The 144179-nt window shown below is 36.0% G+C and overlaps 9 protein-coding genes, 4 long non-coding RNA genes and 5 other non-coding genes across 31 annotated transcripts; 3 read left to right on the top strand and 15 right to left on the bottom strand.

Annotated features, from left to right (window-relative positions):
- Positions 1–21083: 21083 nt before the first annotated feature.
- LOC113287114 lies at positions 21084–25399 on the bottom strand. Of its 6 annotated transcripts, none has more exons than XR_003329724.1 (5): positions 24273–25399; positions 23045–23702; positions 22844–22933; positions 22281–22447; positions 21084–21991 (listed from the first exon to the last, which is right to left on the bottom strand). It is a non-coding gene; the product is annotated as an uncharacterized LOC113287114 (long non-coding RNA). The 6 variants fall into 6 exon arrangements; XR_003329725.1 differs by having other exon boundaries at positions 22844–22993; positions 23169–23702; XR_003329721.1 differs by having other exon boundaries at positions 22844–23230; positions 23562–23702.
- A 9870-nt stretch (positions 25400–35269) lies between these two features.
- LOC113287113 (probable E3 ubiquitin ligase SUD1) lies at positions 35270–36736 on the bottom strand. The gene is made up of 3 exons (XM_026535789.1): positions 36480–36736; positions 36239–36385; positions 35270–35974 (listed from the first exon to the last, which is right to left on the bottom strand). The coding sequence occupies exons 2-3, from the start codon at positions 36335–36337 to the stop codon at positions 35513–35515; spliced, it is 561 nt and encodes a 186-aa protein (XP_026391574.1). The 5' UTR covers positions 36338–36385; positions 36480–36736; the 3' UTR covers positions 35270–35512.
- A 367-nt stretch (positions 36737–37103) lies between these two features.
- On the bottom strand, positions 37104–40302 carry LOC113290587 (probable E3 ubiquitin ligase SUD1). Its single transcript, XM_026540176.1, has 6 exons — positions 39752–40302; positions 39002–39598; positions 37909–38426; positions 37788–37817; positions 37671–37686; positions 37104–37331 (listed from the first exon to the last, which is right to left on the bottom strand). Exons 1-6 carry the CDS (start codon positions 39959–39961, stop codon positions 37104–37106), a joined length of 1599 nt encoding a protein of 532 aa, XP_026395961.1. The 5' UTR covers positions 39962–40302.
- An 8788-nt stretch (positions 40303–49090) lies between these two features.
- On the bottom strand, positions 49091–54794 carry LOC113287112. Of its 4 annotated transcripts, XR_003329717.1 has the most exons (6): positions 54510–54794; positions 52228–53338; positions 51795–51934; positions 51149–51329; positions 49949–50118; positions 49091–49772 (listed from the first exon to the last, which is right to left on the bottom strand). It is a non-coding gene; the product is annotated as an uncharacterized LOC113287112 (long non-coding RNA). The 4 variants fall into 4 exon arrangements; XR_003329716.1 differs by having other exon boundaries at positions 51795–53338; XR_003329718.1 differs by having other exon boundaries at positions 51795–53338; positions 54514–54794.
- A 1979-nt stretch (positions 54795–56773) lies between these two features.
- LOC113285516 (desiccation-related protein PCC13-62-like) lies at positions 56774–58228 on the bottom strand. Its single transcript, XM_026534389.1, has 3 exons — positions 57812–58228; positions 57484–57712; positions 56774–57396 (listed from the first exon to the last, which is right to left on the bottom strand). Exons 1-3 carry the CDS (start codon positions 58225–58227, stop codon positions 57019–57021), a joined length of 1023 nt encoding a protein of 340 aa, XP_026390174.1. The 5' UTR covers position 58228; the 3' UTR covers positions 56774–57018.
- Positions 58229–58734: 506 nt separating this feature from the next.
- On the bottom strand, positions 58735–65808 carry LOC113287111 (reticulocyte-binding protein 2 homolog a-like). 2 transcript variants are annotated; one of them, XM_026535788.1, is made up of 5 exons: positions 65139–65266; positions 64711–65038; positions 62670–63985; positions 60869–62085; positions 58735–59741 (listed from the first exon to the last, which is right to left on the bottom strand). In XM_026535788.1, the coding sequence occupies exons 2-3, from the start codon at positions 64981–64983 to the stop codon at positions 63128–63130; spliced, it is 1131 nt and encodes a 376-aa protein (XP_026391573.1). In that variant the 5' UTR covers positions 64984–65038; positions 65139–65266; the 3' UTR covers positions 58735–59741; positions 60869–62085; positions 62670–63127. The 2 variants fall into 2 exon arrangements, with proteins under 2 accessions (XP_026391573.1, XP_026391572.1); XM_026535787.1 differs by having other exon boundaries at positions 64711–65808.
- Positions 65809–71680: 5872 nt separating this feature from the next.
- On the bottom strand, positions 71681–72079 carry LOC113290586 (convicilin-like). Its single transcript, XM_026540175.1, has one exon. It carries the CDS (start codon positions 72077–72079, stop codon positions 71681–71683), a length of 399 nt encoding a protein of 132 aa, XP_026395960.1.
- An 8206-nt stretch (positions 72080–80285) lies between these two features.
- On the bottom strand, positions 80286–81458 carry LOC113290584 (transcription factor bHLH52-like). The gene is made up of 3 exons (XM_026540174.1): positions 81381–81458; positions 80484–81307; positions 80286–80417 (listed from the first exon to the last, which is right to left on the bottom strand). The coding sequence occupies exons 2-3, from the start codon at positions 81288–81290 to the stop codon at positions 80286–80288; spliced, it is 939 nt and encodes a 312-aa protein (XP_026395959.1). The 5' UTR covers positions 81291–81307; positions 81381–81458.
- A 417-nt stretch (positions 81459–81875) lies between these two features.
- On the bottom strand, positions 81876–87396 carry LOC113287110 (protein S-acyltransferase 8-like). Its single transcript, XM_026535785.1, has 5 exons — positions 86912–87396; positions 84730–84909; positions 84052–84357; positions 83590–83823; positions 81876–82799 (listed from the first exon to the last, which is right to left on the bottom strand). The coding sequence occupies exons 1-5, from the start codon at positions 86948–86950 to the stop codon at positions 82299–82301; spliced, it is 1260 nt and encodes a 419-aa protein (XP_026391570.1). The 5' UTR covers positions 86951–87396; the 3' UTR covers positions 81876–82298.
- A 10381-nt stretch (positions 87397–97777) lies between these two features.
- On the bottom strand, positions 97778–99770 carry LOC113287109. The gene is made up of 2 exons (XR_003329715.1): positions 99443–99770; positions 97778–98257 (listed from the first exon to the last, which is right to left on the bottom strand). It is a non-coding gene; the product is annotated as an uncharacterized LOC113287109 (long non-coding RNA).
- On the bottom strand, positions 98469–98555 carry LOC113292293. Its single transcript, XR_003331775.1, has one exon. It is a non-coding gene; the product is annotated as a small nucleolar RNA snoR116 (small nucleolar RNA).
- Positions 98784–98892, bottom strand: LOC113292233. Its single transcript, XR_003331728.1, has one exon. It is a non-coding gene; the product is annotated as a small nucleolar RNA Z103 (small nucleolar RNA).
- Positions 98982–99105, bottom strand: LOC113291966. The gene has a single exon (XR_003331664.1). It is a non-coding gene; the product is annotated as a small nucleolar RNA SNORD14 (small nucleolar RNA).
- On the bottom strand, positions 99344–99448 carry LOC113292234. The gene has a single exon (XR_003331729.1). It is a non-coding gene; the product is annotated as a small nucleolar RNA Z103 (small nucleolar RNA).
- LOC113291965 lies at positions 99511–99634 on the bottom strand. The gene has a single exon (XR_003331663.1). It is a non-coding gene; the product is annotated as a small nucleolar RNA SNORD14 (small nucleolar RNA).
- Positions 99771–117143: 17373 nt separating the features above from the next.
- LOC113287106 (ubiquitin carboxyl-terminal hydrolase 27-like) lies at positions 117144–123428 on the top strand. Of its 2 annotated transcripts, none has more exons than XM_026535782.1 (10): positions 117144–117634; positions 117714–117837; positions 118294–118394; positions 118484–118717; positions 119146–119193; positions 119337–119468; positions 120435–120569; positions 120693–120755; positions 121668–122525; positions 122652–123428. In XM_026535782.1, exons 1-10 carry the CDS (start codon positions 117344–117346, stop codon positions 122925–122927), a joined length of 2262 nt encoding a protein of 753 aa, XP_026391567.1. In that variant the 5' UTR covers positions 117144–117343; the 3' UTR covers positions 122928–123428. The 2 variants fall into 2 exon arrangements, with proteins under 2 accessions (XP_026391567.1, XP_026391568.1); XM_026535783.1 differs by having other exon boundaries at positions 117623–117634; positions 118304–118394; positions 122652–123426.
- Positions 123429–124096: 668 nt separating this feature from the next.
- LOC113287108 (phytosulfokine receptor 2-like) lies at positions 124097–125505 on the top strand. Its single transcript, XM_026535784.1, has one exon. It carries the CDS (start codon positions 124269–124271, stop codon positions 125418–125420), a length of 1152 nt encoding a protein of 383 aa, XP_026391569.1. The 5' UTR covers positions 124097–124268; the 3' UTR covers positions 125421–125505.
- Positions 125506–128406: 2901 nt separating this feature from the next.
- Positions 128407–130923, top strand: LOC113287105. Of its 4 annotated transcripts, none has more exons than XR_003329712.1 (3): positions 128407–129643; positions 129950–130594; positions 130682–130923. It is a non-coding gene; the product is annotated as an uncharacterized LOC113287105 (long non-coding RNA). The 4 variants fall into 4 exon arrangements; XR_003329713.1 differs by having other exon boundaries at positions 128407–128607; positions 128742–129643; positions 129950–130751; XR_003329714.1 differs by having other exon boundaries at positions 129957–130751.
- The last annotated feature ends 13256 nt before the right edge of the window (positions 130924–144179 follow it).

Here is a 144179-nt window from a genome sequence, read left to right as displayed (position 1 = left end):
CTTGTATTTGATAAAGACTCACAGATTTTTATTTGTTTGAGTATAGATCAAATCAAGAGATCGGGATATTAACTCCTTGATATACTTTTTATTAAGATTGAGTCTGACTGTCTAGTTGATTCTCTTAAAAGTATATTAGAGTTAGTCCATACATATTGCTAATCGAAATATTGGGTGAGGTTGTTAGACCCCCGCATTTTCAAAAAAAACTTGGTTTTTAATTCGGGATCTAAATGTCATTCTGGATCCAGGAGAGAAACAAGGTGGAAATAATACAAGCTCGAGTAGCAAAGCTTTTGTTACAAAAGTGATAGACTCAATGGGTCTCCAAGATGCGGGTTATGAAGGAGCACCTTTCACTTGGTCAAACAATAGAAATGGCGAAGCAAACATCTGTGAGAGAATCGACGGAGCTCTTGAATCGTTCCAGTGGATCCAATTATTTCCGGATACAAAGGTAAGTCATCTATCCAGAGTAGGGTCAGATCACACTCCAATACTGTTTGACTCAAACCCGGAAACCAATAATATACAAAAACCTTTTAGATGTATCTGCTCTTGGTTAAACCACCCTACTTTAACAAATGTGGTCGAGGCCTCTTGGAAAATAAACTCTAGAAACTCCTCAAACAAAAACCTAGCCCAAAACTTAAAAGTTCTTTCCTCGGATTTAGCCCACTGGAACTATGAGGTTTTTGGAAACATCCACAAAAATATAAAGATGCTGATTACCAGGATAGAGAATATTCACAATTCGGTAATATTTCCACCAAAATAGCTACTCTCAAAGATCTACAAGCTGAGCTTGGAAAATGGTACGAAATAGAAAATGATTATTATTACCAACTTTCTCGTGATAAATTTTTCAAGGAGTTTGACCAAAATATGGAATATTTCCATGCTTCGGCCTCTAATCGAAAGAAAATCAATGCAATCCATTCTCTCCGAGAACCCTCAGGTCTTTAGATCTCTGATAGACAACAACTAAATTCCCTTCTTATAAACCATTTCAATCATATTGGAACTTCACAAATGAGTAATTATAATTTGGATCTGTCGGAAATCATTAAACCTTGTATTTCCGACGAGGAAAATTGTTCTTTAACCCAAATTCCATATAGAGATGAAATTTGGTCCACTCTATCCAATATGAATCCCTGGGGTGCTCCAGGGCCGGATGGTTTTCAACTTGGCTTCATCAAAGAAAATTGGGAAATTTGGGCCCTGATATCACCTATGTTATTCATGATTTCTTTAAAACCGGAGTTTTGACTCAGGAGTTAAATCATTCTTTCATTACCCTCATCCCAAAAACCACCACTCCTCAAACCGCAAGTGATTTTAGGACCATCAGTATTAGCAATTCAATATACAAACTTATATCAAAAATTTTAGCAAATAGACTAAAGCCTATTTTAAACAGAATTATTTCCCCCAACCAATCTGCTTTTCTCTCAGGTAGAAAAATTACTGATAATATTATCATTGCTCACGAACTCATTCACTCAATGAAAACTTCAAAGAAAAAGCAGGGTTTTTTAACTCTAAAATTAGATCCGTCTAAAGCTTTTGATAGGGTTGAGTAGCCTTTTATCATAAAAGATATATCTTCCTTCGGTTTTAGCGATGCTTGGGTCAACCTAATTTTTCAATGCGTTTCCACTACCTGTTTCTCTATACTCCTAAATGGTTCCCCAGGTCCAATTTTCACTAACTCCAGAGGTCTCAGAAAATGGGACCCTCTATCCCCATATATTTTTCTCATTAGCATGGAGATTCTTTCTAGACTTTTAGAAAAAGCTACAATCGAGAAAAAAATCTCTGGTCTAAAAATAAACAAAAAAGCCCCAACTATCTCGCACCTCTTCTTTGCTGATGATTGCTTCTTATTCACAAAATCCGACCTGGGAGAAGCAAAAAATCTTCTATATATATTATCCTCTTTCGGGGAGATCACGGGTCAAATGGTGAATCTCCAAAAATCGGGAATTTACTTCAGCCCTAAAATTCACCCCAAGCACGGGAAAATCATAGCAAAAATCCTAAAAGTTCCCCTGATGACGAAAATGATAGATACCTTGGAACTCCACTGTTTTTTGAAAAAAATAGAAAAGAGAATTTTGAACCCCTCCTACAAAGGTATTATAACACTCTTCAGGGTTGGAAGGAAAAATTGTTATCTCAAGCGAGAAGAACAGTTTTAATTCAAGCTACTTTGCAAGCTTACCCCAGTAACCAAATGCAAATGCTAGATCTTCCCAAAGAAACCCTGGATAAACTAGATAGAATACAGAGATGCTTTTGGTGGAAAAAAGATGATTCAAAGAAGAAAGCTGGATATATAAGGGCGTGGATTAATATGTGTAGACCCAAATCCCAAGGAAGTCTAGGTATAAAAAACCCGCACAATTTTAACATAGCGATGTTATCAAAACTAGCCAGTAGATTACTAAGCGAAAAAGACCAATTGTGGGTAAAACTCCTAGAAGCGGAATATTTTTATAATGGCAACCTAATGGAAACGATTAGAAACTATGAGCTCTCTTGAATATGGACAAGCATTCAAAAAGGTCTGAATATCATCAAAGGAAACTATGCTTGGCAAGTAAAAAATGGAGAGCAAGTGAAGATTTAGGAAGACAACTGGATACCAAATGAAGAAATCATAGAAAGACCAATGGATAAAGAGAACCCCTACCACAAAGAGTCAAGGAACTATTAAATGAGGAAGGAGAGTGGAATTATGAGTTAGTTACTAACTTATTCAATCCTGAAGCAAAGGAAAAGATTCTGGCAATTCATCATAGGGCGACACAATCGGACAAAATCAGATGGAAACACCATGATTTAGGGGTTCTTTCAGCAAAAAATATCTACAATTTTCTAATCAACCAAAGCCAGGTAAATGAGAACGAAAAAGTTTTCCCTTGGCGATCTTTGTTGAAAATACAAACTATCCCAAGAATCAGACTGTTTATATGGAAGTTAGTTCAAAAGGCTCTACCTACAAAAAGTAGACTAGCAGCCCACAATTCGGAAATCTCGCCAAATTTCCCCATGTGCAATGTTCAAGAAGCGGAAACAGAGCATCACCTTTTCAGGGATTGCCCTTTCGCGAGGGCCATTTGGTTCGGGTGCTCCCTTGATGCAGTAAATACTCAAATTCTCACAGCTTCGATCGATGACTGGATTAAAATTTGGATTTCAGATCCAAAGTTTCTTCAATTCAAAGAAAAAATTGCCACTATAACTTGGTTCATATGGAAATACGGATGCGAGGTAGTTTTTCAAAAAAAATCCCAGATCCCATAAGGGTGATTGAAAAAATCAAGAATTTTATAAAAGAGGCAAGTACCATAGACGGATATTTATCTAAGATTAATAAGATTAATAGATCTTCTTGGTCGGAATTCAACTCGGATTGGATTATATTTGTTGACTCTTCTTTTAAAAAGGAGGATTTAACTATGGGGTATGCATCTATTCTTTACTCAACGGACCAAGAAGCTCTCATGCATTTATCTGTGGGATCGGAGAAGGCTTTTACAGCTTTTCATGCATAAGCAAAGGCGCTCCTAAAATCTTTAAAATGGTTATAAGAAAATCTCCTATCAAGTGTTATAATAGTTACAGATTGCAAACTATTGGTTGACTCTATCAACAGCTCTGGTGATATCACGTCTTGGGTTACTGAGAATATTTTTGAAAACATCATGCAAATTCGAAAAAGGCTACCTCAGGCAAAGATCAGATACATAATCCGGGACCATAATTCAGCGGCAGATTCAATAGCCAAAGAAGCGAGGATTAGAAGATCTCAACACAAAACAAGTCAGATTCACCAAAAAGCCAAAAAGGAGAGCGTCATCTCTAATATCTTTACTAAAAATAAAATTGTAAATTTATTGTACAATATCTTTTAGTCTCAATATAATTTCGTTTTTCATCAAAAAAAGAAAAGAAATAGTTTTCCGATTTTCTCCTACTTTGTACAACGTGTCAGCATTTAAAGAAGAAGTATGTGGTCCAACCACATCGTAGCCGCATCGTATAAATAATAACAATGATCTGGACTGTGGTGCCTTATCGGCTTTTAGCTTTGTCAGAGAAAGAACATTATTAGCGGCCACAATCGGCCTATAATTCTGGATTGTGGATAAAGTAATCGGTATATGTCCATCTTTTCCTACTGTCTAGCAGATAGTTTAGCCTAAACTACCAGAAGCTATCTTTCTGTGCAAAGTGAAATCCTAGCCTCTACCACATTTCTTTTTCAATACAAAAGAAAAAAAGAAAAAAATGGAAAAAAAAAACATCTGCATGATCAGGTATACCAAATAAAACAAAATACTGTCGTTAGGAAGTAAAATCGAAGCCTCTTAGCCATATATTCTTGAAAATTCCTAAACAACTCTATTTTAATTAGCATTTATTAGCTCTTTTTTTGGGGTTTTCTAATTATTATCATTCTATAATGATCCGTCCTCCACCGATACTGTCCCCACTTAACCACTGCGATTATCCGGCAGTGTAGGGTTTTCAACGGGATTCGCTGCGGTAATCCAGAAGTAACTTCGCGGATGATCACCCATCCCTGGATTGCTCCCGACCGAGATTTTTTTTAAAAAGCAGAGTTTCTGTCAACTCTTGAGCCAATTGTGCTGAAAAGGCCTCGGTGTTTGGATATGACAAATCATTACTTATATTCCATTCGGCCAACCACCGTCGAATATCGGGGTATTACAATACCACCACCTTAAATAGGAGTCTTCCTCGGCTCCAGAACATATACGCAAGCCCAGATCTCCGACGTTCCTTTCCCCTCATGAGAAGCACCTGGACCAACCACGTCCAGCGTACCTTCCCACCCTCGGCAAGTGACCCGTCGTCGGCTTTAATACCATTTGTAATGACCCGTCCTCTACCGATATTGTCCCCACTTAGCCAATGCAGTTATCCGGCAGTGTAGGGTTTTCAACGGGCTTCGCTGAGGTAATCCAGAAGTGACTTCCCGGATGGTCACCCACCCTGGATTGCTCCCACCCGAGCACGCTTAACTGCAGAGTTTTCTGCCGACTTTGGAGCCAATTGTGCTGAAAAGGCCTCGGTGTTTGGAAATGACAAATCATTACTTATATTCCATTCGGCCTACCACCGCCGAGTATCGGGGTATTACGCATTCATAAACTAAAAAAGACTAAATGTCGATGGGATCTGAAAATGCGGGGGCCTAACAACCACACCCAACAATTCGTTTGGAAATCTGAGAGGACTTACTCCAATACACTTTCTAGAGAATCAACTAGACAGTCAGACACTATCTATAATAAAGTATATCAAAGAGTGTAATATCTCAATCTCTCGATGTAATTCTTACTCAAGCAAATAGAAATCTGTGAATCTTAATTAAATATAAGAGAGATAACTTGGATGGTACCAAAGACCAATATCCAAGTGTCAATCAATGTAAATCAACAACCAGAGGTTGGATATTCTAATTGATTGATCTAACGCACAACCTGTGATATTTCAATTATATAACAAAATATAATGCGGAAAAGAAATAACACAAACACCAGAATTTTGTTAACGAGGAAACCGCAAATGCAGAAAAACCTCGGGACCTAGTCCAGTTTGAACACCACACTGTATTAAGCCGCTACAGACACTATCCTGCTACCAATTAACTTCGGACTGGACTGTAGTTGAACCGTAATCAATCTCACACTGATTCAAGGTACAGTTGCGCTCCTTACGTATCTGATCCCAGCAGGATACTACGCACTTGATTCCCTTAACTGATCTCACACACAACCAAAAGTTGTTACGTCCCAAAGTCGAAGACTTGATAAACAAATTTGTCTCACACAGAAAAGTCTATAGGATTGAATAAATCTGTCTCCCACAAAAATACCCAAGAGTTTTTGTTCCGTCTTTTGGTAAATCAAGGTGAACATGAACCAACTGATAAACTAGACTTATATTCCCGAAGAACAGCTCAGTATTATCAATCACCTCACAATAATCTAAATCGTATGATAGCGAAACTAGATATTGTGGAATCATAAACGATGAGACGAAAGACGTTTGCGATTACTTTTCTATCTTGCCTATCGGAGAAAATATCTCAAGACAATTTTACAATTGTACTCATACGATAGAAACAAAAAGATCAGATCACACAACTACAAGAGAAGTAGTATCGGTCTGGCTTCACAATCCCAATAAAGTCTTCAAGTCGTTAACCTACGGGGTCTCGAGAAGAAACCTAAGGTTAAAGGAGAATCCACTCTAGCAATACAACTAGTATCACATATGAGGTGTGGGTATTAGGTTTCCTAGTTGTTAGAGTTCTCCTTTATATAGTTTTCAAATCAGGTTTTGCAATCCAAGTTACCTTGGTAACAAAGCATTCAATATTCACCATTAGATGAAAAACCTGATTCAACCAAGCTAATATCTTTCAACCGTTAGATCGAACTTAGCTTTTTACACACATAGGAAATGTACCCTAATTTAGGTTTATGTAATCGTACCCAAACGTGTACACTCATGTTGGCTCAACAATTAGTTAACCGAGGTTAGCCATATGTTTACTCTCATATTAACCTTATTCATCTTATCCATAACTAGTTCAAATGACTCAAATGAAACTAGTTAAAGAGATGTTGAATTGGATAGAAGAATACAATTGAAACCAAATCGGTTTGATTCACTTGAATCAATCATGAACATTATCACCACGGTTTGTAAAGATTTCATTCCTTAATATTTAAATGTTTAAGTTCATGAACAGAACGATTTGACAAAATAACCAGCTTAAGTATGCGTATGGGTATGCGTACTTAAGCAACCGGATTTAAGTTTGTTAAGTTTCCAAACTCAGCAGAAATTCTCGGTTCGAAAACTTCCGCCAGTATGCATACGGGTACGTATACTTAAGGTGACTAGTTTAGGAGTTTGTAATTCCCAAACTCAGCAGATATTTTCGGTTCAAAAACTTCCTCTAGTATGCGTACGTGTACGCATACTTAAGGTGACTAGTTTAGGAGCTTGTAATTCCTAAACACAACAGATGTTTTCGGTTCGAAAATCTCTACCAGTATGTGTACGGGTACGCATACTTATGCTGTCTCCTTCACCAATTTTGTATACACACAAATGCATACACTTGGTTCCCGGTTTATGGATTTATACATTAATGTGCGAACACACTATATATGCTTATATCCAAAGATGGTTATCTCATCAACTCTTAATTTCAATCATTGAAACTTTCTTTGAGGACGTTATATAGTTGTTGTTCACAAACTATTTTTCTTTAAAGCGATTTTCAAGTTATTGAAATTATCATAATTAAACATTCCAAGGAAACACCAAATGAGTGTATCACACAAACCATGTTAGATGTAACTCAGAAATTTTCATATGATCTTATTCGGACTTTCATCACGAATATAAGATGAACATGGCTAAAGCGAAATCTTTCCAACACATATTTCGAGAAATATATAAGCGAGATAAACTTAGCTCGATATCTCAAATGTGTATAATAGAAAACTATATCGTAACACGACTTATGTCTAAATATAGGAGATAGAGAATAAATATACTTTCCAAGTGATAGAGAGTTTAAGTCTCCACATACCTTTTGTTGATGAAGTTCCACAAGCTCCCCTTAGTAGTTCTTCGTCTTCAAAATGATGAACGCTGAGAGATCTAAGCTCAACTACACTATCTATGTCCTAGTTCGAGACATCTATAAATAGACTAGAAATTAAGACATATAGTTTTTATCACTAACATTGACAAACATGCTTTAGATAGCAATGCATGCGAGTTCAACCGAGCAATGGTCTAACAATCTCCCCCTTTATCAATTTTAGTGGCAAAACTATCAATACATATGGATTACAAAATAAATAAAAATTGAAGCTTCATCCACATGCTTGATCTCCTTGTCATCTTCAATGCGAATCGAAATCTTCGTCACTTCCAAGTACTCCATGATTCCAAAGGTTGTAAGTTTAGTCTCATAGTTTTTGAAGATCCGTAGATATAACAATGAGAAAGCAAATGCTCTCAATCATTTTATACAATGTCATAGTATTATTACACAATATCAAAGTTCAATTGTATCACAACTTTGACAAAAATACTATGGTGATACGTATCACCCCTCCTTAGTCAATACTTTATCTCAACATGAAAACCACTCCCACTTACATAATGATCCGTAAACCATATGTATTTGTAGTATGAACTACACATTAATTCTCCCCCTTTTTATCAATAAATTGGCAAAGGTACAAAAATCAGTGGAATCCTAATGAAATTTCCACGGAGATACTTCATGACCAAAGGTATATTAACATACCAACAAATTCAGATGCAATCATAAAGCCGAAGCTAAATGCATTAATCAAGAAGTTTATAAAGATACAAGATAACCCCTAAAATATTCCATAGCCGCACTACCCACAAAGATATGGCGATTAAGCACAAGTTCAAAAGAACTATTACCCATAAAATGTCATTCCCAAAGGAACAACAAAGGCGACCTTACTTTCACAATAAAAGAAGGATTTCTTTGGACATAATCAAATCATATGAAATCATGAATTTGAAATTCAAAGTATTCAATTGAATTATCCACAAAAAAATTCATGATTAATCCAATCGAAAAAACACAATTCAATTAACCACAAGAAAACCTATGATTAATTCAATCGGAATACACAATAAATTAACCATAAAAGTGATCAATTCAATTGGTCATGCTCGACATAAGAGAACTTACGAAGCAACAACTAAAATAACCAAACAAGAAAGATCAATTTAGTTGGTCATGCTCAAACATAAGGAACCTTACGGAGCAATACATTACATACACAAAAATGTGGATCGGAGATCGACCAATACTGCGGAATATACAAGGCTTCATTCTGTCTTCCATCACTATTCGCATAATGACATATGACGGACTTAATCCTTGTGAAAAAAAGCTCCATCCTTTCTCTTATCAAACTAGTGACATAAAAGGCTTTAACTTTTGTTTGTCAAAAGTTCATTCTATCTTTTATCAATACATTTATATCAACATAATAGAGATAACTTTTGAACAAGTATGGGACAATTATAGTTCACAGACGCAAACACCATATCCCATAACAATTTGCAATATATAAAATCATAAAGATTAAAATTGCAGACATCATCTTCCAAAAAACTTAGAATTTAAATTAATAAATCTAAAAACATTGAAGATGAAAACTTTTGGAATTATCTATGTGTAATCACAATAATGGCTATTCCAAACCCTAGTTATTCTTCTAAACAAAAACAAGAATAAAAATTCTCATAAGAAGATTTACTAGACATTGAGACCTCTGAAGAATTCTTTATCGTCCCCGAACTCCTTGTCGTCAACAGACATGGAAACATACGGTTCGTGGAGGAAGGAGTCAATTCCAACAAACCTTCTAGGCTGATGATGTCGAACAAGGGCCTTCTGAATTTCAAGAGTTCTCATAACAAGAGCCTTTATTTTCTGAATCTCCTTCCTTGTTTTCTTCAACTCATCAAGAACACCTGAAAACTTCTGAGAATTTGAAGGAACATCCATTGGCTTCCTCACATTCCTTCCTTTTCTTTTCAAAGTTGGAGGCAACAGAGATTTCTCTTTTTCCTTCATAATTGATGTCTTAAAAAATCATATTAACATCTTTTCCATCAGAAGACATGATGCTTGGAGTATCCATACGTATATGGGTTTGTGAGAGGAAATCACAATTTGAACTCAACAGGGAATCTTAAGATGAAATGAGTTTCAGAGGAGTAAAAAGGAATGTAGGGTTACAAAACCTTTATCCACACAAGTTCACGCACGCACAATCACAACTCTAAAGAGAGTAGAATTGTCGAGAATAACCCTCTTTTATTGATTCAACAGGGAAGTCCCTTCCAACATGAAAGAATCCCAATCTCAAGAAAAATAAGAAAAACAAAAACAAGTATTTCTCTTTAAGCCTGAGGTGTGCACAATCTTGTCTCTTTTAATCAGGCACATGAGATAAGATGCACAAAAACAACACAGTCAAGTTTTGTTGTGGTGAATAGCAATTTGTCCACCATTACCTTCTTGAGAAGAATTCCTAGACCCCTGTCTATCAATATGTTTAGACCATACTCTTTTCTCTATTGGTCTTGACCTATCTTTGGAAACCAACTTCTTTGAATACGATAAAATCTTACATACCTCAGCGGTTTTTTGAACAAGTTTAAGCTTGTATGCCAGGCGATTTGCTCTTTGTTGAAGTTTATTGACATATCTCATCTTGTGTTTGTACTTGAAACACTTAGAAAGTTCATGACCTTTGAGTGAACAATAAGAGCATGTCAATGAATAAGATGATTCAGATCCCCGAGATGTGCAAACGGCTAAACACAGATTGGTACCTGAAAAATCACACAAGGAGTTTCCAAAAGAAGCATTAATTTTTTCTTCCAGATTGGTTGAATCTTATGGAAGGATATCAAGATTGATGTATGTATTGCTACAATTATCAAAATCAATATCTTCACAAAGAAGTGCAACACTTAATTTTCCTTCTTCATCAGAATCATAGTGATCCGACATTTCATCAAGGGTTGCAGCAAGACCTTTGTTCCCAGTGTATTTTATACGGTTTGGACACTCATTGGAAAAATGATCAAAAACCTTACACTTAAAATCACTGTGGCATATCCTCGTCATCAGCCTCGTCAGCATCCCTGTTTTTAGGAGGAATGTGATTATGAGGTTTAACTGGTGACCTAGGTTTGTCTCTGGAAAACCATTTACTTCTCTTTAATAAGAGATCTCTAAACTGTCTTGTGATCATCGAGACTGATTTGTCAAGATCTTCATCTGATGAATCAGTCTCAGAAAAATCATCCTCAGAGACGCAAACACTTTTACCTTTGTCAAGTAGTTTAGTGTTTCTTTGTGCTTTGAAGGAAACATCCTTTCCGATTTTGGATGTATGCTCATGATCAAAGATCTTTATCTTTCCAACCAACGTATTTCTGGAGAGCGTATCAAGGTTATTTCCTTCAACGATGGAATGCTTCTTAGAATCGTATCTTGATGGCAGCGATCTGAGAATTTTCATCACAATGTCCTTTTCAGGAATAGTCTTACCCAATGCAAAAGATGCATTAACAATTTCAGACACTTTGTGATTAAACTCATCAAATGAATCTTCATCTGCCATACGAAGGTTTCCCCAATCGGAATTAAGGTTTTGAAGCCTAGCTTCCTTTTCAATGGTATTACCTTCAAATATGGTTTCTAATATATCCCAAGCATCTTTATACCTAGTGCACGTTGTCACATGGTGTTGAAGATATGGGATAATGGCATGAATGATTGCATTCAACCCGTCGGAGTTTTGCTTTGCGTCAAGTATCTCGGCAGCATCATACGCACCAATATTCTTTGGAACGGTTGTATTACCATTTGCCAGCATCATAGCCGTTAACTACATAAACCCATGATTGCAAATCACGCGATTGAAGAAAATCTCGCATAGCAATTTTCCACCATAAGTGATTAGAGCCATCGAAGACTTGTGGTACGTTTATAAAGATATCACCTTTGTCCATATCAGATCGCTACAAACACGGACTTATCAGGTCTTTAATGTGTTTGCCTGCTCTGATACCAATTGAAAATGCGGGGGTCTAACAACCACACCCAATAATTCGTTTGGCAATCTGAGAGGATTTAATCCAATACACTTTCTAGAGAATCAATTAGACAGTCAAACTCAATCTAGAATAAAGTATATCAAAGAGTGTAATATCTCGATCTCTCGATTTAATTCTTACTCAAGCAAATGGAAATCTGTGAGTCTTAATTAAATATAAGAGAGATAACTTGGAAGGTATAAAAGACCAATATCCAAGTGTCAATCAATGTAAATCAACAACCAAAGGTTGGATATTCGAATTGATTGATATAACACACAACCTGTGATATTTCAATTATATAACAAAATATAATACGAAAAAGAAATAATACAAACACCAGAATTTTGTTAACGAGGAAACCGCAAATACAGAAAAACCCCAGGACCTACTCCAGTTTGAACACCACACTCTATTAAGCCGCTACAGTGACTAGCCTACTACCAATTAACTTCAGACTGGACTGTAGTTGGACCCTAATCAATCTCACATTGATTCAAGGTATAGTTGCGCTCCTTACATCTCTGATCCCAGCAGGATACAACCCACTTGATTCCCTTAGCTGATCTCACCCACAACTAAGAGTTGCTACGACACAAAGTCGAAGACTTTATAAAAAAATCTGTCTCACACAAAAAATTCTATAGGATTGAATAAATATGTCTCCCACCGAAATACCCAAGAGTTTTTGTTCCGTCTTTTGATAAATCAAGGTGAACAGGAACCAATTGATAAACCAGACTTATATTCCCGAAGAACAGCTCGGTATTATCAATCACCTCACAATAATCTAAATCGTATGATGGCGAAACTAGATATTGTGGAATCACAAACGATGAGACGAAAGACGTTTGTGATTACTTTTCTATCTTGTTTATCGGAGAAATAAAGCCAATTTTACAATTGTACTCATACGATAGAAACGGCAAGATCAGATCACACAACTACAAGAGAAGTAGTATCGGTCTGGCTTCACAATCCCAATAAAGTCTTCAAGTCGTTAACCTACGGGGTCTCGAGAAGAAACCTAAGGTTAAAGGAGAATCCACTCTAGCAATACAACTAGTATCACATATGAGGTGTGGGTATTAGGTTTCCTAGTTGTTAGAGTTCTCCTTTATATAGTTTTCAAATCAGGTTTTGCAATCCAAGTTACCTTGGTAAAAAAGCATTAAATATTCACCGTTAGATGAAAAACCTGATTCAACCAAGCTAATATCTTTTAACCGTTAGATCAAACTTAGCTTGTTACACACAAATGAAATGTACCCTCATTTAGGTTTATGTAACCGTACCCAAACGTGTGCGCTCATGTTGGCTAAAGAATTAGTTAACCGAGGTTAGCCATATGTTTACTCTCATGTTAACCTTATTCATCTTATCCATAACTAGTTCAAATGACTCAAATGAAACTAGTTAAAGAGTTGTTGAATTGCATAAAAGAACACAATTGAAACCAAATCGGTTTGATTCACTTGAATCAATCATGAACATTATCACCACGGTTTGTAAAGATTGCATTCCTTAATATTTAAATGTTTAAGTTCATGAACAGAGAGATTTGACAAAATAACCAGCTTAAGTATGCGTATGGGTATGCGTACTTAAGCAACCAGATTTGAGTTTGTTAAGTTTCCAAACTCAGAAGAAATTCTCGGTTCGAAAACTTCCGCCAGTATGCATACGGGTACGTATACTTAAGGTGACTAGTTTAGGAGTTTGTAATTCCCAAACTCAGCAGATATTTTCGGTTCGAAAAATTCCTCTAGTATGCGTACGGGTACGCATACTTAAGGTGACTAGTTTAGGAGTTTGTAATTCCTAAACACAACAGATGTTTTCGGTTCGAAAATCTCTACCAGTATGTGTACGGGTACGCATACTTATGTTGTCTCCTTCACCAATTTTGTATACACACATATGCATACACTTGGTTCCCGGTTTATGGATTTATACACTAATGTGCGAACACACTATATATGCTTATATCCAAAGATGGTTATCTCATCAACTCTTAATTTCAATCATTGAAACTTTCTTTGAGGACGTTATATAGTTGTTGTTCACAAACTATTTTTCTTTAAAGCGATTTTCAAGTTATTGAAATTATCATAATTAAACATTCCAAGGCAACACCAAATGATTGTATCACACAAACCATGTTAGATGTAACTCAGAAATTTTCATATGATCTTATTCGGACTTTCAGAGATAAAAAGTCGTCACAATAATCAACTTAGGAAGGTAATGATTAATGCTAGTCGTCAAGGTAGAAAAAGAAATACCATGACGACCATATAATTGCAATTCAACAGTTTTGGTTTTTTCAACCTAATATGTCATTCAAACAACAAACTAAAGTACTAAATAAAGTTTGAAAGAATTAATCGATTAAAAAAAAACAATCGGAAAATGTTTTTCATTTGAAATCGATGAAATATTTAGAAGGAGGAAGGAATTGATCAATAAATTGATGAAGAAGGAAAAGGAAAAGAGTAAATGAAATTGACATTACCAATGTATACATTAGTTAGAATTAGCAAATATAATTTTGTAACTTTACCCTTTTGGTCACCCCTTAATCAAGGCTCAAGGATCATTTAAATTTTGGTATGCCTCAATTAATCTAGGTATACTCCAATTCTTCCGGTCAAAAATAAATATTTAAATTAAAATATATTTGGTAGAAAACTAAATTTTTGCCAACTTTTATTTGGTTTCCAATCCTATATAATCCAATACCATGGTGGGTTTCTTTTTCTTCCACTCAAAGCTACGCGAAATCTTAAATTTGGCCTAGTCTATACTCATCGTGGTTAGGTCTATCAACGGTACTCGCTGGAACGATAATCATTTCATATATGTTGTAATAACTTTACAGGATATTCGTTTTTCTTTAATTCCTACGGATATTAAAAATTAGTTTCACATCAGTCTTGCTAATATTAATGGATATTAGGTAATATTTTAAAGTTATACATTTTGTTACTCTATAGTTAACATGACCAATAGGAGGTTGCGCAATATGTGTCAATTATTTAACATTCCAACCTCTTAAAACCCCTCACCCACCCAAAATAATTTGGCCTAGTCTAGGCTCATCGGGTACGCATACTTATGTTGTCTCCTTCACCAATTTTGTATACACACATATGCATACACTTGGTTCCAGGTTTACGGATTTATACACTAATGTGCGAACATACTATATATGCTTATATCCAAAGATGGTTATCTCATCAACTCTTAATTTCAATCATTAAAACTTCTTAGAGGACGTTATATAGTTGTTGTTCACAAACTATTTTTCTTTAAAGCGATTTTCAAGTTATTGAAATTATCATAATTAAACATTCCAAGGCAACACCAAATGATTGTATCACACAAACCATGTTAGATGTAACTCAGAAATTTTCATATGATCTTATTCGGACTTTCATCACGAATGTAAGATGAACATGGCTAAAGCGAAAGCTTTCCAACACATATTTAGAGAAATATATAAGCGAGATAAACTCAGATCGAAATCTCAAGTATGTATAATAGAAAACTATATCGTAACACTACTTATGTCTCAATATAGGAGATAGATAAGAAATAGACTTTCCAAGTAATATATGAGTTTAAGTCTCCACATACCTTTTGTTGATGAAGTTCCATAAGCTCCCGTTAGTAGTTCTTCGTCTTCAAATGATGAACGCTGAGAGATCTAAACTCAACTACACTATTTATGTCCTAGTCCGATACATCTATAAATAGGCTAGAAATCAAGACATAAGTTTTGATCACTAACATTGACAAACATGTTTGAGATAACAATGCACGCGAGTTCGACCGAGCAATGCTCTAACAGGATCGTACAAAACTTTGGTTGGTAGCCTAGCAACAAGATGAGCACCAACACCTTTTTGAATAGCAACCCCTAATCTATAAAAAAAAAAAAAAAAAAAAAAAAAAAAAAAAAAAAAAAAAAAGATTTACCTACACCACTACCAACATCATTACTGACTAGACAGTTCTTCAATCTCTTAACTTGTTTAGTATAACTAATTTTGTTAGATTAATTAGTTGAATTAAAAGTTATGAAATCTTGTTTTCCGCGCAGATTGAACTTGTGGATTTTGTTGGAAATTTTTTGAGATATTTATTTTGTTTGAGATGGAAATGAATCGACACTAGTCAAATACTTCTAAAAAGGAGAATAAACGGCTGTTTAATGGTTTCATTATCCAAATTATAGAATAAAATCAACACTTTTAGAAATCACAATATGAAAAGTCGACATGCTCGATTAAAAAAGAAGATAGTGACCTTGTGTTGCCGACGTGTTAATAATAAACCAAATTACCGACCAAATGAGTTTTTCCATATAGAGAAAGGTGTTGTAAATTCATATTTAGTCGGCAAGGTATTAATTTCATAACCTTCCGACTTAACTATAGTCGTCAAGGTCGAGAATGCCAAACATTGATGACTAAACAAAGTCGTCAAGATTACAAATAAAACAACACGACGACTAAATTAAAACCGGGAGAAGGTTGATTTAACCTGTTATTGGTCATCATGGTCGAAATTACACCAGGTGACGACCAACACAAAGTCGTCAAGGTACAAAAAAAATAAATGTTAATAACAAAAATGTACACAAAAAAACTGTTTTACGGTAGCTTTTGGTCGCAATTTCTAGTATTCAAAACAAAACATGACGACCTTAATTACAACAACACTAGTCGGAAAAGTATAAGGATTAATATCGGTATGATCATGTATGTTACTTTCAGAGATGAAAAGTCGTCACAATAATCAACTTAGGAAGGTAATGATTAATGCTAGTCGTCAAGGTAGAAAAAGAAATACCATGACGACCATACAATTGCAATTCAACAATTTTGGTTTTTTCAACCTAATATGTCATTCAAACAACAAACTAAAGTACTAAATAAAGTTTGAAAGAATTAATCGATTAAAAAGAAACAATCGGAAAATGTTTTTCATTTGAAATCGATGAAATACTTAGAAGGAGGAAGGAATTGATCAATAAATTGATGAAGAAGGAGAAGGAAAAGAGTAAATTAAAATGACATTACCAATGTATACATTAGTTAGAATTAGCAAACATAATTTTGTAACTTTACCCTTTTGGTCACCCCTTAATCAAGGCTCCAGGATCATTTAAATTTTGGTATGCCTCAATTAATCTAGGTATACTCCAATTCTTCCGGTCAAAAATAAATATTTAATTAAAATATATTTGGTAGAACACTAAATTTCTGCCAACTTTTATTTGGTTTCCAATCCTATATAATCCAATATCATGGTGGGTTTCTTTTTCTTCCACTCAAAGCTACGCGAAATCTTAAATTTGGCCTAGTCTATACTCATCGTGGTTAGGTCTATCAACGGTACTCGCTGGAACGATAATCATTTCATATATGTTGTAATAACTTTACTGGACATTCGTTTTTCTCTAATTCCTATGGATATTAAAAATTAGTTTCACATCAGTCTTGCTAATATTAATGGATATTAGGCAATATTTTAAAGTTTTTATACATTTTGTTACTCTATAGTTAACATGACCAATAGGAGGTTGCGCAATATGTATCAATAATTTAACATTTCAACCTCTTAAAACCCCCCACCCACCCAAAATAATTGAGGGACCACTTCATGCAACGGCTTGCAAGAAAAGTGAAATGGTGACAAAAAAAAGTCTTATGCCCGTACGGAGGTTAGTTCTCATCAGAACTTCTCTCGCTCGTACCTATAACTACCTTATGTAAATCCTCTGCACCCATGTGCACAACCAAATTGATCATATCAACAATAATTATTTTTTGGGCACGATTCCTCAGATAAAAATCCTTTCTCCTTAGGCTTGGATAAGCTAACAAAAACAAAACTAAGGGTGGTTCAGGATTCAATAAAAATAACAATCACAACAACCTAACTCAATTTGGGCAAGCCTATGGAAGGAGAATTATCTTAAACACAACTCATTTTTCAAAGCACCGCAACCAACTCATCTTAATCCATTTCACAATGAAAACAACTAGCATTCCCTCGTGCTTATATCCAAACATCTTACCTTCCCCCATATCGAAAAATGGTTTAACAACTACTATCAAGGTTAATGAAATCCCACAATTTAAGAACCTTGATCATTAACAATGCTACCATACCCAGAAAGTAGAAGATTCATACATAAATCATAAATATCCACCTACCACAAGACAACCTCGCAAACATGACTATCTGCAGCAACCAATGCATCTGGATACAAATTTCTAATCCAAGTGGCTAATTAATTTTATTACAATCCCTCTCAGTCAGAAACTTCTTATGGACTTTACCATGTCCACGAAAAATTCAACTTTTTTTGTGGGAAGCTATTAGCGATGGTATACTAATATTCACTATTCGAAATTGCATCCAACTCACCATTTCCAACTTATGCCCCCAATGCAATTCTTGATCCGAAAACGGCTGAGCATATGCTCATCTACTTCCAAGTTGCAACTACTTCTAGGAACACACTTCTCACTCGTCTTTCAACCAACCCAAATGATATGGCTCCCCAAATAAAAATCCCGTAACTCACACCAATTAATGCCCTAACCTCAACCATTACCTTTCATTTATGTCCACCGCCCTTCTCACATAGCCGTACTTGGACGTTACCGCTCATACAACTCCCAGCTGGCAAGCTAAAGCGACCTCTACAAAGGTTCGATCCTCTTATTTCTCGAACCGAGAGATCCATGAATCGGGATCCTAATGCATATAGATACAAATGGCCCAACGAGAACAAGAATTTCCAGGAACATTTGGAACATTTCGTTTCTGAGCAGAGGAGCCGTTTTCAAGTAATGTTCGGTCGATTACGTATTAATAAAATATTTGATTGATTGGTCCGAGGTTTTTTATGTTTTTATTTTTATTTTGGATTTTATCAATATCCAAAATAAACTTATATACCTCCAAAAACAATCAACACCTAAAAGTACTTTACTAGTGGCGTTAAAGCAGCAACAGAAATACGCTTAGATAAAGGACCCTACTTTATGTACTATTGTCCCATCAAGTACCAAAAGAATAAATATATCCATAAGATGGCCTAACCCTAGCATGAACTAGACTAAAATCAACACTAATATGGGACAAGCAGGAATCACATGTGTGAGCCTCATTTGCATGAGTTTGGAGGCCAGATATATGGAGAAATTGCGCAACCATTAGGACCAACCACTACTGTAACACCCGAGGCATATGATGTTATAATATCATCGGGAACCATGACGGAAAGCCATTGGCCAAATGATTTTTTTGTGACCTATTTTGAAAATATCTTATATTTCATAAACTAATCTACTGAACTACCATGATATATAACTTGAATGATTACTAAGATGAAGAAAATAATGCGTCAAATGCCACATTGTGTTATCCATTTACTATAAAGAAGAAAACCAGACACCGGATAGCCTGGCCATCATGCAATGGATAAAAGTCGGAGGAAAAACCCTTCAATGATAATCTGAGACCATGTGATGCTATCTTTGTCAATTAGATCATATTAAAATTCATGCTTCAAAAATAATAAAACATCTTTAATTTAAATGTGAATTTAGTACGACCTAATGATGCATTAGGCCACATGGGTGTACAAACAACAGATGCAATAAGGATAACAACGACACAGGCCTAGATAGGGCTTAAGAGCTGAAATCCACCATTGACCATTGGTTCAAATATATTTCATATCAACCAGTTTCAATGCACATATAAAAAACGATTGTTTTCATGATATGTGAATATTATTTATAGATATGTTTATAACAATAATACTTCTTACATATAAAAATTAGAGATATGTACGCTCTCTTTGGAACCCAACTCTTTTTTCCTTTCTCTCTTTAAAAATAATATTTCTACATCTATCTTTTTCTTGTTTGAATTTCCCTCATCCTAAATTCTTTCATCCCTATAATTTTCTTAATCAGAAAATAACTAGCCGAAATAATTTTTCATGCAATAGTTTTTTTCTCTCTTAACATGTCTAAGTAAATATATATTTAAATATTTTTCCCTTTTTAAAGTAGGATCGTTCAAAAATGAGTTTGTTAAACATATATATTAGGGGTGTCAATTTTGCCCGGCAGCCCATGACTCAGTACCAATCGCCCTGTCCCACGGAAACCCATGGTTGCCCGCGGCCCTTTAAAGGCTAGCCCGGTCCATCCCAGTTAAATAACAGGACGGGCACAGGCCATGAATTCAAAAGTCTTGCCCGGCCCTGTACCCGTCCCGTTAGCCCGTCAACGTTATCCGGCATGTGCCCCTAATTGCCCCTAATTTACCCGACCTAATTGCCCCTTTCCTCTTTCATTCTATGTTATAATATACTCGATATATCAGTCTCCTCGAATATCTTTCTGCATATAATTCATTTCGCTAATCATGGTGAAAAAATATAGGGGTTCCTCTTGAAAAATGATCCAATCTTGGAATAATTATAGGCCATCTTGTTTTAAATGGACAACCACACAAGTGGAAGAAGACGGACGTATGCATATCAATTTTTTGAATCACTATGAGATATTTCCTTTTAAATTTTATTGCTTTGGTTTTGATTTGGACGTTTTGGATATTGAACATCATGATATTGGCTCTGTAAGTATTTATTTATTTAGGTATCAAATAGTGAGAAAAATTTGTTGCATATTTTTTTCTTCTAGTTTTAATACTATATATTCAAGGCCCGACCGGCCCTAGCCCAAATTATTTAACAGGCTTGGGCAGGTCATGGGTAGTTTATTTTGTTGTATAGCCCTGCCCGCTCGGCCTTTTTAATTTGATGGGTAGGAGAAATTCGTGCCCGCTCTGTCCCGTCCCATTTAATAATTAGGCCGAGTTTTCCGGCCCGGCCCAATTTACACCCCTAATATATATAATAATATCATTTGAGTGGAGATACTCCTTTTATGGCACTAATTTCTTTTTTTATATATAAATTTTCATTTATAATATACAATTTTCTTTTTGCAGTTTTTGTAGCAGTATATTGTTACATATATATGAGATTCAGAATATATGTACATACCTTTCTTTTATGATATAAACTAGGACGGCACGGGCCTCAATTTATCCCTTGATACCCTTTTTGAATTATTTTGTGTTGGTGAAGTAGCCCCGTCGGAACTAAACAGCTAGGGTTCCAGTACCACGCATGTATTGAGATTTTGTATTAGTTCATCGTGTTCCACCAGATGAACATGACTGTCCAAAAACTCTTGAAGTAAAAAATAATTGAATAATACTCACATAATTTTATTAGTAAAACGATAACCACATTCAAGAACCAAACGTCTACAGTTTTATTAGTAAAAAAACAACATTCAAAAACCAAACGTAATTAGTAAAAAAACAACATTCAAAAACCAAACGTACAGGCTTAAGGAAGTTCAAACCAACAAAAAGTGAAGGACTCTCCAGAAAAACAAATATAAACTTAAAATATGGTAAAATTGACATGGATCGACAGGATCGTTACTGTTTAAATCCAACGCTTTAATGTAAAACATCAATGCTCCCCATCCAATATGTCGGTATCATTAGTCTAGATGCTTCGTTGATTCAGTCACTCGATATGCCGATACCATTTGCATCTGTCAGTAATTTAATTTGTCATCCATGATCTCATTGCCGACATCAGTCTCATCTTCTCTTGGTGGTGGTTTTGTTTCATTTTGAGGCTTCATGTCCTTGATTGTTTAGAATAGTGCTTCATAGTCCTCATCTGGAGGAGACCCGCATGTCCGAGTTATCATCATCTTGCTCCTCCCGCACAATAATTTGAAACCTTTTCATTAATATCTCCTCGGAATATAATGCTACAAATTGTTGTTTGGTTTTCTCATGTGTCTAAATAGTTGGTATACCTCTGCAATGCCTTCAAAAAAAAAGAAAGATATACCTCCGCAAATAGGTCGTTTTCATAGTAATAAGACCATGAACCCTTTTTCAGGTTGATCCTTGAAACCTCAAGATTTGTCCCTCCATGTGTGACCCTTCTTACCTCGAATACAACCTGGCGCAGCAAGAATATAGTACCTCAAAATCATTTTCGACTCAATCCACCTGTATCATGTTCAAAAATGTATAACCTTGATTGTTGACCAGGTGATTCTATTTATCAGCCCACTGAAGTGCGGTGATTGGAACATTGCTTTGTTTTCTCAGTGGACGCATTCAAGTGTTCCTAGTAAAGAGTTGGTGGAAACATAAGGCTATACAAATCACAGATAACTACATATATCAAACAGTAAACAAAATTCGCCATCTGAATCATATTCTAAAATATGTAAAACACGACAGACATGTGAAATCTATAAAATATGGGTTTTCGTCAACAGACAATCGAGTATACATAACTATTTAAATTTTCTCAATAAAAACCCTTAATTCTTAAAAATAACTAAATTTAATGGAAGTTAGGTACGAAAAATAAACCTAACACTAAAACAAAAAATGTTATATGTGAAATTTACCTTAAATGTGTGGCCTAACTGCTCGACACATCCCATACCAAGTTTCTATGTCCCCGAACCTTTCGTCTTCTTTATGATCCAAACAATTAAGGTAGTGATGGCGTACCGTGTGTCTTAATCAACGCCCTCGGTCGATTCTTCATCTCAATCATAGGTGGGAGAGATACCTGCAGATTTAGCAGTGATAAGTTATCTCACATCTCTATTATAAGGTACAGATATCGGAATAATATCAAAAGCATGAGATAAAAATAAACTTCATATAAATCCTCTTCTTGATTCTACTAATCTTGTCAGTTGTCAGTAAAGTCGTAAATGTAAGACGTGGTTTTCGTGTCTGGATTCCTTGGGAAGCAGTCTAACGATGTCATTTGCAGTCAAGTTCAACTGATTTATGATTTCTAAATAACTTAACTTATTTGATGACTTGAATGCAGCAATGTCCGGTAGACTGCAAATGTGAAAGAAGGCTCAAAATTGTATATCGAGTCTCTAGTATACAATTAGATAACAATAAAATTTACTTCTCTTGATTAAAAAGTGATATACCACTTATGGCTCACCTGGTATGAGTGGTTCTGACAATGCGCATGTGTAGGGCTAGGCATTACGATTTGGTAGGAAATTATGAGATGGGTGGTTTTGACCAAAGCCTGTTGATTAGACTCCATTGTTAGTTTTGCGAAAGTGGCATGCTGATTATGACCCAATTCCTACGTACGAAGATCTTATGAGTAAAGAAAAAGCTAGTTGAATGCAGTTACTTGGTTTAGCTTCTAATTTCAACGTATTCTTTGTACTTCATTTTTGGCAGAGAATGAAAAGGAATCATGGGAAAAATCGGACATATCGCCGAAACACCTTGACCAAAGAATTGAGATATATCACCTTTACAACAAACATGCAGGATTAAATTGAAGCTGGAAAAGAAACCTTCCAAACCTGAATCCCTGTTGCTCAACAAACCAAAAGCTTCTAATTAAACCCTAGCTAGTTCTACGTCCCTCTCTAGAAAATACATCAAGGGAAAATATATTATTGAGTAAGTCTTCTTCTGAAGACAACTCCATCAACATCAACTTGGTTCTCAAAAATGGATTATGTGAATATCCCGAGGATATAGTTACGACGTGGTTTATGCAACCGAAATTCTATGATGGACAATCTAAGATTTACAAAAGTCACTGAACTTAGAATGACTAAAAAAAACAGATTTATCTTTCTTTCTTATTCTCTAGTTCATGACTCTATTAGGTCTCTCCAATTTCTATTTATCTATACCTTCTTCGCAATTCATTTATTTTTTGAATCTCCGTCTGTCAGAATTGGGAAGTAAGAACATCACCTTTGAGCCGCGTGTACCAGCCAAAGCTTTGGTTTGATGGGAAAACTGAGGCCGTAGAAATAGTATTGTAGTTAAATCTATAGAAATCAAAATTGTCCAAATTAGTGCAGCCCTAAAAAGATGCAATACACAGATTAGCAAAAATTAGCAGAATTAAATTGAGAATTTTCATATCTTTTCCCATGTTTTTCAAATTACAATGGGAATATATGGTAAAATTGCAAAGATCCTTGCGACTAAATAACACAGAGACTGGTAATCTGCAGGTAGTATCAGTGAATCATGAAACATATACAGTATGGAAACTTAAACTCCAAATAGATTTTAAATGGATCGGCTAATTATTCAAAGGACTTTAGAGACCAAAACCATGCTTACAGATTCCAATTTTTGATTTTTAACTTGCAGACGATTTGGTTTCAGAAGAAAAAGATGAATGAACATAATGTTGGAAAGGTCACAGACTCGTGAGAGTAACCATTGATTTGGGTGTTTCGTTTCAGATATGAAGTAACTGAGAAATTCGTTTCAGATATGAAGTAAATGAGAAAATGAATGGGAATAAATAAAAACCACGGCGTAGATTTATCAATTGCTAGATCAATTGCCACGGAAAATACAAAAGGAATTAGGGAAAGAAAACGTACCTCTTAGGGGGATGTTATGGGTTTGAAATCATTTGAGAACTAACAAATTATCATGAGTTCGGGGGTTTCTATGGCTAGGTATTTCAGTTGCTGTAAAACTAACCTAATCGTTCGATCTTAATGGTTAGAGTTTCAGGTACGACACAGAAATGAAAGGAAATGAAAGAAGGAGAAGGGACGTCTTCTTTTGCGGTCAACGAAAACCAAATCATGCGAGAGAAAGATGCGTTTAATGTGAACACGGAGGAAGAACCACGGCCATCGATTTATCTTTGCCAAAGACAGATCATCACCGCTCTTTACATAGACCAAGTTATCCAAACTGTGTCATGTATTTGAGATTTGTTTAAATGATATCTTTTGTAAACAGTCCATACTTAAAAATTCACATATAAGACCGGAAAATATTGATTCAGTCAAAAATCTTATATATCATCTGGAATAATTATAACTTGAAGGTAACCACATTACCATTAAAGATCATCTCTTTTAATATTTCTCGACATTGCAGTGTTGTTTTTCTTAAACTCATAGAAACTTCTAGAAAACACATAGCCGAAACATTTACAAACACTCCAGACTTAAAAACCAACGTATAAGACTAAAAAATTGAGATTCAACCATAAATCCTAAATATCATCTAGAACAATTACGAAGATAATCACATTGCCATTCAAGTTCTCATCTTTTAATGATTCTCGACTTCGGAGTGTTGCTTTCCTTAAACTCTTAGAAACTTCTGCAAAGCACATACCCATAATATTTATAAGTATTAACATCATACCATAATCATGTAGTTTAGGTTTAAATTTTTCAATTCCATCTAGAAAGATAAAATCTTTCTCAATTCTGTTTTTCTTCTCATCCTCCCATGGAGAGAAGAAAGTACGCTTTTATTACTGGATACGAAGGTTGCATATTACGATCTTCTGTAAAAAATCCAGAAACAGAAGCCAATTTTGTAATTGAGATGCAATTAAGAGAACATGGGTTCTTAAGAAGTCATAATGTCTTGTTGACGTGCCCAATTTTGTAGGATCCGATGGATGGTTATTGCAACTTCAAAATAAGATTTTTCAGTATAAGTTTTAACAATTTTTTTTTCAGAAGATATGTTGGCTAATTGTGATCTGCATTGTGTTAAATCATTTTGTGGAAAACCTTTTTTTGGGGATAAAGTTCTGAAACCCACCTTGAGAATGATCTCGAAAAGAATGGCCAAGAGGGTTTTGAGAGATATACCAAAAATTGTTCATATTACAATCAGCCTTGCAATCATCCACGTAGAATATTTATACAATGAACTTATCGTAAACTATATTGACTTCCATCGACAATTTGTTAACCCAGTTCCTGAATTCCCAACTTCAACTTTATATTATCTTGATATATTTATTATGCATATTATATTACTTTAATTATAAAAAACGTGTCTCATGTGTTAAAAGGAGATAAAAACTTAGCAGATATTAAATATTTATATGGTGACAGGGGTGGAATGTTGTTTGGTTGAAAAAATCAACATACCTTACACTTACTGATAACTATAATAAATTCTACCAATGTGGGTAACCACATATTTTGAAAATTTTGTGTGCAAACACTAATTATTTAAAAAAAAAAAAAAACATGATTCAAATTCTTTCATCATAAATAGCACATCGAACTTCTTCCACAACGTATTCTCTCTTCCAAGTTTTGATGTTATAGGTAAACTTACCAAGAATACAATTAAAAGAAAACTAAAATAAGAAATCAATGCTTGAAATTAAGTGGAGTTAAAACTAAAACTATAATGACCTCATGCATTGTTAATTAAGGCCATATATAAAATATTTTCTCCTTTGCTGGTACAATAAGCCCACATATTTGAGTATATCCACCATTATAGAAGTAATATAATTTGGGATGAAAATTTTATATTTTGAAAAAAAAAAAAGTTAGGAATTTTCATATGAGACTAATTCATGCCCACTACAGTAATATATTTTGACATCCTAAGGTATGAGACTTACTGCATGTATTGTTTATCGGAAAGCAAAATGCATATAAATAGTTGAATCTAGATATTACTACTCCAAAACGATGATCGAAAAATAGATTATAAAAAGTACTGGATTTTTGATATGAAATAAGAGGGTACACTAGTAAATTTAATTCATGAAAAACACTGAAAATTATTATATATAGTATCTTCTACAGAGGAAAGTGGGTGTTGATGGACGCATTTATGTGTCTAATATGTCTCATTTGTATGTATTGTTAGTGCTCGATTTGGTATTTATTGTGTTATTTTATGTCTTTGTAGGAAATTTTAGAGAAATAAGTCCTTGCGGCGAAATGGGCTCGAAAAGTAGTGTTTTACACCCCAGGACAAAGTACTAAAGGAACCGAGAAATGCACCGGAAGCACCCCAGAAATGCACCGGAGGAACCCAGAAAAAATGTTGGAAACACCCCAGAAAAATTACTAAAGACACCCCAAGGGACATGTGTTATTCGGACTCCAACACCGGATAAGGGGCGACCACTGGATAAGGGGTGTCCTTCTTTTCAAATTCAAATTTCAGTTTTGGCGGGAATTTTTTTTCTCTTCCCTAGCAGATTTAAATCGGATATTTGGAGGGGTTAGAGGTAGACTAAACCTCTGATTCTGGTTGGGTAGACGTGATATGGATATGTGAAGCTATTTTGGTTGTTGGAATCGATCCAGTTGGGCTTGATTCTCGGTTTAAAGAAATCAGGGAATATGTGGTTGAGAAAAGATACTCGGGATTGTGTCGATGCTGTATGGAAGATGGCATGCGTTTGCAACGTCTTGACACATTCCTTGATGATCTGGGAGCATGTTTGGGGCGTGTAAACACTGGTTGACAGCGTGAGTAGGCAAGAAAGGAAAGAAAACAATCCGAGAATATTTTCTCTTTACTGCCGAGTCATGGGAAATATTTTGAAGTTATGGAGAGATTCGAGGGCCCTGTTGAGTATAAATAAGTTTCTCCAGGTACAAGGAAGGGGTGTCGAGAGTTTGGGGTCGAGAGAAGGTCCAGAGAAGCAGAAATCAAGAGTTGATGAAACTCTGTTTCTGCTGCTGCTGCTGATGAAGAACACGAAGAACAGACTCGCAAGGACAGTGGTTTATCAACAGTGTCTAAGACGCACAGCCGTGGGTCGCAGTGCAGTCTAAACATCAGCAACACTTGTGTTTTATCGTTCATTCTGGGACGCTTTTTGTGCGTCGCAGATTACAGTTTTACACCATTTTCTCCTTTTCTCGCCATTGTAAACACCATTTGAGCTATAAAAATATATTTTGAACGTGTTTTCATCATGAGGAGTTAAAACCCAACACTGAGACGACGAAGGAGGCTGAATTTCATCCTTGGGATAATTTATTTTATTCTTTTTTATGACTTTTGCATTAATCTAAAATTGAAATATGATTTGAATTAATTGGTTGTTATTTAATTTGATGATGTATGCTTAGCTTAGTTGTTTTGATACATCATGCTTAGGACTTACAATCAATGTTTTAAGAATCTATCTTGGCAAAATCAGAGTTATGTTAATTTTATTGAGTTTTATTTGTCAAAGAATATATGAATGAACCTTGTGTAGTGAATTCAGCCAAATCCTTAGTCCCAGTACCTCTAGCCCATTGTTAATATTTTTGTATATATATATATATATATATATATATATATATATTTTTCTAAAAATTCCATTTCCTTCACAAGTCTGAAACGAATCCTATTTACTACAACCCCATCAAAAATCTTAATCATTTTGGCGCCGCCGACGCGGATTTGTGCTTAGGTAGAATTTTTAGGTTATTATTATTTTTTATCATTCCATTTGTTCTTTTTACGTCTCTTTGGTTGTGTCTTTGTATTACAGGTTTGAAGTTGGATACTAAAGACCTTGGAATCAAAGCTCAAAGCTAACAGAGAAGGAAAAAAGACAAAGCAAAAAAATAAAGAAAAAAGAGAGAAAAAAAAAAGAGAGAATTATTTTATTTTTATTTTTTTTAAGAGACTTTCCATTTTTTTTTCTAATTATTATTATTATTATTTTTTTTTTCTTTTCTTTGGACTGGACTTTGGACAATTTATTTTAACTTTAAACCTACGGAAGGGTTATATAAAAAAAAAATTAAATATAAATTGTTTGCAGGGAAGGACGACGATTACAATATCGTCTCGTCCCCTCGGGTTCGCACATGACATAGGAGTCGTGGCCCGAGTCGACTTCAGCGGTTCTGCGCCCGTCTGGTACGGGAGGTAAGCTTTCGAAACACCTGCGAATCCCCTGTCAGCGGGTTTATTGTATGCCTTAAGGTGAATATATGTTGAGGATTTGAATACGGTTGTTTTAATTTTCTAGTAAAGGGAAAGGCCTGGCCAAATTAAGATAAGGACTCGGATTTCATCACCGTTTCCTTCTTGCCCGCTTTAGGAAAATGAAACCAAACGCGAACCTAAGCTTAAAATTTTGACTAGAACGAGACCTATAAGGTAACGAGGTTAGTAGGAAAGTCGTTCGAAAAACATTGGTTACTCTTTTAGCATACTTCGAAGTTCATGATGGTTTCTGTGAGTTGAATGCGTGATTGCGCTGCCTTATGATAGCGGTGAGGCCTTGGGTATCAAAGCTCCACTGAGCTTCCCTCGCCTCAATTCAACTTACTTTGACTCGGATTGATTCCAGAGGGGTTTGCTTAAATTGTAACGAATTCCCTTTCGAAGGATTAGAAGCTGGTCTAGAAACAATCTAAGTGGATCCATCATGTTTTTTGTTTGCTAGATTCTATAGGTTTGATTTGGTCGAGTCAGCCTTGTTTGTGATTGTGTAGAATTCCCTTGCAATTAAGAATGTCGAACTGGTATGATAGAAGCCAATACAATGAGTATCGACCTGAATTTGAATATGGACATCGTCCTTTTTATGACCATGTTGGGAATAGTGGTTGGGAACGCCATCCTTTGGAAGGATATGAGTCATACCCTGGTGAGCCCAATTACTATCCACACATGCATCAGTCTTACGAGCAAGAAGATTATAGTACTAGTTCTTCGTCTCTAGAGGATACAATCAAACTATTGAAAAGTAGTCCTTTTTATGATCCCTCTGTTCCTATTCCTCCTTTAGAATAGTCCCTCAGGAAGTTAGCTGAGTCGACGCGTAAGTTAGCTGAGATGAATAGTATAATTATAGACGAAAGAACTACAATAATGAGTGAACCTTCTTTAGAAGACCACCTCAAGCGGATAGCTGAGACGAACGAAAGAATTTCTCGAAATTACTTGAATTGCCAATATAGTGTATCCAATAATACCCTTGAGAATGAAGATAGTTATTTACATAATCAAGATAACAAGGATAAAATTGTTAGCATTACTTGTTTTTATGAGGTTCGATCTTTTTCATGTTATTATGATGAGGATAGTGTTGAGGAGAATCATACTTATGTAGGAATAGTGATCAGGAAATGGTTTTTCCAATTGAGCTTTACAATGATAATATTATTTCTAGTTCAAATCCAAATAATTTTAATAATTATTCACCTATTCAAAAGGACGAGGATTTGACTAGAGATACCCTCGTTTTAGACGATGTAGTATTTCCTGTTTACAAAGTCGATAATGATTTAAAGGAACGAGTTTATTCTGAGAATAATGTTTTAGAGTCTAGCGATTTAGAAACAATAGTCTTAGACGAAGAAGATGAACTCGTAGAGATTTTAAATATGAGTGAGGATGCATCACCTGAGTATAATTTACAAGTAGCAATTGACCATTTTCAGAATTTTGATGATCTAGAAATTAGGGAAATTGTAGCTAGTCTATCTAGAGACACCCAAAATTTTAAGTTTGGGGGTGGTTACCATCCATGTGCTTTCACTCTTATAAAGGTCCCTCACTTGGGACTTGATATACGTGCCTCAACCATTTTACAATATTATCTTCATACACGTTTTCCCGAACCTAATGATGTCCAGGAAGAAGTTCAGTCGCTAGAAACCCATCCTCTGGTTGATGTGGTTTGCCCAGGCTATGATATCCAGATTGACTTTGTTTTCCCACCAAATAGTTTTCTTCCAAATACGGGAACGTTTATATTTCAAATGTGTCGAATATTAAGTTGTGAGACTAAACCTAAATGCTTTAGGAAATTAGAATCGACACATTTGCTTAAGAGTGACCACTACTCTCATTGTGGTCAATTTTGTAAGTCAAATCTTATTGAATTAGAGGATCCTCAGTTATTTAGGTAATTATTGTGCGCTTCTAAGATCATATTTGAGTTTTTCCAGACTCTAGGACCTAATGATTCGGATCCCACCTATGAAAAAATGCAACCAATGAAAATATTTTATTTAGACCCTTTCTTAGAACCTGACCCTGAACCACAATTAGATATAAATTTCTTAATCAGGAAACTAAGTAAGGGCTTGCTAGTCTTGTTCATTTTCTTGGTTCATTGCAGTTTCCTTGGGTCAGCTCTATTTAGTTTTGAAGACCCACAGTTATTTCGACTGTTACTTTATGGTTCGATTTGACTAATCCTTTCCTAAGTCTGGATGAAGACTTTAAACTTAGCACTTCTTGGGAGGTAACCCAATCTCATGCAACACGGTAATATCTTTCCTTAACTCTTTTGCTTCAAATAGTAACAATTTCTCTCCTTATTCATGCTTTTAATTTTATCTTTATAACATTTAGGACAATGTTAGATTTAAGTTTGGGGGTATGGGAGAAACTTTTCAGTTGCAGAATAAATAAATACGCTCCATAGCCTAGAGATTTATGCATATTCAGGATGACACTAACTAATCTAAGTGGATGGAAGCATCTTGGTTGTAGGAGTTGAGGAACCAATCTGATTAGACGGAAATATCTATAGAGTCTATTCATAAAAGCACAGATCTTAGGTGTTAGAAATAACATGATAGTTGCACCATATTTTATTTTTAAACTATGTTTCTCTAAGTGATTAGGTGGGGCACACGATTCAATTTGTTACCACTACTAGGGTGAATTAGAGTGACTGAGTTACTAAAAAAAAATAAAAAAAAATGAAAAGGACTCAACGAGATATGGTGCAACTATCATGTTATTTCTAACACCTGAGCTCTGTGCTTTTATGAATAGACTCTATAGATATTTCCATCTAATCAGATTGGTTCCTCAACTCCTACAACCAAGATGCTTCCATCCACTTAGATTAGTTAGTGCCATCCTGAATACGCATAAATATCTAGGCTCTGGAGCGTATTTATTTATTCTGCAACTGAAAAGTTTCTCCCAAGTGTGTATGCCAATAACTCAATCTATTGGATGGAAACACCTTATGGAGATGGCTGGTTTGATTGTATTACTATTTTTTTTGGTATATGTGACGAGAGTTTTAAGAATTTGTACAAGCTACTTTATTGAACAAGGGTTCTCCTAATTCTTTTTAGTGAATGATTCGTTATATTTTATTTTTAACTACAGGGATGAAACTGAACTTGGTCTCATGACATCAATTGAGCCTCAAAGTAAATTAGTAAGACTTTCAAAAGCTAATGATATGGGGTCATTTCATTCTTTGAAGCCCATTCATATTTTGAAATATAGTAAGGTTTTCATGGAAAAGAAATGTTGTATCTTGTTATTGTATGATTTGAAAATTGAAGCCGACAAGAGATTTGAGGTTAAAGAAATTGGGAATTGGTTAGAGGCAGAGCAATTCATTTAATGTTTTTCTTTGGATGAATTTTAGGGATTTTTCCTTTATTAATAACAAACATTAGAAATAAAAAAAAAAATTCAAACTAATTCGTAGAAACTGATCACCCATATATCATTAAAAGTTATTGGATGACTCAAAACTAAAAAAAAGAAGATATTAATGATTAATCAAATTGTAAGAAGTTCATTATGCAATGATTCACAAGGGTTTCGTAACATGTGGAGCTTTCAGTCATCCATAATTGAATACTGATATCTCGTGTTATATATTCTTAAACATCAAAAAAGAAGCAAAGTTAAGACCAATATAAATAATTAAGTGAAAAAGAGGGGGTACCAAGTACACCGCCAAATTTTAATTCGGAAACCTGTATGGACAAACCTTTTACAATCAGCAGCGCAGATCAACATTAAGGATCTGATGATATGAAGACAAGTTTAACTTGGACGATTTCACAAATCAATATCCAAGAAATAATCTAGTATGTACCCGAACTGTTATAGAACCAAATGTCAACAAGAACAGGTCTTGTTATCTTCCTTTCAGGATGAGAATTCTCAAGAATAAATCTTGTAGGTCTATACAGTAGGATGAGAATTCTCAAGAATAAATCTTGTAGGTCTATACTGTCTTAGAGGCTTAAATTTTCCTAAGTTATTTGTAATGACCTACAAGTCTGTCAACGCTATTTGATTGGTCAATTGATGAATTAACCACTAACGATATGATTAAATGAGTATGAGAATTAATTAACAAAAATTCATCAAATAATAATTTTGCGGCCGTGAAGCTTGTATCATTGGGTGGATATTGAAAAGTTAAGCGAAATGGACTACTTGAACGCATCATCCGGATACTAAATTAAGAAGAACCATCCAACAAGTAAAAGGGTAAGATAGTCATTATATATATGCTATTATGGCAGACGAGATATCTACTCATGGCAACTATGGTTACAAAATATTTATTAATTCCCTTTGGCTGCGTATCAATTGTACTGGGTGCCTCAGTAAACAATTTTTGGTATATAAAACAAAAAATCTTAGAGAAGATTCAATTCAATTCTCTTCTCTTATTTTCTTCCTTTTTCAGCTTCTCCTTTATATATTTTTCATTTGTTGCCGAGAATCAAAAATGAGGATTCTGTGGTTTAAATAGATAAAAGATAATTAAAAATGGCTTGCTAGTGGCGAAGATTGTTATGTAGTTGATTATGATTCAAAGAGAAAGGTAAATCAGATAGATTGAAAACTAGGGTTTTGATATTTAGGTTTGAACCGGTGGGTAATTGAGTTGTTAATAATTAAATAACGAAGGGTTTGTTGTTTAATTGAAGTTCTGGAGTTGATTCGATAAATAATTGAATGGGTAGGCATTAGAGCACTGCTCGGTCGAACTCGTAAGCGTTGCTATCTCAAGCTTGTTTATCAATGAGTGATCAAAACTATAAGTCTTGATTTCTAGTCTACTTATAGTGATGTCTCAGACTAGGATAGATTGTGTAGTTGAGATTTAGACTTCACGACATTCATCGATTGAAGACGAAGAACTACTAAGGGGAGCTTGTGGAACTTCACCAACAAAAAGGTATGTGGAGACTGAAACTCATCTATCACTCAGAGAGTCTATTTCTACGCTATCTCCTATATTGAGACAAAAGTCGTATTCCCATATAGTATTCGATTATACATATTTGATATTTCGAGCTGAGTTTAACTCGCTTACATATCTCGAAATATGTGTTGGTAGTCTTTCGCTTCAAACAAGTTCATCTTATAAAAAATTTAATGCTTTTTTTAACCTGGCTAATTTGGGGCCTAGCGTGATTATTTGGGGCTCGTGACTAGAAAACAAAAAGGGTCATTAAGAAGTAATCTCTAGAAACCCCTTATCCAACTATTTTAGATAATGACTAATTTTCCCTTGATTAGTTAGCGTTAATTTAGTTGATTAGTAGTGAAAATATCGTGTTAGATGTGAAATTAACTTGTATTAATGAATCATCAAAACATGAAAAAATTAAAAATTTGAATTTTTTTAAAGAACACCAACCAAGAATCGCTTTATGTTGACATTGGTATCAACAGATTGAAACTTCAAAAACATACATAAATGTTTTGAAATTTTCTTTTACCCAGACTCGGTTTATATAGACATGAAAATCAACCGATTATGCAAAATCGGTTTATATGCACATGAACATAAACCGATTATGATAAGTTTTTCTTTTTGATCAGGAAATCATGTGTTGTTAAGAATGGGTATGATTCATTCTACTCCATATATATATACTCGAGTTAAGAATGAGTCTGATTTCATAACCATTTTAAAATCGTCTGAGAAGTCATACTCGTTTTCAATTTGAGTATTATACATTGGGTGTAAAATCATACGCATTTTCAATTCGGGTATAAAACTATTTTCACTTGTACTCGAACTGAAATCGAGTACGTCTTCATACTCATTTTGTAATCGAGTATTAACTGGAAGAAAAAAATGGGTTAACCAGAATCGGTTTATGCGGTCTTTCACATAATCCGATTCTAGCGAAAAAAAAACATACATAAAACTTGGTATTTCTCATAATCGGTTTATATGTGAGGCACATAAAGACCGATTCTTGATTTCTCTACAAATCCAAACTTGGACTCAGAATCAGTTTATGTATGTGTACATCAAAAACCAATTTCTAGTAACATCAACTACAATCGGTTTATGCTAGTGCACATATAAACTGATTCTGGCTTGATGTTCAGAATATTTGATGAAGAAATTTTAGAGATTCATCGTTAAATCACTGTTGAGTTTCTCTTAAAAGGAACGGATTAAAGGGATTTAACTCAATAACTTGAACTGTTTGTTTTCGAATTTTCTTTCAAAACCCAAAAAAAAAAAGAATTCAATTGTTGTTTGCGATTGAAAAGGTAATTAAAAAGAATTTTAATCTTTTTTAAGAAAACTAAAAAAAAAAAAATTTAAATAAATAAATAATTTAAAGTTTATAATAAAAATATTAGAAGAGTAAATTAATTAATTAATCAAGGCAATTTGAATAATTTAACTAGTCTTGGACACCCCATATCAACCCACGCTAATTACGGTAATCATTCCTCAAAAGTTTCGAGTATGCCTCAAAAGAGTCTTCTCAGCTTAAAACTGAACCACAAACCACACAAACATTTCTAAGATAAAGTGACCAGACACCAGGAAACTACTACAACCTACTCAATCAGTTCTTCTTCTTGCCAACATGTATGAGCCAGGTGACGGACAAACACATAAAACAAGCATAGATACAGCTAACGCTGCTGTTTTAAGCATAATTTTCCATCCAAAACTAGTTCTGCAACCTTATACCTCGTCTGAATAATTACAAGCAACACTGTGGATCGCATTTCACAGTGTAAGGCAATTAAAATCACTTCCTCTCTTAAAATTGCCCCTATTAACAAAAGAACTTGGCCTAGAGGAAAACAAAAGAAAAACAGCTAAACATACCTTTGGTTTTTACCATACTTCCTTGATGACATTAAATCTAAGCTGTCCGACACGTTGGCATCCTCGAGAGTCTGATAATCGTCTCACCAACTCATCAATCTCATTTTCGCACTGTATTGCTACTTCACCAAAATTTTGCAGCCCAAAACCAGAATAACGGTCTGTTAGGATAGAATTGTGAAGCTCGGTGATCCAAAAAGAAAATCTTTTGGCACAGGAAAACAGTACAATTATGGTCACATAGGCTACCCAAGTTGAGTTTACTGTTATCCAAAACCCAAGCAAGGGAACTATCCCTCTTGCAAGAACGTAGAGAAGACAGAGAGACACTAACAGATTCATAACAATTGGGATCAATATTTCCTGCAGCATCCAACACCCTGGAAGCTTCAAGATGCCATTATCTCTCACCCTCTCAAACTTAATCCGCCAACTTTCATCCACCAAAACAATCCTATGGTTCAGCAAAACCTGTAAAACGCAAACCAGATGATTCAAAAAAATTGCACCCAGTTAAAACTAGTCTCCTAATTAGTATTGTCACACTTGATAAGGTTTTTTTAATATTCAGGGAGGCTTCTAGATGAATGAATTAGACATCAACCCCAGTTTGTCCCACTCCAGGAATATGTTTTATCACATTTTCAGCGTGACCTGTATGTGCACCTCCGTCTTAAGTGACCAATATAACATGCTACTCAAAAGTGAAAAACAGTAAATAGTAACAGGACATACCAGTGTCCTCCACAGCTTAAAGAAGAAGAACCCCACTGCCCAATTCTGACACAAGAGTAAAACTGGGGCTTCAACCACAATTGCTCGAATTGGCTCCATGAACAAGAACTCAAATAAAAGCCCGATTAACACTGGAATGACAATGATCTGAAACCAAAAGACAAGTATCAATACTAAAACTCAGATATTAGATAGAATGCTGAGAAAGATACAGAAAATATTTGTCGCATCAGTCCCCTACCAAAGTGATAATAGAACACGACTCTCAACGATAATAGAACACCATTTGCACATATCACTGAGCCGTAAATGCGCTTTCCCTGCTTTAAAGTGCTTGATGAAGTATCTTGCTCCAGTGAAAGAAGTCCAGATGGAAACATTTCCGATAAAAAAGGCATACAGATCTAGGGAAAGAAGTCGGAAGCTTAGTGTTCATGTCTTCATGAATCATAATAAAGTACACCTAAAATCATGGAATACAGCAGAAAGTATAATGTCTACAAGTACATTACCGTTGCACTTGATGCCATGAGTTATTGGAAGACTAGAAATGGAGCTGAGCAGTACACGTCCTGGTGGTATGGATACGATTATCGAAGATGAACTGAAGAGGAGCAACATTGTCCACACCAGAAAGATCAACAACACAACACGAAATACAAAAGTAGAGCTGCAAATAGTTGAGAGATCCAGTAGAAGATTTAGGCTTAAGTTTGGTACAGAAGTCAAGATATAGTACCAGGTGCATAAAAATATCTAAAATCTCACCATGAATACGAACAAATTCCACGCGTGTGAATGATAAAAATCAAAAGTTTCTACTGCTACTCAAACTCGTAAACAAAGATCAAACACTTGAAATCACTTACCCATTGAAGGTGAAAATATTTCTGTTTGGATCTTTGGCAGCAATGAGTCGATCTTGCAGTCTGTCCTGCTGCCTCTCGACTTTCACATTCTCCTGCCCACCAATGTCCTCAGGTCTAGAAAACAAGAAAACACTTAAGCCAAGAGTACAGCAAACTGCAGTAATCCATTGATGGAGAAGAGCTTCAACTGTTTCCCGCAGTTCAATTGCATAAGGTAAGCAAATCTGGAGCAGAAGCATGACTACAGGAATCTCAGTGAATGGGTCAGATACCCTACAATTCGGAAAGAACCTGGTTAAACGTTACCTAATCACGGCAAACAGATATACAAAGTAGAAATGTGGTTCACAAGTAGTAGGTGGCAGCTTACGAAATATGCAGAGGAAAGATAGTTGGTGCTAATCGCATAGCTAGTATAGCTAGTAAATATACTAGAAATACTATCAAAACTCCATTAACGGCAATGGAGAACAGAAATTTACTAGCTTGCACTTGCACATCATTGGTAAGTCTACGCAAAATGATGCAGATTGGATCTGCTAAATCGTGAAAAAAGTATAGACCTTCGTTACACAGAACCTGAACAAGTAGTCAAAGGTGATATATCGTCAAGAAAGGCGCCCAAAAAACCGGTGATTACACAATAAAAATGTCTCATCAAAAGGCGTAAAGAATTATACCCTTCGAACATGGCTAGTAGAAATGTGTATCTGCAACAGGTATATGATTCCAATCATCCAATGAATTGAAGAGCTTAATAAAGGGTATGTTGAAAAGAATTACACCCTATCAGAAACTGACCTCCCAAGCATCGTAATGGTACAAACATCTAGCCAGCAACCATACACCAAAGGGAGAGCCCCTAGATGAATCATCAGAAAGAATGGATATATCATCGTAGTCAGGAATTTCCTCAGACGGCCACGTATCTTTGATGTAACAGTTCTAATAGGGATATGAAGGACAACGAGGAGCATCCAAGGCACAACGACCATATATCCAGTAATAACGTCATATAGGCCTGAGCTTGGGTACACTAAAAGTGGTTTGCCAACACTGCTTAAGTCCTCTCCTGGTCTAGTACTGTTTGCAATCAAGGTTTCAGCAAGCACTTCTGCAGCACAAAAAAGCAGGCCATCATTCTGAACCTCAGCAGATAAATTTGTGATGGCATGTGATGCATTCTTCAGTGAGTTATTTTCTATATAGAGTGTTGACTCTATTAATGGCGTGGAAATTGACGAAGATGCATAGAAAAGATTTCGGAAAATCATTCGTCCTAACCGCAGCGACATCAGCACATTATTGCTAATCAGAAACTGCAAAGGGAGAGGGAGAGAGAGAGAGTATGATTTTAGAACTATGATGTATTAAATCCACAAACGGAAGATGCACGAACAGTCCAAGAAATCCACATAAATATTCTAGTTGTCCTGCAAAAAAGTGCTCATATGTTCGATAAGCAAAAAAGGTTCATACTGAGATAAGCGAAAAAGAAAGGGAAAGGGAGACCATATAGTATACTTAGATCACAATGGAACAAGATAATAGAAGATAAATGATGAGCTCAATGTCTGGTCCAACAAAGATAAAAAAAGCTCACTTAATAAACCAGCAATAGTTTAATATTATTGAAGAGTATTTCTTCTTTGTAATTGCTATAACTGGAGTGGTCTTAGATGGATACGAGAACCATTCACAACATTACAGTTACATATATCCCTTTTTGTATCATATGGCATATGCTTAACTTATCATGAAAATATCTTAGTTCTTCCAATGAGAGAAGTTTACAATCTGGTGCGATAACTGTTTGGTTCAGTAAGCAAAATCATAAACCTAATCAATTGAAGCTAATGTAAATAGAAATGGTAAAAAAGGGATTGAAACTTACAAATAAGATACACGTGAACAGATAAATAACAGTCCTCCATACAGGATCATGGACAGCAAGCCTGAAGACACTAATAATCAGTCCACGGAAATACCGAAGAAGAGCTACAAAGACTGTTAACCACAGTTCGACAAGATCGCAATTTCTTAAACCACCAGCAATAGCTTGCCGTTCCACCTCAGCATCTTCACGGACTTCATCAGCATTACGATTCCTGTTACCTGGCTGCGGAGCTACTAAAAAAGGAGCATAAATCTCCACAAAGCTACACAGCCACATCACCAACAACGAGATGATATTGCCAATTAGAAGGACATACAACCAGTCCATGATCATAAATGTTGAAGGAAACATAAGACTATGAACTAATAATTCTTTTGCTTCAGAAAGGCTATTCGCTACACTCGACCGCCATATCCAAAATGCAATATATGGTAGCATAAGGAGTTGGTTTAAAACTGAAAAACAAATCCTCACACAGTAGGGCGCAACATGACATGCTTTCATCGCAATCCCACACAGAAACTCTCTGGGAGGTAATATTGTTGGAGTATTTTCAGCATAAACACGATGTACAGAATATTTATGGTTGCACACCTGCAAACCATACATATTAACAACATTAGTCTACATAATACAAAATTACCCCCTACTCATCATCAAATTGATCTGTTTCTTTTTGTACAATTTCAAGTCAGACAAAAAATTATAAAACCCTAACCAAGAAATTGAACCAGAAATAGAGAAAACCTCGCATTTAAGAGTGATGCGTTGCTTCATCCAGCGGAGGAGACATTTTGAGTGAACAAATTTGATACTCCAAGAACAAGCACAAGGATACTTGAGTGGGTTTTTAGAATCACCAGAGCTATGACAAATTCTGCAAATTTCCTCTTCCTCTTCATCTGCTTCTTGTTCTAATATCTCTTTTTCTCTGGTTTCTACTAATCTTCTTCTCATTTTCACTCACTCTTTGACTCCCCATTCTTCTCCCTTCAATACTGGTGTTGTAGGAAGAAACGGAGACCCATTTTTTCTGTTATTCATTCTCCCACAATTCTCTTTCTGCTAGGAAGGGCTCGTCTGTACAAGAAAATTCTGAGTGTCAGTACTTCGTCTTTTCTATTCTTTTTATACTACTAATCATCAACTTAGTAGGCATATGATATACTAGTGAGTCGACAACTTAGTCGGCATAGCATATAGCAGTGTTTAATTACAAACACGAGAAACTATACTAGTGTACACGATTATTAAAAATAATAAACTCGAACTAGACAAATGGAGGAAGAAAAATAGGTCTTAATTCATTCTCTAATACTGGTTTCTTTCGGTTCTTATTTTTCTCCATTTACAAAGTACCCTGAATGGGTATATATAGTGTTGAAGTAGGAGGTGAATCATCCCATTTAAAGGATCAACATTAACACTTTAAGTGACGCGTATTTCTTTTGGTGTCATATACATATAGGCTCATGTGGGCCCATAGAATGTGGGCATCCAAACACATGTCCATTTGTAACATTCCTCCTTTGATGACCACCATTCTTAGAATACTTCATCATGAAGGCTTTGCCGGTAGTCCTTAAACGATGATGGTAGTCATGAATTTTCTCCCATTGCCGAAACTGTGTCAGGAAAAATACTTGCAGCAAAAACCAGATTCAATAGTAAAGCATGGTAAACCGATCATCGATTCCGCGAATATCTTATGGATATTCATCTCTTTAGATGGTGATCACTGTTCTAAGATTGTTATCTCATTAAAAACCTCGCGAGTAAAACCCAGAGGGAAAAACCTGAACATAGAAAAACATGAGTTCTCAGAACAATGATAAACCCGCAGATATTGCCTCGTTAAAACCTTTCCTGGGAAAACCCAAAGGGACAAAAACCAGACGAAGGAAAAAGAGTACAACATGTCGAACTGCGGATATCACTGGACTCGCATGCCTCATTAAAACCTTGACAAGGAAAATCCAGTGGGACAAAACCTTGACTAAGGAAAAAGAGTACACGACGTAATGTCCAACATGCCCAATATCCATAGTCTTCTATAGCTTTACTCCCCCTGATGAGAAGCCTTCTCAGTTGATCATTGTGCCTGATTATACTGCATAAAGACCACGAACCATCTTTTAATGTCTTCATCAGCTTCCTTAACTTGAGAAAACTTGGTCTGATCTTCCTTTCTGCAACTTAATGATCTTATGATGGTACAACCATTTATTCTCTACTAGCTTTGTCTGAAAAATCGCAGCCGATCGAAGGAAGAACAGGCATCCTCTACCATCATACTACTAGCTAGGAAAATATCTAGCTGCTTTAGCAAACCTGTCAAAAATCAAAACTTAAACAGTCTGATTAGCTTTTCTCTGTGGGAGACATTCATCGATCTTTCATGCAAAAGATCAAGCTTAATGGTTCCACGAAGATGAAGGGGACTCTCTTCGGACCAATGTCTCGATATTGGTGATGGGTAGAGCCAGACTTACATGTTTACCACAAACCCAATATCAGGTATCTATAGCATATTTCAGCCGATATACCATTTACACATATTTTGTGTAATAAAAACCACAGAGTGACACATCTCATTTATTAAGATGTATACCGATCAATCTTAAAAGTAAGAGATCGAATGAATGAAACCATGCCAGCTTGTCCATTTAAACATGTCTAAACCTTTAAGGTTGACGAAATTAATGGACTTCCAGCTACAATACTCAATCCACAAATTGAGACCTTGTTTTATCGAGATTCTCATCTCGAACTCCTGCTTTAAGCATTTTTGTGCTTTGGAGAACTCTTCAGAAGTTCCCATTAAGTAGATGTGGTATATATCAAATCTAGTAAATGCATAGTATACAGGCATATAAGATGGTTCACATATCCCTGGATAATATAAGCATTCACTTAGATGATTGATTACTTTCGTACTTGTTGAGTAAATATATATGACATGGTGATTCAACTGATAGTTAAAAACTTCAGGAATTTATATGCAGTTTTCTGTATCTAGTCTTTCATACAGATCCGCAGTAACCACATCCACTAGATGCACATCGGGTCCTTAAAATACTACCAGACAAATACCAAAAAGGTAGTTGCATCCATAATAGGGAATACGTTACAAAGAAATCCATCTCAGGTTCCTGTAAAAGACTTTGTGCCATTAGTTGACTTTACTTTTCTCACTATGTACATACACCCACATGTAGCCGCCAGGGGTTACATTATCGGTTGTCGGAACTGCAAACACCCGTTTGTAGCCAAGAGTAGCTCACATTATCGAGTGTTCGGGCTGCAATACCAAATTTATGCATTTTTGGGAGAAACTGTTATTCTTCTTTGATATCTCCTGGTTTAACCAATCATACCTTTGATGACATTCCCATAGAGAGCGGCTTAAACCAACAACACCTACGGTAGTATCAGTGGATACTTTGACTATGTCATCAACAGTCATTGGATTACAATTGCAAATTTCTCTATTGCATGCATGCCTTATGGAAATCCTCTCATTTTGAGGTTTCACAGCCTTTGCAGAGATATTCTCTTATTAGTAGAACTATACTCAGAGAAATTAGATCTTCCACTGATAGTCTCTTTGAGAGCACTATCTTTCAATGATTGTGACTGGCTCTTCCTTTTAAGAGGTGCATAATATTTCAAGTCAACTAGTCATCCACGCTCAAGGTGTGTTCTAAGTGACACACTTGCTACTACATTTACAGCTTCTCAAGGAAGCAATTTGATTTGCAATCTCTGAAGATGTCAAATCTTCGGCATGTTTTTCATTGTTGAAAACATCCAGATGAGATATATCCTGGTTTATCTTTGTGCAAAACGGGATACTTCACACCGTTTTCAGGCGATAGCCTTTCCTCCCCAAACGGTGGGAATACTTTCTCATCAAATTTGCAAATCTAGTAATCAGCAGTGGAATATAGCACGTCTCAAACAGAAAAACATGACAATGGTTACATGACTAATAAGTTCAAAGTGCACAAGAACATCAAATGTGGTCACCATCAATGCCCAAAGCATTACTAGGATGATACAACATCAATGGATGACAAACAAGAGTTCATTTTAAAATCTTTATGAGTATAGATACACAGTTACCACCAGGTGAGATGTCGAGTCATTTATGACTACCAGAACATACTTCCATCAACCTAGTTAGTGTCTGTGGAAACTCACTTTCAAGGGGTGGCGCTGCATAACAAGCGACCTCGATTAGTTTTCTCATCACGCCTTTTGATAAGCATCAAATTTGCAATCAATGCTAGGACTGAGGTCCTGAAGCGTATTCAAGTGAGAAAACAGTTCAATATGGACTAAGATCCATATTTTCCAATCATATGAAATTTGTCGATAATTCCTTTGCAAAGGGGGATATCTATCCACATCTATTTCAGTATCTACTATGAATATTACCGACAACCAGTTAACAATTAGTTAATAACGACTTTACATCATTCTCTGGAGTACGAGGATATTCTAATCCATTTGGTACCAAATTTCAATATGAGGATATTTTTCGCCATGAGATATCAACGCAAATTTCATGGACATGCTCCTCGTCAGGTTTAATATCAACTCATTACTCAAAGAGAATATGGACGTTATCTGATTAGATTGGCATACCTCGAACTAGAGGTTTTTCGTCAATGCTTCCAAGCATATTTCCAGACGAAACAATCGCTGCGATTACATGGCAAACCTTGCAAGGAATTTAATATATGTCGAATCAAGCAAGGGTACTCTTTCTAAATCTAGCAACGGAGTAATCTCCAACACCTAAGGCACTTCTTGGTGTGAGAATTTAGATGAGACACAATTGGATTTAACCAATATTGTCGACGATTCTCCCCCTGATCCTTGTGAGGGATGTCTCATCAGCAGAACATCCAGTTCCGCATTACTCTACCTATCAAGGGAGCAACTGGGTGCAGAAAACAATAATAACACGCAACCCAGGAGAGGTAACTGATCAGGTTTCCTCTCTCGTTTACTGTCAGCTGGTTTAATTTTAAGAATTTACATTGCCATGTAAAATTAACTGTAAACTGTAAACGAATTTTGTGACTATAAACAATATCTCAATATCCGTCCCCGTCCTGCCAAGACGACCGATAGAGATCAATAACGATGAAAAGCACTCCAGGTGCACGTACTGTGTCTTTTATGTCACAACGATAGCAGAGCTATACCAAGCTCAAAGATGGCTTATTCAAACCATTTCTTATGCTACCGTGTCGTATTTTTTCACTTCTAGTGGTACGGTGTTCACCAGGTTCTTAATCCTGATAACTATTGTGGTTCCCATATTCAAATATGTCAACCACAATTGCATTTTCCTTCTTTGCTAGAATTAGACTTATTTGCATAGGTACAATTGCAAATTTAATTCACTAAATTTGTGATTTTAGGTAATAGCTCAGGCGACGAGAAGACATGATATTAACTCTAAATATCATTTACAAAATGCAACACTCATTATCGCACAAAGTTGGTATATCTACGAGGCGCAATTAAAATATACAACTCTCGTTGTTGCTACAACAACGTATACAAAGTGAAAATTAAGCACTAGCTATTTAAAGCTTGCCGATGCATATAATAGGCGCATATTATGCATGTCGCAAAGTTAGCAGGAACACATAAGGGAGTAAAATATGCGGCTCTCCTTATTGCTCGTTGCAATATTATATACGGTGCATATATCTTCTCTAAAATCAAGCTGAACTATTTTCCACAAAAATCAATGGTGAAACAAGGAAGAAAACATTCAAAATGTAATCTATACGGTTCTAACATGTACCGGCAAATCTCCAATTTCGTCAATTAGGGTCGACGAAATATTAATTTATCAAAGTTAAAATATGAACACATTCTTTATACCTTAAAAGAAATGTTCTCAATGTCAATTGCAGGTCATTTCAATGACCGCTGACAGAGACTGGTTAACCGTGTTAACCCGGTGTTCATTTTTTCATCGTATTCCGACCTCAAGACGAACGTCTTTGAATTCCGGAGATTATTATAGCAAAGTAATATCAAAATTTTGCTATCCCCCAGGATGCAATAATTCCTCGCTCTGCCGATATTAAAACCGTTAACACCGTAAAACTCATTGGTGTACCAACAAAGGTAATTTTACTCTTTACGCTATCCAAAAGGACGCGGAAAAACCTTCTATTGGTTGGTTAAAGAGGAAAATGGCAAAGTGCTACAAAACTCAAGTATTTGACTAAATTCGGAACCCGAATAACATCACAAATATGAGTCGTTGCTAATACGTGCCTATTTTTGGATATCTCTTCAGATACCGTATATTTCCAGTGCTCCAAATAGCATATATAAGAAACGGCAAAATATCTAACTTTCTCTTTTACAAGTTCTAATCAAAATAGGAAAGAAAGTTAGACATTATAAAAATTATATGCATAAAACTACTTAACAATAGTTAAATTAAACACGCAAGAGTTGAAGAGAATTTATCCATTTCCATATCGTCAGCCCCATGCCGATTGTCGTAGAGCAATTCGTGTTGACAATGTTTTATACTACTAATCATCAACTTAGTAGGCATATGATATACTAGTGAGTCGACAACTTAGTCGGCATAGCATATAGCAGTGTTTAATTACAAACACGAGAAACTATACTAGTGTACACGAATATTAAACACAATAAACTCGAACTAGACAAATGGAGGAAGAAAAATAAGTCTTCATTCATTCTCTAATACTGGCTTCTTTCAGTTCTTATTTTTCTCCATTTACAAAGTACCCTGAACGGGTATATATAGTGTTGAAGTAGGAGGTGAATCATCCCATTTAAAGGATCAACATTAACACTTTAAGTGACACGTATTTCTTTTGGTGTCATATACATATAGTTTCAGGTGGGGCCCATGTGGGCATCCAAACACATGTCCATTTGTAACATACTTTTTTATTTTTATTTTCAGTCTTGGTAGACCCACTCAATAATTTGCACTGAGGGAGATCGCACGCACCCTGGACAACATACAGTATATTGGGATAGAAGTGGGCCCCACCCATCCTCTCACACGGTGAGAGTGCGGTGCAAATTCTTCGATGAGTAAATCACTTTCATTTTATTTTAAAAGGTTACACCTATTTGCCACCCTTATCAAAAATTCTGAAAATAATTCAACTTTCCATTCCATTTTTTCCTATTTGCCGTCTACAAAAGTTAAATTAAATTTGATTATAATTATCTTGTCTTTTTCTCCAGTGATCTCCATTTTTATCGAAAATCCATCAAAAGATTGAATAGCATTAGGTTTAATTAAAACATTATTATATTAAAAAACCCGATTAATACGGGAGATTAATCCTCAGAAGGCGAAGTTAATTCGGAACGCGCGATTGGGGATACTTGTATTAATTGGGGGATATGAATTACTAACCCCATCCAATAGTGTCCGTTAAGGGGTGTTTTTTTGGGTGTAAATCTTAAAATACCCTTCCATCTAAATTAAAATTTAAAACTAAAAATCAAAATCAAATTCTAACAAGTTCTTAAAGATAAGGTAAATTGAATTGTTGTTGAGCAAGAAGAAGAAGAAGAAATGTCTTCATTGAGAAGGTACATGATACACAGTCATATTTAAAGTGTTGTTGTTGTTTTAAAACTTCGTCCATGTTAGAATCATAAACTGGAACTTTTCAGTTTCAGTTTCAATCCACTTCTGGCTTGTGTTCAAGATGAATACCCTACTGTTTTTTGTGCCGGCATGTTCTTTAGGATTAATACCATGCTGGTACTGAGTGCCGGCATGGATTTAAGGATGAATACCATGCCGGTACTGAGTGCCGGCATGGATTTTAGGACGAATACCATGCCAGTACTGAGTGTCGGCATGGAATTTCAAGATGAATACCATGCGAAACTTGGTATTTCAGACAGATTTTTTCTGCATGTTTTTTTCCTCAAACCGGCACGGTTCACTTGGGAATCGACCATGCCGGTACCACTACCGGCATACTCGTTAATGAACTTTTTGTGCCGGTAGCGTACTTATAATTTCAAAATTAGGGGATATTGTGTATCGGCATGCTGAAAGTATGAATACCATGCCGATTTGGTCCCTGCCGGCATGGTATTCATACTTTTACCATGCCGGCACTGAGTTTTTCAAGCGTAATAATGGAGGATGCAATGAAAAAAAATCAAATTTCAATACATTAATACATATATATGATTACTTGGAGCACTTGTATATTCAGCTTGTTTACTTTCCTGGTTGGTTCTTCCCCTAAAACTTCATGATCATAAATATCTTGATTTAATGTTGTTGCATCAACGAATTCAATGATAACGATTTATTCAAATGATTATCAAACTAATCTACTAACTTACCTAATTATATTTAACCACGGTGAGGGGTAGATTCGGAATTAGTTAAAATACATGGATAAGGGGTGACTTTGATTTACTATTTATATCTCATTTTTGTCTTTTTCCTCTATCCCCCAATTAACATAAGTATCCGCCAATCGCGCGTTCTTAATTAGCTAGTGGCCACCGTAACTCTCTTAATTTGGTTTTAAATCGGTAACAAACCAATCATTCCAAAAGTATCGGTCCGCGAGTTATAACCCCAAAGGTGTCACTATCCATCCACAAAAAAACTGCAAAAACAAAAGTAACACAAAAACCCCCAAAAACAAAATTTTGATGAAACCAAAATTCGGTTTCATCATAAAATTTGATGAAACATCATAGAATTTGACGAAACCAATTTTTGGTTTCATCATAAAATTTGGTGAAATCAATTTTGAAATTTGGGGTTTTTGTATCAATTTTTTAAAATTTGGGGTTTTTGTATCAATTTAGTTTAAGATGGAGTTTTAATGATTCCCAACATTTGAGTGAAGTTTTTGTACCACAAGTTTGATCACCTTGAATTTTTATGACTAGTTTTAATTTGTTTTAAATCGGTAACAAACCAAGGCCATCATTCCAAAAGTGATACGGACAAAAACTAAATTAAAACCAGTGGTTCCTGGACGACCAAAAAAAACAATATTCTTTTTTCTTCAACTCATTCCTAAATTGGCCACTACATATGCCAATAATCGTTCAGTAATCACTGATTGAATAGTATATTTATTGAGAGATTAGGAAATCTGATTTTATTTTTTAAAATGCAGTAGACGTTTATAATCGAGTCAATCAAACAAAACGACCCAAAGTGGAGGCCTAGTTCTTTATCACTAGTACAAACAAATTCAGATTTAAACATGATTTTTGTATGCAATCGCACGATAAAAATTATACTTAGGTCAATTTAACTCTATTTGGGTTTGTTTAAATATTCCCAACTGTTTTTGGAGCCATCTTTTAGATATAAAATCAAAATTAAACTAGATATGAGTGAAGGTGGTGGTAGGCGGGACAAATGGAGTAGAAGAAGGTGCTCATGAGAAATTAATATGTAATTTAGGGTTTTTAAAATTTGTTATTAGAGTTGTCTTATTATTGGGTGCAAAACAAAAGTCAACAAGTACTATTTAGGATTTACATGAAAATATATGGGTGGTAATTGATAAATGGGATAAGTGGGGATGGCAATTAATGAGGGTGGCTAATAGGCAAACTATGGATGGCAAACAGGTGAAACCTTTTAAAATGTTATAAATACTTTAAACATAAGAATTGTGCTCTAGAGTCTAGCCCTTGGCTAGGACTCAGACCCGGATTCAGTCCTTGAATCGGCATGTACAAGCACTTTCTAGACTCGGCTGTTTTGCATCCAATCCAAGCTTTTTCTGGCTTTATCGGGCGGCGGTATCAATGGGGTTTAGATCAATGAGAGGTGAATAACCAACTTGGATTAGCCCAGTTGGCCAGGACTAGGAGTCTAACTCCCAAGTAAGAGGCCATCAGATTGAGTCTCCCCTCGAGGTTATGGTGGGTGGGTACGGAAATGGAGCCAATCTAACGGGTTGAGATCGGGTACGGGCCGGGGGCCCACTTTCGTGGCGTCGCCGGAAATTTTGAGGAGAAAAGGTAAAACTACATTTCCCAGCGTTTTAGCCCCAAAAAGATTCTCCATTTAATGTTCAAGAATAGTAGAAAAGGAAGTTATCTCTCGCACTTCTTTCTATCTAACAAATCTTAAAGAAACTGCCATTTAGGCTTAGCAGAGATCTTTTGGAGAAATCTTAAAAAGGGTACTTGAACAACTTAAGAGTGACAAACCACTGACACCTGCAACTCAACAAGCTACCCTGATTTTTCCAACTCCCACATAAATTGGAATATTTAAGAATCTGTGTGTGCCTGTTGGTGTAAAGGAAAGCAGACACAATCAATTACTGGACATGTTTACTAGTTATTCCTCTGCTGAGAGCATCCGCTTGCAGCAACATCTGGTGCGATTTCTCAGCTTCCAAAACATCTGAGCATTAGGAATCTGCCGATCCAAGAACGAACCCAAGCAAATCCCAAGGACAAACCCGTATCACCAGCTTTTGATAAATCAGCGGCGACCTACTATGCCCCTCCTGCTGTGTATGCCAAAATCATCATGGTTTTCATCAGCGTTTGGTCTCTGTGAAACTTTTAGAAGGTCTCACCAAGTTCTAGATCGTCTTCTATCTTTGAACATGGTCACACACAAGTTTAATTTGCTACTGGTTTGCGTTTAGGAGTAGGCGGTCTTTGCACGTCTTGGTGAAATAATGGAGGGAATTTGTTCTTTAATGGCTTTATCTTCGTGTAGAACCTGCAAAAAGTTATTCACACAAACTTAGTTGTAAACATTATATATGGTCATTTCTAGAATATGCTGACTAATAAAAGCTTAATACTAAACCACATGCAAAGGCAGTACTTGCAAAAACACCTTTCTAAGGCTAACTTACCAACAAAGCAAGAAGAACATTTATATGATAAACTTACAATCACTTGACTTCTTGATCTTCTTCACTTCTATGGAAGATTCAACACCGTCATACTGCTCCGATTTGATCCCATGCTCCTTTGTCCTGAGATTCTCTTTTTGCTTCCTCAAAGTTGCCAAATTCTCCTCTAAAGTTCTATCCTTTTATCCATATCAGGTTTCTCTACATCTGCAAATTCATTACAAATAAGTGAGGAACAAACCACAGTACCAGACTATTATAAAAAGGATATCAACTAACCAGCACTGTTTAATAATGTTATTAAACAGAAATATCTAATTAAATAGCAAACTAAGAAATTAAAAAAGCAAATAGACTATTACAACTCACTGACTAGAGTTACTATTAAAAAGCATATCATTGTTTCCCCTCGGCCATCAACAGATCCGTTAATAATAAATTCTCACAATTTCTTTAAACAAAGGAATCAACAAAACAAGGATACATGTTGCTATTGTGTAAAACTGTAGAAGTGCTGAGCTCCTTGTCAGAAAACATATAATTACATAGTCTGCTTCATAGAACATATGCCAGAGATCCTAAGAACCAAGTCATGTTCTCTGAATCATTTCCTTACGATGAAAATACACATGCCTCTACAACAGATGTCATTTTTTTTGAAAGACTTATCCAAGTGCTGATGCATTAGACTAAGTTAATCAAACAATATGACAACAACACATGAGTACATGACTTGAGAATAGTTCGGATTTACTACTTGCAAATCTATTTTGAGTTTCTTACAACAACTTCTAATAGGAAGAGTAAACCATGTTTCAGTAGAACGCTTTCTTAGTTGATATATGCTCTGTACCCTTTATGTACGCAACCACTTCTACAGTACACTTGCATTTTTCCAATTAATAGATTGTGAAAGCATATTGTTTCTTCAACAACCGTACATGAACAGAGAGAGGTGGAAACTATTACGCATATGCAACACCGGATTCACATATATGTCAGTTGGTTTCTCCATCCATTTCTATGGTAAATGGAGAACAAAAATTCATATTAATATGAAATAATATATGGCTACAGAATATATTATATGAGACCCGTAGATAAATCGTTGTTGTTGTTGGCCATTCCAACAATAGTATGTCTAACAAAAGCTTAATACTAAACCAGAAAGGCAGTATTTACCAAAACACCTCTCTATAGCTAACTTACCAAGAGAACATTTTTATGATAAACTTACTTAGAAATCACTTTTGCTTATAGAATCCTTTTTCTTCTTCACTTCAATGGGAATTTCAATACCGCTCAGGTTCGACCCCATCCTCCTGAGCCTTGCGCTTCTCCTTTTTCTTCTTCTCAGTTGCCATATTCTCCTCTGAATTAAGTTCCATCTTCGGTATCCATATTAGTTTTCTCTTCATCTACAAATTCATTACAAACAAGTAAGGAACAAACCAGAGTACAGGACCATTATAAAGGCGGATATCGACTAACCATTATTATTCATGATGCTATTCAACAAGAATAGCTAAGTAAATAGCAAACAAAGGAATCGACAAAGCAAATGGACTCTTGTAGAGTTATGACTGCTTCATTATTCATCTTTCTCGGCCATCTAATGGTAGTACTAGATCTGCTAATAAAACTTCAGAATTTCTTAAAATTTCGATCAGTGAAGTAGGAAATTTTTTATATTAAAGATTGCTAACTTTCGCCTAGGCACTTGAATCTCATGAGTGACTTCACTCAGATTTCTTCTCTGAGTATCTCACAAACCATAAAACCATCACCGGCTAGAGGATGACTACAGCACAGCTACTAATATAATTAAGAGAAAAGTTGAGAATCGAGCAAAAAAAAAAAAAGAGAAAAGTTGAGATTGTTACCACCACTGTGATGATGTAAAATCAATTGTGAATCCCTTCTTGTTTCTGACCTGTCTGATTCATTGGCATTCTTTAATCTTCATCACAATATTTGTCTAAAAACGCACCGAGATCCATGCTGAGGGAGGGAGATTCAAAACCTAAAAAAGAACAATTTTCTGAAAGTAATATCTAGGGTTTTTTACTGTCTTATTGTTATTGTCGAATACAAAAAAGTTGCAAAGAGAAGAAGAGGCATGTAAAACGGTTAAATGACAATTATGACATTACTGTCCTATCACCACACATCCGTTTTGTGCCGTCCACTGCCATGGCACGATTTTGCTTGTACGCCACACTAGACAATTTGGTATTCGTCGCAATTTAGGTTGCACATTATCATGAAATGCCAATTTTCACCGGCACTGGCAAGGTTAAAATGATTTAGCTTTACCTGAATTGAGCCCATGAATTCAAGAACACCAATTTGAGCTTGCAAAAACTTGATAGTTTTACAAGTTCTCCGTTCTTTAGCCACCAAAAAATTCTCCATTTAGGGTTCAAGAACAGTTAGAGAGAGAGGAAGTGATCCCTGAAGGCGAAGCCTAGAGGTTACTCAAAATTTAGCAACGTGTTGCCATATTTTACACACAAGAATCAAAGATCATACCAAATACTAAAATGACTCTTCCAGACCTGATTTTGCAGTTGCGTGGAACATCATAAAACAAAACAAAGATTACAAAACACACCATCTGCTTTTTAGTAGAGATCTTTTAGAGAAACAAATACCCCGAAAAATGGGTACTTGTACAAGTCGAATGACAAACCATTGATGTAACAAGTCACACTGTTTTGCCAACAACCATTCGCACATAAATTGGAATACTCAAGAACACAGGGGAGCATTTTGGTGTAAAAGAAAGCGCAGCAATGCACAAAACAATCAATTACTGGACAAGTTTCTGCTTTGAGCAACTATTGCGTTCATTGCAGCAACATCCAGTGTGATCTCTCAACTTCCACAACATCTTAAACATTGTATATGGTCAATTCTACAATAGGCTGACTAACAAAAGCTTAATACTAAAAACACATACAAAGGCAGTACTTGTGGAAACACCTGTCTATAACCAACTTACCAACAAAGAAAATACGATATATGATAAACTTACTTATACTTCCTGAGGTTTCTCTCCTCTTTCCCGGGCATTTTGATATTTCGCCTACCAACTGGCTTTCCCGTAACAGGTTGATTAATCTCCATTGTATAATTGCGAAGGAATTCCCCCAAGTTGTGCAACAAAATTTGTCTTTGTGCCGCATTCATTTTAGAGTAAATCTCGGCTAGTTGTTTTCCAATCTCCGTGTCTGCAATATTGTCTTTCAGAGCATCTGCAGCACACATTTCACTTACAGACTTCTCGTTCTTCTTCACTTCCATGGCAATTTCATTGCTGTCATTCTGATGTGCCTTGCGCTTCTCCCTTTTCTTCCTCTCAGTAGCTATATTCTCCTCTGAAGCTCCATTCCCAATATACAGTACATGTTAGTTTTCTCTTTATCTGGGAATTCCAAGGAACAAATCAGTGTACAGGACCATTATAAAGAAGGACACCGACTAACCAGTACTATTTCAAAATGTTATTAAACAGGACAGGAATACCTAAGCAAATAGAAAACAAAAAAAATGGACGTTGACATCTCACTAACTAGAATTATCACTGCATTTGTTCCTCCTCCTCAACCATCTACATATGGTAGTATTAGGTCCGCTAATAATAAATTCTCACAGATTCTTTATACATGCAAACTGCCGAGAGTATCAATCTTTCTCAGTTACACATGGCCAACCTTAGCAGAGGCGCACCTAAACCTCACGACCAACTTGAATGCTAACTAGAATAATATCTGCATCTGTTCCTTCACCTCTATCATCTGGAGTCTGGACAGATGGTAGTATTAGATCCGCTAATAACAAATCTTACAGATTTTTTATACGCGCAAACTGCCTCGAATGGACAGTATTAATTTTTGATTAGTAAAGTAAGGGTCTGTTTCAATTAAAGATGGTCAAGTTTTGCACACACCTAAAAATCGTCACAAGCAACTTCACCCAGAGTTTGTCGAGTATCTCACCAAACCATAGAATCATATGAATAAGATAACTTGTTTTTACCACTGTGATGATGATGTAAAATCAATTGTTGGGACACTCTGGTTTTTACTTGTCAGCTAAGATTGTGGCATCACTTGAAAAGTCACCATCATCACCAAAATATACACCCTCACACTCACAGTTATCATCACCATAAACAAAATTTATTGATTTGTGTTTAATTATTAACAAAATTAACAGTATCAAGTTTTTGATTAGGTTAAAAGTTTAATACAACCCTGATTTCATAAATAAGTTAAATCAACACATAAATATCAATCAATCACTCTTACTTATCTATAAATAACTAAATGCAAAGCAGAGGCATCTGAAGCTCTATGATGAAGCCTCCATTAATGGAGGTTCAAAACCCTAACAAAAATCAAACTGAGTACTGGAAAAGTGTAAAAAGAAAATTTCAATAAATTGGAAAAGTCTGATTGCGGAAAGTACCAGAACTCGGTGAAACTGAAAAAACTCGCCTGGAAATTTTAAGAAACTGGAGATTGTTTGGGACGACATGTATCATGCATTTGACATCAAATTTGACTGTAAAAGGATTGATAAAAGATACTTACTTACTGAATCATCATCATAATCTTTCTGTAAATACTCTTCCCGATCCATGAGAGGGAGATAGATTGATAAAGAAAAATTGCTCACAGTAACATAGCTAGGGCCTTTTTCGGTCTATCCTTTTCTTCAGTAAACGACATAAGGCTTTTTTTATGCCTTCCGCTGCCATGGCACAATTTTGTTTATGCGCCACGCTAGACAATTTTGATACTTGTGTTGTGTGAATGAATATTTACAGTTTCAATTCTTTCACTATTCTCTACCTCTCTACTGTGTTCTCGCTCCGATCTAAACCCCATATTTGAAAAATGACGAACCTCATGTATACCTAAATATGATTCAAATTCTAAATATGTGGTGTATATTGGAAGGAACATAGTAGGAAGATAGAGAACAGGATGTAAATAGCATTTTTTAATTAAATGATAAAAGGAAAATAAAAGTTTCGAGCTAAATTTACCGTTGCAGTACAATAAATAATAGTCCTTAAAAAGTGATTATTATTTATTTTTTGGGCTTATTTTCAGTAGTTAATTAGTAATTTTCTCACGTACTAATTATTCAAGTAAGCACATATTTTGATTCTTGGCATTGCCAACACAAAGAGAGGCACACAGCCAAAGTTTGGTCATCCCATACATACAAATGACTAGACACCTTGTTCGTCTTGCCAACATGTACGCACACGATTTTCATTTTAGGGAGAACAAAACAAGCATACATATAGCTAACATGATGCAAAGGAGAAGCATGATTTGAAGAGTTCCAAAATCTTTTTAGTTATTGGGCCTCGACGGAGCTGGCTGCAGTCTTGTTCATCATCATACTACCTTGCTGCTGTTTCATACATACAGCTGATGAAATTGGTGCAACAGTGGTAGTAGACGATGAGGTGAGATGATTAGGACGATGTTCATTTGATAATGGCGAGTATATCTGCTGCTGCTGGTTGCGTGGTCCAAGAGAATTAACACGGTGAAATCTACACTTGAATGAACCTGAGTGAGTAGGAGGAGCACAGACGCATGCCTGCGGTTGCTGCTTGTTCACTGACCGAGGGCTGTTTGAGTCGTTCATCGACAACGATCGCTTCATGATTCTCAGTAGCGGTAAACCGCTGCTCATGTGTCGCTGATGATTACGCACCCACTTGTTGGTATTGTTCATGCTCTCCAAAAATACATCTTCAAACTGATTCTGAGAAGCCATCCTCAATCTCTAAAGTTTATTAAGATATTGGGTTTCTTAACTGATATGTGAACCCTGATTGAAAAAAGATCAACTGATATGTGAACCTCTTAATAGTGTGTAGTGTGTACTTATAGAGTGAAAGATCTCATCTCTTAATAATTGGTAGTAGTAGTAGCAGTTATATCATTCTGGGCAAGGGCAGGTGGCGTTTTGGCGAAAAGAATATGCGCATTAGAGTACAAAGTATGTGTTAGTGGGCAGCCTTATTGGTGTGTTTTTGCATGTGAAAGCTTGCCATGTGTGACAGACAAAACTAGGGCTGCACAAGACCCGCCCACGATACCCAAACCCACCCGTACCCGCTAAATCCGTGGGTTTTTAATCCATACCCGCCCGTTGTGGGTGCGGGGTTGGTTATGAAAAAAAAAACCGCTGTCTGTGGGTGCGAGGTTGGTTTAAGCTAATACCCGCCCAAAAAACCCGCAGATTATATACCATTAGATAAAACTAATCCTAGTCGTCCATTATGAAACCCTAATACTAGTAGATATGATAACTGATAACCCTCATTCACTTTCTACACTCTTCTCTCTGTTCGGCCTCTCCTCTTCTTCCTCCTCAGTTCTCCTTCTTCACCTACGAACGACAATTACCAGAAATCTTCACCAGAAATCGACAACAACAACTTCGAATCTTCACCAGAAATCGACAACAATCGAAAAATCAACAGATTCAACACTTAATCTTCATCTGTGAACTTCCTAGATATGAATATTTTGGGGGTTTTGGTTTTTTTTTCTCACTTAATCAAGGAGAATAGAAGTTACTCTAAATACTTGAATATAAAGCGGGTTTAAACCCGTTTAAACCCATACCCGCCCAACCCGTAGTGGACGGGTAACAAAACCCGCCCGCTGTTTGTGGGTGCGGGGTTGGTTATGAAAAAAAAAAAACGCAGTTTGTGGGTGTGAGGTTGGTTTTAGCTTATACCTTCCCATACCCGCCCATGTGCAGCCCTAGACAAAACGACCAATCTTGCAAGAATATTCTCAATCACCGCCTCACTCTGACAGAATTAAAACAGCAACTGATAATTGCTTAGAACTGGTTAAAAGTGTTATTATTCTTGATTAATCAACTAATTATGCTGAATGGAAAAAAATAATGTTTGCGCTGCGCATCACATGCTGCCCCATGTGCAACATGGAAATCTAGTCTCTGATCTAAAAATAACCTAGCTGAATTTGCAGCTTTATCACCCCAAGTGTGTCTAGCTTCAGTCCCCTTGCCGATAATTTTTCTGCACTTATGAATCTACTTTTATGATCCTAAGTAAGACGTAGCAATGGTGCCATTAGCACCATTTGGGAAGAACCCACCAGGTACATGCTCATCCCCATTGCCGCCATAAACTATCCTCAGTATTTCCTGTGGGGTCCTGCGGTATGCCACCGAGTAATCATTTCCGGCAATCACATTCCCAGCTATTTTCCCCTCCGCACCCATTGCAGGTGGTACAACAATCCCTTCATCCTTGAGCCCATCACCACCAAGCTTGTCCCTTAGCTGTGAAATCTTGGCCGTAAACTCTGCAACCGTGATGCCATATGGGCGCACCCTCTGCACTGCCCTCTCGTACAAGTATGCTCTAACTACTGCATCTTGTGCTGATTCTACGGCCAAAAGCCCCGCAGCAAGCTGCATGCAGTTTGAACATTGAAGTTGATTTATTCATTTTTCTTCGTTTTGAATATTATTGCTAAACATGTAGTATATATTTATTACCTTCTTAGAGCGGTCACCCTTGAAGAGATGACTGGATCCAACATAACCGGTTAGTCCAACATATGGAACCAGGTAAGTTGCTAGAAGGTAGTTGAGTTCATTAGCATAAGGATCAAATGGTGGTACCAATGCGAAACCGAAGGCACTATCCATCACCTTTGCAAAACTTTTGGCACTCAGATCAAGCAATGGTCTTGGGAATCCTCCTCCTACGACTTCCTTTATGGCCCTGCACCCAGTGATCATGTACATAAACCACCAAAAGTAATTGTAAACAAAGGAAACACAACAAAAGGTATAAATTCGCGCCCAGAGTTGTGTCGCTTACCTTAGATGTCCAACTTCCTGGAAGGCGAATTGCGTAATGATATCCCGAGTAAAAGGGTCAAGTCTGGCTTTCTTCACACCCTTAGGGGGTTGACCTCCAAGGGCTAGCTGAGGAGCAATCTTATCAAGGCCATAGCCTAAAGCACCCCACAAGAAAAACTCTGCTTCAAGATATTCTAAATTCAATGGGAATTCTAACAAGTCGATGTCATTTTTGGGAACATCTGATGATGAATGTACGGTGGTTTCGGGTCTATAATTATTGCTGCTAGTACTTGGACGCAGCCGAGAGTGGGAAACCGAAGAATCACAAGAAGTGGCGGTAGCATAGTGACTTGACAGTGAGAGTAAGAAAAAGGTGGTGTTGATGATGAAAATCATGAAAAGGGTCGAGGAAATGCTGGTGTTATTCTTCATATTGCTGGTCTTTGTAGAAGTGAAGTGGTAGCGATGTCGGTATATAACGTACAAGGGGGTTGAAAATTTCAAAACGGGGAATTGTAGCTTCTAAATGCTGAATCTATGCATGGTCTAAAGGGGACTTGGTTGTCGAAATGCATTTCCTAAATAAACTATCTATAAATAGCTTACTATGGGAATTCCTCTTTCTGCTATCGTCCGGATTATCACATTTGGTTCAAAGGTGACTTGACTAATGCCTATAGGCCGCAATTTGCTGGAGCCTGGAACACTTCCATTAGAAACTTTCATTGAATACAACCTTCGGAGTGATTATGAAGCCGGGACAGCGTGTTTTCAACCATACAGGAGCTACATACACAAACTAGCCCTTGGAAACAAGATGTACTACTACCTTCGTTTCAGGGAAAGTGATACTTTCACTTTTTCGGTTTTTACCCAAAAATTGATAAAATGAAAGGATCGCTTTCCCTGAAACGGGGGATTATATCTGTACAAACAATGCAGTTGCTGATTTAGTCATTTCAAAGGTCTCAAAGTGGTTTGCAACTGGATGCACAACAAAACAAAGGCGAAGAAAAACAGAAGACTGCACTGATACCTAATCAACAAAATCCCACAATAAAGCTTATTCCTAGCAAAGAAATAAAGACAAATCCCTCCTGCCGACCCTCTAAGTACCATTCCCTCTAGTTAAAAGCTCACTTAATTTCTTCTCGACAGCAGACTTTTGGTAACCTTGGCTCCTGTTGGGTCGTCCTTCTCAACTTCCTTGATGACACCAACCAGCAACTGTCTGCCTCGTGTCTCTGACAGTGGAACGTCCAAGAGGAGGGCACTGAGACAAGGTCTCAACAACCATGGGCTTGGTTGGAAGCATCTTGATAATACCGGCATCACCATTCTTCAAGAACTTGGGCTCTTTTCCAGATCGCCTATCAATCTAGGTGAGGATCTCAGCGGACTTAACAGCAATGTGAGATGTGTGACAGTCAAAAACTGGGGCACAACCATCACCGATTTGACCATGATGGTTCACGATGATGACCTGGGAGGTGAAGTTGGTGGCCTCCCTGGCAGTCATCCTTGGAGTTAAGAGGCGACGAAGCCACGCTTGAGATCTTCACTGCAACATTCTTGACATGGATGATTGAACCCAACATTGTCTCCTGGAAGAGCTTCTTGAAGGGCTCCGTGGTGCATCTCCACAGACTGAACTTCAGTGATCAACCCAATGGCACAGTTCCAATACCTCCAATATTGTAAACATCCTGAAGTGGAAGACCTAGGGGCTTGTCGGAGGGTACCAGGCGAGGTTGGCAGACCTCACAATCATGTTATCTCCCTGTACCAGGCGAGGTTGGCGGACCTCTCAATCATGTTGTCTCCCTGGAACTCAGAGATTAGGAACAAAGGAAATTCTGTCTGGGTTGTATCCAACCTTCTTCAAGTAATACGAGACCTCCTTCATTGTTCCTGGTCTTCGAGTACTTAGGGGTGGTGGCATCCATCTACAAACACAAGCACAAAATAATAGTTAGCCACGGGAAGGATATACAGCATTAGAAAAATGAAATTTCATGGACTTATTTTTCCAATTGAACTCCTCTGTAGCCCCTCCTCACACATTAAATATCTAGAAAATTTTAAATTTTTGCACAAAAAATTTGTATGCAACACAATCCAGTAATATTGGAACCATTGTTGTATAATTCTGTCCAGAAGTCTACATAAAAGACTTCTTAAATGGTACAATTATTAACAAAATAACAGTATTCTCTCAAAACTCTATCTGGCATATAACTGAATAATCAAGTGAAGAACATTCAATTTCTGATAAACAAGACAATTTAAAACTCTAAATCATACATAAGATGGATGTCATGGTTAGACTAATCCACAAACACAAACTAATCCACAAACACAAATGTGCAATATGGAAACAGCCCACATCAGATTGAGCGGTCAACGGCCCTCAATTATAAAGGTTTGAATAAATAGCAGGTTATCTGTTAAGTTCTCCATGGATACAAACATAGTAGCTAAGCTTCCAGGAAATACGAATCCATGGATAAAACCTGTACTACAGAAAATGATCTAAGGTAGGTTTTAAGTTAACCTGCGGATTTCACCAACAATTACCAAGTGGAAACATGCATAAGAGCATTCCAGCAAAAAAAAAAGTACTCAAACAAGCACCTTTCTTGATTACAATTTTGATTCTTGTCATTGCAAACACAAAGAGAGCTTATTGCAGCGTAAACACGGTACTAAACTGCGTAAGACCAAACAACAAATGACATATACCTTTCCTAAAATGAACTTCTTGTTGTTTTACAACAAAGTCTGGTCACCCCATACAAATGTTCTAGATAAACTGACTAGACAGCAAGAAACTACTATACCTGCACTATTTATTCTTCTTGTCAACATGCATTAGGCAAATGACTGATACAGCACAATTTTCATTTCTGAAGAGAATAAAACAAGCATACATACGGCTAACATGCTAAGGAGACACAGAGAAAAACAAAAACCTACTAAAGACTGTAATCTAAGTTGCAATTTCAGATAACCTACATCATATTTCATACCACAAACTGAATAAAGGAATAAAAAACAATGAGCTACGGTATACCTGCAACGGCTCAGGACTTCTACGTCATACTTGATCACAGACTTCTTTTTATAGGCCTTTTGGCTTTCTTCGACTGCACCACCTTCTCTGAAGCAACTTTCCTCTTAAAGCACACTAATTTGACTATCTTCTTATACTTTTTCAACCACAGGGACAGCAGCGAGCTCTCCTACTTCCTTAGCCTTATCCTCCTCTTCCTTCTTAGCACTACCTTGCACTTCATTTACTTTTTTCTTAGACTTTTTCAAAACCTTCTTTGGCTTTTTGACTTTCTTAGAATCTTCATCCTTACTTAAAGAAACTTTCCTCTTAAGTGTACTTACTTCACAACCTTCTAATACTTCCTCAACCATAGGGACAGCAGCAATCTCTTCTTCTGCCTTAGACTTATCCTTCTCTTCTAATACTTTTTCAACCATAGGGACAGCAGCAAGCTCTCCTACTTCCTTCGCCTTATCCTCCTGTTCCTTCTTAGCACTACCTTGCACTTTATCTACATTTTTCTTTGACTTTTTCAAAACCTTTTTTGGCTTTTTGACTTTCTTAGAATCTTCAACCTTACTTAAAGCAACTTCCCTCTTAAGTGTACTTACTTCACAACCTTCTAATACTTCCCCAACCATAGGGACAGCAGCAATCTCTTCTTCTGCCTTAGACTTATCCTTCTCTTCCTTACCGACTTCTATACTAGAGTGACCTTTCTCCTTCGCAGCACCACCTTGCACTTCCTCTACTTTTTTCTTTGACTTTACCAAAATCTTCTTAGGCCTTTTAACTTTCTTCGAATCTTCCTCCTTATCTAAAGCAACCTTCCTCTTAAGCACGTTTATTTGACTACGTTCTAATATATTCCCGACAATAGGGATAGCGGCAATCTCTTCTTCTTCCTCAAACTTATCCTTCTCTCCCTCATTAAATTCTATATTAGAATAAGCTCCTCAATCCTTCTTCGCACCACCACCTTGCACTTCCTCCAGTTTTTTCTTTGACTTTCTCAAAATCTTCTTAGGCTTTGTGCCTTTTTTTGCTTCTTCTTCCTTCTTCAACTCTTCATCTTGTTCCATGAGGTCACTGGAAGAAGCTTTCTTCTTAGGTTTGCCAGTTTGACTTTTGTCAGCCACTTTTGCTACCTTCGGTGGAGCTGTCTTTGTAGGAATTTTCGGAGAAAAAGTCACCTCTTCTCTTTGCGAGTCCTCCATAGCATGCCTATTCGATACCTGTTTACAAATAAAATAAAATAAAATTCGGGCCAATTTGATAGAAGACAGAACCTGAACTGAGAAAAGAAGAATACACCCTCATTTATGTAAGTCACAGAAATATTTATGATTAAACAAATAAGATACAGCGGTGATCTATTAATAGTGCCTGCTCAAAACTCTTTCTGGCATAAAACTAAATAATCAACCAGAGAACGTTTAACTCTGGAGAACATTCAATTGTTTGATTGCAGAGTATTAAACTGCTCAAGACCGAACTACAAACCACACAAACATTTCCCAAGATGTACTTTGTTTTGCTCTACAGCCAAAGTTTGGTCATCCAAAACAAATGTTCTAGATAAACTGACTAGACACCAGAAAACTACAACCTACATTGTGGATTCTTCCTCTTGTCAACATGTATGAGGCAAGTGACCGGTAAACACATATTATTTTGGAGAGAATAAAACAAGCTTACATAAAGCTAACATGCTTAGGAGAAGCAGCAATAAATTAAAAGGCTTAGTAGTTGTAAATCCAAATAATCAAACATGTAACTAACTGAATAAAGGAATATTAAATAGTGAGCTACCATATACCTGCAATAGCTCAGGGGCTTCTACACCAAAATTGATCACTAAATTCTTCTTAGAACTATCTTCTAATACTTTCCCGACCATGGGGAAAGCAGTACTCTCTTCTTCTTCCTTAGACGTATCCTTCTCTTCCTTCCAGGCTGCACTACCTTGCACTTCCTCTATTTTCTTCTTTGATTTTTTCAAAACCTTCTTGAACTTTGTGACCGAAACTTTCCTCTTAAGCCCACTTGCTTGACTACGTTCTGATACTTTCCCGACGACAGGGACAGCAGCAATCTCTTCTTCTCTGTTAGACATATCCTTCTCTTCCTCGTCAAATTCTATATTAGAATGACCTCCTTTATCCTTCTCTGCACCACCACCTTGCATTTCCTCCACTTTTTTCTTTGACATTATCAAAATCTTCTTAGGCTTTGTGGCTTTATTTGCTTCTTCTTCCTTCTCCAACTCTTCATCTTCTAATACTTTCCCGACCATGGGGAGAGCAGTACTCTCTTAAGCCCACTTGCTTGACTACCTTCTGATACTTTCCCGATGATAGGGACAGCAGCAATCTCTTCTTCTCTGTTAGACTTATCCTTCTCTTCCTCATCAAATTCAATATTAGAATGACCTCCTTTATCCTTCTTCGCACCACCACCTTGCATTTCCTCCACTTTTTTCTTTGACTTCTCCAAAATCTTCTTAGGCTCTGTGGCTTTATTTGCTTCTTCTTCCTTCTCCAACTCTTCATCTTCTAATACTTTCCTGACCATGGGAAGAGCAGTATTCTCTTCTTCTTCCTTAGATGCATCCTTCTCTTCCTTCTTGGCTGCACTACCTTGCACTTCCTCAATTTTCTTCTTTGACTTTTTCAAAACCTTCTTAGGCTTTGTGACTTTCTTCGAAACTTTCCTCTTAAGTCCACTTGCTTGACTACCTTCTGATACTTTCCCGACGATATGGACAACAGCAATCTCTTCTTCTCTGTTAGACATATCCTTCTCTTCCTCATCAAATTCAATATTAGAATGATCTCCTTTATCCTTCTTTGCACCACCACCTTGCATTTCCTCCACTTTTTTCTTTGACTTTCTCAAAATCTTCTTAGGCTTTGTGGCTTTATTTGCTTCTTCTTCCTTCTCCAACTCTTCATCTTGTTCCATAAGATCACTGGCCAAAGCTTTATTCTTAGGCTTGCCAGTTTGACTTTTGTCAACCACTTTCGCTACCTTTGGTGGAGCTGCTACATTCTCCGTAGAACTTTCTGGACAAAAAGTTACCTCTTCATTTTTTGAGTCCTTCAAGACATGCCTATTTGATGCTTGGTTATAAATCTAACAGAAAAGAGATTAAATATTTCAGACCAACTTGAAAGAAGATAAGAGCATACCCCATCATTTATGTAAGTTATAGAACAATATGTCTAAGTAATTAAGAATCTAAGATACAGCAGCAATCTATTAACAATATTCTCTCGCAACTCTTTCTAGCATAAAACTAAATAATCAAGCAAGGAATGAACATTCAATTTATGATGAACCAAGATTCTTATTTCCTCCGCAATTTACCAAGTATAAACAAGCAGAAGAGCCTTCCAGCACACAACAGAACACAACTATTCAAACAAACACCTATCTTGATTACAAGGTCTCATCTCATCTTGATTATTGCTATTGCAAACACAAAGAGAGCTTGATTATAGCCTACAAACAGTACTGATCTTCTTAAAACCAAAACAACTAACAATACATACCTTTCTTAAACTGTACTTGACAAAAAGATTTGCTATAATTCAGAGAATTACAACCTACACTATATATTATTCTTATTTTCAACATGTATGAGGCAAGTACATGGCACGCACATAATTTTCATTTTGGAGAGAATAAAGCAAAGCAAGCATAGACACAGGTAACATGCAAAAAAGAAACAGGAAGGAACAAACAAAAGAGCCAAGTAAGGAGCATGTAATCTAAGTGGTAAATTCTGATAATCTACGGCACATTTCATGTCACAAACTGAATAAAGAAATACTCCTAAATAGTGAACTATGGTTTACCTGCCACACTTCTGGAGCTTCAACTTTATACGGGATCACATACCTCTTCAAGAAAACTTCATGTTTCAATTGTAAAATTGTTAGTATGGTTGCTTTACTCCCAGTCAAACCTTTAGCGATTAAAATTTTGTGAATAGAAAACCTGGGTATAATCCTCTTCTCCAAGTTGAGATAAAAAACTGATGGACGCAGAGCTAAACTTGATGGACTACAACCCATCTGGGTCACAGCAAAATCCATTATAGCTTCAAATTTCTTCACAGATATTTCCATAAATCTAGTCAGTTTTCTAATTGCAGTTTGAATTTGTTCTTCTGACCACCATTTCCTGAAAGCATCCAATTTAGTTTCCAATGTCGTTTTCGCATACGATACCGGCATCCGAATGGAAGTTGTAAATGCAGTTTTGGAAGGATTAATTCCCATACCTTTAACCTCTTCCACAGCCTCTTTAAATCTCTCAGTGCCAATCATAAATACCCAAGGTTGTTGGATTAGAAACTTGATTATAATCTCCTCAGGGACATTTTCATCTTTCAAAACCTGTATGTTTTTGAGCACCACTTCCTCCATACTCTTGTTATAACACGATTTTATCTCAAATGCGTTTCGGATAGTATTAATTGTGTCTCTATCATTACCAACAATGCTCTTAAAGAAATCGAAACAAGGAATGATACGATATTCTAAACTAAAAAAAAAAAGAATACCTGGGTTGTGAGACAAGGCCTTGATAGCTTCCTGTCTAGAAATGTCTTTAGAAAAGAAATAATCGAGTTTGTGCTTAAGAATTGAACGTTTAGCAAATAAAAGGGCTCTCGGTGCTCTGATGATGAGTTTGGTGATGTCTGGTTTAGTAAACCCAGATCTTTCAAGTAAGGTTTTAACAATGTCTGCCCTTGATGTGGTTTTGAAATTAAGTTTCTTGGAAGCTTTCAGAGCTTGATCTTCTGATAATCCACAGGAATTCATAAGGTGTGACACTACCAGTGAGGATGATGAAGAAGAAGTGGTGTTTGGATTCATGGTCATGGAGGTGTTGGGATCCATGGAGTAGCTCTTCTCAGTCGGAGGAGGAAATTAGGGTTTTAGTTAGGATTTGGGGGCACTATACTGGAGTCTGGGGGTAGAATAGAAGTCTGATAAAATACAGACGGCTGTAGATATGTTATGGGACCTACGACTGTTTTGGGGTTGCCCCTCAATCCCTCGTTCATCATCGTAAAGGGGCTCTTGCATCAGTTTTTTCAAGAACGATTTTTCGGGAACTACTCAAAAAATGGGGGACTACTCTCAAGTTTTTGGGGTGGATATTGGTAGTATTTTTCGGTCATCTCTTATTTGATTTTTTTTTTAAATACCTACTTTACCCTTGATGATAAACTTAGTTAGTGTGATGATTGATTAGTGTTAGTGTAATGATTAATAACTGATTAGTGAGAAGAAGAAGAAGAAGGAAATATGAAGAAGAAGATGGATGAACCCATAAAATCTTTTTTTGAGTTTAGTAATTATGATTTGAGTGATTCATGTGATGATACTTCATCCTCAGAATCAGAACCCCCTTCACCTCATAGTGTATTTGTCAATACTTCTAATGATCCGGAAATTAGTTATTTGTTAGATGATGAAAGCTTTTTGCCCCAAACTCAACCTAACCAAACATATGATGGATTTTATCATCCACAACCTGAAGATGAAGCTATGGGTACTCAGGTATGCCTCATATTTAGTTAATGTAGGTTGAATTGTGCAAAAAATTGGCCAAACTCAAAATTTCTGGAAAAAATTCGGTTAGGTCAACCTAGTTCGGTTACCAAATTTAGCTTGCGAGGTAACCGAACTGTTCTTAATGTGTAGTTCGGTTACTAAATTTAGCACACGCAGGTAATCGAACTACATGTTAATGGTGGTTTTTTAGAGTTCGGTTATGTAATCCCCAGAACACGTAACCGAACTAGTTTTATAGAGTTTACAGTGCATAGTTCGGTTTAGTCGGTATCAATACCTTTGTTACCGAACTTTTTGTTCGGTAATGTCGCAGAATATATATATATTCGTTTCTAACCGAACCCATGAGTTCGGTTTAGTCGAGTTTTTCAGTTTCATGGTCGAACTTTCACATAGAAAATCTAAATACAGAGTTCGGTAAGGCTCAAATATATTTCTGGAAACTATATAACCGAACTTTTTGTTCGGTAGGGTCGATAAAAAAATTAGATTACCGAACTTTAAGTGTTAAATGTTTATGGTATTGACGTTGTGCTATTACTTGTAGGTTCCATGTGATCCAATTGAACCAATGGAAAACCAACCTTCCTCGGTTGGTATTTTGTACGATGACACATCCCATCACTACATGAATGACTTGGTATTCACAACTCCGGAAGATGCAAAGAGTTGGGCTAGACAACATGCAGAAAAAGACATGTGCGTATTAGTATTAAATGGGAGACAAAGCAAAACTCGCTTTGAAATGGTTTGTGAGAGAAGCGGTGATCCCGAGAAAATCCACAAGAGGAAGGGTTATGTTTATAAAGGAAAGACAAATAGGAAGAACAAAACTTTCTCAAAGAAGATTAATTGTCCATTCAAGCTTGCATTTAATTTAAACGAAGATAAGGGTGGATGGGTTCTCTACAGGGTTATGCAAGGTTGTCATAATCATCCTCGTCCGGAGCATCTTGAAGGACATTTCATGGAGACAAAGGTAACTCCTAAAGAGATGGACAAGGTAGCTAAAATGAGGACAATAGGTATTTCACCGGTTCAAATGCTCCAAATACTAAAGGAGGATAACAAGGATAACCACTCATCTTTGTCCACAATTTACAATGCAATTGAGACAATTAGAAGGAAGGAATGGAGAGATAGACAAGTAATGCAACAAAAATTTTTTTTGGCCCAAGAGAAAAACTACGCGGTTCAAAAGGATGTGGATTCGAAGGGAGAGATAACACAACTCTTTATTGCGCATCCGACGAGTGTTCAATTGGCTCAATGCTTTCATCAAGTTATAATAATGGATTGCACTTATAAGACGAACAAGTACGAGATGTCATTGTTGAATATTGTTGGGCGTACTTCGACGAAGTCACCGTTTACCCTGGCGAGGTGATGATATTCCCGGGGTTATAGTGACGGATAATGATGTCGCATTGATGAATGCAATAGAGGAAGTGTTCCCACTAGCACATAATATGCTTTGCACGTTCCATACATGGTGTAGTTTGATGAATAGGTGCAAGACAATAATTTGTCCACCCAAGAAAATAGGATATGAAGAAATTAAGATGCTACCGTAAAAAGATCGAGCGGATGCAAAAGAGAAAGTTGAAAAACAATACGATATAAATTACGCTAAATGGGTTGCATTCAACCGTGAATGGGAATCATTGTGTTGGTCCCTTACCGAGGAAGAGTATTATCTAAATCTTGCCGAGTTTATCGCCCATTGGGATACTCCCGATTACCCCGATGTTGTATCGTATGTTCTTCGCCAATGGTTGGAACCACACAAAGAGAGGTTTGTTTATTCCTATACCAACCAATATAAACACTTGGGAAATCAAGCGACAATTTTAGTAGAGTCGGCTCACCACTGGTTGAAGAAGAATCTCTTTGGATGTGTTGATAACTTCGTAACCGTGTGGAATGCTATGGAAAATTATTTCAAGCGTGGCATTGATAGAATTAAAGAGAAATTCCAAAAAAAAAACGTATTTTCAAAATGAACGGAAAATATGCCGACCACCCATTGTTCAAGGGGATCCATTATAACGTATCTCGGTTGTATGAAGTTGTTGATTATAGAAGTCGAGTTGATTGATAAGTGGAAAACCAGGGCGGATGAGGTGTGTGTATGTAACATGAAGAAGTCTATGGGACTCCCTTGTCGCCGTATGATAATCAACTACGAGAATGGTGTAATCCCTTTAAGAGACATTGATCCATTTTGGAAGCATCTAAGTTTCATCCCTCCTCCAAAGGGAGAAGAAGCCGAAGAAGAGTTTGGTGATAATGAGATGGGTAGAACCGTACTAGAGATGTATCGTGGCATGAACAACCTCCAAAAACAAATCTTTTGGGATGACATGAGGAAAATTATATATCCACAAACGCAAGAGAATCTCTATGAACCGGCAAAGGACAAACTGAAAGGTAGACCAAGAAAAAAGAAACTAAAAAGCAACTACGAGAATATGCAAAGGTGTTACGTATGAAGAAAAGTGAGAAAAATGCAAATACTAGAGATCCTTGTGGCCATGAATATACCACGGCAATGTACTTGGAGAAAACCAAGAAACGGGATAGGAGTATTAAGGAGAAAGGCGAAACAAGTGAGCGAGATTTGAAGAAAAATGGTCCGATGTGTCCATCACAACCAAGCCAACCCTCTTCCGGCGACGTGAAGCTTAAGTCTCCAATGTGCCCCATCCAACCATATTCCCTAGACGTAAAGCTCGAGGCTCCAAATAAAGACTATTTGAATGAGCTACCTCTATACATTAAAGGATACGTTATATCCACCGACGACGTTCCTCCGGATGGTATTTGTGGTTTTCATGTTGTCAATCAACAACTTGGGCCTTTCATCGAAGGTGCCAAGCGAAATAATGGGTGTGAAATCACTCATATAAGGCAAAGGTTATTGTCCAAACTAAAGGAGAATATGGCCTTTTACAAGACAATGTTGTGCGATGGGGAGGGTAGTCTCAATGAGCAATTTGTTAGGTATCAACTTCGTCTTCATGGGGCCCATCCGATGACATCGGATTATTGGATGAGCATGCCTATATGTGGACACTTAATTGCCGAGGCATTCAATTGTGTGGTTCATTATTTCTCAAAACATGCTAGTTTCACCTTCACCCCGAAAACAACCGTATGTGTCGAGCAACTCAAACGAAGGAGATGTGTCACGGAATTGATCAACAACAACCACTTTATAGGGCTCCGGTTAAGACCCCATTGTCCATTGCCTCCAATATGTGGAACCTCTTATTGGCCTGCATGTAATCCGGATAGAATGTTGTGTTGGTGTATCATGTATGAGCCTAACATGGAGATGTGGAATGCTTTGAAGAAGTCGGAAGAAATTGTACATGAAGGTCAAATTTTACTTGAGGATGATTAAATAACACATGTAACGGAACTAAGTATGCTTATCAATGGAATACTATGTTTTTTGAAAAGTGGTATTAATTTTTGAGTAAATGTTTGTACTTTATGTATGCAACAAAGCTAGTTCGGTTGGCAGATTTAAATATCGACATTGCCGAACCCATGTTCGGCAATCTCACAAATTTTACCAGGTAGGTTATGAAGATGAATATTAACAGGTTACCGAACTATAGTTCAGAAGCTTAACATTTTAACAGCTGAATTTGACATTGAAGTTCGGTTAGGAAATGAAATTACAGGACAATGCCGAACTGTACGTAACATAAGTTCGGTTAGGAAGTGAAATTACAGGACATTACTGAACTTTTACAGGACTTTCCAAAATAAAATTACGTACCATCTAATATCCGAAATGCGTTATGAAAAAGTCTTTTAGGAGGCGGAAATGATATTCATATTTGAAATCCTTTCTCTTCCATCTTCGTCATTCGTTTTTTGATGTTAAAATGATTTTTCCGAATCCATCACCCCTAAGTCGATAGCCTTACAATACGAAATAAAGCCATAAATTCCAAAACTCTATCTCTAATCTTTCCAAATCGAATGAACAAAGCTAAATGATCACGGTTATAAGGGTTTGTTGTGTCGGAGATGAATTGCTCATGAATTTTCCCCCAATAACTTTGACTCACAATACCATTCATTCTTTTTTCTTCACCCCTCTTTGGATAGTATAATATGTAGTTCTTTCAAAGCGAAATATCTTCTTCTAGAGTAAATTTAGGAGTAGTAGCTGCCATTTTTAGGAGATTTTGTAACAAAATGTTAACCATGAAATACATATATATACCACTTGGGTGTATAACAGCTAATTTTATGGCCGTTACTTGATAAAGGACATATAATTTTAAAATTATGTACTATATTTGTGTCAGATAAAGAACATATAAATTTCAAAATTACAAGTTCAGCGAGGAGATAAAAACTTGCGATCCAACCGAACCTAGAGTTCGGTTACAAGGCAAATACATGTCGTCATCGAACTAGTTTGTGGAGGCTCACAGCCAAACTGAGCATATATACGATTCCAAAAACAATCCAAAACAAACCTAAGATTTGGTCAATGTGATTTCTGCTTCACTGGAATGCCTTTTCCAACATGTGCAATACTAAAAATTTGAGTCTCCAGAAAGTGTTCGGTGACCTAAGAAAATTGGATCTGCTAACCGAACGTTTAGTTCGGTTATATGATAAATACAAGAGGTAACCGAACCTTATAATGAAGGCTCACAGCCAAACTGAGCATATATTCGATTCCTAAAACACTCCAAAACAAACCTAAGAGCTGGTCTATGTGATTTATGCTTCAAGAGAATCCCTTTTCCAACATGTCCAACACCAAAATTTTGAGTCTCCAGAGAAGAGTTCGGTGATCTAAGGAATAATGATCTACTAACCGAACTAATATCTATTGGATCAAAGCTAACTGTTTCAGCCTATATAAAAGTTCGGTAACCAATGAAAATGTTGCGAGGCGACCGAACTAGGACTTCGACAACCTGGTATAGTTTTACCAAGTCACCGAACAAGCAGTTCGGTGACCAGTATTTTATCACAGGTTACCGAACTCCATATTGTATTACAACATTTCAGTCTTATAACATTGAAAACACAAATCCAATAAAAATTGAAAAAATAAACAAGGTTCTAAAACAAATATAAAAGTGTTATACATACCAAACTACGAAATCCTTAAGTAATTATTTAAAAAACACAAACACACCAAATTAAACCATACGAAATCCATAAGTAAGATGTTTTTTGAAACTAAAATCATACGAAATCACTAACGACCACTTTTACGACCCCTCTTGCCACCTCCTTGTTTACCACGAGTTTTGGGACAAACTTCCTCATCACTTGTGGTATCGTATCCTCGACCGGTTTCCTCCACAGCGCGACTTGGACCTTCTCCTTGTTGTCGACCCCTCTTACCACCTCCTTGTTTACCACGAGATTTAGGTTGAACTTCCTCATCATTTGGGGTTTCCTCATCAGCGTGACTTGAACCTTGTCCTTGTTGTCGACTCTTCTTACCACCTCCTTGTTTACCACGAGTTTTGGGACGAACTTCCTCATCACTTGGGGTTTCGTCTCCTCCACCGGTTTCATCCACAGCGCGACTTGAACCTTCACCTTGTTGTCGACCCCTCTTTAATTGCTTAGACCTATTTGGCTCCACCATTCTTCTAGTTATGAGACCCCCTCATTGCTTGTAGTAGTCAGTTTGTTCCTTAGTCAACATCGGCTCTTCACTTTTGATTTTAGCCATTCATTTCTTCAACAAATTCGTACCCTTCGACACCTAATTCCAATTTTAAGCACAAGTAAATATATTTTCAATACTTTGAAACAATCGAAAAATATAAGAGAAAGAAATTTTCTTACCACATTATCCCATAAGATTTTAGCTTCTTCTCTAGAAATAGGCATCTCCTTCTGAGCTCTCTTAGCCTCCCTCTCCTTTGCCTTTGCCTTTGCCGCATCAGCCTTAGCTTGTTGTTCTTTATTTATCACAAAAGGATGACTAATTTCTTCATAATACTCCATATAATCTTCGTCACACGCATTTACATCTTCCCCACTAGGCACCAAATCACCTTGTGGTATGTGGTAGTTAGTAAGTGCATTCCAATGTGCTACCGCAGGAGTTGGTTTATGTTTTGGTTCAAAATACTTCTCGGTGTTCTTTCCTTCAACCAGCAAAGTGAAATTTACATTCTCCACGTCGGGATCCATTTGGACGCAACAAAGTTGTCTTAGTATTCTCCTTGGATTATATATTGCGTAGACGTTAGGATACCAAATTGGTCCATAATAAGGCGTGACGCTAGATAAAGCATTCAAGTCGTCTTCATCTACAGAGACATCATCGGGTACGGCGTATGGGTGAAATACCACATCGTTCACCGTAAGTGCATCCAATTTCTCCCTCAACGAAGTCAACTGCTCTTCTTTAGACTTCTTTTGTGCATCCAAAAACAACCATTTTCCTGTTGTAGGTTGGTCATAGGGATAAGGGTCTTTTGCCGTAGCCAATCCCAATTTAGGGAAGTGGTCGTAAATCCCTATGCGAAAATACGAAAATATCCACGTACATGAAAATTGAATTGGACGCCGAAAAATTTAGCGAATAATTTGCTAATTAACAATGTAGAAAAACTCACCTGAACAAGAGTTAAGTAACCTCCAATTTGATTACACTTAATCCCCGACCCTTTGCTCATCTCTTTTAAAACAAAAGCAAGCACACCAGTGGCCCAAGAGTATTTGTGCATCGCATCGAGATACTCCAAAAGCTGTAGATAATGTGCATCCACCCTATTTCCAGAAGCGTTAGGAAAAATGACAGTTCCTAGCATATATAACCAATAAGCGGTGACATGATGCCTAAGGGTCTCCCTGTCCATTACCAACTTTCCTTTCTCCACCTTCCTTTTTTCCCTCCAAATGCTTCCTTCAACTTTACCAACTTGAATTTCTTGACCTTCTTCTTCAATGATCCATTTGCCTCTCTTGGATTATACTCATATCCACGTTCAGGCTCCCTCACAGCACATCTAAACTCACATTGATACTTTCTTGCATCCCATCCTAGACATTTTAGAGCCAAATTTTCAAGAGCTTCATAAGACATCAAGGGGTCATATGCTTCTCGAAGACATTTACCTTCCAATGGTAATCCGGTTATATTATGACAATCATCGGGAGTAATTACCATCTCGCCAAATGGAAGATGCATGGTATATGTCTCGGGATAATGCCTCTCGAGAAATGTGGATACAGCAACAGCGTCAAATTCCACATGTGCTAACTCAATAGCTTTCCATAACACACATTCTTTAACCTTCGCTACAAACTCGTCACACTCCAAAGAAAGATCCCATGTGGATGCCTTTTGACGTTTAATAAGACGATCTGCATCTGTATGATCATACGAAAAGAACATAACACTACTAATACTTGACAAAACATTATTAATACGAAAAGAACATAACACTATGAACTTAAAGAATACCTTTGTCGCATATATCTTCGCAGCCCATGAGTGTTTGTAGCCAAACAATATTGCCCCTCCATCATTTGGAGTACCATAAGTTGGGTCCACTAGTGGCAAACACAAATTATTAGGGGGAATGTGTGAGTATCTAGCACTAGGCGGCTTCGGCTTCTTTTTCTCTTTAACAGGAACAATTTCCTCCTCTTCTTCATCATCATTCTCTTCCTCCTCTTCTTCCTCTTGTTCCTCCTCTACCTCTTCTTCCTTTTGTCCCTCCTCTCCATCCGCTTCCTCCTCTTCATCGTCTCCCTCTTCTCCCTCCTCTTCCTCGTCTTGTCCTTCTCCTTCTTTTCCAGGTCCTAGTTCTTGTTCTTCTACATTTTCAACATGTTCTCTTTGTTGTTCAACCTCTTGATTTCCTTGGTATTCTTCATCATCATTATCTTCTTCAATAACATTATCAATTATATTCTCCATCACCTCTTCATTGACATCTTGGATTACATCACGAACATTCTCTTGGTTGACTTCCGGTAACGAGCCCCCTCCATGTTTAGCATTTTTGGCACCACGTTTTCGGAAATCTAAATGTTTTGCTCCACCAGGGGTGGGAGTTTTCAAATCCTCATCTAGTTGTAGTCTCAATCTTTTTCCTTTGTTCCTAATGAATAAAAACCAAAGTATTAGCTAAACATAAGAGAATATTGTGCTATCAAATCAAATAGAACTAAAAAATGATGTAAACACAACATCTGGAGTTAACATACTATAGTTCGGTTATCTGCATAAAAGTTGCGAGGTAACGAACTACATATTTCACAAGATCTGTGACCTGATAAAATTATAGAGGTAACCGAACTACATATTTCAAAAGTTCGGTTAGCCAAAAAAATTATCGACTAAATCGACATCATTCTTTCAAAGGAAAAAGTGAGTTCGGTAACGTAATATTTTTATGCGAGCACACCGAACTATGTAGTTCGGTCACCAGACTATATAATATCAAAGTTCGGGTACCTATATAAATTTACCGACTACGCCGAACTCTAATTTCCCATACAAAGAAGGAGTTCGGTTTCGCAAATTTTTCATGCGAGCTTACCGAACTAAAGAGTTCGGTAACCTAAAAATTCATAAAACTTGCGACATTGCCGAAGTGTTCTTCGTATGAAAGTTCGGTTACAAAAAAACTAGGGTTTTTCAAAATTTTCCTAGCGGAACTGTCAACTGTAACTACCATTTTCAGTGAGTTTTCATGATTTCTAATCGATTTCTTCAACAAATAACGAATTAAAAGGAATGGGTATGAAGGAAATTACCCGCGGATTTGCATTTCACTTGAATCGGACTTCTTGGTTGCTGCTGGATAATTGATTTTGCCTCTGAATGGTGGTTCGAGTTGTTTTTGAATTAGCAATTCTTTTGGGAGATTCACTATATGTGGGAGTCTCGGACTCAATCCTGGAAGTATGAGTGTTTGCTTGGCACGCATTGCTTATGAAGATTGATTAATCGACGATGAAATTTTTTCGAATCGACGATTAACGTCAATGTTGACGAAGAAGAGGAATAGAAGAGAAGAAGAAGATGATGAAGAAAGAAAAGAAAATCAGTTTTGAAACTGATTTTGTTTCTTTTAATTTAGGTTTTAATTAGTGGGTTGGATTAGTGGGTAATGGATTAGATTAGTGGGTTATTAGGTTTAGTTATAACCTTAATATGAATAAGGGTAGATTAGTCTTCCCTAATCTTTTAGGACACCCCTTATAGTGTAGGGTGGACATTTGTATCACAAAGTAGTCCCCCCCCCCCCATTTTTTGAGTAGTCTCCAAAAAATCGTTCTTTTTCAAGGGGAAAATTAGGCGCAGGCCCAAAAAAATAATATTCTCATTGTCAGGCCCACAATTAATTTTTAGTTCTGTGACACCCATAATTATATGAAATTATTAAAAATGTCTGTATGACGGATTATGCATCGGCATGACGGGTTATGCATCAGGGGTATAATTGGCAACACAACTTGGATATAACATATCTAAAAATCCACGCCTTGGAATTTTACAAATTTTATACCGCTGGGAATCTTTTTAAGAGAGCTACGCAACGAGTACAAACAAGAATATCAAATTTTTATTTTTCACGAAAAAATCGGAGGTGATCATCATTTTAGGGAAAATTTTCGAAAACTTGATACATAACCATTATGCAGCCACCAAACAAGATGCATAAGACATTCTGCAGACGCATAACGAATTATGCAACCATTTTCTCCACTGCATAACAAGTTATGAAGCCATTGTATTAGTGCGTAACTACATAAAAAAATTGATGCACAATGCATTATGCATCTATTTACTCGATGCATAATGCATTATGCAGCCATATTTTCGGATGCATAACAGGTTATGCATCCATTTTCGCGACTGCATAATGTTATGCATATATTATTGTAGGTGCATGACAAATTATGTAGTCTTTATTTTTGTTGGTTTTGATAGTGAAAAAAAAGTTACTGCATAACATGTTATGTAACCATTTTCTGGACTGCATAACAGGTTATGTAACAAATTTTGTAGATGCATAACGGGTTATGCATCCATTTTCATAGCTGCATAACATATTATTCATGACTAATTGCATTGCCATCCAATAACATCCAGCTGGGAGGAAAAACAAAGATATTCGCTTATACTATATGATGAACCAATCGGCTTAATGGTTATAAAAGACAACACAAATGAAACAAAAACGTCACATACACAAATTCAAACAACGGAATTAGTAAACTCCTTTCAGCTGTCTCTAAGATAATTGATCGAGATCAAAATCTTTATATTTTGCCTCATTATACGTTTGTCTGTAATGCATGTTCAAAAAAATTTCAACAACAAGAATGAAATACTCTTGTCATTTTCTTAATCGTTTTCAGTACAATTAAATGTGTGATATGAATTTTTTTCAGTAAAGATGCCGGATAGAACAAGTCAGTATTGGTTTAGACACCAACACTTTGCACTCTATCATTAGAGCCGACCATTTTTCTAACCTTCATATATATATATATATAAGATATTTCACATTATTTCTGAATTCAGATGTTCAGTTAGTAAGAATTCTAGTCTGGAGACACGTCCATCGATACCAATAGAAGCTTCAAGTTTTCACCTATCGGAGAGAAGATATGGATAGGTTAATAGGTTAACAACTTAGAACATCTCCAATTCAATGATTACGGGCAACACTCGTTTCTGCCAAAACAAGAATCATTTGAGTTTTTCAATTTCTTTTATTCGACCAACAACAACTACCATCAAAGCCATCATCTCCATTATCAGCCTCGACCACCTACTCTTCAGTCCATCTTGATTCTCTCTACCAGTCACTGCCAAACCTGACAACAAATATCATGGATTTTTTTTTTTGAGGTAGTAAGCTTGAATCAACGATTGCCAATATATCAGATCTAATTTATACTTGGAGAAACAAACAACTTCGAACATCTCTAATTCACGCTCTAATTCAATGATTACGTTAAATTTTCTGCAGATGAGCACTCTCCAGCTAGATCTACGGTGGTTCTCAAAATCTGTAGATACAAGGGAAACCATTAAACCAAAACCTAATGGAACAAGAGTGTAATCAGGAATTTCTCTCTTCACTACAGCCAGAGAAGAAAAGTTTTTATCATCGGGGAGGAAGAAGAAAAAATCCAAGGAAAAATAGAGAAAAAAAAATACGAAAACATTATTTTATAATTATGGGCTTAGGAGAAATTTTCTTCTATAGAATGGGTGCGCGCATGAACTTTTGTGCCCGTGGGTTTCAGGGTGGGAAGGATCTCAAAAATGGGTTTGAAGGTAGTTTTCACTTTTTCAAGTTCAAAGCAGCGAGAGCCCCATAATTGCAGAACCCACATCAATTTAATAAGTTCGAAAGTAGTCTAGGGTCACTAATCTAAGAGAATCCACAATGGATGATCAAAACCAAATTTTTCGTCCATTGATGAGACGCAATCCAACGTACTAAAGATCAAATACCAGACTAAAACTAAAAATCATACCATATTTGGTCTTAATCCGGGACCAAAACCAAATTTGGTCGAGCGTAGGTTAAATGTCTATTTATTAACGGGCGAACATTTAAGTCACTTTTGGAATGAAGCAGAGGTATATTACTCGTCGGAGTTGTGAGGCGTTTTTAAAATGTCCGCTTGGATTAGGCATGGTTATAATGCACGCCCCATTTGGCGTGGGTTATATTTCCAAGTGGCCATTATACACACACCTGTCATCAAAAGGTGGGTTATATTTCCGCTCGACTTATTTAGTCCATACGGTAGTCTTGATACACGGACTAAACTCAAATTTGGTCGTTCTTTTTGGTCTTTGGTCTATGGTTTTGATCGCACCATTGCAGTTGCTCTAAGGTATCAAAAGAAAAAAAGTTTAAATCAGTGTTGTTGATGTTTCGCCAGTGTTTCCAGTCTCAGCATTTGAGGATCCTTCCCAAGATTTTGATGGGAATCTCGACATGTCTATGTCCGATTATACATATCGTTACAGCTCAAAGGTATAAAATTTGAAGAAAAACATAGTTTGGGATTCACTCTGAGACATCAACGACAACCTCACTGAGGTAATATTGTTCCGGTTTCTCAGTCCTGAGTTTCGACCGAGATCGAGATCTGAGATTCACTATATTGGTTCAAATACAAATATGCAAATAATAATAAAACTATAACAAGTTTAACTGATTTGATCTAACCATAATTTAACCTAGGTACATTTAGGAAAAATGAAAAACAAGTGGGATTAAGTGCATCCACTTGTCTACACGTGGCTCTGCCGGACAAAGTTGCCTAATTTTAGTTAATAGAAGCACAAATCTCTTGTGTTATAATTTTCTCCAGTCTCTCAATGGTATTTAACTTAAATTCATACTTATTTTGCTCATTTCTCTCTAAGGTTTACTTCAAAAACCTTTTCTTCCTTAGTGAGATTTATAAATACGAATATGCATGTAGTAAACTCGGAGAATACCTTTAGCACGAAAAGCTAGCTTTCTTCAGTTGAAACCTACACATACTTGAAAGTTACATGCCAAACACAGTTCGTGTGATTGCATAGATTGAGATTATTGTAACCTGTGAAGATAGTAGGCTAACGGTGGGAATGGTTGCTTCACAAAACCTAGATGCACCACAACAAGACCTAAATGAATCTTCCTCTTTCCCACAAGGTGAATACCACTTACAACATGTTTGTTTTATGAAACTATCTAATAGAGGTTGTTAAGTAGAGCTCTATCTCTATTTTATTTGAAGTGCTTCTATATAGTGTATGTAAGTATGCCGTTTGTTTTCTCACTTTCTAGTGGTTTTATAAGCTTATTCAAATTGTAATCTGATATATATATATATATATATATATATATATATATATTTCCTACTTTATCCCGTTAAAATTCGATATATTCTTTTTAAGTTTGTTTCGATACACATTTTCCTTCAACAATTCTTTTGTTTCACCACTTCAAATCCATCCCTTTCTTTGACATATGCAGAGTAACCCTTTTTTTTTTTCACTCATCCGATTGTACCCTTGTTTTTCTAGATCCATGGTAGGGATTACACCCACCATTCGTTAATTATGGTTGTTGCTTGATTAGGACCACTTAATCCAAAAATCATGATTAGTATCGGAAGAAGAAATTGATTGATTTCTAGGTTCGATCTGCAATCTGTATTGAAACTTGTTTTCATTTATGATCCAATTAGAATTATAAGTTCTTTTTTCTTTTCGACTGGTGGATCATAGAAAGAGCCTGTGGAGGAGAGGAGGGGAGACGGCGGCGGCAACCGGAGAGAATAACGAAGAAACAACAAAATATCTTTTAGGGTAGGGCGGAAGAGAACAAAAAAATGAAAATTATAAATTTACTTGAGGGCAAGTTAGTAATATCAAACTATAATAGAGGTAGGGGCTCAAAGATAACACCTGATTGTTGCTATCTCATTTCCTCTAGATAGATAGAGATTTACCTCTATCTTTATAGAGTTAATGGAAAAAACAAACACATAAATTAGTGGGGTCCACCACTACATAGAGGTTGGTAGATGTTAGCATATACATAGAGGAAAAAAACAAACATGTTGTTAGGCTCCTGCACCGAGTTATTCATATGATATGACTGATGTAGGATTTTAATAACAAATCACAATTTCATTACTTGAGGGAAAAAAATTGTTTCAACAAAAGCAAGGACACAACAACAACAAAAGAAGGAATAAATAAATGGTTAACAATGTGACTAACAAAAATTATAGAATTCTAACTACTGAAAATCATTAGACCTAATCTATTACATTTGACAACAAAGCTAAATAATCTCCTAATTCCTGCGCATAATTTCAGCGCAGCGACTCGAGACCAAACACTTTCCATCAGCATACAACTTCTCTTGGATGGGTAATGATGCCAATAAAACTCCCAGATGTGGAGTTAAACAATCCATCTTCTTTTCCTGTAAACAATTTCATGAAATTAGAAATAATTTCATTGAGAGAAGTAAGTTGATTTAGCTCTTTACCTGAACTGAGCCCATGAATTCAAGAGCACCAATTTGAGCTTGCAAAAACTTGATATACTTGTAAGCAGCATGAAACATTTCAGCTGTGTTCAGTTTACTTCCTCCGGGAACCAATTTCCCAAGTTGCTGCGTTTTCTCACTTATCTTTCTTCTCCTCTCTCTAGCCGCAACACTCTGTGCCGACAAGTACCCACTGTTAGATTTCTTCCCATTGCTCGTCTCAACGTAATCCCCACCTCCATAGTTAGCATAAGCCGGTTGTGCAGCTGGAACCTCATTAGCAGTAGTATTAGTTGGTGATGGAAGCAAAAATTGGTCCACCAGAGAATTTGGGCAGCAACAGCTACTCATAGGATTCCCATCATTGTCATTGAATGCAAAATTATCTGGAGGAAAACAAGGAAGCACACATGGTCTTTGGCGTTTAAGGCTTGGGTAAATACTAGCAGGTGTGTTGAACTCATAATCATTATTAAATGGAATCATGACTTCGTTATCAACAGGTAATGATGAGAATGTAGACAATATAGGTCCATAATCATTGGTATATGGTGAGTAATCTTCTTGTTGAAACAAGTGAGAAATATCATTAGTACTATTGATTCTATTACTAGTATTGCTAATGAAGGAAGTGTTTGTCAATGGAGATGGGAATTTAGTAGTAGTGATGAAAGGATCGTTGTTGTTGTTTCTGGTGTTGGGGTAGTAGACATTTGAAGGGGGTTGATTCTTGAGTAATTCAGCTTCTCTTTGTAACTCAAAGTTGTTGAAACATCCAATTGGATTCTTGATTGCATTAATCATCATCTTTATTACTTAAAATCCTGTAAACAGCAAGAAAAAGTTAGACAAGAAAACAACAACTGTAAAACCCTTGAGTGAATGAGAGTTACTTACCAAATGATGGCAAGATTTGTTTTGTGTTTGCTCAAGGAAGTGGACTGAAATGGAAGATGAGAAAACTGTAGGCCTAAACTTTTGTCTTTCTCTTTTTCTTTGTGAGAAAGAAAACAGAAACAAGAAATCCTACTTGAAAGAAAAAGACTTAAAACTCTGTTCAGTTAGTACTACTAGTAGTCTACTACTACTTATATAGAGTAACTGTAAATGTACAAATACAAGCTTCAGTTAAGACGTGGTTATCTAACTAATCCCTGAATGTTCTCCCTGATTGTAGACCCATTTAAAACAGAAATCTACTCATCAAAGAAAAAGTCCTAATTGTTCTGGTTAACCCATTTCAGTCAGAGAGGGAGAATGAGTAAAAGTCAAGAGTACCCCATTTCCCTACTCTGTAGTCGGACGGTTTCAACAAACAGTTCATAGAGTGACAGAATGTTCCAGTACACGTATGGCTTTCTGATGGCTAAAAACAAAAACAAAACAAGAACATAGAGGAAGTGCACAAATTTAGCAATGAGTGTTTGTGATAATTTACACAAAAGAATCAAAGCCTATACCCACTACTAAAACGACTCTTACAGACCCCCTCACTGACTGCATTCAAGAACATCATAAATGTGACCAGTAGAGAAGGCAGAAAAAAGGAAGAAGATAACACCCACCATCGTTCCTATCTTACACAACTAAAAGAACATTACAAACCACTCCATCTTCCTTTTTGGTTGCAGAGATCAAACACACTCCAAAAAAAGGGTGCTTGAACAACTTGAATGACAAACCACCGACACCCAAGAACAATTGATTTTGTAACTCCCACATAAAAGGGAATATTTCAACAACTTCGGGGGAGCTTGTTGGTGTAAAAGAGTGCAGTCGTGCAGACATGCACAAAACAATCAATACTGGACAAGTTTACTGGTCATTATTGCTTCTGTTCTGTGCAGCTGCTGCATTCATTGCGGCGACATCTGGTGCAATCTCCCAGCTTCCGCTTCTTCTTCCCCAACTAGAATGCCGTGCATCTGACTGAACACTAGGATTTTGCTGATCCAAGGACAAATCAGCAGTATCTGATGAATCACGGCGGCCTACATTGCTCCCTCTGCTGCGTATATCAAAATCATCATTGTTTGCATCGACGTTTCGTCTCTGAGAAATTTTCAAAAGATCTCCACCTAGTTCTAGATCGTCTTCTATCTTTGAACGTGGTCCAACACCAGCTTCATCCGCTACTTCTGGTTCGCGTGTACGAGTTGTAGGCTGCCTTTGCACCTCTTGTTGAACGAATGAACGGAATTTGTTCTTTGATGGCTTTATCGCCGTGCAGAATACTTCAATGAAGTTATTAACACAACCCCGGTTGTAGACATTTAGCCTGCTGTCAGCTCTGTATCGGAAATTCTCGTATGTTGTCTGAATACACAAAAGTACTAACGGCTAAGAAAGCTAAAACCAATGAGAAATGAAAAAGGGAAATGTTTGTTGGCAGCCATGGCCCCTATTTTACAGCACAGAGTAAAAACCAGGAAACAAAATCATATTTACAGAGCATTCCTGTATCAGAGATTGTTTCTTTATTGTATAGCCCTATGGACTGTGTACTCTACAATGTACTCAATTCAAGTTCTCATAGCAACTATAAATTAGCATATATTAGTCATGTCATCTATAGGTTTCTGTCATATATATATTGTTTCCTAAAATGTTCTCTGTCATACATTAGTCATGTCATCTATAGGTTTCTGTTATATATATATATATATATAACAGTTTCCTAAACTGTTCTCTGTCAAATTGGATACATTTATAAGTGTCTATGGAGGAACTTTATAATTATGCAGTAACAGAAGAATAACTAAATTACTTAACAGCAGCGGGGTGCAAATTCTTAACATAATAGTTGAGACACTTGTCAGTATAAACAGCCAACAGTGCACAATATCTTAACTCGGCCAAGTCCTGATACATGTTAATAACTAAATTGCCCGCTGAGATTTAGCTTAAAATTTTTACTAGGTGAAAATGGCAAAGGTACACAGACGTTATGCAGCAAACACAAATGAGGCGTGCTAACAAAGCAACTCAATGTTGCAGAAGTTATGCCTAATTCTAGATATTCTTCTGCAATTTTGGCAACTAATGTGACATTGTGATGTATTCATAAAGCAACTTAGAACAAACAGAAACAAGAAAAAAAACTGACCTGGTTTGTGCCAATAAGGTATAAATGGAAGCCGGTGAGACCACCAACAAACCAGAGGGATATAAAACAATACGCCATCAGTACCACTGATGCAGGAGATTCCTTCATTGCCCTCCAAACAGTTCCTTGGTCTCTATTCATGAGAATCTTTATGTACAATGCAGATATCGAGAATACGTAGATGCAAAGAATAGTTGCAGACGAAACAAACATAAAGAAGTACCGATAATTACGCTGCAAATAACCAAAGGTAATTAAACATCCACACATAATAATACTACTTCATAATATGAACATGTAAGGGGAAACAGAATATGATCAAAGACCCCTTTTGTTAACCTTTAAACTATCTGCTAATGTAATATACTCTCTTTCACGAAACGGAGATCGGAGTGAATAAGTTTAAAGGTTAACAATTGCAACTAGAGGACAGAGTAGCATGGTACATGTTTAAAAACATACCATCCCAATACACTGCCCTACCCAAGGGCAATGGTGATCGAATTTCTCCACACAATTATTGCATATGGAGCAATGAGAACAACGAGGAGGACGATACAGCATGCATGTATCGCAATACTTGACCCTAACAACCATGCCGTTTACATGAACTTCTTTTGTCCTGGGAAACTGTAGGCTTGGAGTATGTCGTCCGCTGGCATCAACAGACGCAGATGACTCATAATTAAAGTCTTCCTCAGGTGGATGTGAAGCCCTTGGTACAATACCTGGGTCTCTGGCTGAGGTAACAAGCAGAAGCCCCAATACCTATTAAAATCATCCCAAAACAGAAGGTTAAAAGTGGTAGAATAACAACTTCATGTCTAAACTACTAAAAAAATGAAACAAGCTTAATGGAAGTAAGTATTCTGATAACCATCACCATGAGCAGTAAAATCAAGAATGAGAATGACAAACACTTATGTGACTTCTGCAGCGGCTACAAAATAATGATAACAAAATGTCTTGAATGAAGTATGATAAGCGGGGACTGAGATACTCTACGTCTAAAACACTTCTGTACTTAGGTATTTGTGTCAAAGTTGGCACGGAATGGGTACATCTACAGACCTATTAACAATAAAATCTAACCAAATTTAAAGAATCTTGCACAAGAATAAAAGAGGTTCAGGTACTTACATAAATAGCAAGAAGAATAGCTACCACCAGAATCGCATATCCCGCATTATTAAACTCATGCCGAATATGTCTGACAACAAGTGTGCAAAAGAGAACAGAAGGAATGAGGATAAGCAGTACAGTCACAAGCAATGATTTCGCATCTGGTCCAAATACCAATCTCCCTCCAAAGAAAAATTTCTGCATGGGAAAGTCGAGAAAAGTTGAAGTTAAATTGTAGGTCAAGCATATAATACAAAATACACAAAAGTGCAACTTCACAACATTTGGTACAAAAAGAAAAATAGAAAAGAAAACCCGGACTTTTGCATGGATATTTGCCGAATAATCCCAAGCACGAACAGACCTTTATAGAACCACTATATGAAAACTGATATCAAGGAACCTGAACGCACGCGTAAGCAAGCAAAAAGAGACTAATAACTGTACACTAATTTCGGCAAGTATCCAGTCAAATGAACACCTCATAAGGATTTTCTTTTTTCATAACTTTATTCGCAATTAGACTAATTTATATGCTTTAGAAGCTTACCACAGGTTTCATCTGTTTGAATATTATTCATAGTGGTTTCATCTAATTATTACATTTGGTTATTAAGTTCGAAACAATGTGCACTTCAATTGATACAGATTGTAAAACATGCCATACTTCAGGACACCCAAAGAAATATAAGTCTAACTCACATACTTTGGTTTACCTAGACGCTCAGAATTAAGATGCTTTGCTTTACCTTGCCAACCGTAAACAGGTGAGTGAGTCCACGAATATATATTTAGACGTGTAGCATTGAGTAATATTATGGAATTGTTTAATAAGAGATCATGCAATTGACTAACATTACATAACAAAGTCTTACGTAGTTAATGGTTAGTACTCAGCTAAATGACCAGAACTAAATACGTGAAGGTAAGCTTCGAACCATGCTACCTAATCCAACCAAGAAGATGTTTAACGTGGAAAGTTCAAAACACTGTATGGGGATAGTGACAAGTGTTCTGCAGATTATCTTTGTATTTTGTGGTTTAGCTTGTTCCTATCTGATGGCCTATAATCAATATCATACCTACTTTATATCAGTAAGAATCTAAGATCAAATGCTTCTCACAATATTTGGAACATTACAAGTTAAACGAGAATGGCTTAAACCGGGTTCACAATGCTAATCTGTACAAGTCCAATAACTGTTGATGGGAGAGAATTCTGCTCCCTGAAATGAAATTTTGATAAACTATATAGATTGATGAAACCGGCTCGGGGAGCTCAGCTTTAGTTCGAAACAGATAAATCTTGATCCCAAGAAAATCCCCACACCAGCGAAAATAAGTAGATTCTTTTCCTAAACATATCCCACAAAGGAATATCAAATACATAAAAGTTCCATCAGTGCACATGACTTAGTACTCAAACCACAATGATAAAAGTAAATCAAAAAGAGAACCTATGACAGAACTCAATCTCACATCTCCCACAGTGTGAATCTCCACCAATACAAACGAGTTTTTTCTGCTAAACCATTGTGTCAACAAGTACCCCTGAAAAAAAAAAAGGAACCACAAACCTAATAGGCTAATAAACACCACAAGTCTGATGCGCATTGGCAGAGCAACAGAATTTCCTACCATTAATTTATCACAGACAAACTTCGGGACGGTAAAAAACCACCATCTACATCATTTCCAGGAATTCATTGAGCTTCTTATTTATAACACCAGTGCAACATAGTGATATATATTGCTAAAAACAAGTTCAATTAACACAACCAAAACACATATTGACACACAGTGAGCTACAGTAAAACAAAATCAGATAAAGACAATACAGTGTCACCCAATCAGTGGTAATCCTACCACAACAGAGAAAACATTCACTAATGTGTCCCAACCCTAAATACCCTAACACCAAATCACTGTGAAACACAGTATGCACTGTCCTAATGTTGAATTCAGGTCAATCCTAATCACACCCTTTTCAAATAAAAAACCTAACAAAATCGAAAACCACACCACATGTTAGTTCAACACTGCCACCACAGACAGGCAAACCTAAAAAAACCCAAAATCAAAACTTGAAACAAAACCCACATTTCAATACACGATCCAAACAAACCCAAGTAAACAAAAATTTAAAAAAACACAAAACACACAAAAAAAAAAAAAATAGGGCAAATTAGCAGAAACTTACATTACTTCCTTTCCAAACTTGATAAACTCGCTTGGCCATGAGATAATCACCAAAAACGACACCTCCTCCGCCCCCAGAAACTTCTCTACTAACTAAACCTCCTACTAGTTAAGCAGGCAAAGAATCAAAGATTTGAAACTCACTCATGTTGTTTTCCCAGATCGAAAGGGGGTTTTAGGGTTTTCAAACTCAGAAAATAGAATCAACCCACAAGAGAGGGGGGAATTTAGGATTACTTTGGGTTGTTGATTATGTGGTGGTGGTGCTGTCAAGCTCCTTTTCTTTAATGTGGTGACAGAGAGACAAGGGGGTTTTGAGGGTTTGTTTAATATAAATGTGTGATTTTGGATCTTAAAAAAGGCGGTTTAGGATTTGAGACTTAGAGATACAGAAGAGAGAATGTTTTAAGCAAAAGAAATACAAATCTTCTTCTTCTTCTCTGCGGGGATATAGGTTTTTGGGCTCAAATTTAAAAGGACCCCGTCTCTCTCCCACGTTCTACTGTTTTTTCTTTTGTTCGTTTTTCCAGTCATTTTTCTCGCAAGTTAGTTACTTTTTTACCCTTTTTCTGTTTATTTTTTTTTTTTGATAGAAAGATGGATATACTAAAGAAAACAAATATTTACAAAAGCCTAGAAACAGTGTAACATTAAACTACGTGAACAGTATTTCAATAAAAAAATAACTTAATTTACAAAGATAAATCTAAAGATAGGGCTGTCCGTGGAGATCCGATATTCGATAGCCGATCGAATGTGCCAGTTTCCATTAGGTTAATATCTGATGCAGTTAGTGTATAACTATATCATATTATTATCGGAAATTTCTGATACGTAGTATCTTTTAGGTTTACTCTTTAGCCATTTGATTTCATCTCTCCTAAGTAGATATCGGAAATTATTGGAAACTTTTTGGATCATGAGTAGATATCAAAAATTATCTGAAAAATATCTGATATCCGATAATCTTATCGTAACATAATCGAATTTGATTTTTAATATTCCGTCAGAAATTATAGGATATCGGATATCCGATGAGCCTTATCGTAATGGAACCGGATGAGCCATTTTCCGTTTCAATAAGTTCCATTGACAGCCCTATCTAAAGATATTCCTATCTGAAAGCCACAGTACAATTGTTTGTTTTGATATGCAAAGTGAGTTCCTCAACCTTCATAGCCCTGCCCCGAAAAACTCTTTTATTATATTCATTGGACAAGTGCCACATAACAACGTAACTCATCTTCCACCAAACCTCCCTACACCTTGTAAATTATTAAATTTTCAAGCTTCAAAAAATTTCTTAAGAGTACTAGGCGCAAAACACAATGGATTTAAATGCGTTAAAGAAATAAGAACAGGCGTTAGACGTATATTGACAACAAACAAGAATATGATCTCCAATTTCAACCTCCATCTTGCAGATTCACACTCATATGGTTCAACATGCTCAAGGTTGATAAAGAATTGTGAGAATTAGCCCACAATATTAAACTTACCTTTGGAGGAATTTTTTTTTTTACAAGTACTTCTCAACACCTTAGTCCAGTGTATCATTCGCGCCATTCAGATTATATGCGGAACCTAACTCATTGCATAATAAGTCCCATTCGAGTTGCTTATTTGAATATGCAAACCTATCATAGTCTGACATTGTAGTCTGCCATCCATAACCATGTCCGAGACTGAAGCTTGTTTGTTCTTACACATCTTAAATATTGTAGGAAACCTGATTTCAAAGGCCCTGTAGTAGTCCATTTGTCTAACCAAAATCTAGTAGATTGACCAATATTCAACACCAAAACAATATGCTCATTCAACAATGTGGTAGCATTCAAAATTGTTTCCATACACTTCTGAAAAAAGCGGGGGTCTAACAACCACACCCGATATTTCGTTTGGCAATCTGAATAGACAAACTCCAATATACTTTCAAGAGAATCAACTTGACAGTTAGACTCAATTTAGAGAAAAAGTATATCAAAGAATTTTATATCTCTATCTCTCAATTCAATCTACAATCAGCAAATAGGAGTTTGCGAGCCCGATTCAATATAAGAGAATTAACTTGAACGGTAACAAAGAACAATGTTCAAGGATCAATCAATTTCAATCAACAACCAAAGGTTGGATTTCCCAATTGATCGATTCAATGCACAACCTGTGATATTTCGATTATATAACAAAATATAATGCGGAAAAGAAATAACACAGACACCATAAGTTTTGTTAACGAGGAAACCGAAAATGCAGAAAAACCCCGGGACCTAGTCCAGATTTGAATACCATACTGTATTAAGCTGCTACAGACACTAGCCTACTACCAATGAACTTCGGGCTGGACTGTAGTTGAACCCTAATCAGTCTCACACTTATTCAAGGTACAGTTTTGCTCCTTACGTCTCTGATCCTAGCAGGATACTACGCACTTGATTCCCTTAGCTGATCTCACCCACAACCAAGAGTTGCTACGACCCAAAGTCGAAAACTTGATAAACAAATCTGTCTCGCACAGAAAAGCCTATAGGAATAGATAAATCTGTCTCCCACAGAAATACCTACGAGTTTTGTTCCGTCTTTTGATAAATCAAGGTGAACAGAAACCAATTGATATACCAGACTTATATTCCCGAAGAACAGCTTAGAAAAATCAATCACCTCACAATAATTTTAACTGTATGGTAGCGAAACAAGATATTGGAATCACAAATGATGAGACGAAGATGTTTGTGATTACATCTTGCCTATTGGAGATTAAATCTCGAGCCAATCTTAAGAAGATAGTACTCAAACACGATAGAAACAACAAGATTAGATCACGCAACTACAGATAAAATAGTTGGGTCTGGCTTCACAATCTCAATAAAGTCTTCAAGTCGTTAACCTACATGGTTTTGTGAAAAACCTAAGGTTAAAGGAGAATCGACTTTAGCTTATGCAACTAGTATCACACAGGAGGTGTGGGGATTAGCTTTCCCAGTTGCTAGAGTTCTCCTTTATATAGTTTTCAAATCTGGGTTTGCAATCAATGTTACCTTGGTAAAAAAACATTCAGTATTCACCGTTAGATGAAAACCTGATTAGATTCAAGCTAATATCTTTCAACCGTTAGATCGAACTTATCTTGTTATACACAAATGAAATGTACCCTCATTTAGGTTTATGTAACCGTACCTAAACGTGTACACCATGTTGGCTCAATTGTAGTTAACCGAGGTTAGATATATAAACACTCTCATATCAACCTTATTCATCTTAACCACAACTAGTTCAAATGACTCAAATGAAACTAGTTAAAGAGTTGTTCAATTGCTATATTCTCATATAAGTATACAAGAACACAATTGAAGAAAAATCAGTTTGATTCACTCGAATCAATTCATGAACATTATAACCACGATTTTCAAAGAATGCATTCCTTAATGTATAAATGTATTAGTTCATGAGCTAACCGATTTTAGAACTTTAACCACTCAAGTATGCAAACGGGTACGCACACTTAAGTAGCCGGTCTGAGTTTGGGTTCGCCAGTATGCAAACGGGTATGCATACTTGGTACACTTCCAAATCCCAGCAAAAATTCCCGAACCTATACCTTACGCAAGTATGCGTGTCGGTATGTGTACTTGGTACACGGAAATTTCACAACTTCAAGTATGCATACGGGTATGCATACTTTAGTTTCGGTCATGGATCACATACATGCAAGAATGCACAATATGTTTATAATCCAATGATGGTTAAGTATCCTAAACTCTTATTTCAATCATTGAAACTTTCTTAGAGGATGACAATAGCCCTTTTCACACACTATTAGCATCAAAGCAATTTTCAAGTTATTGAAATAATCATAATGAAACATTCTAAGTCTACACCAAATGATTGTATCACACAAACCGTGTAAGATGTTACTCGGCGATTTTTACATGATCAAGATGAACTTGATTGAAGCGAAAGCTTACCAACACATGTTTCGAGAAATATGTAAGCGAGTTAAACTCAACTCGAAATATCAGATGTGTATAATAAAAAACTATATCGTAACGCGACTTATGTCTCAATATAGGAAATAGAGTAGAAATATACTTTCCAAGTGATAGATGAATTTCAATCTTCACATACATTTTGTTGATGAAGTTCCACAAGGTCTCCTTAGTAGTTCTTCGTCTTCAATTGATGAACGTCGTGAAGTGTAATGCTCAACTACATAATCTATCCTAGTCCGAGACATCTATAAGTAGACTAGAAATCAAGACTTATAGTTTTGATCACTAACATTGAGAAACAATCTTGAGATAACAACACTTGCGAGTTCGACCGAGAAGTGATCTAACAATCTCCCTCTTTGTCAATTTTAATGACAAAACTATCAATACATATGGATTATAAAATAAATAAACCTTGTAGCTTCTCATCCAAATGCTTGATCTCCTTGGTTCTTCAACATTACTCGAAATCTTCGTCACTTCCAAGTACTCCAATGATTCCAAATGTGTTCAACTCTGCATCATTGTTGTTGAAGATCGTAGCAATAACAATGAGAAAACAGTTGCTCTCAATCATTGTTATACAGTGTCATAGTATTATTATACAACATCAAAGTCCAATTGTATCACAACTTTGACAACAATACTATGGTGATATGTATCACACCCCTAGTCAATACTTTATCTCAATATGAAAACCACTCCCCCTTACATAATGATCCGTAAACCATATGTATTTGTAGTGTGAATTACACAATAATTCTCCCCATTTTTGTCAATATAAATTGGAAAAGGTACGAAAACTAGTGGGATCCTCATGAAATTTTCATAGAGATACTTCATGACCAAAAGAGAACAACATATCAACTTGTTTAGATGCAATCATACAACCGAAACTGAATGCATTCATCAAGGAGTTTATAAAGATACAAGATAACCCCTACAATATTCCACAGCCGCACTCCCCACAAAGATTCGGAAATTAAGCACAAGTTCAGTTAAGGACTCTCCCCCATAATATGTCATTCCCGAACGAACAACAAGAGCGACCTTACTTTTACAAGAAAAGAAGAATTTTTTTGGACATTAACAAATCACATAAGAATATGAATTTGTATCCAAAAATCTTAATTGAATTAACCAAAAGGAAAATGGTCAATTCAATTGGTCATGCTCAACATAACAGAACTTACGGAGCAACACAGTATATGCACAAAGATGTGGATCAGGAAAATATCAATACTATGGAATAATCATAGATTCATTCTATTTTTCATCACTATTTGCACAATGACATATAATAGACTTAATCTTTGTAAAGAAAAGTTCATCCTTTCTTCCATCAATATTTGCATAATGGCATAAAAAGCTTAACTTTTGTAGTCAAAAGTTCATTCTATCTTTTATCAATACTTTCATACCGACATAATAGAGATAACTTTTGAACAAGTATGGGACAGTCAAGGTTCACGGATGTAAACAACATATCCCATAACAATTTGCAATATGTAAAACCATAAAGATTAATACTGCAAAAATCATCTTCCAAATAAACTTTAGAATTTTAAATAAATAAATCTAAAAAAACATTGCAAGATGAAAACGTTGGCAATAGCTATGTGTACTTACAATAATGGATATTCCAAACCCTAGTTATCCTTCCTAAAACACAAGAATAAATTCTCATAAGAAGTTTCCTATAAATTGATTACTGCTATTTGATAACTTCATACCTTTGAATGAAACCATCATAGAAAGCGTCGCTGATTTCCTTGACTTTCTTGACCTGGACACCCCATGATCATGAGTTAGAACGCTAACTTTATGATCAACAATACGAGCAAGTTGTCTAGCCTTAATGCAGTCCACGATGAGTTTCTTATGATTCCTTATCAAGATCTGTTGATTAGCAAGGATTCTGTCTTGACCATCCAAGAGATGATTTATTTTCAGTTGAAGGTTTGTAAACTCGACCTTTGAATCTCCCTGAAAACGAGTTAAATCCTTGACAGATTCATCAATCCAGGAGTTGTGCTCTTTCCTTGCAAGCATCTTTTTCAGAACAAGTTCTTGAATCGAATCACGTCCTTGAGTGTCCTCCTCCATGTCAAGACTCACAATCTCTTGAGACCTTGAAGAGTTCTCCATAAGTTTTTTCTAGGGATGACCAAACACAATATAGAATATATATATGTTCATAAACAGGAGAAAGAATCTCTAGTTAAGGAAACCCTATGAACCCATATGAAGGAGACACAAACGTTCGTGGACCTGTCACAAAAGAGGAAAGGATTTTATTTTTAAAATAAAAACATAAAAACTACTAGAGAAAAAAAAACTTGTAATCATGGCTCAATAATTTAGAAAACTTCTTTTCAAATTAGAGCTCGAGATATGATCAACAGGATCGAATTAACAAAAAGACTCATGAAAACATACAACTAATCTTGAGATTCTCATGATCATCATCCTTGCAACTCTCAAGATAGATACAAGGATGAACTTTCCTGGAATCAGGTGATAGACAAATTTTTGTGTCTAATTTGTCCTCAATGTCCGTATTGTTGGAACTTTATTTTTGTACTAATATTGTGTTTTTATGTATTTTTAGGAAATAAACATTTTTGGAAAATTCGGCTCGAAAAGTTGATTTTGGCACCCGGAGGACAAGTGTTATTCGGACTCTCGCTTTTGGATAATGGGAACCTAATTACTAAGGGGCACCCCCGGGTCACCCCCAAGGCAGCTGCTATTCGCACCCTACTCTGGATAGGGGACTACCAGTTTCTTCCCCATTTGAAACGATTTTGGCGGGAAATTTCTAACAGTTCTGGCAGAATTTCGATCGTTAAAATGAAGGGGTTATGGGTCGATTCAATGGCTGAAATTTGGTATAAAGATGTGATATAGGAACATAGTATGGGTGACATGATCGATCAAATTTGGCTGGAATTTTCGGTATGATTCACACACCCAAAACAGAGCACGTGTACTGTAACACGAGCAAAATTGAAGTTCTTGTGTACATGGGGGAGTTCTGCTGGCGTTGGAAGAGTGTTGAGGCGTGAATAAGTCGAATGGGAGCGTGCAGGAAGCAAGTTGACGTGAGAAAATTCTTTAAATGGCAATTATTCTCTATTTTTGGCAGCGAGGAATAATCGAATTAAAGAGAGTATATACGCAATCAATGGTCGGATTTTTGGCCTCAATTCACTATAAATACACGTACAATTGAAGTGAGCCAGAGGTCGAGAGTTTGGGGTCGAGAGAAGGTCCAGAGAAGCAGAAATCAAGAGTTGATGAAACTCTGTTTCTGCTGCTACTGATGATGAAGAACACGAAGAACAGACTCGCAAGGACAGTGGTTTATCAACAGTGTCTAAGACGCACAGTCGTGGGTCGCAGTGCAGTCTAAACATCAGCAGCACTTGTATTTTATCGTTCATTCTGTGACGCTTTTTGTGCGTCGCATATTACAGTTTTACACCATTTTCTCTTCTTCTCTCCATTGTAAACACCATTTGAGCAATAAATAAATATTTTGAGCGTGTTTTCTACATGATGAGTTAAACCCCAACACTGGGACGACGGAGGAGGTCGAATTTCATCCATGTGGTAATTTCATTAATTCTTTTATTTACTTTTTGCACTAATTTTAATTGAATTAAGATTTTAAATTAATTACTTGTGATTTCATTTGATGGAGTATGCTTAGTCCTAGGGATTTTTGATATGCCATGCTTAAGAAATACAAGTAATATTTTATAAAATCTATCTTGGCAATAAACTAGAGTTAATATTTGTTTTGTTTTTGAACTATAATTGCTAGAATTAATTTCTGAACCATTTGAAAATGAAAAAAAAACGGCCGAATCTTTAGTCCCAGTACTCTTGCCCATATTGTTATTTATTTTTTGTATATATTTATTTTCAATTAACTCTAAAAAATTATCTTTCACAAGTCCGAGAGTTTGAACCTCATTACTACAACCCACGAAAAATCCTTAATCATTTTGGCGCCGCCGACGCGGATTTGTGCTTAGGTAGAATTTTTAGGTTTTTATTATTTTTTTATTATTCCATTTGTTCTTTTTACGTCTCTTTGGTTGTGTCTTTGTATTACAGGTTTGAAGTTGGATACTAAAGACATTGGAATCAAAGCTTAAAGCTAAAAGAGAAGGAAAAAAGACAAAGCAAAAAAATAAAGAAAAAAGAGAGAAAAAAAAAGAGAGAGAGAATTATTTTTTTTTTAATTTTTTTAGAGACTTTCCATTTTTATTTTATTTTGTAATTATTATTATTATTTTTTGTATTTCTTTTCTTTGGACTGGACTTTGGACAATTTATTTTAATTTTAAACCCTACAGAAGGGTTATATATAAAAAAATAATTATATATAAACTGTGTGCAGGGAAGGACGACGATTACTATATCGTCTCGGCCCCTCGGGTTCGTACATGACATAGGAGTCGTGGCCCGAGTCGACTTCAACGGTTCATCTCCCGTCTGGTACGGGAGGTAAGTCCATCGAAACACTCGCGAATCTCCTGTAAGCGAGTTACTGTATTCCTTAAGGTGATTCATTGATTGAGGACGAATTTGGACTGTTTTGAAATTCCTAGTAAAGGGCAAGGCCTGGCCAATACAAGATAAGAGTTCGGATTTCATCACCGTTCCCTTCTTGCCCGCCTTAGGAAAACGAAACCAAACGCGAACCTAAGCTTTAAAATTTGGAATAGAACGAGACCTATAGGGTAACGAGCTTAGTAGGAAAGTCGTTCGAAAAATATTGGTTACTCTTTTAGCATACTTCGAAGTTCATGATGGTCTCTGTGAGTTGAATGCGTGACTGCGCCGCCTTGTGATAGCGGTGAGGCCTTGGGTATCAAAGCTCCACTGAGCTTCCCTCTCCTCAATTCAACTTACTTTGACTCGGATTGATTCCAGAGGGGTTTGCTTAAATTGTAACGAATTCCCTTTCGAAGGATTAGTAGCTGGTCTAGAAACAATCTAAGTGGAGCCATCATGCTTGTTGTTTGCTAGATTCTATAGGTTTGATTTGGTCGAGTCATCCTTGTTTGTGATTGTGTAGAATTCCCTTGCAATTAAGAATGTTGAACTGGTATGATAGAAGCCAATACAATGATTATCGACCTGAACTTGAATATGGACATCATCCTTTCTATGACCATGTTGGGAATAGTGGTTGGGAACGCCATCATTTGGAAGGATATGGGTCATACCCTGGTGAGCCCAATTACTATCCACACATGCATCAGTCTTACGAGCAAGAAGATTATAGTACTAGTTCTTCGTCTCTAGAGGATACAATCAAACTATTGAAAAGTAGTCCTTTTTATGATCCCTCTGTTCCTATTTCTCCTTTAGAAGAGTCCCTCAGGGAGTTAGCTGAGTCGACGCGTAAGTTAGCTGAGATGAATAGTGTAATTCTAGACGAAAGAACTACAATAATGAGTGAACTTTCTATAGAGGAATCCCTCAAGCTGATGGCTGAGACGAACGAAAGACTTGCTCGAAATAATCTTACTTTCCAACATAGTGTTTCCAATAATACCCTTAAAAATGAGGATAGTTATTTTCATAATCAAGATGACAAGGTGAGAATTGGTAGCACTACTTGTTTTGATGAGGTTCGATCTTTTTCATGTTATTATGATGAGGATAATGTTGATGGAGAATCATACTTATGTAGGAATAGTGATCAGGAAATGGTTACTCCAATTGAGCTTTACAATGATAATATTATTTCTAGTTTAAATCCAAATAATTTTAATAATTATTCACCTATTCAAAAGGACGATGATTTGACTAGAGATACCCTCGTTTTAGACGGTGTAGTATTTCCTGTTTACAAAGCCGATAATGATTTAGAGGAACGAGTTTATTCTGAGAATAATGTTATAGAGTCTAGCGATTTAGAAACAATAGTCTTAGACGAAGAAAATGAACTCGTAGAGATGAGTGAGGATGAACCTGACTTAGAAGAATCAATTGACCATTTCCAGGAATCTGATGACCTAGAAATTAGGGAAGTTGTGACTAGTCTTTCTAGAGACACAGAAAACTCTAAGTTTGGGGGTGATTATCGTTCTCCATGTGCTTTAACTCTTAGAAAGTTCCCTCGTGTTGGACTTGACATTTATGCCTCAACCATATTACAAGATTATCTTCATACATGTTTTCCCGAACCTAATGATGTCCATAGAGAAGCTTAGTTGTTAGAAACCCATCCTCTGGTTGATATGGTTAACCCAGGCTATGATACCAAGATTGACTTTGTTTTCCCACCAAAAACTTTTCTTCCAATTGTGGGAACATATGATTTTCAGATGTATCGGATATTAAGTTTTGAGACTAAACCTAATTACTTTAGGATATTAGGGTCACACATTTTTTTAAGAATGACCATTATTATCTAGTAGTAGTGCTAATACTGGCCATTTTTTTAAGAATGACCATTTTTTTTGTCCCTATCTGGAACTTTAATCAAAGCATCATTTTTCACATCAGAAATAACATTTGGAAGATGTTATCAATCTGATTACCAGTAGTAGTGCTAATACTGGCGAAGTGATTCTTTAATAGTAAATCCAGTTGGTCTTTACCTTCTATCCAAAGCCCAGAGTATAAATCATACTGCCTTTTTCGATCTGAAGCAACCACATGAAAATATCTAGTACATCTATCGTGCTCTTTGAAAAATTTGTCCCTGCTATTTTCAAGCCAATAAATATTTTTTATTTTCTATCTTATTCCAAGTTTCCAACCCAGATTCATGGTTTAGCATTCTCATTATCAATTTGCTTATTCCAATATCTAAAATCAGCAGACAGATTTTCTAGGATTTGCACCACACATCATTCTCAGAGTTCTTATTTTTACGCCAAGCTTTATCAAAAAACATCATATACTCCTTGTGTTCAATCCAACCCCTAAAGTATCTGTATGGTCTTTTATGTGGCTTCCTAGTCGGCACCAAGTCTATAAGCAAAGGATTGTGATCAGAGGCAACCCTAGTAAGATGATGAACAACCCCATCAGGGAAATTTTCAAACCATTGTACATTGACCAGGCTTCTATCAATCCTCTCCCTGATATTCTGATTCCCTTCTCTTTGGTTTGACCAGGTGAAAGGATCCTACAAAATTTTACGTCTATGAAACCAATTTGCTGTATCACATTTTGGATCAAACCGGCAGCACTAGACGATGAATCGAGTTGGTATATGCAAACGAGCCTGAGACACAACATCATTGCTGGACGTATGCTACCAGAGGGCGATATTCAACAATACAACATTTTCGTGTTTGATGGGTTCAACCTCGAACAAGAGCTGTTACCTGTACATAAATTTTAGATTTTCAGTGCGTTAATTGCTGGTAGAAGGACAGAGATTAAATTTTGGATTGTAGAAGAAACCGCAGCTCAAGATCAATATTATCAACGTTCAGCACTGAAATCACTATCGAAGGTGCATCAGGACTCTAATTTGTTGCCTTGTACTAAAATCGAAAGATAAAAACTTGGAAAACAGATATTAAACTGGAAAATAGGCTCAGAAATCAGTAATTATTTTTACATCAACAAGCTTTTTAAAGCTCTCAAAGTTTGATGGTATAATTTTGATCACCACAGCCATTTTCATATAAATCTAATTTTAACTACTGAACTAGCGTAGTAGAGGCCTTTGTTCTTTCTATTCAAAATTACACAGGTAGGCCGGTAGAGATAAAAAGAATACTTCCAAAAGCATCCACAGTCTAGAAAGCTTGCCCTCATATCTGGTTTCTCCAAAAGCACTGCAGAATAGTAGTTTTATGTAATGACGAAATATAACAGACAAATTAAATTTGAGAGAGTATAAAGATGGATCAGAGTACTGGCTTGGAAAACCTCTTCTGTTGAGAAAGAGGTTTAAACAAAACGCACATTATAATCATAGTCGATAATATGGGGAAAGGATCATCACCTCCATCTTACTCATATTCTCCTCAAAAACCTAAATCGAAAATCAAAATCTAGCCTAAAATTTAAAACTAAATTCATATAATCAATCAGAAAGTGTGTCTCAGACATCCAAGGAAGGATAGAACAGCATTAACTCTCAAGCCCGGCGAAAGGCGAAAGCTCTTAGTCGGCAACTGCGAATGTTCTTGAGAAACAAGCCTTAGTTTTATCATCATCAGCATTTTACAAACTCAAATTATAAATCAAATAAATTTTCCTCCATTCAAATTATCAGCAGATAAGTAAAATAAAATTTAAATTCCGCGGAGAATTCTGAAAAACTGAAACGAAGGATTTTCGAAATATTGGGAATTAATCATCCCATAGGCACTTAAACAAGCCATAGGGGCAGACATCAAATCCCAAAATCATCAAAATCACTAAAATAAAACTGAATTAAAAATTGAGAATCTAAATAGATGGATCAGAGTACTGGCTTGGAAAACCTCCTGTTGAGAGAGATTTAAACAAAACGCATATTATAATCATAGTCGATAATATGGGGAAAGGATCATCACCTCCATCTTAAAATCTCTAATTGAAAAAAACGTTTAACATTAAGAATATGAACTGAAGAGATTGCAAGAGTCTCAGACATCCAAGGAAGGATAAAGCAGCATAAACTCTCAAGCCCGGCGAAAGGCGAAAGTTCTCAGGCGGCAACTGCGAATGTTCTTGAGAAACAAGCCTTAGTTCTATCATCATCGACAAATCTCTCAATTCATACCTAAACAAAATCAAAATATTAAGCAAAAATCATTACAACAAACATAAGAAATTCTGAAAAACGGCATCAGACAGACTCAGATCAGTGATAGATATTGTGATTTGGACTAAAACCCTAAAAAGAAGACTGCGGTGAGAAGAGATTGGACAGAGGATTGTATTTATAAGGTAGGGGAAATATTAGGGTTTAACTTTTAAGAATGTTCGAGACTCTTTGAGAGGAGAGACTCGGGTGGATTTGAGGTCTTAACCGACATACAAAGCCCAAGTGCCAACTATAAGTGGGTCTTGCGCGAGTTTGGTTACATCCGCCGGCCCATCTAAATGGTGATGTTGCCGTCTCTCACTCGGTGAAACTATGCAAATGCAACTTCCTTACCTTGGTAACCGCGCTATGTTCCACAACATAGCTCAGCCTTCTTTGCACTTAGCCAATCTCATTTCTTTTAAATCAAAACTGTATTTATCTCATATAAAAGTAGAAGTTCTGCTCACAATCATTCAAACTACCAAAATCAACATAACTCCGCTTGATGTATAAAACAGTGAGCCAAATGAAGAGATAAATATACCAATAGAATTTAGCTCTAATCTCGACCGAAGCTTTATTGTTACTGCATACTTTACAAAAACTCTTCTTGTACCGGACACCCAAACCTTACAAGATCATGTTTATATAGCCTTACAAAAGTTATTTACAAAGTAGCTACCTGGAAGTTATAACTTTAATTTATGCAAGGTAGTTGGATAACCATGCCAACTGGTCTAGCTCCTTTCACAAAGCCACTGAGGCAGTTTCTAGCCTTCAGAAAGCGTAAAGCAAACACCAACTCCATGTAACCAATTCTTAACCGTCAAGGTCATGTGCCTGGCACATCTTTATGGCCTTACCGCGCCAATGATGCGTATATCAACCAAAATATGGCCATCATTATTGTGCATCATTCTCCCAATAATGCAAGTGTCCTTATGCAAGTCTTGCTTGCATCCCTGTATGCCTCAAGCATATATCCAATGCGATGAACTCCTTCGGCATGATACTTATCGTGCATCTATTTACATGCCCAAATCCTCTTTGACGCGTGACTTTTCCTAGCCTGCAACTTTGAGCGCACCTGCGCATTTCAGGCCAAGGCCATCTTTATATTATGCGTCATCATGACAGTACATTACTGGAACGCTTGACCGACTGTTCTTAGACCTCTACCACCAAGTTAACTCGATACCCTCGACGATTCTTTTGGCTTTAAGTAAGTCTGAATTTGTAAATTTCCACGATGTTGTATCATTCTCTCAAAAAGCATCTGAATCTGGTATACCATGTCACTTTACCAAATAATAGGTTCTCATATTCTTTTTGTTTTCCCCTCAACTCGATCATCAAGTATACTTTCAACTTGCTTGTCAAATTGTGATCTGATTACTGGTGGCGCACGTTTTGATTGATGTCTCGAAGTGCCCAGTAAATCAAGATGGTACTTCTTCGAAAATATGACATGAAAGGTGGGATGCACTTTCAGTTGTTCTGGCTAAACGAGTCTGTAAGCCACCTTACCAACTTTTTTTATCACTTCAAAAGGACCATCATACAGTATAATTAAGATTTTATGCATTGTTTTGCTAGAAAATATTCTTCCAAATCTGGGGCATACTTCTTCATCCTTCTTACTGCCTTGGATAAACTATCACGCGCCTACTCAGCCATTTCCACCTTCCATGTCGAATTATGCAATATTGCGTCATCAGGGAGTCGAACCTGGGACCTCCTGGAATGCATGAAACCTTTGAGGAATGAGGAAGACCAGCTGAGTTAAACCTTTGATTATGTTGCACGAGATAAATGAAATGTTTTTATTGTTTTATTTGGTCATTCATCAAAAACTTTGGAACTTAAGTGAATCACATAATGTCGGGTCTGATAAAAATGAAAATGGTGTAAGATACACTGATATTATCCTTTGGGTTAGGTGGTTGAGCATCCAATTCACCTACCAAAGGATTTTAACACACCAATCCACTTGAAATATATCATGAGGCATATGGGGTGCCCACCAGCAAAAATTCGAAGAGGTCGCTTGGATCCAACTAATTATGGTGGTTTTTCCCAACCCTAGTCTGGAGCATGTATGGGAATAACCATCTCACAATGAAAGTCCAACTCATGGCATAAAACGTTACTTGGTGTTTATACTCAAAAAGTGTTTAAAAGATACATTACAACCTTGTTGCAATAGTAAATACACCCGTAAAAGACGAGAAAAAAGAAGGTATTTAGCAAGTTGAGTCTTATTTTTTATTTATATTTGTTTTTCCATTACCTCGTCTGGACATCTGTCTTTTTTTTTGCAAGTTTACCCAAATACCCTCCTTTACACTCAAAATCAATTTTACGAATGTTCCCAAGCTTAGCACCTTGATGATAGTTTTAAATTTTTATTTCCACCAACGAGTCTGCTTTCTTCATTAACTTAAGTATACCCATTGACCGGTCCATAGGCTTGGTCTACTTTAATAGTTCAGATATCAACATTTGGATTTGGAGATTCATGGTATATTTCCTAATTAGTACAACAAATATTATTTAAAAGAAATAAAAGGGATAGTTTGTCCAGACCTCAGATTATTCCTAGGAATAACGGCTATAAACTTTGATAATTTATTACACCTCGATTTCCCGACTATAAATAAAAATCAGAATTAAACTTAAACAAGTTCAATTCTGAACCCTGAACCCTGAACTTGTGCAACAAGAAAGGATGAAAACAACCAAAAACCAACTCAAACCCTAATCTGGTATTTTTTACAAATTTTAAGTTATCCAAAATTAATGAAATTACTCCCCTAAATAAAATTTTATGCCACAAACAACGGCCCAAACAAACACCTAATGAAGAAGTTATTAAGAAAACAAAAACTTTCCTGAAAAGGCAAAGACGACCATTTGAGGCCCTAAACGATGAAATTTGGCTAAATTCCGAAGACCATGCGATGAAGTAACATGTCTTGATCGTTGGGACTTTCCCATCAGTTTAGACCCATCTTTACCTAAATGATAGACACATTTTTGTGTCTGAATTGTCCTCAGTGTCTCTATTGTTAGTGCTCGATTTTTGTACTAATTATGGTGTTTTATGTGTGTGTAGGTATTTTTGGCCAATAAACATTTTTGGAAAAATCGGCTCGAAAAATTATGTGAAACACCCTCGGAGGATAATTGTTATGTGGACTCTCAGATTGGATAAGGGACACCCAGTTACTAAGGCGCATCCCAGGACGCCACCTGCTATTCGCACCCATGTCGTGTATAACAGGCAGTTCATCTTCAACATTTCAAAAATAAGTTTGGCGGGAAAAGAAGCTCTCAACCGTCAGATTAGGGTTTATGATTTGGGCATGTTTTTGGGAGACTAAATGGATGGAATTAATTGGGTTTGCTCTAATGGAGTAAACATGGTTGGTAGTGGTGTTCGTTTCGATTGGAATTGATTATATCGACGGTTGGGAGGTAAACAGGATTTTTGGTCGGGATTGTTCATCTTCTCCGGGCAAAGTCACCTGGTTATGATTTGGACGAGCTTTCTATTGGACTTTCTCATGGTTTCGGGATGGTTCAGGCCTGTTTCGATCAAACAGGCTTGGTAATGGACATTGAATCGATAAACAGAGTTATCCATGAAGTTTTGGCAAAACAGAGAAGTAGGGTTTCACGGTTTTTCTTTTCCTTCTCTGTCCTGAGTGTAGCTGATGTTTGCGTGTGGGAAGAAGCAGTTGGTCGCGATTTAAAAGGTGCTATGAACATTTTTGGAGTGTGTAAACACAAGTCAGCTGCGTGAGGAGTTGAAATAGCAAAGAAAATCTCGTATCTTGCATGGAAGTAAAAGAAAATAGTTGTGGTTGATTGCCGAGATTATGTGGAGTTATGAGGATTTATTCTTGGTTCAATTGGGTATATAAAGGCTGCTGGAACCACAGAAGAGGGATGGAGAGTCAGGGGAAGAAACAAAGCGTAGAATAGGAAGTTGCAGAGTTTCTCTGCTGCTGCATGAAGAAGAAAACACAAAGAACATTGCACTATCCAAGACAGTCGTAAACCACTGTCGTATTTCCCTTCAATTGTAACAGTTTTTCAGCGACTGCACAACAGTCACTGCTGCACTTTCCTTTCATCGTTCCTAGCAACAGTTGATCTGCAATGTTTATTTGCATTGCTGTATTCTGTTTTATTGTATTTTCACCTCTTGTAAGCACTTTTGAGCAATTAAAAAATTCTTTTGAGCGTGTTTCCAACATGAGGAGTTAAACCCAACATTGGGACAACGGAGGAAGCTGGATTTCATCATTTGGGTAACTTAATTAATTGTTTATTTACTATTTGCATTGATTTTTAATGAATTATGATTTCTATTAACTACTCGTGACTTTGTTTGATGGAGCATGCTTAGTTCTAGGTAATTTTGATGTGCCATGCTTATGACCTACGTGTAATATTTTATGAAATCTACTTTGGCAAATCATAGAGTTGATATTTCCTTTGTTTTGAGCTATAAATGTCTACAATTAATTTTTGAACCCCATAAACATGAAAAACAGTGGAATCCTGAGTCCCAGCCTCTCTTCATCCTGTCACCATATTTGTATATATTTTCCTTATTTTCCTTATTTTCTTTTAAAAGCTTAAAAAAAAATTCTCAACAAGTCTGAGTGAACGACAACCTTCCTACCGCTATATAAAACACATCATTAAATCACGATGCTCGGGTTTTTAGTCTCCAAATAGGCCATAGCTTGCTCATACGCATCAATAATTAAATTTTTTTCCTTGTGACCCATATATTTCATGCGATGAAAATCCATCCAATATTAAGAAATTGGTCTCGATGCTCTAATTTTGTCCACCAACCTAAAATGAACCACTCCTAAAATTTTCATTACGACTCACAATCTACTATTATATCACATTATTTGTTTTATAAACTAAATCTATCCCATACGATCCCAAATTTACACTATGGCATAACATGTGCTTTTTATTTAAAACTCGACATTATGACCTAAAAATTGTTTATTGATCTGAAATTTGAGTTGCGATCTAAATTTATCCCTTTGATCGAAAGTCTATATACATGTAATGTCCCGTTATTCTGCCTTGATACTTAAAATTTGTTTAATGACCCACCATACATAATGACGCCTTAAAATTGTAATCCGAAGTTTGTCTCCTGATCCATAATATGTTTTTTTCAGTGATTTAGTATGTACAATGTGACCTAAATATGCTTGTAAATCAAAGTTTTCCTTGTGACTAATAATATGCTTTATGATACAAATTTGATCAAGTGACCCAAATGGCCTAACATATGCATCGGGATCCTAAAATTGAAAAATAACATAAGGCAACATGATATAAATGCCCCTCAAAACCACGTCACGTAACAAGAAACTTACAGATATAATAAAATCAATTCAGATACAAGTTTTGGTGATTTAATGATAGTCAAAGTTTAAATGATTGTCCATGAAAAACTGTGATCGTGCTGCAAGCAATTCCCGAAATGTAAAGGTGGTTTTAACATCAGAGAAACTGCAATATTCCATAAAGTTCGAAGAATATTGCAAAATCTATATATTTTATGGGTGCAAATCCTAAAACAAAGTATTTTCCCAATTGTATTCCCTTCTATGATGTGACACCCCAATTACTAAACCTTCTTAGCTAATAGGATTACAACCTAATTGAAGAATCATTTCCTGATTAAAGATTTTAAGAATCATAATTATATAACATGAACTAAAACCAAACTTAAAACCAACACTCTGATATTTATAAGTGAAGAACTGTCAAATGATATTAATATATTAGTATGTTGTCTTATCATAGATAAGAATACACGTACACAAAAGGTACGTAAATGTAACACAATTCGGCAACGCTTTAAACTACGAAACGGTATCTTCACGTGCACCATTTCTTCTGGTAACTGAAACTGAAGTGGAAACGAGTGAGCACATCATCCCAAAAGGGTGCTAAATGAAAACATGTAAACTCTCAAGTAATCACTAATATGCTTCATAGTTCTAAAATAATAACATAAATTGAAAGAAACAAGAAAAATCTAATCATTTAGAAATTCATGCAACACGGAGCAACTATCACTCCAACCTCGTCGAGCTCATTGGAGAAGACGACGCGAGAGCAACCCTAATCAACAATAATAACATCGTCCACACAGAGTGCCCATACATACCATGATTCAGAATATCACCATCACGATCATAAAGTTGGTAAAACAAGTATAATATGCACACGAATGATTTTACCCAAATAAAATAATATATATAATATCATAGCGGATGACTTACCGCCCTACTGAATGAAATAGTTATAATAATATTCAAACGGATGACTTACCGCTCTACTAATACTATTGCCGACGGATGACTTACCGCCCTACTTAACTTAGCTAAGAGCCATGGGGAAACACAGACACTCTTCGCGGGAAAATCATACAACGCATATCACACACACACAATTACATTCAAAATAAACATCGCATATATGCAATCAAAATATACACTCATACAAGCAGTAAAAGCACATCATGCTCGCAAATAGAGATTAAGCTCAATGATTATAAGAAGGTTACAGAGTTCCTACCTCTTTTGATGACAAGCCTCGCTTACCTCGAAATCCTCAATCCAACGACAACCCAAATCGGAGAAGAACAAATAGAATTGCTACAAAATCCGGCTAAATAACCATTGCTCAGGCCAAAGAATCATAATGCATAATCATTGTGCAACTATTAACATGCCAAGACTTAAACCAAAAAGCATTTCTAACTTACTAACAACCCTACAGCTCAACCAAATTACCATCTCTATTTCATATTCCTGACTCTCAAACAATTCTATTTCTGTCACCATTTATATTCATCATAGTTTACATCATCTTCATAATTCAATTGAATTTCATCTACAAATTATATTTCATCACCAACTCTGTAGTTCAAGAACCTCCTTCAAATCCTCATTCTTTAACAGATCCACAACCTCAGTTAAGGCCACCACCATTAACACAAATACCTAACATTCATCTAAGACTTCAACCTACACAATACTCATCACCAATTCCCTCCATCACTGCCCAATCCATTCAAAATATTTGTAACTTCATCTCCCCTGTATCTCAATATGACCTAAACTACATACACAACCATATCCTCTTCACTCAAAAACAATCATATTCATCATCTTCTTGTCACAAATCCTAACTCTAAATTACCAACAACAATACCAAACTCTAAGCTCACTAACACAACGTAAGAGCTCTAGGTCACTGGTTTATCCTAACAACTCACAATCTCACTCCCAGGTTCAACAATTAAACACAATAATTTTTCCATATAGAAGTAACTAAATAAACACAAATTTAACTCAAAAGAACATGATTCGGTTCAATTGACAAAGAAGATATTACCTTAAGGTGAAATCCCTAATTCCCCAATTCTTAATTACTATTCTCGTTTGAAACTCAATCTTCAAATTAAAACCATAACCTGTTCCTTCACAAAGCGCTCTTCAAAACCCATCCTTGAATTTCATCTTAATCATCTTTAAAACGAATCCCAAATTCATAATTCTTATTCACAGGAACCCTAACTCAAACCATAACTTCTACTACAACAGCGTCAACCCCATCTTATTTCGAGCTCAAATAACTTCAACTCCAACTCCCTCTTATTCGATTCAACATACTAACGAAGTTTCCATGATTTAGTCACACCGAACAAGCTAGAATCGATGAACTCGATAGCTTCAGAGAAGAAAAAAAGAAAATAAGGAAACGAATAACCGCACGACTGTAACTGCGGCTACACTACGTCTGGAAATGTAAGAAACTATATTGCAAAAAAATAAAAGAAAAACACTTGAAGAAAGAGAACACCAAGACATCATTTCACATGGTTCATAATGCAACAACATTTGATATCACGTTCCGCCTTTCAATCTTCATACAGAGAGGTTCGACACATTTTCTCCAAAGCGTACCTTTTAGGAGGGTTTTCGTCCTCGAGTCTAAGGGAGATTCATTCTTAACAATGGGAATCCCATGATATGTGTTAGGCGCAGGATATTGTCTTGAAGGATTCTGCGAGTCACTGTAAAGCTAGGAGATGCTTATTACTACATGTTGAATGCATGAAGCATCTTTTGGTATTCAACATATCCGCAAAAGAAACCACCTTAGCATTGCCTTCCTCCTGTTACGTTTATATTGATGCCAAAAAGTGCCCGTGATCGAAATTGTCCAAGTGGTGTATGATGGTGTTGAAACGTTAAAAGTAACATACTATGGTGCACCTCTCTAATAATTGTATATCCAACACAAAGACTCCGAAAAATGTCGTCGACCCGATAAGGTGTTGAGACTTCAAAATGAAGCATGAACCTGCATAAGATTAATCATAAGGACAACATAGATTATGTTGTCCTCATGAAGTAGGACAAACAAACGTTAACAATGCATATGCAAAACTTTTTGTACTTTGAAGCTACTTCTAGCGTAATTATATTTCCCATCCCAAGAAAAGCAAAATGAATTTGGTCTGATTGTAATTGATGGATTAATAATTTCTTAACTATTCTTAAGTTATTTTCAAATTTTCTCCTAAAAATCACGTGGAATTGAACTCTTTAACTGTTGAAATCAAGTTGCAACTTTGATTACTACTTTCCAAGTGATTTTACATGCTTCACGATTAGCTTTGGAAAAAAAAAGAATTAAAATGTTATTGATTGCAAAAATATTACAGAATTTCCCATGCTTTTACGAAGACTTTGTATTTGAATCCTTTGTTGAGAATTGGTAACTTTCATTAGCCGTTCTTATAATTCCTTTTAGAACACCGAGAAATAAAAAAGGGACTCGAACTAAAAAAATACAAAAATGAGAAATCAAGAAATGAAATTAATAAAAATGCAAATGCAAGCAATCCAAAACTGTTTTTTTTTGTCAGTCAGATATACCAGCCAGGTGACAATCTATGTACTCCACACCAAGAATTTCAGACTGGTACTAACGATAACATTAAAAAATACTCAAGAAAATTGAGACAGACGTAAGGAGGTTACCTGCCATATAAAAGGTCGACCGATGAAAAGTGATATATGGACTAAAGGAAGTTACCTTACATATAAAGGCTCGTTCAGTTGTACCTGAAACAGTCAAAACATGTTGGCATAGATTGAATTAAGAACTCATTGAACGATAATCAATTAACTGCAAAACTCGAATGAAATATTAACCAAAACCCAATAAAAAAATCAAGATTAATAAAACTCAATTCAATATCCTATGTTGAGAAACCCCAAGTTCATAAACCACAAAAATTACACATCTGAGAAAGAAAGATACGATGATATGTCCACACAAACCTTTACTGAAGTCATGAAATACATCAAAAGATTGAATAGAACACCCATTTCATCTTTCAGTTGTGCACTCCTGCTAAGAAACAAAAGAAATGTGCACCAAAGTAGTAAAATTAGATTACATGAATTGTCAACATAAAATTGTGATATAGTTATTAGATTATATCCATGTGTATCGAATTAGATATGATTATAGCTTCATGGTTAAATCCATGACATCCTGCAATTCAAAACAAACAAAAGATCCATTACTATGGAAAAATGGTTACACTTATTATCAGAATATGTAACTGCTACGAAAAACAATTAGTCTGTAAGATCAAACCAACATTAAACACCATGTAATTATACTTTTAAAAAACATACAATTAATCCATACCAAATATAGAATTAAACCCTCATAATATCAGTAGGAAAATTTTACTTCACCAGAAAAACTAAAACATTGCCATCTCCCACTTGTTTTAAGATTAAAATTGTAGAGCGATGGTGATCACGGTATTGAACCCTATATCTAACTGTTGTCATTTTTTAATCAAATCAAACTTATAAGCAAAACAATTCGAATAAAAATTAAAAAGAAACAGATAAAAGGGATTGGACACCTACCAGCACAAATCAAAGTATCGCCAAATTGAATGACGAAACCCTAGAAATTGGGTTAAGAAGAGTCTCCAAGTTTACAAAACGAAGAAATAAACCGGCGATGCATGGAGAAGAATGGAAGATAGTTTGGGTTATATATGTTTCAATTGATAGCCGAGCAAAGCCGTTATTATTGATCGCTCAGAAGAGTAATGCCTTTGACTTTTAATGAAAAACTTATGAGGCAGACGTTTTAAGGAGAAGATAAATGATGCAATGGCTCGATTTCTGCCATTCTTTATCTCCTCGAAATGTAGATCACCGTTCATCTCAATCTAGACCGTCTTTTATGAGTCTAAAATATAGGTGGTCAATCTAGATCGTCTCTTATGTATCCGAACTGTAGATATCCGTTCATTGATAAAAATACCATTGTCCTTTATAATATAGATAGATTTGCCGACTAACTTTACTCATAACAATATTAAGTTTCTTGTTCAACTGACTGATTGTGACACTAAAATATGGATTTAGGTGGATTTGGTAGTTTCCTAAAATCTTCGGTATATGGATTTGAGACGATAATAACATTCTCTTTCTAAAAGAAATCAACCCATTATATATTCCATGAGTCTCATGTTTTATCTCATTAACCTGACTAGGTATGTGGATCATAACGAATTACAATATGAGTGACAAATATTGGTATGGATGAAGTAAATTAAAAAACCAGGGTCATGATATTTTAGAAAATAATTAAATTCTATTCTCCTCGTTCAATTTATTTACGCGTACAATTTTCTTCTCTTATATAAAGAAAGTACCCAGGTCTTATTAAAAAAAACAATTAGGTTTTCATAAATATGTTTATTTGTTCCTTATTTACCCTTTAGTTATTCCTCATATATAAATTGGGTTTTAAAACTACTTGAAGAAGAAAAGAAAATGTGAACATAAAGATTACCATACAACGTATCAAAATAAAAATAATAAGAATTTTGATAATATCAAGATAAAAATGGTAAGAATTTTGATAATATCAAGATAAGTCTTAATTATCTTCGTGGATGACAAAAAAATAAATTATTTTGATGATACATTACATCGAAACTGAAAATATAAATAGATATATCAGAACGTGCCATCTTGAAAACAGTGTTTGGCTATCTAAATGGACAAGAAAAAAACAACTAAATAAAATAAATAAGAAATATATCTAAACAAATTTTGATTTGTAAATCACATATAAATAATTAACGTGTGTTTTCTACATAAATATACTAAAATATATTTTATTATTTCTTTGGAGAAATAAATTAAGGAGTATATTAAAAAACTTATTCAATAAAACAAATTTACAACCTGTTATGAACGTTGGGGCTAGCATGAAATTTAATCCCAATTTGCTTTTCAAGGTCGATAGGGTCTAGTAGATTAAAATATTAACATGTTTATTATGACTTTGCATTTGCCTTCTTGAGCGGGATGCTTATCTTTATTTCGTTTTGTACTCATAATTCTTTGGCTGATGTTTATCAATGATGTTACTAATCCAGTAGTACATCTTGTGCCCCTCTTTGCATTATTCGTATATGTGTCCCGATTAGTACATTTCTTGCATGGTTTTTTTTCCCACTTACTTATATGCTTGTCCGGATTTCTAGTATAGATATTTCTCATAATATCCATTAATTCAAACAACTTTATGATTTTATTAGTAGACTAGGACTCTCTCAATTAGCCCCAGTTGTTTTTTGGTTTAGACCTAACTTTAAAAGTGTATCACAAACAAAATTCTGCTCATTGTAAATATGCACAAATTTTAAGATTTTATTCTTAAACCTGAAATACTTTTGGTAAGAAAGTTTAGTGGTCTTCTTAGATAACTTTGGAGATTCAAAACCTAATTAACTAGATCCATCTAATATGTCCTTAGCACCTTTATAAACTTACAGTTAAATCACGGTCTCCGACCATTTCCATGTATTCAGTTTTCTTAGATTTACCATTTCCATGTATTCAGTTTTCTTAGATTTCTTATCACTAAAAAACCATCATTTCCCAATAATTACAGAAGTTTCTATGTTACATGTTTCACAAGCTACACTGTAAATCTTATCATTGTGCATATTAAAAGCTTCTACCAAATAGTTTTCCTACAATAGAGATATACTACATGAAGTAGCTGTGGGAAACACACCAAATCACAACTATTGTAAGTTATTTACAATAGGACTTACCTGGTTCATATTAATGGTTTGAAGAGCTTTTCCTCGGGTAAAAATAACAGCATGATTCTGGTTTTCAGGCTTTCCTTCCCCTATATTTGTTGGCCCCAGCAACTTGATCCGGTAAATTTCCTTTTTGAAGAAAATAAAAACTATGAGAAACTTATAAGAACAGTTTTAAGATTTATTTTTTAAAACAGGAGGAACATCAATATCAATTACAATCCTTTCTTTTACCGGTGGTTCCCAACATAAATCCTTAATAATTGAAAAATTATTGTTAATCTATGAACCTTATAAGAATTTTTTAATATAAATATCCTTTATATATAATCAATGAGCCAAGGAGGAGCAATTTCCCTTCCATTGAGATCAATCATAATATGGTAGTACTAGGGAATGACATGTGTCGTTTTGTGATCTAATTATATGAGGTTGTTCTTAATGCACTGATCTGTTACAATTTTGTGTTTTAGTTATATTAGGATATGCTTCATCGATGATTTTGAATGCAAGTGCTTTTTTGAAACCGGAGATGAAACATTCAAGAATCTAGGTGTTGCCAATCAACTAAAACGTGTATTGTTTGGTTGCATTGTTAAATGACGAAGGTACCGAGTACACCACGATCTTTTCGATATCAACTTAAATGGACACACCTTATATAATCTTTCAGAATTAATAACTGCCAAAAGATTATTTCAACGTGATGTAACTTGGTTAAGTCAGGTTGGAAACCGAACAAACTAAGGGATTGTTACCGAGTGTATTTATGTACAAGTATGTTTACTTTAATTGTAGAGATAAACGATATAATGATAAATTAAATTACAAAGACATCAATATTTTGTTAACATGGAAAACTTCATGGCAGATAGAAAACCCTCGGGACCTAGTCCATTTTTGAATACTCTTAAAACTAAGCCGCTACACAAATTGACTACCACAATTTCGTATAGTTGAGACCAAGTAAATATTCATTCATTACTCATTTCCTTTAGTATCCTCGTGCATACAACTTATATGACCTACGATCAAGAATCTCAAGATAAGGTCCACTATCTTGAGTTGTTTCACCTCTGTGAAGACCTTCGCTCTCAACTCCTTTGGACCGTAACTCGAAATAACAACAAACTAAATATGTTTCAGTAAGCAACTCACTTATCAATATCCAAAATCAATCTTCAGATGATACATAAAGTTGAGCAAAGGATTTTCCATTTAATCAATATAAACTCAGTCGATCAAAAATCAAACCAAGACAAAGATTATTGAAATAATCAGTCTTAGTGAACAAGCTCTATCCAAGCAACTTAATAAGAAGAACCAACTGGATAGTTTGTCCGATCCTTACACAAGTATTATATCTATCAAGATAAACTCCTTGTTTGGATCCCAGAGAATCAAGTGTACAAGAAGTATCACAAATATCAGAAACCATAAAAGAAAAGTCTCCGAGTCTTGAATCTCCAATATTCAAAGTAACCGCTGCACAAACAACTTTGACTCCACTATTTATCAACACACACAAAATAGAGTATGTTAATGTTGATTGTTCAATAAATTTATCTATATATCTTGAACAACGAAATCTGTAATAGAAAAATACTCAAGCAAAGTTGAGTAGCCTTATACCAAAAGAGAAGTTTCACAAAATAAACAAGTTTGACCTATCAAGGATAACTGTAGCGCTAGTTATCAATTAAGTAAATTAATTGAAAAGCTAAAATAACAATGTGACGTAGTTTCCCACAAACGATACTACTAAATGCTTCTTGATAAAAAAGACTTTAAACGAAAGCAACACAATATGTTTCATCTAATTTTACTATTCATATCTCTTAACAAGTTGACTTCCCATAGGATTAATCAAGATGTATGTCAAGGGATGGGTTTGTAAGAATACAATCTCCACTATCTATAGTATTATGACCAAGGCCTGATCGGAAGACAAGGTATTATCAATTCTGAAAATTCTTAAGATATACAATGAATGTTTATTTCTAAAATTAACAATTACCAATTATATTCCAAATACTGATAATAATTCATAGTTGACAACTAATATTAGCTAGCACACGGCCATGTACTTTACTAATATAATACTTATAGATATGCAAACCTTTGGGATATGGTAAGCATATAACTTCGGTATTTAAAATATATTGAAAAATCGGTTTCAAGACCATGCCTTTAATATAAAAGGGAAATACTTGAACATTAAGATATTAGAGTTTAACACATGTTCAAATCACCATGTTGGAATTTATAAACATTCCCAGCCTAACCCTCGCCGTCTATGGAAACTCGAAGACAATATACATACTGAAAGTGTGAATTTCGGTCATACATATATGATCGGTCCTAACCTAGATCCTTACTAGGGATCGGTCCTAGTTGAGATCCTTTCATGAGATTAGTTGTTAAAAATAAATCTTTATTTGAGATTGGTGTTTGGAATAGGTCATTAAATCACTTTTTTAACTACGAAACAAGTTTCGCAAGCCAACTTCCTTAAACTACGTGATTAAATATAATTTCGAGGTATGAGATTCATCCGGAAGTTCAACACACTAAATGATGACGAATTACCAATTAGTGCAATGCAATATATAAGAAATACTTCAATGCTCCATATACTAAAGTTGTAGTATATCATTTTTTGATACTTTAATCATAGTATAAGGACCAAGTCACCAATACAAAATTCATTGTAAATAAACTTTACTTCGTATGTTATATTTATAATAATGCTAACTCAAAATAAAAAATGATAAAAATGAAACAAGTCAAATATGTAGTTACTAACCTCGAACTGAAAGATGTTATCTTCGTTGTTGCAAATATATCTTCAGGTTCTTCACGAGTAACAAGAGAAAGTCTCAATATTTCCATGTTCCCAGTCCAACCTAACGATGTTGACTCTAGTAATCGAAGTAAGCAACTATGAGTTTCAGAACTAAACTTGGCAACCAAAATTGACATACGAATGATTGGTGCATGGGTTCAACCGAGCAATGCTTTAACAATCCCCATTTATATTAGATCTGCAAATTTTTATCCTGGTGGATCCTCAGATTTGAAGATTGTTGGTGTGTGAAAGATAACCACAAGGTCAGGCTGATGACGTTAAACTAAACGCTGAAAGGTAGGCAACTGTCGATTTTGAATTTCTTTCTTTATCTTTTTTAACTTTTCTTAGTTTTTCATATCATATTTTGATTTCACATCTTGATATTACATTGGAAGAGTCAATTATATTGAGGACATTGATGTAAAGTTTAGGTGTGGGGCACTATTTACATGAAGAGTTTTAGTTTTTTGGTTAGAGTTTTTTTTACTTTTTTAGGAATTTTTTTAATTTGTTGTGAATAATTGTATGAACCTTTAACTTTTATAGATTTTAGAGTCACGTAGTATACTTTTTGTTAAGTTTACACGCAGAGTTCTTACCAAATAACCGAACTTAGAAGTCATAGAGAACCACATTCGGGTTTGTTAGACATTGAGAGAGTAATCTTAATGCACCTAACCTTGTCGGTGGAAAATTAGATACAAATTGAATGCAATAAAGCTAATCAATCATTAATGGCGATTACTAGTAAAAAATAAGAGTGAGGCACCAAATCTTCAACATCATCCGTTTTTGAGTGTTTCATGCGCGCTAACTCCAGGTCGAATCATGAGCTGTTCAATTTTTTTTACCATTTTGTGAACTCTTGAGTGATAATTTTATCAATCATGAGGGTGATATCAGAATTTCGAATAAACATCATCTTGTAATTTGAATTGCAGGATGCACCATCTTCTCTTGAAAAAGAAATATAAACACATCATCATCATTAACAAACGGAGCAACATCAAATTTATGAAGAAGTTGAAAACGTTTAGGGTTTACAAGCAATAAAAGAAATGTCGAAATCGAATATCAAAGCGCAAACCAAGTGAAAAAAACAAAGCAAAAGATCTAAGTTTTTGAAATTTATGATACCAAGGTAATACAATTTATGAGGAATCAAGTGCTAAAGTCCCTTTTCTACGACCTATTCATTTAAAAAAAAAAGATAAAAAAATGAAATAGAAAATAATAATAATCAAGGTAGTAGAGAAGAAGAAATCCATCAAGAGGTTTCAAGCAACAAGAAATCAAAGAATAAGGAGTACAAGTTGTCAAAGTTCCGTGATTCAAGAGTTTATAATCAATAGTTGAAGTCGAAGCTGAAGACATTTATTCGGAGAGTGGTACAGAATGTAGATTGGACGAGAAGGTGAGTGGGCATTCCCATGCTCGCAAGACGGTCATGTCATTTACGTGTGGGGCATGTTGGATAATTTCCTAGCAAAGAAAAATAGTTCAACAAGGAGAAATATGTTGTGGAATTTCCACACATTCAGTTTTAACTTGAACAAGAGTTCAAGCTTTTAAAGATAGAAGAACCATGATACACGAGTATAAATGGTTAAGACTTTGGTTGCAACTGAATATGCAAGAGTGAGCATCTCTTTAGTAATACTAATTCGAAAGTTTCCATCTCTTACAATTTCCTAGTTTAGAAAAGTTTCATATTCTAAAAAGTTTGCCTAGTTTAGGATGGTCGTAGTCCATTATAAAGGGCTCTACAACAATAGAAGCAAAAACAAAAAATGGTAGAAGAAATAAATTGTATCACTGAATTCATAGCTTAAAAAAAAAGAAAAAGCATTACCTTCAAAGTTTGTTATTGTTTTTCCGTTAAATTTTGGTTACCAAGTTCTACCGATCCTAGTTATATCAAATAGGCATTTGATTTATTTTGCAAAATGTTGCAGACTATAAGCTTTTAAAGGAGATATGGCAAGCGAACTAAAAAGAAGAATGTGTCAGTGTTACATTTGGAGAAAGAAAATAAAAACGATATTGCTGCTCTTTACCGATCCGTAAGACGTATTAATTGGACAACAATTATTGTTGACGTCAAAAAGATGTGTACATTATATTGAACAAGAACAATGGTCCCTAAAACCACCGCCTACATATGTTAGTCTTGGATTTATGCTTATCGATTCCCCGCCTCTTATATGGGTGGAAGCTTGAAAACCGCCAACTCGATGGTTCTCGTCTTGGAACAAGAAATCAGGGTACACTACTCCCTCAGCCTAGTCAGACTCGGACGGGTGCCCTCAGCCTAGTCAGACTCTGAGCGGTGGATACAGATTGCGGTGGGTACCGTGGGGTTTACATGTTTAACTAACTATCCGGCGTCAACACAAGAACTAGAAGTTGGACAGTTTGAGCACTCCCCACAAAAAAGCTCGGGAATCAAATTCTAGGTTTCCCACCAGAATTTCTAGGGTTTTTTTATTGAGATTCTCGCAATTTCAGTTCTAACTGACCATTTCCGATTCTGTGTAATTTCTACTTATCCCTTTCCAAATCCGAAGGGCACCTATTTCTAGGTCTTATTAGAAATGAGAATGAAGATGAGAAAAGATGTTAGCATAAACAGTTTTATACACAATATGAAACATGGATATCGAATTTTGCGTCGAAAGAATTGGATTTCTCTATCTCAATTTCATCTACTTGCTGGTGTTTTGGGTGTTACTGGTCTAGTTATGGCTATAAGAGATGGAAAGTTTGGATTTCTACGTGGGTTATCACAGACTCCTGATAGATATGATGAGTCTTCAGAAAGCTTAGTGTTGGTTCCTGGGTTGCAGAATCTTGGCAACAATTGTTTCTTGAATGTTGTTTTGCAGGTATGAGTTCTTTTTAAGTCGAAATGAGTGTGTGTTTTTATGTAGGGTTTTTCTAATTTGAGTTTTTATGTGTGTGCAGGCATTGGCTAGTTGTGATTGTTTTCATGAATTTCTTCAGAATATAATTGAGAGAGATGACTTTTCAGTTGATGATCGGGTTGAGAATATGCCCCTATCAGCGTCTTTGTTTAACTTATTCAAAGGTAATGCTTAGTGGTGTATTATTCAAATTTATGTTCATTAACGACTATGGATGATGTAGTTTTGCTTTGGTGGATGTTAAGTTCATACTCATTTGGAGAATGTTTGTATGATAGTTCACACAAGCTTATGTCATTAGTTCTTAGTCTTGAAATTTGACTAGAGTTGTTCTAAAATGTTTGACGATGGATTATCTTATTGGTGATACAAGTGAAGCATGTCTGTTTCTGTTTGTACAAGTTGATTTTTTGTTTTTAAAAGATACAAGTTGCACGGTGGACTAAGTCAGGTGCTCAATTCAGATGTGATTATTTTACTTCTAAAGGCTAGAGCGATGATAGCTTGCTATGCACTGTCCCTCTCTAGAAATTTACTGTTAAAAATGAAAATATGTGAAGCAAAATCTTATAAGTAGATTTAGTCATTGTTTTTAGAAGATTTTAATTGTTAAAGTTCAGAATTGTGCAGTCCTTGCGATGAAAGGATGATATTGAGTCCACGTAAAGTGATGCATGCAATGGACCAGTACATTCCTAATTTCAACTTGACAAGGCAACAGGTGAATACTTGTAGTTTTTAATCTGTAAGCATTTTAATTATAGTAGCCGCATGGCATGCCTATTAATTCTTTTTCCAATTCACCTGTAGGATGCAGCAGAGGCACTGCACCACCTTTTGTCTTCTTTACAAGATGAAACTTCGGAGAGTTATGTTCCAAATTATGGTTCTCTGGCAGAACTATCTGCTTTTCCTCATTGCAAGATCTTGCATCCGAATAGGAAATCTGGTCCAAATGAACAGGAAAGGTGGCAACAAGATCTCCTCGGGCCATTTAATGGCATTCTTGGGAGCAGTTTAACATGTAAAAGCTGTTCGTCACAGGTCAAGTTGTGCTCTAAAGAACACTTTGTCCGGAAAGATGCTTGTACGCTGTCACACTTATCTGTCCTAGCACATGCAATCATGCATTCCAAACTTAGTTTTACATGTTTAATTATTTTCTTGAAGAAGAGATTAGCATGGTAGACATGCACGGTCTCATCTCAGATACTTGTATGACTCAAAATCAACATCAATCCTGACCAAGGATGTAAACTTTTTAGTTACAATAGATTACAGGAAAATAAAATATAAAACCTTAAAGCTTGAGATCTCTCTACATGGTAGTTCTCATGGATGAAAGTTGTTACCCAAAATTTCCTCCCCCCTTGCATGTACACCCATGACTACCTTCATCCATCTTCATCTCTTGTGGTGCTTCTGCAACCTTCTTTTCATTAACGTTTTCCCCCTTTCATTTTCTGTTTCAGCTTTCGGCGGACTTTGAGTTCTTCATCAGCTTGCCTCTCACACCATTGGTAGGTTGTAGTGAAACCCATGTCTGTTCTTTAGAGTTATTTGTCTTTTTTTGTCTTCCAGTTTCTTGTCATGTTGCTGTGGATAATTTGCAGTGTGGCAACTTACTTGCTTCTACTTTTTATCCACTTGTGTCTAATATCAGATCAATGGATGTTCAGTTGAGCATTGCTTGAAGCAGTTCACTGCTGCTGAGCTTATAGATAACTACCGTTGCAACCGGTGTTGGCATATTGCTGGAATAAAGTATTTTTCTACTGTTGATGGAAACCACAAGGTATTTATACTTTTTGGTTAGTGGTAGTTCGTTTTTAAGTTGAAGCTTTAGATATTTCAATTCGGCGAAGTCATAAATTATCTACTTAGCTTTCACCTGATGGGTTACTTCAATTCCTTGGTAGTGGTTATTGTTTGATGATCCACTTATCCACAAAACAATGCAACTTTGTGCTTAAATCTGTACTAAAAGAAAAAAGGAACTGTACTAGGAGTTCTAATACGAGTTGAAGCCTGGAATTCTCTCTGTATTGTATGATTAGCCCAGAAATATAGTGTATACGGTATTCCAGCTGATGGTTAAATTTAAAATACTTACATTATATGTCATCAGACCGATGTTGACTTATTGGTCAAAGCTGCAAATAGTACTAGACTACTAGTTTCCTCTCTTCCTAGATGACAAAGTTGCGTTGGTAAAGAAATCGAGATACTCAGTTCTCTCTTCGAATATTGATTTAAAAAGAGTAAGACATGATTCACAAGATAATCGATTCAACAAAATAAAACTTAGTTTGCAGGATAATTTGGACAACCTGAAACCTATTCTATGTGCATTATATATTTATATTTTGAAGGAGTGCAGAAGAAATACTCAATCGCTAAGACTACAAATTGTTCAGTCACGTAAATGAGCTTGAAGACAAGTGAGTTGTTTGGAGAAAAAATAATTAATTAATGAACAGAAGAAAGAACAAAAACAAAAAAGATGCTAATATGTCTAGGGATAGAGAGAACTGAATCTTTTTGATTCACTTTTCTTTGTAGTCTCTGCCATTCTATCTGTTGAGTATTGAGTAGACTGTAATTGCTGGTACCCTGGAATTTGGCCAGGGATGGCCTATTCAATCGATTTGGGTCCCAATCTTACTTCTCAACACCATCCATGTAGTTGAGACTGTTTTCTAATTTGCTACGCTAGCTTATACATCGCTAGAAATATTGCTTAATCTGGTGAGTTTTGCAGGCACAGATCGAAAAACTGAATTCTTGTGTTGAGGAAGATACATGTGAGTGCAGGAATCTCTTTCCCGAGGAAGTGCCATGGTCACATCAACGATCTCGTACGCTGAAGCAATTAAGTATTGTGCGCTGCCCAAAGGTATGAATTGAATGTGTGAGGAACCTTCGGCCAGTTTGGTTTCTGATACGAAATGTGGTTTCAAAACTAGACTCTGAGTCAATGCATATCCAACAATTTGATTATCATATATGTGCACTACAGATTCTTTGCATCCATCTTCAGCGTGCTTCAATGAATCCATTTGGTGAATTAGTCAAATTTCAGGTACTCCATTTTTCTTGTCCAGGCTATCTTTGTGTGTAACTATTTATGGATTCAAAATGATGGTAGCTAGGTCGATTAACCACCAGCATATGTTTGTGGAAGAAACCCTTTTCCGTCCTTAGTTTTTGTTAGCAAGGATTTACCAGACTTTGGTGGTCTATGCATAGAATTGGCACTGTTACTGTTAGTGGTGAATCGTTACATTTAGTTGGTTATATAGATCTTGTTTCACCCTCCCTTCCTATCTAGCCTCATCTCAACTAAAGCATGTGTTTTCTTTATCACTAGCTTCATCAACATGATTGTCTATTGCTTAACACTGTCACTGCTCTAGTACTAGTTTGCTTGTTACTTTGCATGCGAATGCTCAGCACTCTAGAATTTTCCAGTTCAATAATCCGGTTAGTTATCTGCACTAATAATCTCCCTACCTTTATGGACATTGAACTTATCTGATAAATAAATTTGGCTGAGATATGAAACCCATTATTTTCTTATATTCCTATTTTTTGTTATAATCTGCGAACATGCCTTAGTTTTATCTACCAAATAATATGAGACTAGTTCATTTTAATTCTTTTGGAGTGATAAGGTACAATCTTAAGATTTAACAGTTGTCACAGATCTAAATACCCCTTGTAAGTTTCTATCTTGAAGATCACTTCTGGGGTTCTAGTATTTGGATGTAGCTGTTTTGTTTGGCTGATACTTCACCCCTCCCTTATCTTGAATTTGGTCAAGTGGTGAATTGATGAATTGCACTTGTTTTTTAGTTAATGCAGTCTTATTTTTGGACCTTTGGCTCTACATTTAATCATTTCTTTCCGTCGAACAAAACTTTGAGAATTCTGCAGTCAACTGGTTTGGGGTTATGGACTTTGCTTAGCTTAAACTGGTTACTGATGATTGTAGGGCCACATTCCTTTTCCAATGCTTTTGGACCTATCCCCATACATAAAGCCTGTGGCGGGAGTCAGCAAAGAAAGCTTGGGTGAGAATTTGGAGATGAGGGAAGTGAATCAGCATAACCTTCTTATTAACCGCTTTAACATTTTTAACCACCAATTTCCGATGCAAATGATGCAACAACTGTATGCGCCAGTGGGAGATGACGTAAAAATTCAATCCAAACCATTAGTTGCAGATGAGATTGATGAGACCAATTACTCTGTTGGTGATACCTCGATACCAGAAACTGGTGCATCTCATACTGAGGGGGTCTCTTATCCTGTGTTGAAGGGCTCGCTTGCTCACCGAACAAGTGTTCAAACAGACGAAAACATGAATATTTCGTTTGTTAGAGATGTGATGGATGTTATCAGTGATTCTTCAGATAGTGAATACGTTCTTGCTTCGAGAATAGAATCTGATGATAACCATTCTGAAGACTGCGAAATGATGGAGTCACCTATACAACCAATACATGGACATACTGGAGAAAGCAACCTAAACACCTCATCAAAACCATTAGTTGAAGATGCGGTTGGCATTGGTAATGATTCTGTGGATGGTAAGCATCCTCGATCTTCGTTGAAAGAGTCTGATGTGGGCAGTACTGAAGGTTATTTGCCTCTACAGCAGATACATGGACAGAATGAGGGAAACCAAAACATTCCTTCGGAGCCTATAGTTGTAGATTTGTTGGGCAATACCACTGATCCAGTACACGATAGATGCGATCAAACTATGAAGGCAAAATCTGGTTTGGACAGTTCAGAAGGTTCTTGTCCTGAGTTCACCAACAACATGCCTCTACAACGTGACGGCAAGGTTGGTTGAGAGCTATATTCTGTTAACCAATGTCTTAGCTCCAATTATTCACGTCCACACATGCCTTTAACTGTTTTTTCATCTTTTTCTATGTTGTTCCTCATCTTTTTATTTGTGCGACTGCAGATCAATAATAAGAATCACGTCGTTTCTTCAAAGAGTCACATGTATCGCCTTGTTTCTGTTGTGGAGCACTTCGGAAGAGTTGGTAGTGGACATTATACAGTTTACAGAAGAGTCAAGAGGTCATCAGATGATTCAGACTCTGCTGAACAATTAGGTAGTTCAAAGGCGCGATGGTTTTGTGTATCAGATACAGATGTGTGGGGTGTTTCAGAAAAAGCTGTCCTAGCTGCTGATGCAAGCTTGCTCTTCTATGAGAGGGTCGAAGAGTTTTCTTGAGGTACTTATCAAAGCCTCTTTACACAGTTCAAAATATTCTTCGTGTAGTACACCAACTATGGGGGGCTCATAAGCAACCATGGTTCGAATTTTATGAAAATATCAAGTTTTATAGCAAGTCTATTTTTTTAAAACGAAATATCCCCCGCTCAGTTTGTTTGATGTAGTACAGTATCTGGAATCAAGGTTACTTTGATCTCAGAGGATTTTGGGATTATCTGACACTTGGGGTTGGTCTCAAAACAAGTGTGTTCTGGGATTTTTGGTCCCAAAACAAGTGTATCTAAAAATCCCAGATATGGGTTTGGTTTCAGTAACATGGATCTAGTGTAGATGCTTCACCTGAAAAGTCTAGTACACTATGGTCCCAAAAGTCTAGTACACTATGGTCCCAAAAGCTATTGTTGAGATTATTCTGGTTCCATCTTAGCCTCATACTTTCAGGAGTAGAAACAACAATAAAATCTATATTTCAAAAAATAAAACACTGCCTTAGACTTTACGTCCCAGAATTTGGTTCCTTCCATGTGATTTCTTATCGGAAAGAAAGACATGAGATTGTTGAATGGGTATAAAAAGTCCACTTATTAGAAAATTATAAGCGTACAACTGCTGTCTGGTCTTGTAATCTAGCTTAATTTTCATTACGTTCATGGTCAAGTCATGTATTAGCGTAGATTCAGTTCACCAGATGGTGACATTTTAAAATTTTGGTCACTACGAATACCCGGAAAAAATGCAAGGATTTGTAGGAATGTCCAAGTGAAGAGCATGTGTTCTGTTCATGGCCGGCCTTGTTCTCCTGCATAATTCATTAGTTTCCATTTTTATTTTACGGAAGTTGACGTCTGAAAAATGGGACTTTGTCGCCGGCGAAGATCAACGGTGAGGAGTCGGAGTCTGAGCCCCTTGATAATTTTGTGGATTTCCATATGAGAACATCGTATTTGGTGTTAGTGACTCACGTGATTGAAAACATTAGCCCCTCTGATACTTCAACTAACGAAAGACGAGACTTTTCTTCCTCAATCATTGTGTCTCAATCTTAAACTATTCCCTTACATCTCACTGTACCAAACTCACATGCTCCACCAACCATCACCTAACACGTATCCTCAACGAACCCACCATCCACTCAGATTTCAATTATTATGGCATTACGCAGAAACCAAGACTTTCAAACCGGTAAACGTTTCAACTCGCAGACTTCTTTTTAAGGTCTTTACCTGTTAATGGCAGCTCTTTAATTCTTCTTCTCACCTTCAGTCAAATTATCAGAACGTTTCTCTTCATCATCAAAACCCCAAAAAATTCTCCAAATTCCCATTTCCAGAGTCTCTAATGGAACCAACACTTCAAGCTATGCTAGCTGCAGGAGCTAGTTTTCTTGCAGTGATGTTTATTTCAGCAGGTATATTTCTTCTTTGTAAAACAACCACGACAGTACCTCCTCATCCAGATCAACAACCGCGGAACCGGAACCGCAATGGTACTCATGCTGATCGGGATCAAAATTGTGTCCCAATTACGATTGATGAAAGTGCCACATATGATCCTACACTAGATAGGATTTCAATGCCTGAATTGATTAAAGCAACAAGGAATTTCTCACCGAATAAAATCGTAGGCGATGGGAGTTTCGGTCTTGTGTATAAAGCAAGATTATCTAATGGTACTAACGTTGCTGTTAAGAAACTAAGCAGTGATGCTTTTCAAGGATTCCGGGAATTCCAGGCTGAAATGGAAACACTAGGTAAGAATATCCGGCATCGTAATCTTGTTAGAATTCTTGGGTATTGTGTTTCTGGTGATGATAGGATTTTGATTTACGAGTTTATTGAGAAAGGGAGTCTAGACCAATGGTTGCATGATACCTCGTCTTCGTTTGAAGAAGATGAAGAACATAAGATTGATATTCATCCATTGAGTTGGGAGATTAGGGTGAAGATTATCAGAGGTGTAGCTGATGGATTGTGTTATTTACATACCTTAAAAACTCCAATTATACATAGAGATATTAAAGCTAGTAATGTGTTGTTAGATAATGAATTTGAAGCTCATATTGCTGATTTTGGATTGGCACGCCGTGTTAATCCCTCACATTCCCATGTATCGACGCAAGTTGCCGGTACGTTTGGGTATATGCCGCCGGAGTATAAAGAAGGTGCTACGGTTGCTACTGTCAAGGCAGATGTTTATAGTTTTGGTATTTTGATGATTGAAGTAGCGACAGGGAAACGTCCGAATCTGCCCACTAAAATTGAGACTGGAAAGGAAATTGGGTTAGTTCCATGGGCGCAGAAAATGCTCAAGGAGAAACGGGATTTGGAGATTGTTGATGGATCTATTGGGAAAGAAAGGTTAAAAGAAAGGGAAATCGCAGAGTTTTTGAGAATAGCTTGTTTATGTACTAGTGAGCATAGTAAAGATAGGCCTGTAATGGGAGATGTTGTTAAGATGTTGAATTTCTTTAATTACATTGCAGAAACTTGAATTTCTTTAATTAGATTCTTTTTCTACAATGTAGTGTAACTTGATGTGTATGTAAATCGCAAAAATTCAGTGTTTTATTTTGTAATTTGGGCTCTATTTACCCATTAGAATAATTGTAATGCAATTCAAGGTTTGTTTGCTCACAAAAGTGGGAGAAAATTATTGAATCATGTATTTCGAAACTTTCTTCGTGGAATGGGAGAACAAGGTAAGTTGACATTCATCAAAAGCCCATTGGCTTGGTTGCCCATTTATTATCTATCAATCTTTCTTGCACAAATAAAATGGACAAAATAATAAGAAATTTTCTTCAGGACAATGAATGATATTAACCAGAAAAGAATTCATGTGGTCTACAATCGTAAAATCAAAATCGTAAAATCAAAAGAAATTGACATGAACTCGACGCTTCTAAAAAAGTGGTCGTGGAGATTCAAGATGAAAAAAGATGCTTTTTGGAGAAATATAATTGGGGAGAAATTTAGAGAATCATCACCCGGTTGGGAAATTCTTCAACCCAAAAGCCCAAAGGGGTGTAATGCGTGGCACAATATCTATAATCAACCAGTTGGGAAACTCTTTAACTGAAATCCTCGAAGGGGTGTAGTGTGTGGCTCAATATTTATGATGAGCCTGAAATTTCAGATCAGTATAGGAATTAGATTTTGAGAAGATCTTTGTGTTGGAGATAAATTTTGTGCAATAAATTTTCATTGGCATTCGAATCTTTAAGAAAAAAATGGCAGGTGGTTGCTAGGTTATATGAGACTCCGAATAACGACATCAAATAGAAGTTCATGTATCAGAGTAGATATTGTCAGGCCATAATGAGGAAGGTTATTTCCATAAATTCAATAGTAGAAGTGGTGAATATTCAAGAAGGTATCGTAGACTCTAGATTGCGGATATAAATAGTACGCGCGGTTGATGCTTCTACGATTAAGTGCGGTGTTGATTCTCTTTGTGAATCGGCGAGATTAGCTTTCCATTGGAGATCATTTGGAGTCGATATTACCCATTCGAAGTAAACTTCTATATATTCTTTTTACCATGAAAAGTTGATGACGACGGACAAGCTTTTTATAAGAGGTATGAATGTGGATAGGGTGTGCCGGCTTTGTGAAAAAGAAGATGAAACAAGTGCTCATTTTTTTTATGAATGGTGGCGAACAAAGAGAATTTTGGATATTTTTTTTTGAAGGATGCAACTTCAATTGGAATTACGATAGTAATATTGCAATGACTATAAAAGCTTGGAGTCAAGATTAAGGTGATGAACGGCTTAACTACATATTGAACAACTTACCAGTTATAATATGATGTTGCTTATGGAAAGAAAGGAATTTTCGAATTTCCGACACAAAAATAGAAATTTGGAAAGTATAATTAGAAATATCAAGATTCAAGCTTATATTTTGGCGGAGTCAGACACTAAAGTATTGGGTTATATTCTATCAGTCTCTTTAAGTTGGATATGAGACTATTGGTGTAGATTCCAAAGATTCTTACAAGGAGAAGGCCTAAGACCTATGAGCCCAATGTAGGCAGATTTCGAAGAAAAATTCCCATTCTTTGAAAGATCCCAAGCCCTTCTATCCAGAGTGCAATGCTGGCTTAAGGGAATGGTGACAATCTTCTGAACATAAGCATTATCAAAGTGAGTGTTAAGTCTAGACAAAATCCAACTTCTGGCATTAATATCAATTAAATAGGAGACTTTAATACTAGGGTCAGGTGGGACTAAAGGGTTGGGTGTGGCAGAACCCAAAGTGGGTATCCATTTATCACTCCAGGGGTCAATGAACTGACCATCCCCCATAATTCAAGAGATGAAAGGCTTAATGAGTTCTTTTATAGCATATAAACACTTCCAAGTCCAAGAGCACTTTCCAGTACACTTAGCATTCAAGAAGTCGGTTCTAGGAAAGTATTTAGCTTTAAGAACAGTAGCTAGCAAACAGTTAGGATTTTCCAAGAATTCTCCACGCATTCCTAGCCCGCATAGCCAGATTATTTAATTCAGCCTTTCTGAAGCCTAAACCACCTCCAGCCTTCGGGGAACATAAAAGCCCCCTTTGATTGCTTTTTTCTATCAAAAGCACTTTGTAACAAACTTGTAACAAATTTTTACTAAAAATTATACTTGGTAAATTTTTTTCAAAGTGCTTTTGGAGAGAAGCACTTCCATTTTATGTCTGCTTTTAAAAGCTACTCACCACTAGCTTTTAAAAGTTGGAAAAACAGAAGATGTGGATCCATATAATTTGATTTAATTAATTCTCTATTTTAACCTTGTATTTTATTATAAAGACAAATTATACTCTAGAATATTATACAATTATCACTACATTTCTAATTTATATTTTATTCTTCTATATTTTTTTATTTTAAAATAATAAAATTTAATTACAATAATAATAATAAATTATTTAGGAAAAACCATATTCATAATTTTTTTTATTAAATGATAAAAATAATAATAAATATATTTCTTATTTATTAATAAACTTATAATAATAAACAAAATAAATATTACTTATATTTTATTAAATATGATTAAATATCGAAATATTACTTATATTTTATTAAATATATTAAAATTTAATTTAATATGATTACGGTGCATTTATAAAAAACATGTCTATTTTCGTCATTAGCTACATCAACGGTACTTTGAAATACCAGCTTACCAAACAGAATTTACAGTTTGTTAATTTCACACCGCTTTTTAAATTATTGTTTACCAAACGTCGTGCCTTTTTATTTTCACAACACATCACACCAACGCACCGCACATCATAACAGAAAAGCGCTCTTCTAAAACTCACAACAATACCAAACTAGGCTAAAATATCTGAGCCTAAAAGGTGCAACTTCTTGTCTTTTGGATCTAAAGTCTCTCCCCACCAAAATTTACAAAGGTGAGAGTCTATTTGTTTAAAAAGATGCTTAGGGATAAGAAAGGCTCCCATAGGATTAAGGAATTGGGGTGCCCTTATATTTTTTAACTTTGCCCTATTTGTTAGTCACGCTGTCCAATTCCTTTCTCCTTTATAATCCCTAACGTCAGAAGAGGCAACAGCAGCAGCAGCAGAAAAACAAGAATTTGAATGATGTCGAGTCTTCCTGAAGACATCATCATCAACATCTTAACAAGGTTACCACTAAAATCTCTCTTAAGATTCAGGTGTGTTTGCAAATCTTGGTCTAATAATCTCTTTACAAACCCTAATTTTATTAAGCTACAATTTTATCATTCTCTTAAACATCATAATCCTGGTATCTTAATTGACCACACCGATGCCAACATCTGTTACGCAGATTATGATTCGGTATCATCAGCAGTATCCACTCAGGTTATTGAGATAGATTATCCGGTGGAATATAAAAAAATTCTGATTCTAGATGTGTGTAATGGGTTGATATGCTACATAACAGAGATTAAAGATATTATCATCTGGAACCCGTTACCAAAGTTCACAGGAAAATACCAGATCCACCAGAATCAACAAGTTTAAACACCAAATATCCCATGATTCAGTATGGATTCGGTTATGATGTGAAATCGGAGGATTATAAGTTTGCAAGAATTGTCAATCATCAATCTAGGTACAGTGAATTGAGTGTTTTTTCATTTCGAACCAATGCACGGAAGATTATGGTGGACATCCCTTTTTTATATCCATGGGGGCAACTAGTACTTCTCAATGGAATTTTTCATTGAGTAGAAAGTCCCACTCTCGACAGTGGATTGCCAAGAGTAATAGCTTCTTTTGATCTTGTAAGCGAGACATTCAAAGAAATCCAACTACCACAAGAGTTATTAGACAGGCGTAAATTTTCTGTGTTAAATTTGTGGCTTTTTGAAGGTTGCCTCTACCTGACTGGTAGCATGTATATGGTTGGTGTTGAGGTGTGGACGATGAAAATGTATGGCGTTAAAGAGTCTTGGACTAAATAATTGATGGCGAAGCATTTGGAGGAGTTGGGTATATTGACTTGAAAAACTCTCTCGGGAATGGTGTGATTCCGGTTCAGCGAGACTATCTATATCCTTACATATATGATCTCAACAAGGAAGAAGCTAGACAACTTAAAATCGATGGCATTAAGCCACCGTTCTTCACACGGGCTTTCTTAGGGAGCTTAATATCACCTACTTTTGGTACTTGTTTGGAGGCACAATAGGACACAAGATGCTTAAGAAGGACAAAGAACCAGAGGTGAATATTTCTAGTAAACTACTCCAATTTCAATTAGTTTATAATCTTCTTATGTCATTATAAATTCTTTACAACTTCATTAAGGTCAAACTCAACTACAAAGTTTATTTTGCACATTCATCAGGTTTTCGCTTTATTTTTAGTGTTTTTGAATGTGTATACCAGCTTCATTTGATTGGATTAGGTAAAGGATGAGATGAGATGCTCATACTCATATTCTCTCTAGTATTATTATTGTCTCATCCTTAAACAGTAGTGGACTCATTAGGCCCTACAATAACTCGTGGATTTTGAATGTGGAGTCAGTTTACAGTCATCCTTAAACAGTAAAGGACTCCAAGTATTACTGTGATTGATAATGTGGTGGTGGCTGGAAATTTGGGGAAGTCTATATGGTCCCTGGATGTCATCCCCGGAGTTCAGGTTGTATTTTGAAGTTAATTTATGATATTCTACTGTTTCATCAAAGGTAAGTGTCTGAAATGCTGATGTATTTCCTATCTACGTTGTTGTTTTATTAGAAATGTTTGGTTTGGTTAGGTTCAAATTGTACTGATTGCCCAAATGTGCCCTGGTCTCAGCTATGTGCATCCATTAGCTGCATATATGGAAAGTTAGATATGTCTTTAGACTTTAAGTGTTTCAATATTTACCTGCTGTTATGATATATCACAAGTGCACAACCCTCGTCCGAATCCTACAGAAAGAAAACCTTAGCTATAAGCCTATAACGTGTTTGTGCCTCTCTTACTTCAATATTCTCTAAAGCAGGTGTGGATTTTTTTTCTTGTTGGTGAAGGAGAACAGAATGACTTTTTTGGAGGAAGGCATATCTTTAGGAGCTTTAGCAGCAGCAATGTGGGCATCTTTTGAGGTAGAAGACAGCAAACTGACCAAACGATTCAGAAGGGAGAATCATATACCAGAATTCCCTACCTACTTGTACAACTGGTACTATTTTGGATCTTTATTGTATTGTATTTCCCTAACCCTGATGAGCTACCAAAACTCAAGTACCTTGCTAAAACCTGTACGCAGGAAACAATGTGGACTGGTTGGGAATGAGCCTCATTATCAAACAGTTGTAAAACATGTTGCTCAGTAGCCATTAGATCATGACTGTGTCAGACTCACAAATCACAATAGTGTTACAACTTGAAGGCATTGTAAAATCAAAAGTTTGTTGGGCTTTTCTGGTAAAAGTTGGGCCATCCAACACTAGAATTTCAAATTTCTCCCTATGCACGAACCGTGATTTAGGGCATACCAAAAAGTTTCAGAGGCGTACAAATTTATTTTCCCAACTAGGATGTGTTTATAATGGGTGTATGATGGGTACGCAATGACATGTGTACCCTTATGTGTTTTATATTACTAATTTGCCCTTATCATTTTAAACACCAAAAACCAAAATCGGTTTTAATCTTAAACATCTTCTCTTCTTCTCTAGCCAATACCCTTTCGCGAAATTGTCGACAAAAAAATTTCATCCTAACAGTTAACCATCAATTCGTGAAAATTTGATAATCGATCAACCAGAACTATAAAATGACATGCACAAATAGACCTTCAGTGGACAATCACTTTAAATCTTCTTGTAATCCACCAATTGAAGAACAAGAAGAAGTTGAAGGATTTGAGCAAAAACTAAACTGGATGAAGAACCAACTCCTGAAATGGGGATTATAATGTATTTTATATAAACATTCTTTTATTTTATTTTATTCGATTGATAGAATATTAATTCAGAAATAACCAACTAGAGTTTTTTTTGTGTTTTACAGAATGATGTTCGGTTGATAAGTGAGACGAATTATTAGCCGAACTGTTCATTGTTCTTCATTCTGAAAGTTCTTATGAACAGTTCGGATGATAATTCATTTCTAAGCGATAGCCGAACTTTCTAGTATTTATATAAAACTCATTGAAGTTGTAAAGTTCGGCTGATTCGAAAGTTGAATTATTAGCCGAACCTGAAACCATTTCTCTAGGTTCTATAAATAAGTCAGGTTCGACTGATTCGATAGTTTGTTTATAAGCCGAACTTGTAATTTAAAATAGTTCGCCTAGTTCGTTATTTGGTTTATAAGTCGAACCTCTAACTTGATTTTCTTCTAAAAATTGATGCGTGTCGGTTTAGGGTTTTGGATGTCTTCTTTATGATATGGAAGATAAGGTGAATGATAGAATGTGGTGTAGAGAGATGATAAAGATTAAAAGATCTCTTCTTAGGGCTTTGGATGTCTTCTTATATAGAGATCTCAAAGTTAGAGTTTATAATCGTTTCGGGACCGTATTTTCTTAAGATAAAACTCAATTTCATGTCCAAATATTTTCCAGAACAGTGTCAGGTTCAGCTAATACTTTTTAATCTTTCTCGGATGAACCTGACAAGTGAAATTTATCCCATGTGGTCATCAGGTTCGACTGACTCGATTAGATCAGTTTCAAGACAAAGATCTTTCTATAAAAACTTCGAATATCTTGATTTGCAGGATCCAGGCTCGACTGACTCCTGTTGATTGGTTATCAGCCAAGCTTCTTTATGTAGACTCTAGTCTTTCGATCTTGTTTTAGCTATAACTTATTTGTTTGATATTGGAATGACCTCATTCTTTTTGCGATGTCTTCGTCTTTTCATTCCCTTAAAGATGATAATAAGATCTCCTTGATTTGAATGAGTTTAATTTGGACCTTGGTATTCTCCATTAGTAGACTTCACTTTCTTAACACTTTTATAGTAATTTCCACTTTTTTTGATTGATTCATCCTATCAAAGGCTGCACAATAGGAAAAAAAAACGTAATAAAAATTAATATGCAAGAGTAATAGTTAAAGCAAGTCTTGAATTGACACTCTAAACATGTACATTATGGACCTATCAAACATTCAGAAACATGTTCGGCTGATTAAGAAACAACTCTCATTGGCCGAACTTTTAACTTGTAATTTTGTGTGAAACATACAAAATAGAAGTTCGACCAATAGGTGTTGTGTTACGAATGAGCCGAACTGTTCATCTATGTGTCATACCAGTTAGGTTCGGCTGCTAGCTAATAAACGAATTGTTCATTAGTTGGTTCGGCTAATAATTCTAAGCCGAACCCAATACTGGACAACCAAACGTCTTGTAAATATTTAATATTTTGAGTAACTCAACCTACCAAATGGACATTAAGCATCATCTAGAAGTGTGCATGTGTACTATTAGCATAAGGTTCCTCATCGTTGTATCCATTTTTAAGATTTGGTTAATAAAAATCGTCATTTTGTGTTTGAGGTTGAGTATGAGATTGAATTTGGGTAAAATCATCCTCATAATCTAAATAAGCAGCCATATTTTTATGAGATTGTAGATGGTAAAATTCGGATAACTGGTAAAAGTGTCATTACAATATTTTAGGAAAAAACTCATCTCTCACGGGAGAGATTTAGCCCTTGTCCTCAAGGCATTCATATCCACGATATATAGTATACGTCCCCACAAGACACTGCTGGTCGTGATGTCGTGGTTCCTAGTGAACATCCTCGATGAGATAATGCTGGTCATGTAGGTTCTATAGAACGTAAGACGTCCCCGACAGACTTATGAACCAAAACAACCACAATCCAGCATGTCTTCGCGAGACGCAGCTGATTATGATGCCATGATACCTAGTATACATCCTCAACAAGATACTGCTGGTCATGTAGGCTCTCTAGATGCTTAAAAATGTCCACAAAAGACTTATGACTCGGAGCGGAGACATCAATGTCTCCTGTAAGAACGAATCACCCTATTTGAGATCAAGGAATGATTATTAATACATCATCGCGAGATACACTGGTTATGTCTACTCTATGATCTGACTCGACTTACTGAGGATTTTGAATAATTCATAGGACATCCCCGCGAGATATGCTGGTTATTCTTCTTATGTTCCCTTTCGACAGACTCCTAGAACATTCTTTTGAGATACACTGGTCATGTCAGCCCCATTATACAGACACAATTGACTCCTAACTCATCTTTGAAAGACACGTTGGTCAAAGACAAGTGAGTCGAAGTCTCATTGAGACATTATTAAGCACTCAAGCCTCCATTCCTCTCTTGAACATGTTCCAGCTGACTTCGGAGAGACTCAGCCAGTCGTCCAAGTCTTAGACAAACCGAGCCACGTCAATTGAATTTCAGACAGACTCAGTCGTGTCGGCCAAGTCTTGGACGACTTCAGTCCCGTCAGCCAAATCTCAGACATCCTTAGTCTCGTCAGCCAAATATCAGACAACCTAAATCGTGTTAGACAAGCCTTAGATGGCCTTATCCGAGCTAAGACATCTCGTCTGAAGAATCTTATACAGATGTAAGTGTTAGAGCACTGCTCGGTCGAACTCGCAAGCGTTGCTATCTCAAGCTTGTTTGTCAAGTTTAGTTGCCAAAACTATATGTCTTGAGTTCTAGTCTACTTATAGCTAAGTCTCGAACTAGGATAGTAAAGTGTAGTTGAGCTCTAGACTCCATGGCGTTCATCATATGAAGACGAAGAACTAATCAAGGAACTGGTGGAACTTCATCGACAAAAGGTATGTGGATACCTGACCTTATCTATCACTCAAAATTTTATCTATTCTATCTCATATTTTTTCACAAAATTCATATTGCTATATACACTTCGATTATACACATTTGGTATTTCGAGCCGAGTTTATCTCGCTAATCTATTTCTTAAAATATATGTTGGTAAGCTTTCGCTTTATCCAAGTTCATCTTTACTCGTGACGACAATCATGTTGATATTTTCAATATCTTGAAAATCACTTTGATGAAAAATAGTTTGTGAATAACAACTATATAACAAACTCTAACAAAGTTTCAATGATTGAAATGAGAGTTTAGACATGTAACCATCTTTTGATATAAGCATAGTGTGTTTGCACATTAGTGTATAAGTCCAAAAACTGGGAACCTAAAGTATGAAAACTTGTATGTGTACAAATGGTTGATGGAGACTGGGTAAGTATGCGTATCCATACGCATACTGACGGAAGTTCACGACCGTGAATTTCAGCTGTGTTTGGAAATCCAAAACAAAGTCCATCAGGTTACCTAAGTATGCGTACCCGTACGCATACTGGCGGAAAGTTCACGTCCGTGAATTTCTGCTGAGTTTGGAAACTAAAACAAACTCAAATCCAGTTACTTAAATATGCATACCTGTACGCATACTTAAGTAAGTTACTTTCTAAAATCGGTTCTTTCATGAATTTAAAAATTTATATAATAAGGAACGCAATCTTTGCAAGCCGTGGCTATAATTTTCATGAATCGATTCAAGTGAATCAAACCGATTTGGCTTCGATTGTGTTTGTACTTCTATAAGATCTAAGCAATTGAATAACTCTCTAACTAGTTCTTTTGAAGTCATTTGAACTAGTTGTGGTGAAGATGAATAAGGTTAATATGAAGGTGCTCATATGTATAAACATTTGGTTAACTACTGTTGAACCAACTAAGTGTACACGTTTAGGTACGATTACTCAAATGAAGTTACATTTAATTTGTGTATGACAAGCTAAAGTTCGATCTAACGGTTGAAAGATATTAGCTTGAATCTAATCAAGTTTTCATTTAATAGTGAATATTGAATACTTTGTTACTAAGCTAACATTGATTGCAAACATGATTTGAAATCTATATAAAGGAGAACTCTAGCAACTGGGAAACCTAATCCCCACACCTCCTGTGTGTTACTAGTTGCGACTAGAGTCGATTCTCCTTTAATCTTAGGTTTTTCACGAAACCCCGTAGGTTAACGACTTGAAGATTTCATTGGGATTGTGAATCCAGACCCAACTATTTTATCTGTAGTTGCGTGATCTGATCTTGTTGTTTCAATCGTGATAAGTACAATCCTAAGATTGGCTTGAGATTTATATCTCCGATAGGCAATATTAGAAAGAAGTCACAAATATCTTCGTCTCATATTTTGTGATTCCGCAATATCTTGTTTTGTTAATCGATTAAGATTATTGTGAGGTGATTGATAATTCTAGTTTGTTCTTAGGGAATATAAGTCCGGGTTATCGATTGGTTCCTGTTCACCTTGAGTTATCAAAAGACAGAAAAAAAACTCGTAGGTATTTCTGTGGGTGACAGATTTATCTATTCCTATAGAATTTTTTGTTTGAGACAGATTTGTTTATCCAGTCTCCGACATTGGGTCATAGCAACTCTTATTTGCGGGTAAGATCAGCTAAGGGAATCAAGTGCGTAGTATCCTGCTGGGATCAGAGACGTAAGGAGCGCAACCGTACCTTGAATCAGTGTGAGATTGATTGAGGTTCAACTACAGTCCATACCGAAGTTAGTTTGTAGTTGTCTAGAGTATGTAGTGGCTTAATACAGTGTGGTGTTCAAAACTGGACTAGGTCCCGGAGTTTTTCTACATTTGCGGTTTTCTCGTTAACAAAAGTTCTGGTGTCTGTGTTATTTCTTTTCTGCATTATATTTTGTTATATAATTGAAATATCACAGGTTGTGTGTTGGATCAATCAATTGGTAAATCCAACCTTTGGTTGTTGATTGAAATTGATTGATACTTGAACATTGGTCTTTGATATCGTTCAAGTTTTTCGTCTCTTATATTCAGTCGGGCTCGCAAATTTCTATTTGCTGATTGCAGATTGAATTGAGAGATAGAGATATTAACTCTTTGATATATATTTCTTAAGATTGAGTCTAATTGTCTAGTTGATTCTCTTGAAAGTATATTGGAGTTAGTCAATACAAATTGCTAAGAGATATATCTGGTGATGTTGTTAGACCCCCGCTTTTTCAATTGGTATCAGAGCAGTAAAACACGTTTAAGACCTCAAAAGTCTGTGTTTGTAGCGATCTGACTCCATGGATAGAAATTCTATCTCCATAAACGCGCCACCAGTCTTCGTTAGTTCAAACTACTTGTGGTGGAAAATCACTATGCGTGCTTTTATTTAAGCTCGAGATTTTCAAACATGGGTACGCGTTGTTAATGGCTATGATCCCCCGGTTAGTACAGAAGGCGATGTATCTATACCTAAGGATATTGATATATATAGTCCAGAAGAAATCCTTGCTGCAAAGCAAAATTCTGACGGCTTAAATGCTATCATACATGCCATTACCCCATATCTTCAGCATCATGTGACTACGTGGACAAAGTCTAAAGCAGCCTGAGATATCTTAGAAACCGTATTTGAAGGGAACACTTGTGATAAAGAATCTAGGCTTCAAAACCTAAATTCTGATTGGGAAAACCTTCGTATGGCAGATGAAGTCTGAAATTGTTAATGCATCTTTCGCATTGGGTAAGACTATTCCTGAAAAGGACATTGTAATGAAAATTTTCAGATCGCTGCCATCTAGATAAGACTCTAAGAATCATGTCATTGTTGAGTGACATAATCTCGCAACTCTCTCCAGAAATACTCTGGTTGGGAAACTAAAGATCTTTGATCATGAGCATACATCCAAATCCGGGAAGGATGTTTCCTTCAAAGAACAAAAGAACACTAAACTAGTTGACAAAAGTAAAAGTGTTTGTATCTCTCAAAATGTTCTTTCTGGGAATTATTTATCAGATGAAGATCTTGACAAGTCAGTCTCCTTCATCACAAGACAATTTAGATATCTTCTTTTGAAGAGAAGTAAACGGTTCTCCAGAGATAAGCCCAAGTCATCAGTTAAACCCCATAATCATGTTCCTCCTAAAAATAGGGATAATGATGACACTGATGATGAGGATATGTCTCAGTTCTTTAAGTGTAAAGGTTTTGGTCATTTTGTAAATGAGTGTACAAATCGGAAAAATACACTGAGAACAAAGGTCTTGCTGCAACTCTTGATGAAATGTCTGACAACTATGATTCTAATGAAGACGAAAAATCAAGTGTTGCACTTCTCTGTGAAAATATTGATTTTGATAATTGTAGAAATACATACATCAATCTTGATATTATTTCAGAAGAGAACCCAACCAATCTGGAAGAAATAATCGACCTTTCTGTTGGAAACTCTCTGTCTAAATTTTCAGGTTCCACTATGTGCTTAGCATCTTGCACATCTCGGGCGTCCGAATCATCTTATGCGTTGACATGCTCTTATTGTTCACTCAAGGGTCATGAACTTTCAAAGTGTTTCAAGTACAAACACAAGATGAGATATGTCAACAAACTTCAATGAAGAGTGAATCTTGTTCAAAAAACCGTTGAGGTATGTAATATTTTATCTTTTTCAAAGAAGTTAGTTTCCAAAGATAAGACAGACCACTAGAGAAGAAAGTATGGTCTAAACATTATGGGAGACATGATTCTATGAATTCCTTTCAATGAGTTTATGGTGGATAGATTGTTGTTCATCACATCACAACTTGATTGTGTTGTTTGGTGTATCTTGTCTCATGTGACTGATCAAAAGAGACAAGATCGTGCACACCTCAGGCTTTAAGAAAAAAAATTTCTTGTTTTTTTTTCTTAGCTTTGCTGTGTTTTGAAAGTTTGGAATTCTTCCATATCTAGTTGATATTGGAAAGGACTTACATGGTATTTCAATAAAAGAGGGTTATTCTCGACAATTCTACCCTTCATAGGGTTGCGAGTTGTGCATGCACGAACCTGTGTTTAAAGGTTTCGTAACCCTATATTCTTTTTTCCTTCTCTGATACTCTTCATATCTTAAGACTGCTTGTTGAGGTTAGATTGTGAATTCCTCTCACAGACCCGTATACATATGGATACTCCAAGCATCATGTCTTCTGATGGAACAGATGTCAATATGATTGTTAATCCATCAATCATGAAGGAAAAAGAAAGATCTTCATTACCTCCAACTTTGAAAATAAAAAGAAGGAATATGTGAGGAAACCAAGAGTTGTTCCTTAAAATTCTCAGAAGTTTTCTGATTTTCTTGAAGAGTTGAAGGAAACAAGGAAGGAGATTCAACAAATAAAGGATTTTGTGCTTAAGACTTTTGAAATTCAGAAGGCCCTGGTTCGGCATCAGTTAAGAAGGTTTATTGATATCAAATCCTACCTTTATGAACCTTATGTCCCAATGGCTGTTGACGACAATGATTTCGGGGACGATAAAGAATTTTTCAAAGGTCTTAATATTTAGGAAACTTCTTATGAGAATTTTATTCTTGTGTTTTTAAGAAGGATAACTAGGGTTTGGAATAGCCATTATTGTGAGTACACATAGCTATTTCAAATAATTTTCATCTTGCAATGTTTTTAGATTTATTAGTTTAAATTCTAAAGTTTATTTGGAAGATGATTTTTGTATTATTAATCTTTATGGTTCGAAATATTGCAAATTGTTATTGGATATGTGTGTTTGCGTCCGTGAACTATGATTGTCCCAAACGTTGTAGAAATTTATCTCTTTCATATATCGATATGCAAGTATTGATAAAAGATTGAATGAACTTTTGACAAACTAAAATTAAGCCTATTATGTCATTATGCAAATATTGATGGAAGATATGATGAATTTTTGTTTACAAAGATTAAGTTTATTATATGTCATTGTGCAAATAATGATGAAAATAGAATGAATCTTTGTTTATTCTGTAGTATTGATCTTCCCTGATCCATATTTATGTGAATACTGCGCAGCTCAGTAAGTTTTCTTATGTGAGCATTTTCAATTAGATTAATCATGAATTTTTTTGTGGTTAATTTGGTTGAGTATTCCGATTAAATTATTCATGAGTTCTTTTGTGGTTAATTTAATTGAGATTTTGGATACAAATTCATATTCTTATGAGATTTGTTAATTTCCAAAGAAATCCTTCTTTTTTTGTGAAAGTAAGGTCGCTCTTGTTGTTCTTTCGGGAATGACATTTTATGAGGGAGAATTCTAAATTGAACTTGTGCTTAATTGCCATATCTTTGTGGCGAGTGCGGCTGTGGAATATTATTGGGATTAATTTGTACCTTCATAAACTCCTTGATGAATGCATGTAGTTTCGACTATATGATTGCTTCTAAAAAGTTGATATGTACTTTTCTTTGGTCATGAAGTATCTCTATGGAAATTTCATTAGGATCCCACTAGTTTTCGTACCTTTGCAAATTTTATTGACAAAAGGGGGAGAATTAATGTGTAGTTCACACTAAAAATATAAATGGTTTTCGATCATTATGTGAGGGGGAGTGGTTTTCATGTGAGATGAAAGTATTGACTAAGGGGGAATGATACATATCACCATAGTATTGTTATCGAAGTTGCAATACAATTGAACTTTGATGCTGTGTAATAATACTATGACATTGTATAACAATGTTTGAGAGCTATCGTTTTGTCATTGTTATGGATACAAATCTTCAACAACTATGATGCTGAATTGAACATCTATGGAATCATGGGAGTACTTGGAAGTGACGAAGATTTCGAGTAATGTTGAAGAACCAAGGAGATCAAGCATGTGGACGAGAAGCTAAAAAGTTTATTTATTTTGCATTCCATATGTATTGAAAGTTTTGTCACTAAAATTGATGAAGGGGGAGATTGTTAGAGCACTGATCGGTCGAACTCGCAATCATTGCTATCTCAAGCTTGTTTGTCAAGTTTAGTTTCCAAAACTATATGTCTTGATTTCTAGTCTACTTATAGATAAGTCTTGGACTAGGATAATAAAGTGTAGTTGAGCTCTAGACTCCACGTAAGTCATCATATGAAGACGAAGAACTACTCAAGGAACTGGTGGAACTTCATCAATAAAAGATATGAGGATACTTGAGCTTATATATCACTCAAAAGTCTATCTATTCTATCTCCTATTTTGAGACAAAAGTCGTATTTCTAAATAGACTTCGATTATACACATTTGGTATTTCGAGCCGAGTTTATCTCGCTTATATATTTCTCGAAATTTGTGTTGGAAATCTTTCGCTTTAGCCAAGTTCATCTTTACCCGTGACGAAAGTCATGTTGATATTTCAATATATTGAAAATCGCTTTGATGAAAAATAGTTTGTGAATAACAACTATATAGCATCCTCTAAGAAAGTTTCAATAATTGAAATGAGAGTTTAGAACATGTAACCATCTTTGGATATAAGCATAGTGTGTTCGCACATTAAGGTATAAGTCCAAAAACCGGGAACCTAAAGTATGCATACTTGTATGTGTACAAATGGTTGATGGAGGCTGGGTAAGTGGGCGTACCTGTACGCATATTGGCGGAAGTTCACGACCGTGAATTTATGTTGAGTTTGTAAATCCAAAACAAACTCAATCCGGTTAGCTAAGTATGCGTACACGTACGCATACTGGCATAAAGTTCACATCCTTGAATTTCTGCTGAGTTTGGAAACCAAAACAAACTCAAATCCGGTTACTTAAGTATGCATACTTAAGTAGGTTACTTTATAAATTCGGTCCGTTCATGAACTTGAAAATTTATATAATAAGGAATGAAATCTTTGAAAACCGTGGCTATAATGTTCATGAATCGATTCAAGTGAATCAAACCGATTTTGCTTTGATTGTGTCTTGTTCTTCTATAAGATATAAGCAATTTAACAACTATCTAACTGGTTTTTTTGAAGTCATTTGAACTAGTTGTGGTGAATATGAATAAGGTATGAAGGTGCTCATATGGTTAACCATTGGTTAACTACTGTTGAACCAACTAAGTGTACACGTTTAGGTACGGTTACTCAAGCCAAAGTGAAGTTACATTTCATTTGTGTATGACAAGCTAAGTTCGATATAACGGTTGAAAGATATTAGCTTGAATCTAATAAGGTTTTCATCTAACGGTGAATATTGAATGCCTTGTTACTAAGATAACATTGATTGCAAACCATGATTTGAAATCTATATAAAGGAGAACTCTAGCAACTGGGAAACCTAATCCCCACACCTCCTGTGTTTTATTAGTTGCGACTAGAGTTGATTCTCCTTTAATCTTAGGTTTTCACGAAACCATGTAGGTTAACGACTTGAAGACTTCATTGGATTGTGAATCCATACCCAACTATTTTCTATGTAGTTGCGTGATCTGATCTTGTTGTTTCAATCGTGATAAGTACAATCATAAGATTGGCTTGAGATTTATATCTCCGATAGGCAAGATAGAAAAGAAGTCACAAACATCTTCGTATCATCATTTGTGATTCCGCAATATCTTGTTTCGTTAATCGATTAAGATTATTGTGAGGTGATTGATAATTCTAGGCTGTTCTTTGGGAATATAAGTCTGGGTTATCGATTGGTTCATGTTCACCTTGATTTATCAAAATACGGAACAAAAACTCGTAGGTATTTTTGCGGGAGATAAATTTATCTATTCCCATAGACTTTTCTATGTGAGACAGATTTGTTTATCAAGTCTTCGACTTTGGATCGTAGCAACTCTTAGTTGTGGGTGAGATCAGCTAAGGGAATCAAGTACGTAGTATCCTGCTGGGATCAAAGACATAAGGAGCGCAACTGTACCTTGAATCAGTGTGAGATTGATTATGATTCAACTACATTCCAGACCGAAGTTAGTTTGTACTAGGTTAGAACCTATAGCGGATTAATACAATCTTCTTTTCAAAACTGGACTAGGTCCCGAGGTTTTTTCTTCTTTTACGGTTTCCTCGTTAACAAAACTTCTGGTGTCTGTGTTATTTCTTTTCGCATTATATTTTGTTATATAATTAAAATATCACAGGTTGTGCGTTGTATCGAACAATTGGTAAATCCAACCTTTGGTTGTTGATTGAAATTGATTGATCCTTGAACATTGGTCTTTGGTACAGTTCAATTTTTTCATCTTTTTATACTTAATCGGGCTCGCAGATTTCTATTTGCTGATTTCAGATTGAATTGAGAGATAGAGATGTTAACTCTTTGATATCTTTCTTAAGATTGAGTCTAACTGTCTAGTTGATTCTCTTGAAAGTATATTGGATTTAGTCCATACAAATTGATAAGAGAAATATTGGGTGAGGTTGTTATACCCCCTCTTTTTCAGTAAGACTCAGGCGCCTCACTTAGGGCTCAAGATTATTTCTCAATGTCTCAAAACACACTCACAACTAGTAAATTGGACATGAACTGTACATGTCTATTCAAAGACATGGATAAGCTCCTTTGAGCTCTGCATGCTCAACAAAAGGACCTATAAGCAATAACATGGTTTCCACGTTTTCATATGTGACCGACCATGGATAGGGGGATGTGAACCTCAGCTCATCTCACACTCTGCACACGATTCTGAGGTATTTCATGCCTTTTAACGCGACTCATCCTATTCATTCTCACAAATCATATAATATTTCTCTATCTTGGCCAACTCGGTTAAAGAGAATATTTATCTCTCTCAACACATCATTACAAAGGCTGACTCATCTTCACACAAATGAGGAGATATCAATTAGGGTTTTGGCCTGGAGATCTACGACCGATGTGAGAATTACCCGGCCTATTTATCACCGGAAAAGATAGTAAAGGCGGTGGAATAACGAGATAAACTCAGCCTAGTTTATATCTATCTATTCCCGAAGAGACGAGAGAAGTGCTTCGCACGTCAAAAAATCCATATCTTCACTGATCTGAGATTAGATATAAATAGGTCATCTATTTCTCCAAGCTAACACACAACTTTCTCAAAAACTATCAGAGCATATCTTCTTCAAACCTTAGAATTCTCCGATATCTCTCTTCATATTCTTCCCTCCTTAATACCATCCCTAAACCTCTCATGTGACCGAAGCAACCTTTGAACAACCACTATGCGTTGTTAACCGAAGACTGTTCGTGCTCAACCTCCCATAACTCATTTTCGGAAACCCTAGAATGCCACTTTAGCCTCTCATTTAATTTAGGTAACTACATTTTGGCGGCCACAGTGGGGATTTTTCACTCACTTACAGATCTTAATCAAGGTCACTTTTGGGAAGGAAGTCGACTTCCACCAATCTAGACACAAAAACGTTCAATTGATTCAATCTCTGTAAATCCATTATATATTTAACCGAGAGAGTTATCCCTACCAGCAGTTTTCTTTCTCAGACGAGTGTTTGACCTTAGTGAATAGGTTAGTGCTTCCCGGATCACCTAGATCTCTCTGTAAAACGCGCTAGTAACCTATTCCCATGAAACTCTACTATTAATCCTTAAAAACGTTGGGTAAGGACCAATGAGAGATGGAGCAGTTGGGAAATTCGTAAGTTATTTGACTTATAACTATTTGTGTTAGTTCCCCTGCAACTGTAGCTGGTTGCTCCTTTAGGAAGCCACAGGCATTAGGGTGGTTCAGCAAACTAAGTAGCTCTAAGGTCTCCCATATAACGAGGATAAAGTAAATAGTCTCCTCGAGAGCGTCAACAGAATCTTGCAAAATCTCATATCGATACCCAAACTTATCTGAAAATACCTTTAGAGTTGCCAATAGGGATAGATCCAACATATCTAGATCGAGTACACGTTTCCGAAAGAAGGAATACTAAAAATTCTAAGAATAGCATGGACGAGATCCAGTTTGTATGCAATTGACCTCACCGAAGAAGATGAAGCTCGTTAC

The sequence above is a fragment of the Papaver somniferum genome, chromosome 6 (assembly GCF_003573695.1).
Source record: "Papaver somniferum cultivar HN1 chromosome 6, ASM357369v1, whole genome shotgun sequence".
In the NCBI taxonomy this organism is placed as follows: Eukaryota; Viridiplantae; Streptophyta; class Magnoliopsida; order Ranunculales; family Papaveraceae; genus Papaver; species Papaver somniferum.
The sequence above is the reverse complement of the archived record's forward strand: the minus strand, read 5'-3'. Positions and strand labels throughout refer to the sequence as shown.

Excerpts from the sequence above, each read along its gene's own strand:
- LOC113287113 (XM_026535789.1), bottom strand. The coding sequence starts at position 36,337 with ATGGAGCCAATTCGAGCAATTGTGGTTGAAGCCCCAGTTTTACTCTTG. Across the intron at positions 35,975-36,238 it reads TTAAGCTGTGGAGGACACTG|GTTTTGCTGAACCATAGGAT; the intron begins GTATGTCCTGTT and ends TGCGTTTTACAG.
- LOC113290587 (XM_026540176.1), bottom strand. The coding sequence starts at position 39,961 with ATGAGAAGAAGATTAGTAGAAACCAGAGAAAAAGAGATATTAGAACAA. Across the intron at positions 39,599-39,751 it reads GCATCACTCTTAAATGCGAG|GTGTGCAACCATAAATATTC; the intron begins GTTTTCTCTATT and ends TATGGTTTGCAG. Across the intron at positions 38,427-39,001 it reads TGTTCACGTGTATCTTATTT|TTTCTGATTAGCAATAATGT; the intron begins GTAAGTTTCAAT and ends CTCCCTTTGCAG.
- LOC113285516 (XM_026534389.1), bottom strand. The coding sequence starts at position 58,227 with ATGAAGAATAACACCAGCATTTCCTCGACCCTTTTCATGATTTTCATC. Across the intron at positions 57,713-57,811 it reads CAGGAAGTTGGACATCTAAG|GGCCATAAAGGAAGTCGTAG; the intron begins GTAAGCGACACA and ends CACTGGGTGCAG. Across the intron at positions 57,397-57,483 it reads AGGGTGACCGCTCTAAGAAG|CTTGCTGCGGGGCTTTTGGC; the intron begins GTAATAAATATA and ends AACTGCATGCAG.
- LOC113287111 (XM_026535787.1), bottom strand. The coding sequence starts at position 65,760 with ATGGATCCCAACACCTCCATGACCATGAATCCAAACACCACTTCTTCT. Across the intron at positions 63,986-64,710 it reads AAGCTCCAGAAGTGTGGCAG|ATTTATAACCAAGCATCAAA; the intron begins GTAAACCATAGT and ends CTTTTCTGTTAG.
- LOC113290586 (XM_026540175.1), bottom strand. The coding sequence starts at position 72,079 with ATGGTGGAGCCAAATAGGTCTAAGCAATTAAAGAGGGGTCGACAACAA.
- LOC113290584 (XM_026540174.1), bottom strand. The coding sequence starts at position 81,290 with ATGATGATTAATGCAATCAAGAATCCAATTGGATGTTTCAACAACTTT. Across the intron at positions 80,418-80,483 it reads AATTCATGGGCTCAGTTCAG|GAAAAGAAGATGGATTGTTT; the intron begins GTAAAGAGCTAA and ends AATTGTTTACAG.
- LOC113287110 (XM_026535785.1), bottom strand. The coding sequence starts at position 86,950 with ATGGCCAAGCGAGTTTATCAAGTTTGGAAAGGAAGTAAT. Across the intron at positions 83,824-84,051 it reads TAGGGCAGTGTATTGGGATG|CGTAATTATCGGTACTTCTT; the intron begins GTATGTTTTTAA and ends GGTTATTTGCAG. Across the intron at positions 82,800-83,589 it reads ACCTTATTGGCACAAACCAG|ACAACATACGAGAATTTCCG; the intron begins GTCAGTTTTTTT and ends TTGTGTATTCAG.
- LOC113287106 (XM_026535782.1), top strand. The coding sequence starts at position 117,344 with ATGAGAATGAAGATGAGAAAAGATGTTAGCATAAACAGTTTTATACAC. Across the intron at positions 119,194-119,336 it reads GCTTGCCTCTCACACCATTG|ATCAATGGATGTTCAGTTGA; the intron begins GTAGGTTGTAGT and ends GTCTAATATCAG. Across the intron at positions 119,469-120,434 it reads CTGTTGATGGAAACCACAAG|GCACAGATCGAAAAACTGAA; the intron begins GTATTTATACTT and ends TGAGTTTTGCAG.
- LOC113287108 (XM_026535784.1), top strand. The coding sequence starts at position 124,269 with ATGGAACCAACACTTCAAGCTATGCTAGCTGCAGGAGCTAGTTTTCTT.